At 49.6% G+C, this 141,432-nt stretch overlaps 4 protein-coding genes and 1 long non-coding RNA gene across 14 annotated transcripts; 2 read left to right on the top strand and 3 right to left on the bottom strand.

Annotated features, from left to right (window-relative positions):
* The first annotated feature begins 31,465 nt into the window (after positions 1 to 31,465).
* Positions 31,466 to 57,971, top strand: Fmnl1 (formin like 1). Of its 9 annotated transcripts, none has more exons than XM_013113430.3 (28): positions 31,466 to 31,749; positions 40,224 to 40,307; positions 41,747 to 41,830; positions 42,596 to 42,669; positions 42,970 to 43,053; positions 43,547 to 43,672; positions 43,941 to 43,958; positions 46,536 to 46,644; positions 47,844 to 47,920; positions 48,068 to 48,161; positions 49,306 to 49,380; positions 49,647 to 49,757; positions 51,013 to 51,162; positions 51,690 to 51,791; positions 51,963 to 52,215; positions 52,434 to 52,781; positions 53,006 to 53,130; positions 53,673 to 53,875; positions 54,407 to 54,641; positions 54,742 to 54,810; positions 55,534 to 55,614; positions 55,688 to 55,817; positions 55,927 to 56,090; positions 56,285 to 56,386; positions 56,516 to 56,596; positions 56,847 to 56,967; positions 57,260 to 57,358; positions 57,586 to 57,971. In XM_013113430.3, exons 1-27 carry the CDS (start codon positions 31,621 to 31,623, stop codon positions 57,349 to 57,351), a joined length of 3,321 nt encoding a protein of 1,106 aa, XP_012968884.1. In that variant the 5' UTR covers positions 31,466 to 31,620; the 3' UTR covers positions 57,352 to 57,358; positions 57,586 to 57,971. The 9 variants fall into 9 exon arrangements, with proteins under 9 accessions (XP_012968884.1, XP_040605715.1, XP_012968879.1 ...); XM_040749781.1 differs by having other exon boundaries at positions 41,747 to 41,860; positions 56,859 to 56,967; XM_013113425.3 differs by having other exon boundaries at positions 41,747 to 41,860.
* A 48-nt stretch (positions 57,972 to 58,019) lies between these two features.
* On the bottom strand, positions 58,020 to 78,783 carry LOC101840090 (spermatogenesis-associated protein 21). The gene is made up of 10 exons (XM_040749784.1): positions 78,670 to 78,783; positions 61,687 to 61,732; positions 61,231 to 61,455; positions 61,067 to 61,116; positions 59,834 to 59,977; positions 59,318 to 59,417; positions 59,139 to 59,231; positions 58,709 to 58,887; positions 58,396 to 58,554; positions 58,020 to 58,195 (listed from the first exon to the last, which is right to left on the bottom strand). The coding sequence occupies exons 1-10, from the start codon at positions 78,680 to 78,682 to the stop codon at positions 58,038 to 58,040; spliced, it is 1,167 nt and encodes a 388-aa protein (XP_040605718.1). The 5' UTR covers positions 78,683 to 78,783; the 3' UTR covers positions 58,020 to 58,037.
* Positions 67,357 to 78,750, bottom strand: Spata32 (spermatogenesis associated 32). Its single transcript, XM_040749783.1, has 5 exons — positions 78,670 to 78,750; positions 70,260 to 70,314; positions 69,070 to 69,124; positions 67,986 to 68,836; positions 67,357 to 67,472 (listed from the first exon to the last, which is right to left on the bottom strand). The coding sequence occupies exons 1-5, from the start codon at positions 78,680 to 78,682 to the stop codon at positions 67,388 to 67,390; spliced, it is 1,059 nt and encodes a 352-aa protein (XP_040605717.1). The 5' UTR covers positions 78,683 to 78,750; the 3' UTR covers positions 67,357 to 67,387.
* Positions 78,784 to 78,839: 56 nt separating the features above from the next.
* LOC121141519 lies at positions 78,840 to 104,520 on the top strand. Of its 2 annotated transcripts, XR_005878450.1 has the most exons (3): positions 78,887 to 78,971; positions 91,539 to 91,624; positions 102,087 to 104,520. It is a non-coding gene; the product is annotated as an uncharacterized LOC121141519 (long non-coding RNA). The 2 variants fall into 2 exon arrangements; XR_005878449.1 differs by lacking the exon at positions 91,539 to 91,624 and having other exon boundaries at positions 78,840 to 78,971.
* On the bottom strand, positions 79,955 to 103,057 carry Map3k14 (mitogen-activated protein kinase kinase kinase 14). Its single transcript, XM_005070128.4, has 15 exons — positions 102,802 to 103,057; positions 101,640 to 101,709; positions 99,919 to 100,129; positions 99,221 to 99,838; positions 98,090 to 98,227; positions 91,021 to 91,150; positions 90,691 to 90,822; positions 90,066 to 90,170; positions 87,033 to 87,196; positions 86,639 to 86,789; positions 84,793 to 85,125; positions 84,208 to 84,314; positions 83,773 to 83,917; positions 81,721 to 81,821; positions 79,955 to 81,409 (listed from the first exon to the last, which is right to left on the bottom strand). Exons 1-15 carry the CDS (start codon positions 103,055 to 103,057, stop codon positions 81,245 to 81,247), a joined length of 2,826 nt encoding a protein of 941 aa, XP_005070185.1. The 3' UTR covers positions 79,955 to 81,244.
* Positions 104,521 to 141,432: the final 36,912 nt, after the last annotated feature.

The raw sequence follows: 141,432 nt of genomic DNA, 5'->3' as shown, positions 1-141,432 counted from the left end.
ACACCTGGGACTCTGCTCTTGCCAATTAGCCTGGTCCAGAGGGTTGTAGCCCAGCTTCCTCTACCTGCAGCCTCCAGCATCCTCCCCTGCCATGGAGAAATCTACCCCTAAGTGTCCCCACAACCTCCAGCTTGTTTCTATAGCATCCTCAGACCTCAGTTCCTCCTTTCTCCAGTCTTTGAGCTTTAGGTACCATTATCTTTTGTTAATACAAGGGGAAAGCAGGGATGTAGCTCGGTGGTAGAAGCCCTGGGTTAGATCTTCAGTACATGAGCCTGGTATAGTGGCTGATTCTTGTGAGGTTGAGAGGTCAGGGTTATCCATCTCAGTGTAAAACCTTGTCCCCAGAAACTGAAGATGGGGGTGCAGAGAGATGGCTCAGTGCTTAAGAGGGCTTGCTGCTCTTCCAGAGAACCGAATTCATGTTGAATGGGTGACAGCTAGACAGACATATTTCAGCTCCGGGAGAGTGATCCAACACCCTCTTCTGGCCCCTGTGGGTACCTGCACACATGTGCTCTCTCTCTCTCTCTCTCTCTCTCTCTCTCTCTCTCTCTCTCTCTCTCTCTCTCTCTCTGCCACACACACACACACACACACACACACACACACACACACACAGAATAAAAATGAATAAAAATACTTGGTAAATTTATATAACGTGAAATGTCCTATTCAAATGAGCAACTCAGTGGCATTTCCATTCTTAATGTATGCATCCCAGCACCCCACTACTATCTGATTCCATAAAGCTAAAACAAAGCCCTAAAGCTATTAAGCAATTATTCTCCACCCCAATCCCCCTTTTCCTAGTCAGCCCTGAAAGCCACACACCTGATTTCTGTGCCTGTGAATTTCCTCAGCCTAGATAGATTCTCACATGTCTATAGCCATGCCACTCGGAACATTTCAGTCACTTCCCCAGTACATCTAGGCAAGAGACCGGATGCCCATACCCCAAGTGTGGTCTGTTGAGGGAGGAGCACTGGGCCAGGAGTCCTCAGATCCTTGATGGATTCCAGTTGTAGCCACAGGGACAACTTTTCTTATCTGTGAGGTACAGCAATGTTTCAGCCTAGGCTGAGATCCTGGGCTCTCTTGGCAAGGACTCTGCTGCCTAACTTAGGAAATATATCCCCATATTTTATTCTCCTGGGCCTTACTGCAAGTCCAGGCAGTGAATATGGCCTCAGGGACAGTGTGATTCACTCAGTAAGGTTTGGGGTCAGTCACTTGAGATGAGGAAGCCTTAGCACAGAGAGGTTGAGAAAACTGTTGGAAGCCACACCCCTACATGGAGGGGAGGGAGTAGCTGGGATTGTATGCAGTTTCTTTTGGTTATAGCTTGAGCTCTTGACCACTGGTTCCCCTTCTTTAAAGAGAAAGCAAGTCAAGGGCTTAGCCAAGTGCCAGCTGTGTGGGCCGTGTTTTAATGGAAGAGCCCATACGCTTTACTACTCTCTGGGTATTACGTAATCATTAAATAGCTCCATTCCAAAGTGGTTCTTGGGAGTTCTTCTCACTCCCTCAGCCCCTTATCTCTTCTAGATGGTTTCCCCTTTGCCCGAAATACTGGCCTCTGAGGAGGTGCAGCCTGAATTAAAAGGCCAGGCCTTCCTGCAGGTCAGGGTGGGGATCACAGGGGATATTTCTGTCCTCCTTCCAATTTCTCCATAGCCCAAAGTCTACCCCCTTAGCCCAAACAGAGAGTTCCTTGTCAACCTTGTGGATCTGCACAGGCTTGCCTGGTAGGGGACAAGCTGAGCAGCTGGTCCCCAGTTGGCTACTGAATCCCAGCTGCCTGTGCTCTTGGACATTCCAGAGACCACTTGCCTCTGGGACCATCTCTGGAACTCACCACAATGGGACACCGCAGGTCAGCCCTCAAGGCACCTGCCTTGGGCAAGGAAGGTGGGTTCATCTACTGCTCCCTTCTAGCCCCAGGGGCTCCAGGAGGACATTTCGAAAGAGATTGCACAGACCTAACAGGCCTCCAGCCTGCCTCTGCCACAGCCCCAGCTTTTATAGAAGGAGGAAAGAAGTCTCTGTGTAACTTCAAATGGTTCCTGCTCTTTCCAGGCTCCCTCCCCAGTGTCCTGAGGCTCTGTGACTCCTTTGCCTCATTGGGAGGATCCAGACAGGTTGCCTCAGATTTTACAGGAGCCAAGCCCTGTAGTTGTGTGGTTGGGCTGGCCAGCTCCACACTGAGGATCACCAAGGCCCCAGACTCCACTGCCCTTTAGAGCTACACGCCTGAGGGCAGGTGATAAGAGAGCAGAGTCCTCCCAAGTAAGAGATTTTGTTGTTCCTTGGCTCTGCATGGGTCTAGTCCTTCATTTCTCCTCCCCTGAGAAAGGGTTTCTGTTTCTCTGGGTGTCTGAACCAACTACCCTCAGCTGACACTCACATAGACTGTGTGTATAGCCCCAGGTTCCCGCCCCCTTTTCCTCACATAGGCTCTCCCTAAATAACTAAGCTACTTTGTCCTCCCGGTCAGTGTTTCCAGTTCAGAGTTTCAGATTTAGAATGACATTTGCACATATACTTTTTTTTTTTGATTTTTCAAGACAAGGTGTCTCTGTAGCTTTAGCTTTGGAGGCTGTCCTGGAACTGACTCTGCAGACCAGGCTGGCCTCAAACTCACAGAGATCCACCTGCCTCTGCCTCCCGAATGCTGGGATTAAAGGCATGCGCCACCAACACCTGGCTGCACAAATACTTTTATTTTTCCAACTGCTTATACAGTTGGGGGCCCTAACACTGTTTGAAAGTCATTTCACTGTTATTTGAAATTCACTGTTTCTCATAAACTTTTTTGTTTTGGTTTTGTTTTGGTTTTTCGAGACAAGGTTTCTCTGTATTGTTTTGGAGGCTGTCCTGGAACTTGCTCTGTAGACCAGGCTGGCCTTGAACTCACAGAGATCCTCCTGCCTCTGCCACCAATACCCGGCTTTTGTTTTGTTTTTTAAGACAGGGTTTCTCTGTGTAGCCTTGGCTGTCCTGAAACTCATCCTGTAGACTAGGCTGACTTTGAACATCAGACATCAGAAGTCCACCTACTTCTGCCTCCTAAATTCTAGGATTAAAGGCATGTGCCATGGCCACAACCAGCTGATGATGACTTCTGCTTCTTGTGGTCAGGGGCTTCTGGACTGGGCATTTCCCCAGGCCTTCTATGAATGGCATCCAGGAAGCAAGCACTGTGCATGAGCCCACTGGAATTGCAGCATCAATGCCATCCTCGCTTTCTTCGTTAGTGCCTGCCGCATTCTCCACCTCCCCTGGAGGCCAGGGTATGTACGGATGTCTCTTCAGAGCCCAGTAGAGTTCTTCAGGGTCTTAAAGTGTGAGGCTCAGGGCACAAATGGGCATTGCACGGAACAGCAGCAAATCCTCCTTCTCTGCCCTGGTAAGCACAGAACAAAGGGGCACATCTCATGTTCCTGACTGGCCACAAAGCCTGCCAGTGAGAAGATGCCACATAGCAGCAAGACAGCTGCAACTGAGGACCAGCCTCTGGCTTAGACCGGGAGAGAATTAACCAATTTAACCAATTGCTTCCCTAACCCTGACTCCCTGTGAAACCTGTACAAGAAGGGCCCTTTTTTTTTTCTTCTTCGAGACAGAGTTTAGAAGGGCCCTTCTTAGCCTCCTTTTTAGCTTCTGTCAGTGCGTTGGCAACTTTTGATCTTTCTTATCTTGTAAATGTGCTGCTCCAGCCCCCCCCCACCTCAGGAGTGAAACCTAGGGCTTCATGCAGGCTAGGCAAGAACTCTACCACTGACCTACATCCCCAGGCTTCCTGCTAGTTGTCTTCACAGGGCCTCTTCCCTCTGCGTGCATCTGTCCCTATGTCCAAACCCTCTCTTTTTAGGGGGACACTGGTCCTGTTGCATTAGAGCTCTCCCTAATAGCCTTGTTTTAACTTGATTACCCCTGCAAAGACCCGATTTCCAAATGAGGCTACACTCTGAGGCACTGGTGGGAGGGTAATAACTTAATCCATAACACGGTGGCAGTGTAGTGAGCTCTGTGGGCACAAGGCACATCCTCATGGGGTTTATAGCTCTAGATTTTAGTTTGATTTCCTTTGCTTTGTTTTGTTTTTATTTTACGTGCATTGGTCTTTTCCCTGTGTGTATGTCTATGTGAGGGTGTCAGACCTCTGAGACTGGGGTTACAAACAGTTGTGAGCTGCCCTGTAGGTTCTGGGCATTGAACCTGTGTCCTCTGGAGGAGCAGCCAGTGCTTTCAACTGTTGAGCCATCTCTGCAGCCCCTAGGTTTGATATTTGTTTGTTTTTGACGTGGTCTCATGTAACCCAGGCTGGCTTTGAATGCTCTGTGTAGCTGAGGGTGACCTTGAACTAATGTGTTTCTTCTCCCCTGCCAAAGTCTAGGCATAGACTATCACACATAGACTATCACACATGGACTATCACACATGGACTATCCACACATAGACTATCACACATGGACTATCCACACATAGACTATCCACCCATGGACTATCCACACATGGACTATCACACATGGACTATCACACATGGACTATCACACATGGACTATCACACATAGACTATCACACATGGACTATCCACATATGGACTATCCACACATAGACTCCACCCATGGACTATCCACACATGGACTATTCACACATGGACTATCACACACATACTACCACACATAGACTATCCACACATGGACTATCACACATAGACTATCACACATGGACTATCACACATAGACTATCCACCCATGGACTATCCACACATGGACTATCACACATGGACTATCCACACATGGACTATCACACATGGACTATCACACATAGACTCCACACATAGACTATCACACATGGACTCCACACATGGACTATCACACATGGACTATCACACATAGACTATCACACATGGACTATCCACACATAGACTCCACCCATGGACTATCCACACATGGACTATTCACACATGGACTATCACACACATACTATCACACATAGACTATCCACACATGGACTATCACACATGGACTATCACACATGGACTATCACACATGGACTATCACACATAGACTATCACACATGGACTATCACACATGGACTATCACACATGGACTATCACACATAGACTATCACACATAGACTATCACACATGGACTATCACACATGGACTATCACACATGGACTATCACACATGGACTATCACACATAGACTATCACACATGGACTATCACACATAGACTATCACACATGGACTATCACACATGGACTATTCACACATGGACTATCACAATAGACTATCCACACATACTATCACACATGGACTATCCACACATGTACTATCCACACATGGACTATCACACATAGACTATCACACATAGACTATTCACACATAGACTCCACACATAGACTATTCACACATGGACTATCACACATGGACTATCACACATGGACTATCACACATAGACTATCCACACATGGACTATCACACATAGACTATCACACATGGACTATCACACATAGACTATCCACCCATGGACTATCCACACATGGACTATCACACATGGACTATCCACACATGGACTATCACACATGGACTATCACACATAGACTATCACACATGGACTATCACACATGGACTATTCACACATGGACTATCACAATAGACTATCCACACATACTATCACACATGGACTATCCACACATGTACTATCCACACATGGACTATCACACATAGACTATCACACATGGACTATCCACACATAGACTCCACCCATGGACTATCCACACATGGACTATTCACACATGGACTATCACACACATACTATCACACATAGACTATCCACACATGGACTATCACACATGTACTATCCACACATGGACTATCACACATGGACTATCCACACATAGACTATCACACATAGACTATCACACATGGACTATCACACATGGACTATCACACATGGACTATCACACATAGACTATCACACATGGACTATCACACATAGACTATCACACATGGACTATCACACATGGACTATTCACACATGGACTATCACAATAGACTATCCACACATACTATCACACATGGACTATCCACACATGTACTATCCACACATGGACTATCACACATAGACTATCACACATAGACTATTCACACATAGACTCCACACATAGACTATTCACACATGGACTATCACACATGGACTATCACACATGGACTATCACACATGGACTATCCACACATAGACTATCACACATGGACTATCCACACATAGACTATCCACCCATGGACTATCCACACATGGACTATCACACATGGACTATCACACATGGACTATCACACATGGACTATCCACACATAGACTATCACACATAGACTATCACACATGGACTATCACACATAGACTATCACACATAGACTATCACACATGGACTATTCACACATAGACTATCACACATGGACTATCCACACATGGACTATCACACATGGACTATCACACATGGACTATCACACATGGACTATCCACACATGGACTATCACACATGGACTATCACACATGGACTATCACACATGGACTATCCACACATAGACTATCACACATAGACTATCACACATGGACTATCACACATAGACTATCACACATAGACTATCACACATGGACTATTCACACATAGACTATCACACATGGACTATCCACACATGTACTATCCACACATGGACTATCACACATGGACTATCACACATGGACTATCCACACATGGACTATCACACATGGACTATCACACATGGACTATCCACACATGGACTATCACACATGGACTATCCACACATAGACTATCACACATAGACTATCACACATGGACTATCACACATAGACTATCACACATAGACTATCACACATGGACTATTCACACATAGACTATCACACATGGACTATCCACACATGGACTATCACACATGGACTATCACACATGGACTATCCACACATGGACTATCACACATAGACTATCCACACATGGACTATCCACACATGGACTATCACACATGGACTATCACACATGGACTATCACACATAGACTATCCACACATGTACTATCCACACATGGACTATCACACATGGACTATCACACATGGACTATCCACACATGGACTATCACACATGGACTATCACACATGGACTATCCACACATGGACTATCACACATGGACTATCCACACATAGACTGTCCACACATGGACTATCACACATAGACTATCACACATGGACTATCACACATGGACTATTCACACATGGACTATCACACATAGACTATCCACACATGTACTATCCACACATGGACTATCACACATGGACTATCACACATGGACTATCCACACATGGACTATCACACATGGACTATCACACATGGACTATCCACACATGGACTATCACACATGGACTATCCACACATAGACTGTCCACACATGGACTTGTGTCCCTCGTTCCTCCCTTCCTGGTTTAGCCTCTGTTGCTGTGAAGAAACACCATGACAAAAGCCACTTGGGAGGAAGTGATTTAATTCGCTTACTTCTCCATTATCTCAGGTCATCATCAAAGGGAGTCAGGACAGGAACTCAAAAGGGCCAGGAAGGAGCTGATGCAGAGGTCATGGAGGAGTTCATGCTTACGGGCTTGCTCAGCCTGCTTTCTTATAGAGCCCAGGACCACAAGCCAGGGCTGGCACCACCCACCATGGGCTGAACCTCCCCCATCAATCACTGATTAAGAAAATACCCTATAGGCCTGCCTACTGCCTGATCTTATACAGGGATTTTTTCAGTTGAAGTTCCCTCTGCTTAGATGACTTTAGCTTGTGTCAAGTTGATATAAAACTAGCTAGCACTCCTCTCTCTCTCTCTCTCTCTCTCTCTCTCTCTCTCTCTGTGTGTGTGTGTGTGTGTGTGTGTGTGTCTGTGGCGTGTGTATTGTGGTGATACATGTACACATACATGCATGTGGAAGCCAGAGGTCAATGTGGGTGTCTTCAGTTCCAGCCCTACTTAGGTTTTTGTCTATTTGACACAGACTAGAGTCATCCGGGAAGATAGAATCTCAACTGGGGAATTGCCAGCATCAGATTAGCCTTTGGACATTTGGACGTGTGTATGTGTGTGTGTGTGTATGTGTGTGTGTGTCTGTGTGTCTGTGTGTCTGTGTGTCTGTGGCGTGTGTATTGTGGTGATACATGTACACATACATGCATGTGGAGGCCAGAGGTCAATGTGGGTGTCTTCAGTTCCAGCCCTACTTAGGTTTTTGTCTATTTGACACAGACTAGAGTCATCCGGGAAGATAGAATCTCAACTGGGGAATTGCCAGCATCAGATTAGCCTTTGGACATTTGGACGTGTGTATGTGTGTGTGTGTGTGTGTGTGTCTGTGTGTCTGTGTGTCTGTGTGTCTGTGGCGTGTGTATTGTGGTGATACATGTACACATACATGCATGTGGAGGCCAGAGGTCAATGTGGGTGTCTTCAGTTCCCACCCTACTTAGGTTTTTGTCTATTTGACACAGACTAGAGTCATCTGGGAGAGGACCCAGCTCACCTTCAACCTCTGGGCAGCTCCTCCTGAGTTGTATGGAGAGCCAAGCTGAACAAGCGGTGGGGAGGAAGCCAGCAAACAGCGCCCCCCTGTGGTTCCTGCCTCTGCTCCTGCTTGAGTTCCAGCCCCTGATCTCCCTCAAGGACTAAATAACCACTAGGTTGGCTGGCCAGAGAGTTCCAGAGATCTTCATGTCTCTATGCCAGCCAATTCTGGGATTATAGGTTCCAGTCGTGCTTAGGCTGTTTACATGAGTGCCAGGGACCTGAACTCGGGTCGTCAAGCTTTTACAGCAAGCACTCAACTAAGTTATGTCCCCAGACACTTTATTTGTTTATTTGTTTTTTGTTTTGGTTTTTACGAGACAGGGTTTCTCTGTATTGTTTTGGAGGCTGTCGGTCCAGCCCAGCCTCTGGCCTCGAACTCACAGAGATCCGCCTTCCTCTGCCTCCCGAGTGCTGGGATAAAAGGCGTGCACCACCACTGCCCGGCCCCCCAGACACTTTAACAGTCTTTTTTCCTTGTACACTTCCTTTTGTATTATTTAAATTTGGGGGAGTTCAAGACAGGGTTTTCTGTTTACTAGTAGACCAGGCTAGCCTTGAACTCACAGCTGTCCCCCTGCCTCTGCATCCTAAGTGCTGGGATTAAAGTCAGGTGCCACCATGCCAGGCCTAAATTTTTATTTTTATTTTATGTTTATGGTTATTTTACATGTGTATGTGTCTGTGCACCATGTTTATGCCTGTGGAGGTCAAAGAGGGTGCCTGATCCCCTGAACTCGAGTTACAGAGATTGTGAGCTGCCATGTGGGTGCTGGGGATCAAACCCAAGTCCTCTGGAAGAGCAGCCGGTGCTCCTAACCACTGAGCCATCTCTCCAGCCCCATTTGTAGTCTTCTTTTAAATGCCACCCTTCGTTTATGAAGCATTCCTGAGAGTTCATGATGTTTTTATTCATCTGTGCTTCTTTGGGCCTCATTGCCAGGTCCCCACTTCACAGATGGAGAGACTGGCTTTCAGAGAACTGGATGGGCTTGCACAGGAACCCATGAGGAATAATTTGTAACACAGGCAACAAGCAGCAATATTCGGCCCTTGCTAGATGCCAACCAGTATAAGCTGTGTTCTCTTCTTGCCATTTGATCCCCACAGACAGACAGGACGAGGTTGAAGCCAGCATGGTGGCTCTGCCTGTAATCTCCACACTTTGGAGGTAGAGACAGGAGGATAAAGAAATCAGGGGCAGGCTGTGGGGTGGTGTCGCACGCCTTTAAACCCAGCACTCAGGAGACAGAGGCAGGTGGATCTCTGTGAGTTTGAGGCCAGCCTGGTCTACAGAGCGAGTTCCTAGGCAGGCTGTTACACAGAAAAACCCTGTCTCAAAAACCAAAAACAAGACAAACAAAAACAGAAATCAAGGCCACCCACAGTCACTGGCTATGAGTAGTCCAAGGCCAAGTGGCTAATAAGAGATGGCAGCAGCCTCTGAACCCAGGCAGTCTGGCTCAGCACGAGTCTCTTCACTATAGGCTCACATAGTGCCGAACCCCTGATGTGCCTCTTGCATCCTTCTGCTGTGCGACAGCAAGTCAAGCCGTGCGTGACTGCTGCACAGGGTCGTGTCTGCTCCTGGTTTGGTGCAGGGATTGTCCTCCAGGGCCTTGTGTGGTGCTAAGTCCTCAGGTCCTGAACAACAGTCACTTGTCCTCCCACCCACTGAGCCATCTCTGTAGCCCTGGCCTGGAACTCTTGATCCTTCTGCTTCATCCTTCAGAGCACTGAGATCATCACAGACTCCAGCCAGGCCCCACTATGTACTAGACACTAGCAGTGTTGGGAGCTGAGGCCCAGTGAATGAGGGTTGCATCACAGGTGCTCAGAATGACGGGCTCTCTTAACCCATCAGTCTCAGTGGGGTTGTTGATGGGGTGGGGCTCATATAAAACAAGTCTCCATTTTCCTGCCTCAGTTTCCAAGTGCTGGGTTTACAGGTGTGTGCCACCATGCCTGGCTACATCTGCTTGTGTTTTGTGAGTTACTCTGTCTGTGGTGTTTTGCCATGGGACCAAATGGACTTCAATATGGAAGTAGATGAGCACCAGCCCACCCTCCTCGGGGGCCTGGTTAGTATTTCCCTTCATGTTGCCTGGATGACACGCAGTCTTCATGATTTGTCCTCCCGACCGAGACCCTGAGTATGAAATCACTTCCTGAGTGGTTTTTTGTTGTCTCAGTGTCTTACACGGGGGGGCTGATACAAAAAGAGTTCTTTTTATTTACTTGCAAAAAAAAATTCTCAAGATGGTTCAGTGGTTAAGAACACTTGCTGCGCCGGGCATTGGTGGCGCACGCCTTTAATCCCAGCACTTGGGAGGCAGAGGCAGGCGGATCTCTGTGAGTTTGAGGCCAGCCTGGTCTACAAAGTGAGTTCTAGGACAGCCTCCAAAGCCACAGAGAAACCCTGTCTCGAAAAAACCAAAAAAAAAAAAAAAAAAAAGAACACTTGTTGCTCTTCTCGAGGACACAGTTTTGGTTCCAGCACCCACCCTGGGTGACTCAGCCCTATCTGTAACTTCAGCCCCAGGGGATCCGTCACACTCCTCTGGCTTCTATTGGCAGTGGCTCTGCTCACAACCCTCCAACTACTGGTTCTGAGGTTCAGCAAACCATCAGTTGCTACAGAAGTAAGACCTGTTTCTCCACAGAAGTAAGACCCTCAGAGCCCATGAAGCCTTCAGCTTCCTAGCAGGCAGCTCCCTCTCTGACTGTACCTCAGGCAGCTCCATTTGCATCCCTCCAAATCCCTCTCAGAGCTGGGCATGCTTCGCTGGGCTTCGAGTGCTGGGAAGTGCTTTTCTCTGAGCTTGCATCCCACTTGGGGCCCAATAGCAGACAGAACGTGCTTATAATTAGTGGCTTCTCTGCTCACGAAGACAGTGTGCTGAGGTTTGCTCACTGTATCTCTTGCAGCATGCTAATCTATGCTACACCCCATTTTCATGAGCCTGGGTCTCAGAGAACCTCCATTTCTGTCCCACGAACGGACAAAAAGAAGCCAGTTACAACCTGGCTTGGTGACATATACAAATAAGCCTAGCCCTCAGGAGACTGAAAATGATCAGGAGTTCAAGCCCATCCTCAGCTACATAGAGAGTTCCAGGCGGAGACACAGGGTCTCAAATAAACAAACAAATTAGCAAATTAATTAATAAAACAGGGGAACTGGGAAGACAGTTTGGTCAACCTTTGTGTGTGCATGCGCACATACATACAGAACATATACTACTAATAATAAATGTATAAATCAAAGCCAGGCATGGTGATTTGTGCTTGAAATCCAAATACTGGGGAAGCAGAGACAGGGGAAATCCCTGGGACTCTTTGGTTAGCCAGCTTAACCTTCTAGGGAGTTCCAGGCCAGTGAAAGACCCTGTTCTAAAAAATAAGGGAGACAACACCATGGGAATGACATCTGAGGTTGACCTCTGGCCTCAACATGCATGTGTGCACACTGCTGCACACCCCTCCACCATAAATACACAGCACTCACAAAGAAGCAAGCTACATGTGTCATACAGATAAGTTTTGTGAGGTGGAGGGCAGTTTTGATGAGTTTGTTTGTTTGTTTTGTTTGTTACTATAATCTTGTTTTTTGAAACAGGGTCTCCAGCTGGCCTGGAACTCCCTATGTAGATCAGGCTGGCCTCGAGCTCACAGGAACTGTGTCTCTGCCTCTCCAGTGCTAGGACTAAAGGTGTGTGTCATCACACCTAGCAAATTCTGGTGTTTTGAGGCTGGTGTTATGTGGCCCCTAGGCTGTCCTTGAACTCATGACCCCCTGTGTGGGTGCTGGTATTATAGACACTGGTATTATAGACCCCCTGTGTGGGTGCTGGTATTATAGACACTCTCTAGCTTTGCCAGCTCTATTCTTTGGTGCTGGATGGTTCTCACCATTGAGTTCATTTTGCTTTTCTGAATACTTGATATTTGTCTGATTAATATATTTTGTAATCAAAGGAATTTAACTAAGCATGGTGTAATAGACCTATAATCTCAGCTACTTAAGCTCAAGGCTTCCCCCCCCCCCCAGAAAGAAGCTCAAGGCTTCTAACAAGAGGGTGTGTGTGTTGCTGAATGTTTTCTTGTCTGCCAGGTTCCACAACCATCTCAGCCCCAAGTAAACACACAGATGCTATACTAATTATAAAACTGTTGGCGAGCCGGGCAGTGGTGGCGCACGCCTTTAATCCCAGCTCTTGGGAGGCAGAGGCAGGCGGATCTCCGTGAGTTCGAGGCCAGCCTGGTCTCCAGAGTGAGTTCCAGGACAGCCCCCAAAGCTCTGAGGAAACCCTGTCTTGTAAAATTAAAAAATAATAAAGAAAAGAAAAAAATGTTGGCGAATGACTAGGGCTTCTTATTAGCTAGCTCTATCTTAATTATTAACTCATTTCTGTTTTTGTTTTTTTTTTGTTTTTTTGTTTTTTTTGTTTTTTTGAGACAGGGTTTCTCTATATTGTCTTGGAGGCTGTCCTGGAACTCGCTCGGTAGACCAGGCTGGCCTCGAACTCACAGAGATCCACCTGCCTCTGCCTCCCAAGTGCTGGGATTAAAGGCATGCGCCACCAACGCCCGGCTAACTCATTTCTGTTAATCTAAGTATTTCCACAGTATCTTACCAGAGAAAGGTCCGGACCTGTTACTCCTTTGGCAACTTTTCTGGTGGGCCCTCTCTGACTACCTTTCTCAGAATTCTCCTTCTCTCCTAGTTCTGCCTATCTTCCTGCCTCATTGAGCAAACAACATTTCCCCTATAAGACTGCAGCTCATGATCCCCAGAACCCACATAAAAAAGCTTGGTGGCTATGGTGGTCTACCTGTAATCCCAGCATATAGAAGGCAGCTGGCTAGCCAGACTAGCTGGAATCGCAAGCTCCAAGTTCAAGGAGAGGCCCTACCTCAATATATAATTGAAAAGACATCTTATGCCAAGTTCAGGCCTCTATAAACATGAATATACATATGATATGCCATGAGCACACAAAATTCCAAATGCAGAATGGGTTTTATTATTTATTTATTTATTTTGCTTTTTCAAGACAGGGTTTCTCTGTGTAGCTTTGGAACCTCTCTTGGCCTTCACTCTGTAGACCAGGCTGGCCTCAAATTCACAGATATCCACCTGCCTCTGTCTCCAGAGTGCTGGGTTTAAAGGCGTGCACTACCACTTCCCAGCTCAGAATGGACTTTATTTGAAACGGAAAGAAGGTGCTAAGATATGCACAAGAAATTGTCAAATGGTTTTCTTGCTTTATTTTTATATGTGTGTGCATATAACATGCATCTAGAGAGTAGAACTCAACCTCAGGTGTCACTCAAGACTATTCTCTTTCGTCTTTTGGTTCTAAGATTTTATTTATTTATATTTTTTCAAGTGAATATGTGTGTAGTTGCCTGCAAAAGCAAGTGACATTAGTTTGCCTGGAGGTATTTACAGGCAGTTAATGAGCTGCCCACTGTGGATGCTAGAAACCAAACCCTGGTCCTCTGTAAAAAAATGGTGCCCTCGCCGGGCATTGGTGGCGCACGCCTTTAATCCCAGCACTCGTTCGAGGCTGGGCTGGACCGACAGCCTCCAAAACAATACAGAGAAACCCTGTCTCGTAAAAACCAAAAAAAAAAAAAAAAAAAAGAAAAAAGAAAAAGAAAAAAAGAAATGTGCACCATCACACTCTGCTGGCGTAAGTGCTGGGATCAAACTCAGGTCCCGATGCTCGAGTGATCAGGCCTTGACTGACCAAGCCACCTTCCCAGCCTGTGTTTAAGACAGGGTCTCATGTAGCCTAGGCTAGTCTGGAATTTGAAGCAACCCTGACTCAGCCTCTTCAATGCTGGGATTATAAGTGTGTCCACCACATCTTCTTCAAACGCATTAGGGGGGGGAAATGAGGAGATGGGTCAGTGGGCGAAGTGCTTGTCATACAAACATAAAGACCCGAGTTTGCATCCCCAGCACCTTTGTGAAAAAAAAAAAACGGACTTGGCAGCATATGCTTGCAATTATCAATCTGGAGAAGCAAACACAGAGGGATCCTAGGGGCATGTTAGACAGCCAGTCTAGCCAAAGTGGTGAGCTTCAGGCTCAGTGAGAGACCATATCTCAAAAACTAAGATGGAGAGCAATTGACACCTGATGTCAATCTCTGGCTTCACATTCACTCACATGTACACACACACACAGTACTTCTGAAGATAGTCCTCCTTAAGGAGACAGGATTTAATTTTTTTTTTAAAGCAAGGATCCCATTTTATAGCCTAAACTGGTCTCAAAATTTCAGTGTCTTCCTCCTTCAGCCTTCTTAGATCAGAATTACTGTCCCGAGCTACCATGTTCACCTGTCTGACCCTTCCCACAATTCTCTCTCTCTTTAACCTCCCCTTCTCTCTCGGTTTTGGTGTTTTATGTGTGTTTGTTTGGTTTCTCTGTGTAGCCTTGGCTGTCCTGGAACTCACTCTATAGACCAGGCTGCCCTTGAACTCACAGAGATCTGCCTTCCTCTGCTTCCTATGTGTTGGTATAAAACACTACTTCTGGTTTTTTGAAATAGGGTCTCAAGTAATCTATACTACTCTCCAGCTTTCTGTGGCTGAGGTAGCCTTGATGTCCTGATGCTTGTCCCCATTTCCCTAGTGATGGTATTAGAGGGAAGTGCCACCACACCTGGCTCTGTTTGTTGTGTGAACAACTCTGCCTCCTCCTCTTTCACACTGGGGAATATAAACTCTAGACTATAAACTCCGGGTGTGAAGATGTGGGGTTTGGCTAGGGGTGTACATGGAGGTCAGAGGATAATATTAGTTGTCTTCCACAGTTGCTCTCTACCTTATTGTTTTTTAATTTTTGTTTTAAAATTATTGAAACTTTATATGTGTGAGTAATTTGCCTGTGTGTATGTCTGTGCCCCATGTGTGTACCTGGCGCTGGGGAAAACTAAAGGAGGGTATCAGATCCCCAGTACCTGGAGTTGCAGACAGCTGTGAACTACCATGTTTCTATCTTGCTTTCTGATTCCTATCCAACTTCAGGGAAGCAGCCTCCTCCACCAGCACAACCACCTCAGTGCTATGCTACCCCTAGGCCCAGAGGCCACAGAGCCGGGAGAGTCCTGGGCTGAGACCTCTGAAAGCCCCAACCAAAATAAATAATTCTGCCCTTTAAGTTGCTTTCCTTGTATATTTGTCAGTGCCAGAATACTAACACAGGAAGAGAAACAATGACAACCACAGGGCTGGAGAGATGGCTCAGAGGTTAAGAGCACTGACTGTTCTTCCAGAGGCCCTGAGTTCAATTCCCAGCAACCACATAGTGGCTGACAACCATCTACAATTCAATCTGGTGTATATGTAATAAATGAATAATAAAAAAAAAAACAATGACAACCACAAAGTAAACCAAAGTGTCCAGAGTTGGAGATGTAAATCAGTGGTAGAGTGCTTGCCTAGCATGTATAAAGAAAGCCCAGGGTTTAGCCGGGCGTTGGTGGCGCACGCCTTTAATCCCAGCGCTCGGGAGGCAGAGGCAGATGGATCTCTGTGAGTTCGAGGCCAGCCTGGTCTACAAGATCGAGTTCCAGGACAGCCTCCAAAAACAATACAGAGAAACCCTGTCTCGAAAAGCAAACAAAAAAATGAAAAAGAAAGAAAGAAAGAAAGCCCCAGGTTCCATCCCCACCATTGCATAAACTGTGCATGGTAGCACACAGTACAATGTTATGTACATGCCTGTAATTCTAGCATGTGGGAGATAGAAGATCAAAAACTTAAAGTCTTCCTTAGGTACACAGAAGTTCCAGGCCATCCTGAGATACAAGAGATTCTGTCTCATTAATTAAATGTTGGCTAGGAATGGTAGTCCATGCCTTTAGTCACAGCACTCAAGAGGCAGAGGCAAGGGGATCTCTTTTTTTTGGTTTTTCGAGACAGGGTTTCTCTGTATTGTTTTGGAGGCTGTCCTGGAACTCGCTCTGTAGACCAGGCTGGCCTCCAACTCACATTGATCCACCTGCCTCTGCCTCCTGAGTGCTGGGATTAAAGGCGTGCGCCACCAATGCCTGGCTAAGGGGATCTCTTTAAGAGCTCGGTGATGATGCATACCTTCAATCACAGAGGCAGGGAAAGGCAGAGATGCAGAGGCAGAGGTAGGTGGATCTCCAGATCTCCGTGAATACGAGATCAGCCTGGTCTACAGATCGAGTTTCTGGACAGCCAAGGCTACACAGCAAACTCTGTCTCAACAAAACAATAACAGAATTTTAAAAGATTTTTATTTATTTATTCATTATGTATACAGTGTTCTGGCTGTATGTCTGCCTCCACATCAGAAGAGAGCACCAGATCTCACTACAGATGGTTGTGAGCCACCATGTAGTTGCTTGGAATTGAACTCTGGACCTCTGGAAGAACAACCAATGCTCTTAACCTCTGAGACATTTCTCCAGCCCCCAGAATTTCTTTAAGGACACACTATTGCAGGGCCCTGGTCTTCCTGTCCCCCACTGTGGTAGAAGTGGGGTCCCAGAAAGACAAGCACCGGAACTGGTGAGACGATTCAGTAAAGGAATTTTCTCCCAGGTGTACTGCTGATCCTAAAGAGGAACGAAGAGGCCCCGCTATGAAAAGCAGAGTGGAATTGGACCTTTGGACAAGTCACCCTACGATAATGGAACTTTTGATGGGCACAGTCAAGATTTGTGGGGCTTGCTTGCATCGGGGAAATCTCCAGAGGGAAGCTCAGAAGGGTGTGGGAGGTGCTGAATGGCCAGTCCTTCCTGGAGGCAGGGGGCTGGGTGGACCCAGTTCCCTCCATCTGAATGTGGGTAGGCCAGCAGAGAGCTGAAATGAACAGTCCCCGCTATGGAGACTGCGGGAAGGCTGAGGCATTGCCAGCCCCTCCTCCATCCCAGCACCTAGACAAGCCTGTCAACCCTTTCCCATGTCTACCCTGCCCCCTGGATGCCGCAGGAGGAACTGGAATCCAGGACTTAAAACTCTGACTAGGCCAGGCGTGGGATGGTCTGAAAACATGTTTGTTTTGAAGGACTAGATAGAGCTGCCCAGGAGGAGGAGAGGGAGGAGGGAGGAGGAAGGGGGAGGACGGAGGGGAGGATAGGGTGGAGGCAAAGGGAAGATTAATTTGCTACTTAGACTTTAGGGCCAGAAATTGAGTGAAGCCTGCCACGACACCTCCAAGTCTCCTCTTGGCATCTTGTGAGGGGCACCCACAGTAGGGAGCGGAGGCACAGGAACGCTGAGGGCTGGAAGCCAGGTACGGGGGAGGATGAGTGAGGCTACTCACAGCTCCTGGGCCCCGGCTTCTGGAAGAAAAATCCAAGGGTTGACCAACTCCAGGTCCTGGTGGAGCTCAGACAGGTTCTGCCAGTGGTGACTCAACAGCGCCACCTGCTGACTGGGCCCTCACTGCCGGGCAGGCCTCCCCCACAGCTCTGGGACCCAGCGGGTGAGTCATTCCTGGCCTGGGTCCCTGACCACTCCAGCTGTCAGATCAGAAAATGTCGGCAGCCTAGGAAGGAATGTTCTGAAGCAGCGGGACTCTGCCTTCTTCCGGCCACCTGTGCCCCTCATTCTACCCCGTACCCCTGGGACACTGCTGGTTCTAGCAAGCCCAGGCTGGGAAAAACCAGACTAAACTTTCTAACTTTGGGAGATTTCTGGTTTGGATAGCTGTTTTGCCTTTATGTCTGCGGAACTTGATGCTGGAGTAAATTGAACTCAATACTTTGTGAATGTTAGCAAGTGCTCTACCACTGAGTACATCCACAGTCTCTTTAGCTTGGCTGTCCTGGAGCTCACATTGTAGACCAGACTGGCCATAAACTCACAAGAGATCCACCTGCCTCTGCCTCCCGAGTGCTGAGACCAAAGGCCCTTGCCACCAAACCTGCCAAATTGAGTTTGAAATCCCAGGTACTGAGTGTTGGAGGGAGAGTACAGACTTCTGCTAGTTATCCTCTGAACTCTCTACCAGTACTGTGTGTGCGTGTGCCTGTGCATGCTTCTGTGTGTGTGTATTGTGTGTGCATGTCTCTGTGTGTGTATGTATGTGCATGCCTCTGTGTGTGTGTATGCCTGCTTGTGTGTCTGTGTGTATACATTCCTATGTATGTGTGCATGCCTGTATATGTGTGTGCATGCCTGTGTGAGTGTGTGTGCATGCCTCTGTGTGTGTGCATGTCTGTGTGTGTACATGCTTGTATATGTGTGTGCATGCCTGTGTGAGTGTGTGTGCATGCCTCTGTGTGTGTGCATGTCTGTGTGTGTACATGCTTGTATATGTGTGTGTGCATGTCTGTGTGTGTGTGCATGCCTCTGTGTGTGTGCCAGTGTGTGTGTGTGCATGCCTCTGTGTGTGTGCATGCCTCTGTGTGTGTGCCAGTGTGTGTGTGTGCATGCCTGTGTGTGTGCATGCTTATGTGTGTGTATGCCTCTGTGTGTGTGCATTGTGTGTACATGTCTGTGTGTGTGCATGCCTGTGTGAATGTGTGTGTGCATGCCTGTGAGTGTGTGTGCTTGCCTCTGTGTGAGTGTGTGTGCATGCCTGTGAGTGTGTGTGCATGCCTCTGTGTGGGTGTGCCAGTGTGTGTGTGTGCATGCCTGTGTGAGTGTGTGTGCATGCCTGTGTGAGTGTGTGTGCATGCCTGTGTGAGTGTGTGTGCATGCCTCTGTGAGTGTGTGTGCATGCCTGTGTGAGTGTGTGTGCATGCCTCTGTGTGTGTACATGCCTGTGTGAGTGTGTGTGCATGCCTCTGTGTGTGTGCATGCCTGTGTGAGTGTGTGTGCATGCCTCTGTGTAGGTGTGCCAGTGTGTGTGTGTGCATGCCTGTGTGAGTGTGTGTGCATGCCTGTGTGAGTGTGTGTGCATGCCTCTGTGTGTGTGCATTCCTGTGTGTGTGTGTGTGCATGCCTGTGTGAGTGTGTGTGCATGCCTCTGTGTGTGTACATGCCTGTGTGAGTGTGTGTGCATGCCTCTGTGTGTGTGCATGCCTGTGTGAGTGTGTGTGCATGCCTCTGTGTGGGTGTGCCAGTGTGTGTGTGTGCATGCCTGTGTGAGTGTGTGTGTGTGCATGCCTGTGTGAGTGTGTGTGCAAGCCTCTGTGTGTGTGCATTCCTGTGTGTGTGTATGACTCTCTCTGTGTGTGCATGCCTGTGTGAGTGTGTGAGGGGAGGTGCGTGCAGCAGACACATGCGGAGGTCAGAAGACAACTGTAGGAGTGAGTTCTCTCCTCCAACCACGTAGGTCATGGGGGCTGTACTCAGGCCCTCACACTTGATGGCAGTGCGGCCTCACCCCCTGAGCCGCCTTGCCAAGCCTCTTCCTTCCAGTTCTTTTCTGTGTGTTTGTTTTTGGTTTTTCGAGACAGGGTTTTTCTACGTAGCCCTGGCTGTCCTGGAACTCACTTTGTAGGCAAGGCTGACCTTGAATTCACAGCAATCCTCCTGCCTTTACCTCCAAAGTGCTGGATTAAAGGTGTGACCACCACACCCAGCTTCCTTCCGGTTCTTGCTCCTAACATGACCACTGACATGACTGGTCTTGTCCTTGCTGCCACTCCTGACCCCATCAGTCGCCAGGGTTACTTTGTGTCCTTCGTATGCTGCCTTAGGCCTTCAGCTTCCTTGCAGACTCAGACTCCCACTCTCCCTGTGTAGTCCCACACCCCTCACTCTGGTCCTCTGGCATGCGGTGTTTCTCCCAGCAGGCCGTGGCCACCGCTTTTCTTGTGCCCCTGGGATCGCCATCCTCCTTCCTTTCCGCCATTACTCCAGCAAATGCCATTCTTACTGTGAAGCCATCCCCGCTTCCTGGGAGTACTCTCTTCTTACAGCAAGGCAGGAAAGGTACCACTCTTGGGTCTCCCAACTCTATCCATCCCCATAAGCAAGCAGTCCCCTGGGCAGCCTGCTTCTGCTAGACCACCAGTGCCCAACAGAATTTATTCATTTGTTTTTTGGGGGGTGGGGAAGAGGATCGGATCCCATGTTATTATAGTCCAGGCTGGCCTTAAATTCACTATGTAGCTGAAGAGGAACTTGAAATCCTTACTCTCCTGTCTCTACCCTCCAAGGTCCAGGATTCCAGGACTGTGCTAGCCATCCCCTGGGGCTCCAGCAGAAGTTCCTTGGATGATGGGATGGTTTCAGTCTGCCCTCTCCAGTACGGTACCGTTAACCACACTGCCTGTTAAGCATTTGAAATGTGACATAGTGTGGCCAAAGAACTGAATTTTAAGTTTTATTTCATTTGAATCATTCATATTTCAACAGCCAGGGGCTAGAGAGACGGCTCAATGGTTAAGAGCACTGTTGTAGAGGCCCCAGGTTCAGCTGCCTGCATCCAAATGGTGCCTCACAACTGTAAGGATTCAGGCATGATGCTGGCCTGCCCCTGTTACCTGGCAGAACGCACTCAGGTGGTACCCTGGTCAGCCCAGGGTTCCATGACTAAACAGTCTGCACACAGGTGCAAAGGCCCCTTTAAAAGTCAGACCCCGCCCACTTACATCCTCTCTTGCTGTTCCTCTGGGGCAGACAGGACTTTTCCTGTGTCCCTCTTCTGTCCTCTCTCTGTCTCTGGGTCTCTTTAGCTCTTTTCTCTTTCCTTCCCCCTCCCTCCTCTTTCTAATAAAACGTCTCACTTCTCAGCCCCCCTCTTCTGCCTTGGAATCTGCCAAGGCCCCCCAAGTGCTTTATCATAACAACAACCATCTGTAACTCCAGTTCCAGAGGACCCAAACCCCTCTACTGGTGTCCCTGAGCTCTGACACACATGACATGCATACATAATTCAGGCAAAACTCATATTCAAAAAATAAATAATCTTTAAAAATTTCAATAATCACAGCCAGGCAGTGGTGGCACACGCCTTTAATCCCAGCACTCGGGAGGCAGAGGCAGGCGGATCTCTGTGAGTTCGAGGCCAGTCTGGTCTACAAGAGCTAGTTCCAGGACAGCCTGCAAAGAAACCCTGTCTCAAAAAAAAAATCAATAATCACGTGTGACTAATTGTGGGGAATGGAGAAATCCCCAAGTGTGTTAAGTCCTGAGTGAATGTGTGCTATTGACCCAAGCGTGTTAAGTCCTGAGTGAATGTGTGCTATTGACCCAAGTGTGTTAAGTCCTGAGTGAATGTGTGCTATTGACCCAAGTGTGTTAAGTCCTGAGTGAATGTGTGCTATTGGCCCAAGTGTGTTAAGTCCTGAGTGAATGTGTGCTATTGACGTGGGTGCAGCCGTGTCATGGACCCTCTCCCCAGACCCTTCTGGTCCATGTGTGGGCATTGATAGGGTGTGCAGAAATGTCCACCATTATCCCCCCTGAAAAATTTCAGGCTGCTCCCTTCACGGATGCTCCCCTCATGGGCTGTTCCTACTGGGAGTAGTTAAACCTGTGTCCTTGATCCAACTGTTGACCAGGAACTCCACCTCCTTGCTTATCTGCATTCAGGGTTCTGAGAGGATTAGCTCCATTTTCCTATTCTGCCTGGGTTGGCAGAGCTGGCTAAGACAGATGGGTGGTGCACACCTGTAATCTCTGCACTCAGGAGGCTGAGGCAGGAGGATGGCAAGTGTGAGACGTGTCACCTGCCTCTTCAGGTGGCTGTTTCAGAGACTGAGACATGTAATATACCATTAGGATTTGGTGTGGTGACAGCATCCACTGACAATTCCATTTGAAAGGCTGAGGTTGGAAGATGGAAAATTGGAGGGCAATCTGCTTAAAAAAGGAAGGGAGGGGAGGGGAGAAGGAAGGAGGGAGGGAGGGAGGGAATAAATGGGTGATGGCTCAGAGGTTAAGACTGATGACTGCTCTTGCAAGAGGCTCGGGGTTCAATCCCCAGCACCCACACGCTGGTTCAGACCACCCTAACTCCGTTTCCAGATCTGCCATCTTCTGGTCTCCGCAGACACCAGACAGGGATGTGGTACACACACACATGCAGGCAGAACATTCACACACAGAGAGTGAAAATTCAAACACACACACACACAGAAGGTCTGTCACTGGGGAAGCTTGGCTTTATTTTCTTTGCTTGATCTACCAGTTCAGAGGGAGGCGATTTGCATCTCTTCTGTTCTGTGTTGTTGGGCTCAAGCTCTTTCCATGCTCAGCAAGTGCTGTAGTGCTGTGTTATTGTGCTCCATTGGTGCCTGGAGTCTTTTTCTCTTTACTTTTCTTTCTTTCTTTCTTTCTTTCTTTCTTTCTTTCTTTCTTTCTTCCTTCCTTCCTTCCTTCCTTCCTTTCTTTCTTTTTTTGAGTGTTGGGATTAAAGGCATGTACCATGCTACTTGACCCTATCCCCCATTCTTTGCTTTTCTTTCTTTCTTTCTTTCTTTCTTTTTTTTTAGACAAGGTTTCTCTGTATTGCTCTGGAGGCTGTCCTGGAACTTGCTCTGTAGACCAGGCTGGCCTCGAACTCACAGAGATCCGCCTGCCTCTGCCTCCCGTGTGCTGGGATTAAAGGCATGCACCACCATCGCCTGGCAACTTTTTTAAAAAATATTTTATTTATTTATTATATATACAATCTTCTGTCTACAAGCCAGCAGAGGGCATCAGAGCTCATTGAAGGTGGTTATGAGCCACCATGTGGTTGCTGGGAATTGAACTCAGGACCTTTGAAGTACAGTCAGTGCTCTTAACCACTGAGCCATCTCTCCAGCCACCTATCCCCCATTCTTGATTCAGCCTGAGGCAGGTCAGCTGGGCATTTCTGTCCCAACATCATGACCATTATTATTATTACTACTGTTATTATTATTAATTAGTCCCTCAAGTCCAATTAGTGCTGACCTAAGCACATGGGTATAGAGCCATTCACTAGGGGTCTGGAGCAACCAACAAGAGGTCATATGAATCCCAAAAAGTGACTCTCCCTCTCTCAGTAGCCATCAACTGTCAATAGCTTCTGGGGAGGGGGGGAGAGGGAAGCACCCCTCAAGGCCCTGAACTTTTCCATCCTCCCGACTAGCTGGGGTCATAGGCCAGGCCACAGTCTGGCTTGTGTTTCTTTCTTTCCTTCCTTCTTTCTTTCTTCCTTCCTTCCTTCCTTCCTTTTCTTTTTCTTTTTCTTCTTTTGTCTTCTTTGAGACAGACTTTTGCTTTGTAGCCCTGGCTGACCTCAAGTTCACCATGTGACCCAGACTGACTTTAACCTCACAATCCTTCCATGTCAGCCTCCCAAGTACTGAGATTACAGGCATGTGCTAGAATGCTTGTGCCTGTGTGTGTATGCCTGTGTGTGTATGCCTGTGTATATATGCCTGTGTGTGTATGCCTGTGTGTGTATGCCTGTGTGTGGGTGCCTGTGTATATATGCCTGTGTGTGGGTGCATGTGTATATATGCCTGTGTGTGGGTGCATGTGTATGTATGCCTGTGTGTGGGTGCATGTATATATATGCCTGTGTATATATGCCTGTGTGTGGGTGCATGTGTATATATACCTGTGTGTGTATGCATGTGTATATATGCCTGTGTGTGTATGCCTGTGTATATATGCCTGTGTATGTATGCCTGTGTGTGGGTGCCTGTGTATATATGCCTGTGTATATATGCCTGTGTGTGTATGCCTGTGTATATATGCCTGTGTGTGGGTGCATGTATATATATGCCTGTGTGTGTATGCCTGTGTATATATGCCTGTGTGTGTGTGCCTGTGTATATATGCCTGTGTGTGGGTGCATGTGTATATATGCCTGTGTGTGGGTGCATGTGTATATATGCCTGTGTGTGTGTGCCTGTGTATATATGCCTGTGTGTGGGTGCATGTGTATATATGCCTGTGTGTGTATGGCTGTGTATATATGCCTGTGTGTGGGTACATGTGTATATATACCTGTGTGTGTGTATGCCTGTGTATATATGCCTGTGTGTGTATGCCTGTGTGTGGGTACCTGTGTATATATGCCTGTGTGTGGGTGCATGTGTATATATGCCTGTGTGTGGGTGCATGTGTATATATGCCTGTGTGTGGGTGCATGTGTATATATGCCTGTGTGTGGGTGCATGTGTATATATGCCTGTGTGTGGGTACCTGTGTATATATGCCTGTGTGTGGGTGCATGTGTATATATGCCTGTGTGTGGGTGCATGTGTATATATGCCTGTGTGTGGGTGCATGTGTATATATGCCTGTGTGTGGGTGCATGTGTATATATGCCTGTGTGTGGGTGCATGTGTATATATGCCTGTGTGTGGGTGCATGTGTATATATGCCTGTGTATATATGCCTGTGTGTGTATGCATGTGTATATATGCCTGTGTATATATGCCTGTGTATATATGCCTGTGTGTGGGTGCATGTGTATATATGCCTGTGTGTGTATGCCTGTGTATATATGCCTGTGTGTGGGTGCATGTGTATATATGCCTGTGTGTGGGTGCATGTGTATATATGCCTGTGTGTGGGTGCATGTGTATATATGCCTGTGTATATATGCCTGTGTGTGGGTGCATGTGTATATATGCCTGTGTATATATGCCTGTGTGTGGGTGCATGTGTATATATGCCTGTGTGTGTATGCCTGTGTATATATGCCTGTGTGTGGGTGCTTCTCTCTGTGGCCACATGTATAGGCCAGAGGAGGTCAGCTGTCTGGGTCTATCATTTTCTGCCTTGGTCCCTTGAGACGAGGTCTCTCTGAACCTGGAGCCTTTTTGCTAGACTGGCTGGCTAGCAAGTCGGTAGTCTCCCGTCTCTCCCAGCACTGAACTTCGGTTTGTGTACTCATACCCAGCATTTTTCTTTTATGGTACTAAGTTGCAAACTCAAGTGTTCATATTATGCAGGAAGTACTCTCAGCCACTGAGCCAACTCCCTAGACTACATCTTGCTTTTATTTTATTTTATTTTTAGTTTTTAGTTTTTACGAGACAGGGTTTCTCTGTATTGTTTTGGAGGCTGTCGGTCCAGCCCAGCCTCAAACTCACAGAGATCCGCCTGCCTCTGCCTCCCGAGTGCTGGGATTAAAGGCGTGCGCCACCAACGCCCGGCTAGTTTATTTTATTTTTTTTTAAGATTTATGTTTTACAGGGGCTGGAGAGGGGAATCAGCAGTTAAGAGCACTGGCTACTCTTCCAGAGAACCTGAGTTCAATTCCAGCACTCCCATGGCAGCTCACAACTGTCTGTAACTCCAGTTCCAGGAGACCTGACACCCATGGCAAAACACCAATGTACATAAAATATATAAATAAAATAAAAAGAGTTATGCTTTACATTTTAGGTGTGTGGGTGTTTTGCCTGCATATATGTATGTGTACCATGTACATGTATGTATGTGTACCATGTGCCAGAGGCCAGAAAATGGTGCTGGCTGGATGCCCTGGCCTTGGAGTTACCCATTGTTGTGACCACCGTGTGGGTGCTGGAACTGAACCTGAGGCCTCTGCAGGAGCAGCCAGTGCTCGTGGCCACTGAACTGTCTCTCCAGCCCCATAATTTTCTTTTAATGTAGCTTTTGATTAGGCAATGGACACACAGGACTCAACAACCACAATTACATAGTAAGGCATTCTGGGGTTGGAGAGATGACTCAGCAGTTAAAAGCACTGACTGCTCTTCCAGAGGTTTGGGGTTCAATTTCCAGCACCTACATGGCAGCTCACAGCTGTCTGTAACTCCAGTTCCAGGGGCCCTAAAACCCATGGCAAAACACTGATGCACATAAAATAAAATTTCAAAAGAGAAATTCATTGGGAAGTTTTTCTCTCACCCCGACTTGCCTCTCTGGTTTCCTCAGCACCCACAGGGTACCGTTGTTACTATTTCCTCTACGCAAATTCAAATAAATGTCAATATTTATCATCACTCATATCTCACTTCTTAGATAAAAGATAACATAGTGCAGGTAATTTTCTTTCTTTTCTCCTTCTCTCTTTCCTCTTTCCTCTTCCTCTTCTATTCTTCTCTGAGGCTGGGCCCTCCTACATAAGCCATTGATCAAGAAAATACTCCACCGACTTGTGTGCAGTCCAATCTGATGGAGGCATTTTCTTAGCTGAAGTCTCACTTCTCAAGTGACTCTAATTTGTGTCAAATAGGCAAAAAAAAACTAACACGCAGGAACAGAAAAGATATAGTCCCTGCCTTGGAGAAATCTACAGTTCAAAGAAAGTAGTAGATCCCATGGTTTCCAGAAAGGCTTCACCTAAAGCCAGAACGCTTGCCATTAGACTGTCTTTGTGAAGGTAAGGGCATTCTCATTGTATTAGTTGCCTTTCTATTGCTGTGAAAAAAATGCCATGGCCTAGGCAAAGTGTAGGAGGGGCAGGCAGGAGCAGCTGCTGGGCCCCCATCCAGATCCATAGACAGGAAGCAGGGAGCACTCTGGGGATAGCCAGAGGCTTCTGAAGTCTCAAAGCCCACACAAAATGACACCACTCCTCTAACAGGGCCACACCCCCTAATCCTTCCCAAACAGTTCCAGCCACTGAGGACCAAAGATTCAAATAGGAGCCTGTGGGAACATTCTCACTCAAGCTAGCACACTCATCCATTGTGGCTACTGCAAGTTCATCAAACTTTTGGGGGGGGCGAGTCAGTAAATATTCATTAAAAACTTTAAAGCCCAGGTGGGACATGGTGGCGTTTGTCTGTAATTCCAGCACTTGGGAAGCCTAGGCAGGCTGGTGGAGAAAGAGAGTCCAAGGACAGTCTTGGAGGGAGGGAAGGAGGAAGGAAAGAGAGAGCAGGGAGGAGAGGGAGGGACAGAGAGCTCAATATTTATAACAACAAATGGAGGGGAGTATTGGAATGAGTTACACAACCAGGCATAGAAAGTAGGAGTAAGGCGTTGGATACCGTAGATTGTCAAACACACATGCAACACACACTTTTCATAATCACTTAATCATCTCTGCAAGGATATATTCATCAATACTGTTCCCTTTCCTTCTTTCTTTCTTTCTTCATTTTAAGTTAGGGTATCATGTAGCCCAAGCTGGCATCCAACTCACCAAGCAGCTGACATTGGCTCTGAACACCAGATCTTCAGTGCCTTCCACTCCCTAGTTCTGGAATGATAGGCTTGTTCCATTACAGTAACCCAGGTGTATGCAAGTGTGTATACTCGTGTGTACATGTGGAGGCCAGAGGTCAATGTCCAGTGTCTTCCTCTACCTCTCTCCACCTTATTTTAATTTAATTTTGTTAATTATTATTATTTTGTTTTTTGTTTTTCAAGACAGGGTTTCTCTGTGTAGCCCTGGCTGTCCTAGAACTCACTCTGTAGACCAGCCTGAGTCTCCTTCCCGAGCACTGGGATTAATGGCATACACCATCATGCCCAGCTATTAACCATTATTGTGTGTGTGTGTGTGTGTGTGTACGCACGCGCGCGTGCGTCACAGAGTATATGGTGGTCAGAGAACAATTTTATGGAATAGGTTCTCTTATACTTTTATGTAAGTTTCAGAGATCAAACTTGGGTCAGATTTATGTATCAAGTACCTTTACCTGCTGAGCCATCTTTCTGGACCTCCACCTTATTACATTAAAAAAAACCTATTTTATGTGTGTGGATGTTTTGCCTGCATGAATGTTTGTGCACCATGTGCATGTTATGCCAGTGGAGGCCAGAAGAGGACGTCAGTATTTCTGGAACTTGAGTTACAAATGTTTGTTAGACATCATGTGGGTGTTGGCAATTGAACCTTGGTCCTTTGGAAGAGCAGCCAGTGCTCCTTTTTAAGGGGGTGAGTAGTGGTGATGGTAATGTCGAGACATATCTCACCATGTAGCCTTAGTTAGCCTGGAGGTCACTATGTGGACCAGGCTGACCTTGAACTCATAGAGATCCACCTGCCTTTGCCTCCCAAGTGCTGAGATTCAAGGTGTGCACCACTATGCCCAGCTCCCTTTTTCATTTATGAATCAGGGGTTTGCAAGATACCCAGTTTTTCTTTCTTTTTAAAGATTTTTATTTATATTATGTATACAGTGTTCTGCCTGCATGTATGCTTATCAGAAGAGGGCACTAGATCTCATTACAGATGGTTGTGAGCCACCATGTGGTTGCTGGGAATTGAACTCTGGACCTCTGGAGGAGCAGCCAGTGGTCTTCTGAGCCATCCCTCCAGCCCCCCTCCCCGTTTTTCCTGATTGAACTCACTACCCTCCTGCCTCAGCATCCAGAAAGCTGGGGTTACAGACAGAAAGCTGGGTTACAGACAGAAAGCTGGGTTACAGACAGGCTTCACCATGCTTGTTCACCACGCCCTCCTTTCCTTTCTTCCTTCTCTTTCAGTAGTGAGGCTTGAACCCAGGGCTCTGCAAGCTTCCTCTTTGAACTCCACCGCAGAGTCACTTCCTTAGCTAACCCTTCTCTTTAAAGAGACACCTACTGACTGACTGTGGCTATCTGCTCAGTCACCTGAGTTCTGTGTGTCCCCAGTGGCTGCGTACTCCTTCCATTAGAGATGGCAAAGTAGCAACAGTCTGGAAATGTCACCCTGGCTGTGACCATCCATCTCAAGTCACTCTGTGTTGGCTGTCATACCACCGGCTCACAGAAGGGGGCAACACAGACTTTTCGAAACATTGTTCCCAAACTTGACAACCGAGCCTTCCTGGTAGAATTTTCTCCATTGTGGTCCACGATTTGGAGAGATGCTTCCGGCCAAGCCACTACATGTAATAGGTAGTGAGTGACTGATCTCTTTGGTAACTACGTTTCTGGTCAGCAGGAGAGACAGTGTAGGCTTGCGGACATGGTAATTTTCCACACAATAGGCCCTTTTTAGTTTAGCTTTATTTCCACCAGGTTTTGGGTAGGAGGTAGTTGGCAGTGAGGACACAGGCTGGCAATCACCGCACCAGAGGCCCAATTTTCAGTGTCCCTCCAAGTAGTAGTGTTGGGCAAGAGGAAGCACGGGCGCTGGTCCCACAGGCACTTCAACACCGACACTCAATCTGTTCCTTACAGGCTGAGAGCAGTTCAAGGTTAGGGACTCCTTAACCATCCCAGAAGCCCCAGCACTAAGCAGACAGCTGGGCACACAGCTGGGGCAAAGGAAACATTTGTTGATGAATTGAAAGAGAAAGCGATGGAAGAACCAGGAAGCAAAGCCTTTAATAAATAAACAAAAAAGTCTCCCAGCCACTTATTATAGGCAAGGCCCAAGGGCAAGCAAGGCTACGGAAGGTGCAGCAGGCTGGGGACAGAACCCTTCCCTGCAGGCTCAAGGACAGAACCCTTCCCCACAGGCTCAAGGAGCCCCGTTTTCACCTACCCTGGATGTCCCTGCTCGGGACTTGAAATGGGGGCTGCGTCTCTCATATACCAGGGATGCTGGTGACCTTGGCAGGAGAGACTTAAATCAGGTCGGTCTGGGGGAAGGGGCTGGTTCGTGTCAATTCTTCCTCCTGATTAGATAATTCATTTCCCGGTTCCTGCCGAAACCCTTGTCAATGACTGAGTATGAGGATGAGAACTGGGAATGGTCCAGAGTGACCTCTTAGGGCTCACTCAGTGTGGGGCGCCCCATCCCATGGCCTGGCGGTACAGAGAGGGGCCAACTTGATAGCCCCAAAAATTAAGTGCGGGAGCTAGAGGAGCTAATTCAGGCTGGAGTTTGAGCCCCAGCCCTGAAGGTCTACCCCGTGTCCACCCTCCCACCCTAGATAAGAGGAGTGATGGACCAAGGCAGTGGAGACTTTGGACATGGAGCAGAAGAGGCTTGTTTCTGCACTTAGTAGCTGTGTGGCCTTGGACAAGTCCCTTAACTTCTTTGTTCCTCATTTCCCCATCACTGAAATGAGGACATCCATACCTACCCTTGCTGGTCACTGTCACAGAAATCTTTCTGTAACTATCGGATATCCAGGGTTTTTACTCTTCAGGTAGAGAGGCCAGTGTAGGTAGGTCCCCGATGGTGACAGACCCAAGCTTTTCCTCCCCTCTGCAGCGCATGTTCCTCTCCCAGCCCAGCAGCTGGTTTTAACCCTTCTTAGTGCCCTGCTTCTCCTTGGCACCACCACAGTGGTCCCCAGGTTCTCCAACCTTCTTTTCCCATGGGTGCCCCTCTGTCTAAAGCCACGGAGGATACCGGCAAAGTCACAGCTGGTCAGTTCTCATTGACCTAAGACCGACCGTGTCCTCCAACCTGTTTGCAGATGATTCCCTCAGCTCATCTCTGGGCTCAACGGAAGAGAGACACAGAGGTGGGGGGCCTGGAAGGGGGTTCCCACCTCCTTAGTCGGGGACCCCAGAGGGGGACCCACCCCCCACAGTCTTTACGCCCCACCACCGCAGCGCCACCTTAGGTCTCCAAGGTGCGCGTGCATTGGTTGGACAATCTTCCACTCGGGGGAAGGGGGCGTCTGCTTCCTCCAGGCCCAGGCCGGGAGACCCTCACGGCCCGGCTCTGGGCTGGAGGAGAGCTGCGGTTCTAGGACCCGGAGGCGCCTGGCGAGCACGCCGCCGTGTTCTCGGCCTCGCCAGGGTCGGCTCGGCTTCGGGCAGGTGCATCGGCGGCTGCCCCCTCCGCTGCAGGTGCAGCGCTCGGCAGCCCCCGGCCGGCGTGCCATGGCTGCGGAGGACCCTCGGCCAGCGCCCGCGCCCGCCCCCTCCCTGCAGCCCGCCCCCCTGGGGCCGGGTGCGCGGCGGAGAACTGCGGTTTGCGCGCACCGGGAGCGGCAGCAGAAGTTCGAAAATCGCCGAGGGGGGAGCCCGCGCCGCAGCTTCCTGCCCCCGGCCCAGCCCTCTGGCCCCGGCCGCCTGCAGCCCGACTTCCTCCCCGAGCCTCGCTCGCCGCCCGCTCCCTCGGACGGGGCCGCCGCGATGGGACGCCGCACCCCGGTCCCTGCGCGCCGCTGAGCCCAGAGACGCCGAGCCCAGCCTCGTCACCCGCCACTGCCCTTCGCCCCCGGCTCCGGGAGCCTAGTCCGCGACCCCTTGGGAAAACTGGATCTCCGAGGCTGGAGGCGCCTGGCCGACTGGGTGGGGACCACCATGGGCAACGCGGCCGGCAGCGCCGAGCAACCCGCGGGCCCCACCGCGTCGCCCCCGAAGCAGCCAGCCGCCCCCAAGCAACCGATGCCGGCGGCTGGGGAGCTAGAAGAGAGGTTCACGCGGGTCTTGGTGAGTGTGACTCGTACCAGGAGCCTGGGATGACAGGGGCTCCGTACTCGTCCCCGCCTCTTGGGACTCAGGTGCCGCTTGGAGATCCCTGGCCCACCTGCTGCCCCTCCAGGGGGTGGGAGTGACAGTGTCATCTTTCAGAGTGACTTAACACTCTCCCCCCAGAAACTTTCTTCAGTCACCTCCAGTAAGCCTTCTTAGGGGGGAACCCCGCCCCATGCTCCTAGGTCTAAAGGTGTCAAAAATGTCCTGAGAGGTTGGGTTCTGAACGAACACGCTCAGGGTGGGAGGAGCCCGGCGCCCCCTCCTCCTGCACGCAGGCCCAGCTGTTGGGTGCGGGTCTGGAGTGCCCGACCTTCTGCGTCTCAGGGTCAAAGATGGAAGGGGTTATAATTTAACCTCCTGGAAGCCGTAGCCCTAGTGGAGTGTTTGGTCCTGGTTTGTTCTGGTGTGCCTGGCCTAGGAGTTGGACTCTCAAGTCCCCAGCTCCTGTTTCTTACCACCCCACCCCCCATGCCCTGAATGGGTCCTTGACATCCATCAAGTCGCCCCCTCCTATCCGCTGAAAGGGGTAACATTAGGAAGGGCGGGGTCAGGGTGGGTTGGTCACTCCGGTTTGGGGTAGAACAAAAGTCTGGAAGGCTCCCCTCCTCCTTGGCTGTCACCTGCTAGGGAAACTGGAGCAGGGGAGGGTGGGACAGGAGGGAGGAGGAGTTGAAGTCTAGGCCCCTGGGGGAGGGAGCCATCAACTCGGGCTGAGCCTGGGGCAGTTCAAGTCTTTCTGGTAGGGTGGGCACTCCCGTGCAGTGGGAGATCCCTAAGCAGGGTGGAGGCAGAAGTGTAGGGAAGGGGAGGGAGAGGCCACTCGTTTTCACTTCCCCGTCTTTACCCAGCACTCTTTCCTGCCCCCTTTTGTAGGTAGTTGCCCAGTCCCTGTCTCCTGTTAGCCATCCCATGCTGGATACCGGGTGACAGGGAGTAAGACTGGGCTGTTTCCTGGAGGCACTTCTCAGTCTCATAGGCTGGTGTTGCAGGTCTGAGGGTGGGGAGTCCAGGACAGGTTCAGTCTGGAAGCCAAGAAGTACTGGCCCACTGTCCCTACACCACCTAGACAGCATTTCCCTTCTCTGGCTAGCCAGTCATTAGGCCCGACTTGCCAGATCCTTTGCATGGTCCCAAAGGGGCACCTCCCAACAGTTCTTGAGAATCCTGGCTCCTGTCCCCTCCAAAAGAAGGACAGGAGAAGATTGGGGATCTCTGAGATGGGGTGGGACCTGTCCTTGTGAAGGCAGGGACTCTGAGGGACATTTCAGACCAGACCAGCCTTGGACTTCCTTATCTCTCCACCTGCCCCTAACTCCCTCTTCCCCAAATCCAGACTTTGACCAAGTTCAGCTGAGCTGAGCAAGTGGGGGAGGGGACCATCTAAGGAGCCCCAGTTAGTGATGAGTTCTGCCTGACAGGGGGCCATGGGCCATCCTTCCCTTTATGTGTGCCTGTGGCTAGGGGTAGGTCTGGGCCTTGTCTGTTAAGTCACGTACACTAATGGGGAGGAGCCTTCTGAATAATTCAGACCGGTGGAAATTCCAAAAGTCAAGTGGAGAAGTTCTCAAGCAAGGGTGGGACTCGATTGCTCTGGCTTGTGGCCGTAGTAAAGATGTGGGCATGGAAAGCAGCTGGGTGCCTCTGAGTGCTGGGCCATGGAGAGACGACCAGACATGGGTCTTCCTGAGTGTCTTGGTGGCTTATGGAAGTCTAGGATGCTAGCACCCACCGGGGTACCCATGCCTTTCAGGTCCCCTGGAAACCCAATGTGTCCCTTCTCCTTCCTGGGTGGGTAAACCCATCCTCAGGTTACATGGTTTAGAACTGGATTTTCTAGTTCCCTCACCATCAAGGTCATGAGCCCCACCTGGATTAACAGCCTTGACCTCTGCCTGAGGCTACCCAGGGCTAAAGATTTGGAGAACCCTGGAGTCTTACAGTGGGTGTGGCTCCATCTGACCCCTACCCTTGGGACCAGTGCTCGGTCTTTAGGTGATGTCTAATTTGGAAAGAACCTGATGTTATTGTGAGGGCCAACCCTAAGGATCCCCCAGTGTTGGTAGGGGAACAGAGTTCCCAGTCACATGGCCCCAGGAAACCTGCCATTTCAGCTTAACCCCTCCATCTCAATAGGAAGTAGGCTTCCCAACTCCCCAAACTCTTCCTCTTCCCTTAGCCATGGCTCTCTTTTTATGGGTTTGGGGGTGCTTCCACCAGCCAGGCAAGGGGAGCAAAGAGATGTTTTCCCACTAAGGATGATGGGGTACTTACTACCTTCTCAAGAGGACCATGGGGGGGTGCCTTGCTTAAAATGTGGTTGGGGAGAAAGAGCAGGTCAAACCAGGGCTTTTGGCTGCTGTCTTAGCAACCGCGGAGGAGTGATGGCTGCCCCACTACACAGGCCTGCTGGGGTGGTGGGAACACCAGGCAGCCAGGCTTTGAGCTCTCGCCTCTCCTACGCCATGCCCAAGGCTGGGTGTCTTCCAGCACTTCCCGGTCTTCTCTGAGAGCCATGCAGAGTGAGGCATTGGCATGGCAAATCACCCTGTCCAGGACTGCTGTGAGCGCTGTGGATGTGGCTGGCCACAGGGCTCCTGTGATCCTCAGGGGGACCTGGGGTGAAGGAATAAGGAAAAGTGCCTGAGGATGTCTGTGTGAGCTGAGTGATACTGGGCCCAGGTAGGGCCTGTACTACATACATGGAGGGGAGTTTGCTAGGCAGGGGTCTAGCTTCCCAAGGGGCTCTTGTATCCAGGACGTGGACACTTTATCAGGCTGTAGGGACAGTCAGGACAGCTCCAAGTAGAATATAGGTTCTTGGTGTTCTGCCTCCTGTTCTGGGGCTGGTGGTGAAGAGCAGGTTAGGCAGCTCCACTTCTCTGGTCAGTGACAGAGGTGTAACTTTGGTGCTTGAGGAGGCACTCCGTCCCTGTGCCTACTTCTAGACTGTCTCTACAGTGGATCTCACTGGGGTGTGGCCTTGTGGCTAGATGTTGGGTTGAGTAGAGGCCATAGCTGACATTTCCAGCAGGCAGGGATGTAGTGGACATGATTCACAATGGCATCTGGGGTCAGCTGGCAAAGGGCTGGATGAGATGAGCAGGAGCAGGTGGGTTTGCCCTTGGGGCCACCTCTGCATTGTTCTTGGGAATACAAAATTCTAGAAGGTGGCTTGGTTCTCCCTGCTTTTGAAGGAGCTGGCTTGGGGATCATGCAGTTTGGAGGATGAGCTTCATCTTTGTTGCTTATTTCATGAGTGACCCTGGGCAAGTTCACCTCTCTGAGCTCTAGTTTTTCTCACATGTGAAAGAGGATAATAGGTATATGGCGACCTCCTAGGATTGCTGAGGTAAACGATTAAGCAGTGGGCTCAGTACAGATCCTACCAGGGAGCAAACATCACTAAATACGCCCTACAGCGGACAAGGGGAGCTGCTCTGGGCTTCTCCATCCCCAGGCCCTTTGCCCTGCCCCCACCAGGAACATCCCAGGTCGCCATGCATTATTGAGTCACCCCCATGTCTTCAGCTATGACAGGCCAGGATGCCTCCTTGTCATTGCACAGGTTAGAAGCAATGAGGCCTAGACTGAAAACTGCCTGGTGGCCGGAAACCACGAGAGGGAGGGCCCGTCTCCCCTGCAGGGTGGAGCAGCAGGGTGCTAACGGTGGTGGTGGTAACTAGCGGTGTGCACACGCCAAGGGGGTGGGAGGCCTCTACTTCCCTACACGGATAGGGTGCTGAGGGGGGGTTCCCCAGTGAGTAAGAACTCAGTGTGGGCAACAACAGGAAGTGTAGGGTGCTGGGTGGCAGGAAGCTACTGCGGCTGTTCCTGGTTTCTCAGATGGGGGATTGGGGCTAGGGTTGTCTGCAGCCAGGATCCCAGTGCCCCCTACTTTAGGGGGAACCAAACAAACCTTGAAGTCTTTTTTTTTTTTTTTTGAGACAGGTTTTCTCTGTGTAGCTTTGGGGCCTGTCCTGGAACTTACTCTGTAGACCAGGCTAGCCTCGAATTCACAGAGATCTGCCTGCCTCTGCTGGGATTAAATGCGTGCACCATCACCACCCGGCCAAACCTTGAATTTTTTAAACCACATTGTCAGCTAGGTCTCCTTGGGCAAGTGACTTAATATCTGTGTGCTTCAGTTCCCCATCTGGGAAATGGGGTTATTGTTGTAACTGACTGGTTTGCTTTTAAATGAGTGGATCTATAATAGTTGGAAGGGAACTGAGGCCCGAGAAGTGTTTAGGGTATTTATTATTATTGTTGTTGCTGTTATTCTCTTGTTAGCCTGGGCTATATGGGTGGCAAGGTCTGGTGTCCTGGACGTCACTCACCTTTGCCCCTGGAGAAACTGGTAACTTTTGGGGTTCTCAGCTCCTGATGCAGGATGGGTTACAGCATAATTTCCTTTAAACCGGGGACTGCTTGCAAGAGCTCCTGTAAGTCTGTATCCGGGATTTTAAGTGATGGATGCAGCTGATTGTTTCTGCATATGTGCTGACAGCTTGAATGCCAAGGTTGAGGCCTGGTGGGGGGGCAGTGGTGCAAACAGGCCTGGAGGTAGCCTTGGCATTTGGACCTGTCATGCTGAGCTCTGGGCTTACCTGATACTGGAATTGGGGTCCACTTTCAAGTGGACCTCAAGGGGCTGGGCTGTGAGGAAGGGGTGGGGGAATGGGATGGAGCCTAGATTCTGTGCAAATTGAAAGTGAAATCGGAGGGTGTGGTAGTGTCCAGATGTGTCCAGAGTCCTCAGTCTCCTGGGACAGTGTTTTAAAAGTCAACAAGGCAGGCAGTGCCAGGAGTGCAGCTTGTATGAGCCTGCAGGGGCTGGGCGGGGATGGACTGAAGCTGGGATCTGTCTCTGGAGTTTCAGGCAGGGAGAGGAGGCGGTCCCCACACAGTCTAATAGGAATAGGAATAAAACCAGTTCCATTTATTTATTGTTATTATTATTATTTTTGTTTTGTTTCGTTTTCCCAGGCAGGGTTTCTTTGTGTAGGTCTGACTGTCCTGGAACTCACTCTGTAGACCAAGGTGGCCTAGAACTCTGAGATGTACCTACCTGCCTCTGCCTCCCAAAGTGCTGGGATTAAAGGTGTGTGCCACCACACCTTATTATATATATTTATTTTTATATATTCTCTATCTAGTCCAGTCTGGCCTCAAACTTGGAGCCAGCTTCCTGTCTCTGTCTCCAGAGTGTTGGGATTATAATAGGCCTATGCCAAATGGTAAGTATCAGCTCCTTTGCTTGGCCACACCCCATCCAATTAACCCCATCTGCTTCCTCACCTGGCCTGAAGCAATAGGACAGTAGGGAAAGGGCCAGTACAGGTTTGGCCAAACTTTGGAGCCAGCTTTGGGCAATCCAGATGTCTTTATGTCTCTGCTCACTTACCATCCCCCCTCCCACCTTGAAGTCTTCTGTGGACCCCTCCTACCTCCTGTGCCTCACATTTATGAGATGCCTCTTCCTGATTGTGGGGCACCAGAGAATAGTATTATATCAAAACGTAGCTTCTGAATATTGCCAGGCACTCTGGGAGCATGAGGTGGGCCAGCCTGGGCCCGTTCTGTGGAGGATGAAGCTGAGACTGACCAGCCCATAAGCAGTCAGACTAGGTGGGCCCAGAGGCCACATAGATGGTCTTTTGGACTTAGCCTGCATCACAGCTGCCCTCTTCCATCTCCCAGGAGGCAGATGTACCCCTCACACGTGGCATTTACCTGTCCCTTCCTGTCCTGTTTGAACAATGTCAGCCAGCCTATTGTTTATCCCTCAGCGCCTGCTCACTGTGCTATGTCCTTGCTGAATTCAGGCCCTGGTGTGGGGCTTGGTCCCTGGTTTGAGGGTGGCCCTACTTCACCCTGAGTGAGTGGCATTTGCTGGCCCCTCTCCTGCTCCCTGGATACCCGGTTCCTTGGTGGGCACAGCCACAGCCGGGGAGCAGCTGCTAATGAGTGCTCAGCGCTGTCAGAGCTATTTCTGATTTCGGAGCCTAAATTTAGATTGTCTGGCAGGCTGGCACGTGGGCCTGGGCCTGAAGAGTCCCAGGTAGGGAAGGGGGCAAAGGGGTACCCTACCTTCTGCCATTGTTGAGACAGGTACATCAGGTGCCACACAGAGTGTCTGTCACTAGCACTAACCCTGGAGTGGCTCTGAGGGTATGAACCAGGGCTGTGGTTCAAAGCCAGTCAGCCCCCATCCCCCCCGCTGGTTTTATAAGGTAGCCTTCGGCAGATCGCTGAGTTAATTTGTGCCTGCATCTGTGAGATGGGCATTTTTTTTTTTTTTTTTTTTTTGGTTTTACGAGACAGGGTTTCTCTGTTTTGTTTTGGAGGCTGTCGGTCCAGCCCGGCCTCGAACTCACAGAGATCCGCCTGCCTCTGCCTCCCGAGTGCTGGGATTAAAGGCGTGCGCCACCAACGCCTGGCTGAGATGGGCATATTAACGGTATCAATGATGGTTGTCAGGATAAGAGGAGGTCAGTGTCTGGCATGAAATGCATTTAGGTGAGGCTGGTTTTTTAACTCGACTGTTAGGGTTGTTATTGAAATTAGAATTACTGCTGGGTGGTAGTGGTGCATGCTTTTAATCCCAGCACCTGGGAAGCAGAGGCAGGCCGGTCTCTGTGAGTTCGAAGCCAGCCTTATCTACAGAGTTCCAGGACATTGTGAAACCCTTTCTGGAAAAACAAAAACAAAAACCAAATTAAAAACTAAATACTGCCAAATCATTCTAGAGCCAAACAGGTCTGTCTCCAAGGTAAGTGGGACCTCAGACATCCCTTGCCAGAGCGGTTGTCTGTTCCTCTAAGGCTCAGAAGCCCGGGCTTACCATCCTCCTGTCTCCCCCTCTGCACTGGCCCCAGTGTTCTGGCAGGCCTGGCTCCCACTTCCTCTTTCTCCTGCCTTGCTGCACCTCAGCACCACCCCAGCTCTGTCTCTGTTGGGTGGGGATAAACCAGGCACATGAGAGGGAAAGTGGCTTCCCAGGCCCCCTGAGGTAGTGTTCCCCGCCCCACAGCCTTCAGACCCCCGTGGAAAGACTGCCATGTGGTAGGAGCTGGCCTGGTACAGTTTCCCCAGTCCAGGCTCACTTTCGCAATGGAGACAGGGATGACGTACCTCAGTCCCTGGCTGGCCTTGGAGTATGGTGGGTGGGCAGTTTCACCTCACAAACAGGGCCCCAGCCGGAAAGCTTAGCCAATGGGAGCTGATAATACCCAGCTTCCTGTTCTCTGAGGATGAGTCAAGGCAGTGATTTTGGGGTAAGGTCTGGCCAGAGCCCCAGACCTAACCCTGTCACCCCAGAGAGGAAGCTAGCTGAGGAGTCTCGAGTGGGTGTGGCTCCATCTCTGCTCCAGCTCTGGCCTCTTCTCAGAGCCAAGGGTCAGAGAGTATATCCTGAACTATCAGAGTGAGTGGCAGACAACTCCCAGACTTTGGACTGGGATCCTTAGGGGCTCCCATATCCTCAGTAGAGATCCAGGCTAAACTGGGGACTCCATGAGGGTAAGAACTGCCATTGGGGGACTGATATATAGTTAGGCTCTCATTAAACTTGAGATTGGAGTAAACAGGCCTTGTTTTCTAGGTCTGTTGGGCAGATTTGCTTGTCTTAGGGGACACGGGGACCCCTGCTTTTAAGGCAACATCTACTTAAACCCACAGTCCAGGCTGAAGTGTACATCTGATCTGATCTGTGGTGACAAGAATGTGCAGCTAGAGGGAGGGGACCCAGAGGTTTATCTCAGGTCCTGGAGGTATGTGGGAGAGGCCCAGCCTGGGCCACCAGAACCACAGGCCTAGTGTTCTGCCTATTCTGTGGTGGAAGGATTTCCATCCTTCAAGTCCCCCGCCTCTGCTGCTGTGACACATCTTTCTGGAACTCTCTGGTGGCTGACACACTGCCCTAAGCCCCTTTAGCCCTGGTGACCGGGACCTAGAGTGTGCGCACAAGGTGTCTGGTGACATGTGGGAATAAGACCTGCTGCCAGGTCCCAGCTGGGCCTGTCTGGAGATGACCCCCCATTGGCTCCTCACTTCGATGGGGGTAGAGATCGTGTCTACTTAGCTCCAGTGAGTAAGATGGAGCCTACAGGAGTTGGAGGACCCAGAGAAATGCACACACTTCCTCATGCTAGGTGGGCCAGGAAGGTGATGTGGGTGGTGGCAGAGCCTAGCCAGACTTGAATTCAGAACCCTCCCCTTGCCCGTCCCTTTCCAGCTCGGCCCTGGGGCCTCGGGGAAGGTGGCCACCTCTCGGGGCCTTGATTTTCTCACTGGACAACACTGCTTACCTGTTAGGACGAGGTGCCCATCTTTGAGGGAGCCTTGTGGATTCCCTGGAGAAGAATTTCTCTCCTTCTGGGTTATGGGGAGGCCTAGTCTCAGGGGCCTTTGTCTGTCACTTCCCCCAGAACTGTATGAACCTACCTCCAGACAAGGTCCAGCTGCTGAGCCAGTATGACAATGAGAAGAAGTGGGAACTCATCTGTGACCAGGTGGGTACCGGGAAGGCTCACCTGCCCTTGCCTCTGTTCTTAGGGTACCCTGCTCTGAGATGCAGGATCAGGCTGGGGAGGGGCCTGTCATGCTACCCAGGGGATAATACCTACGTAGGTTGCTGGGGGCCATTGTAGGACTCTGTCCTCCCTTGCAAGACCTGATGAGACATTAGGGAACATCAGCAGGGTGTGTCCTGGAGGACTGGCAGTAGCTGCTCTCACTGCTCTGCACCTCTGGGGACCGAGCCCAGGGCCTCATGCATGCTAAGCCAGCAATCACCCCTGAGCTCTGTCCTTAACACTTGGGTTTCTGTTTTTGAGACCCAGTCTTGCTAAACAACTCAGGCTGGCTTCAAAATCGTGTTCCTTCTGCCTTAGTTTCCAGAGTACTGGAATTATGTTCAGGAGTGGGTCTCCATGTCAAGTGGTTTGACTCTCCTGCCCTGGGCTAAGAAAAGGAGGCAATACCCCTTGGTTTAGCCAACTGGAGTGGGAGGAAGGAGCAGAGACAACTGTCCTTTTCTTCCGAGGCCAGAGGAGACACAGTCAAATAGCCATCTCCAAGAGCAGTTAGTTCAGACTGCTGGCTGGGCCCTGGATTCCCTGTGCTGCCTCGTCCCTCTGGCTGCGGGGAGCCCAGAGTACTTTTTCCTCGAGCAGGGGTGGAATAGGGTGGGCTGGTCGCAGCAGGGTCATCCAGAAGAAGAGGTAAGAGCTACTTTTAAGCAGAGGCCTGGAGGCTGGAGCGGGGTAGGGAGTTGGAGGGAGGAGCTCCCCACCCTCTGGGACCCAGTGAAGCCTTCCACTAATGGACTGGGTTGGGACATACCAGCTGGGTATCCATCTTGGTGAGGCTGGGCCATCGCAGAACAGGGAGTGTCCTAGAGCCTCTAGAGCTGCAGTAGATGTTCCCGATGAAGGGCTCTGCCTGGATTCTCAGAGGTTAGGCTCAAAGTCTTCAGAATAGAAGGCAGAAGAGGGTGTTTGAGCACACCTGAGGGTTTGGAGCTGGGAAGGATAGGAACCTTGGGGTGGGGGTGTGCCTCTGCCATGGTCCCCGCCTCTGTGTGAGGGACTTGGGCAGTGGAATACAGGAAAAGAGCACACACAGGGACCTATGTATGCAGAGGGACAGGACATCTCTCCTGGAGATGGGTTGTCTACCTGCCAGGGAGCTGGCTTCTGCCTGAACTTTCCACTCTAGTCCAGGAAGGGCAAGACAGGCCTGAATGAATAACCCAAGGCAGAGCCCATGACAGGACTGGCCTCTAGTCCACTGGCTCCAGGAGAGGCACAAACCAGGCCTGAGGCTGGTATTGCAGACGTGGTTTAAGACAGCCTGAAACCCGAAGTCTGAGCTGAGAAGGGGGCATGAGGAGGAAAACTACCCAGTGGTCTTCTGACCAGCTCTCTGTACACTCCGTCCATCTCCCCAGGAGCGGTTTCAAGTCAAGAATCCCCCTGCAGCCTACATTCAGAAGCTGAAGAGCTACCTGGATACCGGTGGGGTTAGCCGAAAGGTAGCAGCTGATTGGATGTCCAATCTGGGGGTACATATCTCCCGTTCCATCCTGTACCCTCTAAATAGAGCGGTCATGTGTATCTTTTTTTGTGGCTTTGTGTGAGTTCATGTATAAGTATGCATGTGTAATTTAATTATAGGGGACTGAGTACCCCAGGCAGAATCTCTCATAGACTCATGTATATATCTTACAGGTGCTTACACAGGCATTCCTATGTGTATTTGTATTGTATGTGTATATATGTGTACCCTGTATATTCACACATATATATATATATATGTGTGTGTGATAGATGTGTGTACGTTGAGGTTTGTAGGTATATTTGTTCTCACGTGTATTCCTGAGCCCATGTGTAGGAGGAGAAAAAGAGAGAAAATGAATGAATATGTGTATACCCATACATAAACAAATGGATAGACACCTTATGTGTGCATATCCAGGGTCTCCTGGGTGGGTGTGCATGCTTGTGTTTGATGTGTCTATGTCTAGTGTGTTTGTGCAGAGATGGGCATGCGCATGTGGATGCTATATCACTGTATGGATGTCTGTGTACAGAATCTTCAGTTGTGTGTGGGCCTACCTTCCGTGTTGGAGGGGAAGCACACAGTCCGTGTGCTCATCCTGCTGGGCAGGTGTGTGGAGGTGGTGGGGGAAGCTACACGTGAAAGGCCTTGAACGCATGGTGGGGGTGGAACTTCTGGCTGCTGTCTCGGGACTGTGGGAGTGTGGGCTCCACCCACAGACCTTGTTTTTGGCCCCCAGTTTAAGAGGCGAGTTCAGGAGTCCACACAGGTGCTGCGGGAGCTGGAGACTTCCCTGAGGACAAACCACATTGGGTGAGTTTAGGAAGACTCTGCCTCCTGGAAGCCTCTGGGACTTTCCAGCCCCTCCATCACAGACTAGGCCTGTGGGACCGTTTCCTTCATTCCCTGCTGCCTGTGCCAGACTTCTGCACACAGCGGGCTGTGGGTTCTGCCCGGGCCCTCAGCATCCCCTGGGATCCCTGAGTCTCTTGAGGGTGGGGATGGTGTTATGTTCTGGGGTGAGGGCACCCAAGGGCTTTTGCTTTGTGTGTTTGTTGCTCACTTGGGCAGAACCCTTTCTGGCTGTAACTCCTTGAACCTCGTCCTCTGCAGGTGGGTGCAGGAGTTCCTCAATGAAGAGAACCGTGGTCTGGATGTCCTGCTTGAGTACCTGGCCTTCGCCCAATGCTCTGTGGCGTAAGTTCTTGTCCCTAACCCTCAGGCTGCCCCTCAGAGTCCTGATCACACATTTCCAGGCCTCAGCTACCCCTCTGAACATGAACTGATCTCTTGCCCTGTCCCGGGAACGTTGGACTTGGCCCTGGGCAATGGTTCTTCAGAAGGCCTGTCCTTGCCCAGGAGGGACATCCTTTCTCCTTTCCTGTGCTCAGCATAGAGCTACGGATGAGCCAGGCTGTGGTGGCTCAGATCTCTAATCCCAGCCTTTGGGAGGCAGAGACAGTCAGGTCACTGTGAGTTCTGGCCAGCCTGGTCTACAGAGTGAGAAGCTGTCTCAAAGAGTAAAACCAAAACCAAACAAAACATGAGGGCCATGCATGAACATAGGCCTCTCCTCCTGCCTCAGTCTCCCTTGCAAACCCAAACCCTCCTTGCCTCACATGTCCCTCCGTCCCCTATTTAAGCGCTCCTTGTGGTAGAAACATCCAAGCTCTTTCCGTCGCACCTCCAGGTATGACATGGAAAGTACAGACAATATGGCCGCTAGTGCAGACAAGGGCAAGCCTCTGGAGCAGTCTGTGGAAGACCTCACCAAGGCACCACCCTCATCTGTGCCCAAAAGTCGCCTGACCATCAAGTATGTGGGGCCCAGATGGGAAGATGGGAGAGTGGAGAAGAGAGCTGCACCCTGCCACACCTAGTCAGGACCCTGAGGGTTGTCGGGAGATGTAGTTCAGCATGCGGGATCAGAGTCCTGGCTTTTAGACACAAATGTATTAAGTCTTCAGGTGGAGGCATCTAGAGACTAGAATCTGAGGGGGACTGGACTAAGGAGGGGGTTCTGGGTTGGGTAGGATCCCTTTTGTATCCATCTAACTCCTTGTTTCTTCCTGTGCGGCCTCCAGGTGCCCCCCTTCTCCCCGGTACGTAGTCACCTGGGGGCAGGTGCATGCTGGGCCGATTCCGTGGGGTGGTGGGTTGGAAGACACAGTCGGCTGACCCCGAGTTCAGCTGCTGTGGATTGGTTTCCTCATCCTGACACAGACATTCTGCCATTTTGTTGGGATGCAGGGACGGGCAAGGAGATGACTCTGGAGCACCAGCTTCCTGTATTGGGTCTGAGGGGCCACATATATGTTCGTGTGTGTGTATGTGGGTTAGTATAAGGGCATGTGTGTGTGTGCCAGTGCTAAGCATGACTTTTATATGGGTGCTGGGGATTTGAATCAGGTCATCTTGCTTCACAGCAAGTGATCTTACCAACTAGCCATCTCCACAGCCCATTATATACACACATGTGTATACACACACACACACACACACACACACACACACACACACACAGAGGCTTTGGGACTTGTATCCAGGGCTTCAGGCATGTGATCTGAGGCAAGTACTCTTACACCAAGCTACACCACCAGCCTGGATCAACTGTGTGGTAAGCCCCAAGGTCTCACAAAATGTTCCTTTCCTTCTTCATTCACTCACGTAACAGTTTTTAAGACACTTATGAAATACACTTCCTAAATAGCACATATTAGTGGTAAGTGCCCACAAGACAGTTCATTCTGCTCTCAGGGGCCACTGTCTAGTGGAAGCCGATTGGGTGTGGTATATAATCACAGGGGTGTGGTGTGGTGCATAGTCATGGAGATATGATCGGGACCTCTGCGGAGGGAGGTGCCCATTGCTTACGGGTACAGGGAAGATTTTCAGAAGAGTGACGCTGGAACACCGGCTAACAGATGGGCCTTGTAGCGAGTGATGGGGATGGGAGGTGGGCATGTGAACAAAGGCTGGGGCACGTTTGGGCAACGATAGGAATGGTCGGTGTGGCCAGCACGGCAGGGGGACTCAGATGGACACGGTGTGGCTGTAGAAGTTACAGAACTGTCAAAAGGATCAGCGTGTGGAAGACATGGTCGGTGGTTCCACAAAAATGAAAAGCTCCCTCTTCTTTTTTGGTCAAGAATACTAGAGAGTGCACTCAGTGTACTCATTACTAGGTGCCAGTCTGAAGCTTATTTCATAACACCAATAAGCCTGTGAGGAAGGTGTTAGTGAGGCCAAGGGGACAAGGAGGCCTTGTAAGCATGGAGGCCTGACTCCCCTAGAAAAAGTTGAGTACAGTGATATGTGCTTGTAGTGCCAGCACTGGAGAGGCAGAGACAAGAGGATCCCTGGGCCCAATGACCAGACAGTCTAGCTAATTGGCAAGCACCATGTCCCAGGGAGAGGCCTTGTCTCAAAAGAAGGACTTGGTGGGTAAAGTGCTTCCTCACAGTCGCGTGGGCCAGAGTTTGGATCTCCAGCATCCGTGTAAAAACACGTACCTGTGTTCTCAGTGCTGGGGAGACAGACAGGAGACCACTGGAGCTTCCTGGCCTGCCCGTCTAGTAGATACAGAGCATCTAGGTTTAATAAGAGACCTGTCTCAAAAACAAGTAAAGACTGATAAAGGAAAATATATGAAGTCAGCCTCTGGCCTTCACATGTACACTGAAGTACACACACATATATGCAAGTGTGCGTGCACATACCACACACAGAAGCAACAACAGACAAGGTGAAAAGCTTCTGAAGAATGATGCTCAAGCTTGATGGGTCTGCACACACACACACACACACACACACACATACACACACACATACACACACACAAACACACACAAGTGCATACACACACAAGCACACACACACACATGAAATGCACACACATGTACACACAAGGTATCTACTATTGCTGGGTATGGTGGTATCACCCTGTGTAGGAGGCCAACCTGGTCTGCATGAGACCTTGTCCAGTTTGGTACTAATGCTGCCATTCCTTTTACAAATGAGGAAAGAGATGAAATACTTCTCCACTAAGTAGTAAACTGGAATGTTCTTGAATCTAGGCACTTTGCATTTAGTCTGCCTCTCAAGATGGAAGACTAAGTGGTTGTAAGCGCCACCTTGTGGAGACATTTCTGGTGTTGAGCTATTTATTTCCAAGCTTTGTCTTTGGTGGACTTTCCATTCACAACAGAGCTCTGCTCCCTCCCTCTCCCTGCCTACATTCTCTCTCCCTCCCTACATTCTCCCTCTCTCCCTCCCTCCCTCCCTCCTTCCCTCCCTCCATTTTTTTGTTTTTTTGAGACGGGCTCTCATGTAACCTAGACTAGCCTCAAACTCTCTACTATGTAGCCAAGGCTGGTCTTGAACTCCAATCCTCTTGCCCCTACTTCCCCAAAACTGGAGTTACAGGCACATGCCACCATGCGTGGCTTACAGTAGCCCTTTTAAAAACCAAGTCTCTGTAAAGGCCTCTGCTTCCTTTCCAGCCCTCACCACCTCTCCGCAGCACACAGCTCCCGGGGAAGAATGCCTACCTTCAGCTGGCGCATTGGGCTGGGTAGATAGGGGACAGTGGCTTAGAGCTTCAGGACATTTTACTGGTGTGGGGAGCAGGGAGCTGGGGATTGAGGCTCTGACCCTGCTGCCTCTGCCACCTTCTCCAGGCTGACACCTGCCCACAGCAGGAAGGCCCTGAGGAATTCCCGCATCGTCAGCCAGAAGGATGATGTCCACGTGTGCATCATGTGTCTGCGAGCCATCATGAACTACCAGGTTAGCTGGTGGCATGGGCTTGGGGTCTCAGGGAGCTGGCTTGTCCCCATGGGGCCTGCCAAGCTGCTGATGTTCTAAGACCAAGTGTCACTCTCCCCTGGGACCCCCCCTGGGAAGCCTGGGGGTCTGGGTTGTGGTGTGGGGCCCCAAGGGTGATGCTTTGTCGGGAAGCCCTTGGCTTTATTACGTCATGTCAGGTCTGCTGAAGTGGCCTTGGGTGTGACTGGGGGGAGTAGGGGCCTCAGATGGAGATGGAGGCTGCGTGGGTAGTGGAGTCTATGGGGGGGAGGTTGCTGGGGGGGTCCCTGTGGTCCACAGCTTTGCCTCGTCAGCCTGCAAGTGTGTCCAGCCTGTGGGTCACATGCAGCCGAGGAGAGCTCAGTCCAACACAAAGCTGTAAATGTTCTTAAAACATTATGAGATTTTTATGTGTTTTGTTTGTTTGTTTGTTTGTTTTTAAAGATAGTGTCTCACTGTACACAGCCTTTGCTGTCCTGAAATTTGCTCTGTAGACCAGGCTGGCCTTGAACTCACAGAGATCCGCCTGCCTCTGCCTCCTGAATGCTGGGATTAAAGGCTGTATGTGTGATTTTAAAAAAAAAAAACAAACAAACCAATAACATTATTTCATGTTTGTCCAGCATGTATATGTCTGTATGTCAAAAGGACATTCCTGTAAGGCCTCATTATATCCAGGGTGTCTGACACTGACTTTTGAAAACATAAATGACAGTGGTAACACACGTCTTTAATCCCAGCATTTGGGAGGCAGAGGCAGGTGGATCTCTGTGAGTTTGAGGCCAGCCTGGTCTACAGAGCGAGTGCCAGGACAGCTAGGGCTACACAGAGAAACCCTGTCTCAAAGACCAAAACAAACAGACGAATAAATAAATGGGCCTGACTTTTTTGTTTTTTGAGACATGGTTTCTTTGTGTAGCTTTGGAGCCTGTCTTGGAACTCGCTCTGTAGACCAGGCTGGCCTCAAACTCACAGAGATCTGCCTGTCTCTGCCTCCTTAGTGCTGGGGTTAAAGGCGTGCGCCACCACCTACTTGGGTCTGACTTCCTAAAGAAGAGTTTATGGCTGGGTATGAAGAACTTGGGGCATTAGAGGCCAGAAGAGCATGGCCCAGAATATGCTGTGGGTGTTGGTAATCTTGGGGACCTGCCTGGAGGTGTTAATGTCTCCTCTCTCCCCAGTCCGGCTTCAGCCTTGTTATGAACCACCCAGCCTGTGTCAATGAGATTGCTCTAAGCCTTAACAACAAGAACCCCAGGTGAGGTCTACACTTGTTTCTTGTTTCTGCCCTTGCACACTCTGTCCCTTATCCTCAGGACTGCCGCCCAGGCCCACTCCACCTCAGCTCCCCTGTCCTCTAGCCAGACCCATGCTGTGGGGACCAGCCTCCCTCTTCTCTTTCCAGAACCAAGGCTCTGGTGCTGGAGCTGCTGGCAGCTGTGTGCCTGGTGCGGGGAGGACACGACATCATTCTTGCAGCTTTTGACAACTTCAAGGAGGTACCGGATCCAGCATCCTAAACCTACTTGCCCTTCTGGTACTCCTTGGAGTCTGGTTGCCAGAAATTGTGGCTTCTGACAGCACACCTGAGTGCTAGGATAAAAGGTGTATGCCACCATGCTCAGCTGTATATGAGTTAAACATGCTGGTTCAGGGCTGTATCCCAGAGCCAGAAGGATTAGAACTTCAAGATTATCATTGGCTACTACATAGTAAGTTCAAGACCAGCCTCTAGGCTCCAAAACCAAAACCCCCAAACTTATGCCAAAACAAAAACCAGCCCGACATAGACCCTGTCTCAAAAAAAAAAAAAAAAGAACGAAAGAAAGACAAGGCCCGACTGGGTGTGTTCATACATTAGTTCATGAGTGTTTACTGAGGGCTGACTATGTAGCAGGCACAGAATCAGGCCCTTAGGATACATTGGTGAGCAAAAGAACTGAAAAGGCATGAGAGGGCTGGGGTAATAATACTCATTCAATAAAGTACCTACTATGCAAACATGAGGACCTGAATCCCGGAGTTCACACACAAAAAAGTCAGGTTTGTCAGGCATGGTCGCACATCTTTAATCCCAGCGCTCCAGAGGCAGAGGCAGGTGTATCCTTATGAGCACCAGGCCATCCGAGGCTACATAGTAAGACCATGTTGCAAAAACATAAAATCCCAGGGCCTGGAGAGATGGCTCAGTGATTAAGGGCAACCCACAACTCCAGTTCCAGGGGATCTGATATCCTTTTTTGACCTCTCTGGGTGCCAGGCATGTTTGCATATACATGCAAGCAAACACTCAATAAAATAAAATAAAACTTAAAAGAAACAGAGTTTAGTGGCATGTGGTTGTAACTCCAGTACTGAGGAGGCAGTGATCGGCAGTTCTCGGAGCTCAGTGGTAGCCAGTCTAGCCCACTTTGTGAGCACTGGGCCACTGAGACACCCAGTCTCTAAAAGCACGGCATGAGACTGGAGAGGTGGCTCAGCGGACCTGGGTTTGGAGTCTAGCATGTACATCAGGAGATTTACAAACGCCACATTTTTAGATGCAATTGGAGAGGCACCTGTAGGGGCACAAGGGTGGCGGCCAAAAGATGGCACAGAAGGTGTGTGACCCATTATTTGGCGACTGCCATTCTCCATCTGCAGGTGTGTGGGGAGCAGCACCGCTTTGAAAAGCTGATGGAATATTTCCGAAACGAAGACAGCAACATTGACTTCATGGTGAGCTCAGAGCTCTGGGGCTGGGCCCTGTTGCACGCTGGGAGCAGCTAAGGACCTGGGTGGCTGGGCTCAGGGTTTTGCTCCAGCAAAGTGTAAGGACTGAGTTGTCAGTGGGACATGATGGATGTCAGGGGAGTAAAGACTGGACCAAGGGGACCTGAAGGTTACAAGACCGGGTTAGTGGGATGCGGAACTGTGGAGAGGGAGGGAGGCTTGGGGACAAATAGGAAGTGGAAGAGGGCAGCACTGGTCTTCCTGGCCCCCAGGTGGCTTGCATGCAGTTCATCAACATTGTGGTACACTCAGTGGAGAACATGAACTTCCGTGTCTTCTTGCAATATGAATTCACTCACCTGGGTCTGGATCTGTACTTGGAGGTGAGCCCTGCACCCCACCCCGGGCCCCCTGGCTGAACTACCCCCACCCACTTTGGAGTATGTAGTTATGTATGTAGTATGTAATTATCAGGTTTTGAGCTCAAATCCTGGCTCTGAGAGCTGGGTTTGGTGATACACGCCAGCAATCATATCACTTGGGAAGCCAAGGTAGGAGGGTCTCAAGTTCAAGTTCAGTCTGGGCTTCCCTCCTTCCCTCCCCCCAAAATGATAAAAATCCACAAATAAAACGGAATCCTATCTCTGCCGCTTGCTAGCTGTGTGGCCTTGCACACACCTGTTTATCCTTCTGGGCCTGTTTCCTATCAATCACAGAGGTGATAAAGACTCTAAATGAGCTTCTGGCACATGATGGACACCTAGTATAGCATCTGTCACCAAGGTCCTGGAACAGGCTCAGGTGGCTCTGGGTGTGGCCCACGGGCATCAGCTCAGTCAGGTGCCCTAACTCCAGTACATGATGGGGAGCCCAGAGATCCTGGGCAGAGAGCGAGGACTGCCTCAGGTTGAGTCTGGGTCTTGGGAAGAGGGAACAGAGGAACGGTGAGCGGAGAAGCCGCAGCTTTTGGTCTGATTCCTTTGGGATGCTTTCTAGAGGGGTGGGGTCTTTGGGATTGGATTTCCTAAAGCTAGGACTGGAAACAGCCAGAGGAGGCAAGGCTGGTCTAACCACACGGTGGCACAAGGGGTGCAGTGACTTCCACAAGCTCTCACAGGGACATACATATATAAAATCTGAATATTATATATGAGTTTTTTTTTTTGGTTTTTCGAGACAGGGTTTCTCTGTGGCTTTGGAGGCTGTCCTGGAACTAGCTCTTATAGACCAGGCTGGTCTCGAACTCACAAAGATCCACCTGCCTCTGCCTCCCGAGTGCTGGGATTAAAGGTGTGCGCCACCAACGCCCAGCTATATATGACTTTTAAAAATAAGAAATATCCAGAGTGGCTAAATCCACAGAGGCAGAAAGTAGATTCATGGCTGCCAGGGGCTGGGGAGGAGATGATGGGAAAGAAACCCTAACTGGCATAGAGTTTCCATCTGGGGTACTGACCTTTTAGGAAACAGGTAACACATCTTAAAATAGTGAATTGTGTGGTACGTGAATTATATCAATAAAAATAAAAAGCAAACTAGAGCCCAAGTACCTTCATCTGGGTCCTAGTGGTAGTGGCTGGATAGACACCCTCCCGCCGCCACCTCAGGCCTCACCATGCTCCTGCTGTCTGGCGACAGAGGCTCCGGCTGACAGAGAGTGACAAGCTGCAGGTGCAGATCCAGGCGTACCTGGACAACGTTTTTGATGTGGGAAGCCTGTTGGAGGACACAGAGACTAAGAATGCCGTGTTGGAGCACATGGAGGAGCTGCAGGAACAAGTGACACTGGTGAGAGCCGGTCCCAACCTACTGTTACATAGTAGGCCCACAGGAAGGCTGCCCGGGGCTCCTCTGTGCAGCAAGTACTGAACGGAAGACATAGTTCTGGGTGTAGATTGGAGGCGGCAGTCTGCCTGGGCTGAGTTTGCCCTCGATTCAAATCCGGAGTCCTTTTGGTGTTTTTCTCAATGAGTCTTCAGGGAGTGAGCGCCCACGCTGTGTGGGATGTGTGTGCGCAAGCCAGGCACCTCCTCCCTCCCGGCGCAGATTCCAAACCCAGACTCCAGTGAACTAGATCCTGGGGCCCCACAGCACAGTCTTCTCCCCTACCATCTTTCTTCGCACTGGTGCCTTGGTTTCCCCCTCTTCATTCATTTGGGTTCAGGTGCCAGGCACGGCCCACCCTTGGCACGCGGGGCCAAGCGGATGTGGGAGCCACCCCCAGTTCTCCAGGCAGGCTTGCCTGATGCCGCCCCCTCACCGGTGGTGCCAGTGCCTGGCCGCGGGTGGTAGCTCACCATGTGCTGGTGCCACAGCTGACAGAGCGGCTTCGGGACGCAGAGAACGACTCCATGGCCAAGATCGCTGAACTGGAGAAGCAGCTAAGCCAGGCTCGCAAGGAATTGGAGACCCTGAGGGTGAGCTGTGGGTGTGGGCTGGGCCAGGCTGGGGTGTGGGTCGGGCCAGGCTTCCCAAGGAGTATTCTCTGCTTGACATCCCGAAGTCTATCCCAGAAGAGGTTTGGGGCGGGGTTGCTTTATGCCTGAGAGCTTGCTGGTGGGTACTAATCCCTCTCCTGGGGCTTGCAGGAGCGTTTCAGCGACTCGACTCCCATGGGCACGGCCAGACGAATCCCTGAGCCTGAGAAAGTGCCTGCCCCTACCATGGTGCGACCCTCAGCTCTAGAGCTAAAAGTGGAGGAGCTTGAGGAAAAGGGGTTAATCCGAATTCTGCGGGGGCCCGGGGATGTTGTCTCCATCGAGATCCTTCCAGGAGCGGTGGCGACACCAAGTGGCGACAAAGCAGCAACTCCGGGGGTGCCCACAGACGCTCCTAGCTCAGGTGCGCAGTTGCTTCATGCTGGGGGAGAGACCAGGGCAGTGAAGGATATCGGGAAGGGTATGGGGGCGGGGGGTTAATACCTGGCTGTGAAAGATAAGGTTTGAATTGTAGGCGTGACACAGGTACACGCAGGTGGGTTGAAATGGGTTCTGGATGCATGCTTTGGGCGGGACCCCCTCCCCAAGCCAAGAAGTTGATGGTTCCTCCCATGCCTGCAGCAGAGTCGGCTCCCGGGGCAGCATCGGGTTCACATCTCCCGCCTGCAGCAGAGTCAGCTGCCGGGGCGGCATCGCCACCAGCGCCGCCACCACCGCCACCACCGCCGCCGCTGCCTCCACTACCTAACCTCCAGCCCCAGCAGGAAGCCCTTTCGTCTGCACCCCCGCTGGCCCCGCCTCTCCCTGGCTGCGCGGAGCCTCCACCTGCACCTCCGTTGCCTGGAGACCTGCCGCCCCCACCCCCACCACCTCCACTTGGTACTGATGGACCAGTGCCACCGCCACCGCCACCACCTCCGGGAGGGCCCCCTGATATCCTTGGAGAACACTGCCCAGAGATAGGCCCTGGTAAGTGGAGTGAATGATTTCCAATCTTCTAGGGCTGGCAGGAAACGGACCTGGGCTCCCCTCCATCCAGGACCAGGGCTCCCCTCCATCCAGGACCTGGGCTCCCCTCCATCCAGGACCCTCTCTACCAGTCTGCTCCTCCAGCCTCTTGCCTCGCTTGTTAGACCTGGCTGGGTTAGTTCCCTCCAGTGTCTGCACTGTTCACAGCTTCCTCCTCCTCCCAGGGGTGAAGGCCAAGAAACCCATCCAGACCAAATTCCGGATGCCATTGCTGAACTGGGTGGCACTGAAACCCAGTCAGATCACAGGCACGGTCTTCACTGAGCTCAACGATGAGAAGGTGTTACAGGTGAGTGGGCAGCAGAGGGCTGAAGGGCCTTGCTGGGCATCGGGGTGGTCATCTCCTTCAGGATGGGGAACAGGGCATGGCCTTTAGGACCCTGAATTAGTGCATCCAGAAGGCAGTATCCTGACCATTGCAGTATTCTCTCCCCAGAGTATGGCCTCTCCTTTCTGCCCATTTCCCACAGATAGCTAAGGCCTGAGTCCTTCTGATTCGTTTCTCTTTGGAATGGGCTCCCTGGCCCCTGGGCCATAGCTCTCACTGTTTCTCTGCCTGGAATAATCTTTTACTGCCAGCTGCTCAGCCCTCCCGTCACATTGATGGTGGGGAATCTTGGTCCTCTGTGCTGTGTTCTTCTCTGTCACGCCTTTCTTGTGTCTCCCCTGTGTCTCCTGTCAAGGCTTTGTCAAGCTAGCTCCTGGGTATTCTGCCCAATGGTGTTCTGTCAGGCGATACTTGCTGCCTTTGCTCTGGGCACAGTATTGAGCCAGGAGTGTGGGCAGATCTCAGCTCCACTCAGCCTAGCAGTCTCTTCCTTGCATCCTCAGGAGCTAGATATGAATGACTTTGAGGAGCAGTTCAAGACCAAGTCTCAAGGCCCCAGCCTGGACCTCAACACTCTGAAGGGGAAGGCAGCCCACAAAGCTCCCACCAAGGCAACACTCATTGAGGCCAACCGGGCCAAGAATTTGGCCATCACCCTGCGCAAGGGCAACCTAGGGGCAGACAGAATCTGCCAGGCCATTGAGACGTGAGTACATGTGCTGGGTCGTGGTCTAGCCCCCTCGCTAGGCTAGGGTCATCAGGCAGAGCCTAGCAAAATACCCCAACAGTAGCGGAGGCAGGTAGATCTCTGTGAGTTCCAGGCCAGCCAGGTTTACAAAGTGAGTTCCAGGACAGCCTGGATCGTTACACAGAGAAACCTTGTGTTGACCCCCCCCAAAAAGAACCCCAGCAGTGGGACAGAACCCACGAAACTTTACACCAGTCCTGGTGCGGGAACATTGTCCTCATTTTCTTGCCAAGAAAACTGAGACTGTACATGCCCAGATTGAGACCTCCCCACTTGCTTCCTGCTTCTGCCCAGCATGGGCACCCAGGCCAAAGGATTTATGTATAGCATCTGCCAGTGTTGTATGATAGGACCCAGGCTTCCCAGCTTCCCTTGACTCCGATCTCATTCTCCAAAGCTGGCTGACTGCAGATACTAAATGTTGAAGATTGTTTACTCAGCCCTTTTCTCTGGGGTGACGCCCAATCTCCCCTCTGTTTTCTCATGCAGCTATGACCTGCAGACTCTGAGCCTGGATTTCTTGGAGCTCTTGACCCGCTTCCTGCCCACAGAGTATGAGCGCAGCCTCATAGCCCGCTTCGAGAAGGAACAGCGGCCGCTGGAGGAGCTGTCAGAGGAGGACCGCTTCATGCTGCGCTTCAGTCGCATCCAGAGACTGCCAGAGCGCATGAACACGCTCACCTTCCTGGGCAACTTTCCAGACACGGCTCAGCTGCTCATGCCGGTGTGGGCAGGACGGGCAGGGTGGTGTGGTGGAGCCTGGGCTGGGGATAGGGAGGAAGTTTCTCTGAGCTCAGCTTACCTCATCTTCACCCCACGCTTAGCAACTGAACGCCATCATTGCAGCCTCAATGTCCATCAAGTCCTCTGACAAGCTCCGCCAGATCCTGGAGGTGAGAGCCTAGGGCAAGGGACCAGGGAAGCAGGGCTTACCCTTGCCTAGTCTGAGCAGCATCCAAAGGGAGACTCAGGCATTATCCACCTGGGATATAGCAAAGATGAGGTTTCCATTTCTCACATACACGCTTTGATAAGACAATCTAAGACAGGAGGTGTGTGCGAGCAATAGCAACATCAGTCATGCTTGCACAGTGTCCCTGAGCTCCTGCTGCAGGGCGCAGTCCCTCTGGGGATTGCTTTGTGAGAGGTGTGGCCACTGCACCTACTCAGTGGCATGTCTGCAGACCACAATACATGGCCGCCAAGAGTTTGAGGAGGGAGATGCTGGCAAGCCAGTTTTAGGGTGGAATAATAGATAAAGTTAGTGTGCTCATGGTGTACACATGAGATGTGTATAAAGGTTGCATGTGTCATGGAACTGCAGGGTCTATTCAGGAAGGCCTGAGTGTGTGGGCTGGTTTCTTGCCACCTTTCTTCCCTTCTGGGAAATACATATTCTTTCTTTTCTGAGACAGGGTTTCTCTGTATTGTTTCGGAGGCTGTCCTGGAACTCGCTCTGTAGACCAGGCTGGCCTCGAACTCACAGAGATCTGCCCGCCTCTGCCTCCCGAGTGCTTGGGATTAAAGGCGTGCGCCACCAATGCCTGGCAAAATACATATTCTTCAAGGGATTTTTCCAGCCTGGATCTTACTGAATCTTTCTCTGCCTTTCCCAGATTGTCCTGGCTTTTGGCAACTACATGAACAGCAGTAAACGCGGAGCAGCCTATGGCTTCCGACTTCAGAGTCTGGATGCGGTGAGAAGGGGCTCCTGGCCTGGGGGCTGGGGTCTGGCTGGTGGCCCATGGCTTATAACAGATCCTTGTCCAGTTGTTGGAGATGAAGTCAACTGACCGAAAACAGACATTACTGCACTACTTGGTGAAGGTCATTGCTGAGAAGTATCCACAGCTCACGGGCTTTCACAGTGACCTGCACTTCTTGGACAAGGCAGGCTCAGGTACAGGGTGTTGGGGTCTTGGGCCACTGATATGAGTTAGGAAGGGATACTACAGGGTATAACTGTGTACATGCTGCCTGACCCCCTGATGCAATGCTGTCCGTTCCAGTGTCCCTGGATAGTGTCTTGGGGGATGTGCGCTCCCTGCAGCGAGGCCTGGAGCTGACACAGCGAGAGTTTGTGCGGCAGGATGACTGTGTGGTACTCAAGGAGTTCCTGAGGGCCAACTCTCCTACCATGGACAAGCTGCTGGCAGACAGCAAGACAGCTCAGGTGGGTGGGGGACGCAGGAGCACTGAAGCCTTGGGGTGGAGGTGTGGAGCCAGGGCCTGGGGAGGTGTGGCCACAGACAGAACTCTGGGGGGACCACCCTGTGTGGAAGAAGAGATGTGGTTCCCTGAGGGGCCTGGAGCTTGGTCAGGCTCCAAGGGGCCCACGCTAGCCGGGCTGATGGGCTGTCCTTGCAGGAGGCCTACGAGTCGGTAGTGGAGTACTTTGGAGAAAATCCCAAGACCACGTCCCCCTCCATGTTCTTTTCCCTCTTCAGCCGCTTCACCAAGGCCTACAAGGTACAAGTGTCTGATGGGCAGGGTGGGTCTGATGTGTAGGTTGTGGGGCTCTCCCTGACAGCCGAGGGAGGAGTGGGGACAGGGAAGGAGGGAGGGCTGCCCTCACCAAGGCCTGCCTTGTGCCCTCAGAAAGCAGAGCAGGAGGTGGAGCAGTGGAAGAAGGAAGCCGTGGCAGACACTTCCGGCAGGGAAGAGCCTCCAGCACCCAAGGTGGGCGGCTGTCCCCGACCTGGTGCTGGGTACAGGATGTGGAGCGTCCCTTTCCCTCTCTTGTCTCACTCCTACACCTTCAGTGTTGAGACAGATCCTGCCCAAGGGGAAAGGCAGTGCCCCAGAAGCTCAGGAGACACTGGGCTTAGGTCTGCTTTAGCTGCCTATCCTTGCTGTGGGGAATTGCACAGACGTTCTAGAGTAGGTGGGGTGAGAAGTATCCTAAAGTTAGAGTTGTTCATCTCCTCAGTCTCCACCCAAGGCCCGGCGACAACAGATGGACCTCATCTCTGAGCTGAAACGGAAGCAGCAGAAGGAACCACTCATCTATGAGAGTGACAGAGATGGGGCCATCGAAGACATCATCACAGGTGAGCGCAGACATAGCCAGGTATCTGTCCCGTCTTCAGCCTCTACTGTGTCACTCTCTTTCTGTTTCTCCCCTCCACACGGAGGGGTCTGCTGCCTCCATGTAACCCCTTTTGCCTGGAACTTGCTCTGTAGACCAGGCTGGCTTCAAATTCACAGAGATCCTCCTGCCTCTGCCTCTGCAGTGCTAGGATTGAAGGCCTGCGCCACCATGCCTGTCCTCCATGCCTTTTGCTACCTTCTCTGTATTTCTTTTGTTTTCTCTCTTTCTACCTTCTATCTCCAAAATCTCAGTGCTCAAGACAGTGCCCTTCACCGCCCGCACCGGCAAGCGGACATCCCGGCTCCTCTGTGAGGCCAGCCTGGGAGAGGAGATGCCCCTCTAGTTCCCAGGTACCTAGACAGCCTGGCCTGTGATTCCAGTGCTGGCACAACTTTGGGAATTTGGGGGGCCAGACATGCCTCCCCATTCTGGGCCACTGCATGGCTGGGATGTTTTAGGGGGTGGTGTTTCTGGCTGAGGTAAATCAGTGTCCTCTTCCACATGCACAAAATCAAATCCTTAGGAAGGTGAGCCTGTGTCCTGGAGCTTGGGCCAATGTGTCCCTTTTGGCTTCTAGATCTTCGAAATCAGCCCTATATCCGTGCAGACACAGGACGCCGAAGTGCTCGCCGGCGACCCCCGGGACCCCCACTGCAGGTCACTGCTGACCTCTCGCTGTAGCCACGGTTTCCGCTGGTGGATTTTGTAGAGCTGTAGGCAGGCTGGAGTTCAAGGAAGGTAGTCCTTAGCTCGGCTGGGTCGAGCATCTGCTCCTCTGACCGACTACAAGCCTTGAAACCCCTCACCCCACCAGCTCGCAGCACCCTCTCCCTCCAATAGCCATACTTAGCCTGAGTGCGAGCCTGGCCTGTAACTTATAAAGTGTACCTCGCTGCCGCCCTAGTCCGGAGGATTCTCCTTGGACCTTATTTTTATACAAGATTAATAAACATGTTTGCAAAAGATGCGTGTCGGCTCGGTGCCTTGCCTGACCCCACCAGGCGCAGCCAGTTTCACTCAGCATACGCTTTACTTGTACAAGCTCTTCATAGCACATCTCTGCAGACAGGCTGGCGAAGGGGAGGAAGGGTGCTTCTGCACTAGAGTTGGCGGGGAGGGAGCCAGCTTTGCGGGGCGCATTTGCTCCAGTGGCTGGCTTGCTAGCCCGGCGGGAGGGCGGAGGGGACCTGAGGAAGATCAAGGGTGCGCGGGTGCGTGGGTGCATCTCCTACTGCCCCTGCAGTCCCCATTTCTTTTGGTTGAGTTCCCACTCTACGTCAGCCTCTGCCGCCTGCCAATCACTCCCATCTGCTGTCCCGCCTCCGCCCATCTGCCCTGTCCTTAGAGTCTCCTAGGCCGATCTGGTCCTGCTCTTGAAGATTCTCACCTTTGCTGAGTGGTCCCAGGCTGGGAGGGAGCTTGGGACGGCCTGGCTGATGGGGCTTGGGAAGGCGAATGTCGGGGCCTGGGACTCGGTTCGAGATCCTGCGTTCTGGTCGCAGGCGCCCGGTCAGATTGGGAATCTGAGAGTAGGGGTTGCGCCCACCTGGGGAGGGATCCAGAGGTGGAAAAGGTGGAGATGGTACTGGGAGTAGCCCCACGGGAGTAGGGTGCGGATGACCTGGAGCATCCTTTCCAACCCTCTCGGGGTCCCACCCTGCCCCACAGAACCCCCCACTCGCGGCCGGCTGGGGGCGCACCTGCTCTGTACAGTATGTGCAGGGAGCGTGACAGCTGGGAGCTGGAGAGGCCGCCAAGACGCGCTGCCTGGCAGAAGAAGGTGAGACCCGTGTGTGTACGCGCAGGCCGACCCTGGCCGCGCGCCCGGCCCTTAGAGCACAAGCTCAGCCGCAGAGCCCGCTGCTTCTTGGAATAGTAGCTTGGAGGAGAAAAGTGGGACAGCAGGCTCGGACAGCGCCTCTTGGTCTCCTCCATCTTACGTGTGGAGAAGCCCAAGCAGGACCAAAAGCTACTTGTCTTTGACTAACCTGGGGCCCAGGAAATGGACACATAACTCAGGGCATTCTATGGGGGGGTGGGGTGGGGGCGGGAGCATCAGGGTACTTCCTGCAAGGGCTGGGTTCAGTTCTCAGAATCTTGAGTCTGGGAGCTGGGGATGGCTGTGCCCACCTTGTCACCTCCTGCCCTGATCTGGAGGGCACAAAGCCCTGCCTCAGCAACTTGAACAGCATCTCAAGGAACAGGGTCTGCAGGCCCGGGGGGCTCATAGACCCGATTGCTCTTCATTTGACCTGAGTACAGGAAACACAAGCAAGAGTGGGGAGGGGTGTCCTCATCAAGACCCCCACACCCCTGCCCGTAAGCTTAACCCCTCACTCATGCACTGAGCCAAGCGTTGGTTGTCAGTGAGGACACCCAGGAAGTCCTTGAAGCTTACGATTCCATCACCTGGGAAGACAAGAGGGTGCAGTAGGTACCTCCCTTTTGGAAAGTTTGTCCTGTAGATACCTTAGGGGTTTAAATATACACTGAGAATTATTTGGGATTTTCTCCAACATTGTAACCCTCCCCTAAACCATTCATCTCTTTCAAATAGATTTCATTATCGACATACTTCTGTAGAAGGCAAAGGGTTCTAGCGTGAGTGTGGAGAGAAACAGCTCTTGCCCTGGGGGATGAGGAGCAAGTCTAGCAATGCACAAAGGCTGGGAGATAAGGGTGCCTCCTGGAAGAGGGAACTTTGAAAAAAGAAGGACCGGGCCAAGGTTTCCCCACACGGAAGATGGAGGAGACCAAGACATGGCCACATTCTTCAGGAGATTGTCTAGGGCGGGAGGACACCAAGGCAGAGGTGGGGCACCCACCATCCAAGTCGGCCAGCCGGAGAGCCTCACACATCTCCTGTGGGCCCAGATGGATTCCCACGTTGCGCAGCGCGACTTTCATGCTCTGCATGTCCACGGTGCCCGTTGGGCTGCAGCTGAAGAGTTTGAAGACATCCTGGAAGGCTGAGGGTGATGAGAGGGGACTGTCAGCAGCTGGGAACTACACATGGGGGGCTTGTGACCTTGCCTCGACACTCCGGCGGGGTGGGACTGGGGTCTGGACGTTATTATAACGTTTGCCACAATGGACAGCTGTGACACAGTGACCGCTGTGTGTTGGCTCTTAAGTTATTCCATCCTTACAAGATGTGGACATTTTCTGACAAAAAGCATTTACAATTCACGTCTAAAGGTCAGAGAGATGGCTTGGTGAGGAAGGGTGCTTGCTGCCGCACCTGATGACCTGAGTTTGAGCCACAGGACCCATATGATAAAGAGAACTGACTCCCTAAGGTGTCCTCTGTCCTGCACATGAGAGCCACGGGCACACACACACACACACACACACACACACACACACACACACACACACACACACGAGTATAAAAGTGTTTTAAAAACTGACCCGTGGGACTAGAGATTAGGTTTAGTGGTTAAGAGCACATGCTGCTCTTGCAGAGAACCCTCTGTGAGCAATGCACACACCTCCACACACAACTAAAATTAAAAACCATTAAAAAAATCCACATCTAAGGTCACATGCGGAGTCTGGCTCTGTGGCTGCTTGGAAGCCCCACTGGGGTGTGGCATAGAGCAAGCACTCAGATTACTGATGTGGAAAATGACTTTTTTGTTGGGTCCTTGTCATCGAGGACCACCTTCTATCCCACTCTCCTACTTCCCACCTCTCATGTCAGACCCTGGGAATTTCTTTTCTGTCCATTCCTCTCTCTCTCTTTTTTTTTTAAATCTATCCCATCCATTTAGGTACGTTTATCCAACCATCCACCAAAACATTTAGTTTTATTTTCCTTATTCTTCATAGACACAGGCACAAAGATAAACAGAGCCACAGGCACACAGATGCACAGTACACACACACTTCTGGGAGCCCATCAGTGAACCCTTGGGCTACAGAGAAGAAAAAATTAGACTGGCATGAAGGGAGGGTGGCCAGGGTCATAAACATGCTAACCTCAGGACAGGCCACTCCTTGCAATTCTCCTGAGCATCCCCCAGTTTCCTCTCTACTTCTGAACGTAGGGTCCTTACCTGCCAGCTGCCGGGGTGTCAGAGGTACCACGCCACCATCATCGGTCAGACTGCTCCAGCAAGAGAGGTGCACATGTAGTACCTGCTGCAGAGAAACTCCAGGGCCAGGCAGGCCTTGCCCCCAAACCAGCACCCCAAACCTGGCTTCCAGTTCCTACCCTCACCTCTGAGAACTGGTATCCAGGCCTGACCAAGACGAGTGGGTAGCCTCAGGGTCCTTAAATTCCCTTGCTGTCAGTGTGGTCTGCTGCTCCTTCGCGGCCATGGTTGCTGCCAGCTCTGACTGGGGCAGCTGGCCTGTCTGCAGCCGCAGCCGCCCCTTATGCACCCTGCCTGCCTGCTCCTCTCGTGTATCTCGTGTGAGGAGACTCCGAGGCTTCTGTGGAGGCCTTGGGGACAGGGAGAAGGTAGGACAGCCCAGTTAACCGGAGGGCGTAGACTCCAGGGGACACAGGGGACTAGGACTGGGTGAGCAGCTCCACCTCCTCCTCCCAGGACCCTTGGGCCATTGGAATCTACAACTCTATAGGAAGGGGCTTCTGTAGCAGGCACAGGGAATGAACCTCTAACTCAGATGAGGAAAAAAAAGAGGAAGCCCCCCCCCCCCCAGTCACCAGTACCTTCTCAATGTCGATGGAGATCTCTTGGTCTTCTGGCCTCTGCTGCCTGAAAGGCAGAGTCACAGGCTCTGAGGCTGCCCCCAGGCTGCCTCTGTGGTGACTTTTGTTTTTTGTCAGGAGAGCTGCCAACCCTCCCTCACAGGCTGACTTCCTGCTGGAACCGAGCTTCAGTCTTCCCAAGTCTCCACTTCCCTTCAGGCACCTGGATTTGTGATTACACTCTGGATGCTGAACCAGGATGGCAGAGGCCCTCAAGGAAAAGCAGGCCACACAACCCCAAAGCCAGGTGTGGGGGGCATGGGGTCCTGTCCAATAGAAACTCACTAACTACATTTTAAAACATTCCATGAAACCTTACTATTTACAAATAATACCCATCAGACCATGTCTACTCTCAGTTCACTAGTGAATGAAACTAGAAACCATAGCAGAGAGCTGCAAGATCTTTAAACACCTGGAGATTATTCACATCTAGTTTGGGTGGTGGTGGCGCACACCTTTAATCCCAGCACTCGGGAGGCAGAGGCAGGTGGATCTCTGTGAGGCCAAACTGGTCTACAGAGTGAGTTCCAGGGCTACACAGAGTAACTGTCTCAAAAAACTAAATAAATAAAAATAAAAAATCACTTCTAAACAACATGTGGGGCCAGGTATGGTGGTGCACACCCATAATTCCAGAACTCTGGAGTCTGGGACAAGAGGGTTTTGAGTTCAAGGTTAGCTTGAGCTGTATAATAAGACCTTGTCAAGAGGAGAGAAAGTACATTATAAAAACAAGACAGTGCTAGGCATGGTGGTGTATGTCAATAATCCCAGGACTTGTGAAGCAGAAGCAGAAGGGTCAGGGGTCCAGGGTCATCCTCAGCTCTGTAGTGAGTTTGAGATCAGATTGGGCTATATGAGAACCTGTCTCAAAACAAAGCATGTACCAAAGAAGAAACCTCAAACTAAACAAAAGTAGAAAACAACTTACTCAGAAGAGTAGGATGTAACAAAAGCTGCTTACAGAGACATTTGTGGTATTAGGTGCATGTTTCAGAAAAGGAAAAGTCTAACACCAATAGTTAGTTTCTACTCCAAGAATAGAAAAAGAAGTGCAAATTTCATCTCAAGTAGTACAAGAGCAAAAATTAAGATCCAAAGCAGAAAATCAATAGTGAAACTAATAAATGCCCAAATCTTGTTCTTTGAAAGAGTAATAAGGTAGATGGGGCTGGTGAGATGGCTCAGTGAGTGAAGCTGCTTGTTGACAAGTTTGGGGACCCGAGTACAAAGGTCCCCAGGACTCACGTGGAAGAAGAGAACCAACTCCTTCAAACTGTCCTGACACCCATGCACTTTCCCCGGCGTGGACATGCACACACACATGCACACACACGCACACACATGCACACACATGCACACACATGTACGCACACACATGCACACACACAGATGCACACACATGCACACGCATGTCACTACATAAATAAAAACAGGTGGGAGGGGAAGAGTAATAGTATTGTGAAAGGGACATCACTATAGATCTCATGGATATTCAAAGCATAATAAAGGAATATTATAAATGACTATGCCTATAAGTAGATGAAAAACAGAAGTTGCCAAAATTTACATGTGAAGAAATAATATGAATAGACCTGTGTCTACTAAGGAAATCAAACCAATAATTAGCAGCCTTCCACAGCAGAGGGAGACCCATATAAATTTACTGATTTTTAAAAAAAATTAAACATTTAATGGAGGACCATTAACTTCTCTATGATATCTAAACTCACCCTGCAAGGCCATTACCCTGTACCCCAAACAGAAAGACTTTTCTAGAAAACTATAATATTCATCAAGAACATAATAGAAAAATCTTGTTTTTAACCATTATTTTAGCCACCAGGTGTAGTGGCACACAACTTTATTCCCAGCTCTCGGGAGACAGAGGCAGGTGGATCTCTTTGAGTACCAGACTTCAGAGTGAGTTTCAGGACAGCCAGGGCAACACAGAAAAACACTGTCTCAAAACAAAAGAACCCGCAAAACAAAACAAACAACAACAACAGTAAAAATTATTTTGGCCAGGTGTGATGACACATGATGATTTTTGTTTTTTGTTTTTTGAGACAGGGTTTCGCTGTGTAGCTTTAGAGCCTGTCCTGGAATTCAATGTGTAGACCAAGGCTGGCCTTGAACTCATAGAGATCCACCTGCCTCTGCCTCCTGAGTGCTGGGATTAAAAAGGCGTGAGACTCCAGGCCCTGCACAATTTAAGTATTTTATTATATTTATCTTGTGTTTGGTAAGTACAATTCTTTTTATATATTGTTGACTTCACCTTAGTAATATTTTGTCAAAGATTTTTGCCTCTGTGCAGGAGAGATGGCTCAGTGGTTAGCAATTCCTGCTCTCCCATAGGACCTGAGTTCAATTCCCAGCACTCATACTGGGCAGTTCCCAACTGCCTGTATCTCCAGCTCCAGGGGATCAGATGCTCTCTTCTGGTCTCCAAAAACACTTGCACTCATTTGATTTACATAGCAAGTTCCAGGGCAGCCAGTTCTACATAGAGAGACCTGTCTAAAACAAACAAACAAACAAATACCCCCAAACCTTTGATTCTGCCAACAGAGTGAAGAAAATTAGAAGACAATTTTATAGACACAAAATTACAAACCACCTCTAAAACTCAACAACGAGAAAATGAGTCACCCAATTCAAATGGGCAAAAGATGTGAGCAGACTCCTTAACAAATCAAGGATACACACATGCTAGTATATAAGATCTCCAGCATCTTGAGTCGCTAGAGAATTGAACAGTAAAATGACACACCACTCTGGATCTATGAGAACACCCGGGTTTGAAACACCGACACCACCAAACAATGAAGACAAGGAACGTTGTGCCGGGGCTGCAAAGTGGTGAGTTACTCTGGAAGCCACTTCAGCTATTTCTTACAAATCTGAGCCAATCTTGAGGTTTTGGTTGTGAGCCCAGCCTTTGATAGCTGAACCACCTCCCCAGCCTATGAGCACACCTTTACAATGTACATTAAGTAGCAACCATGGTCCTTGGCACTTATCCAAGGACTTTAAAACGCAAAATTCACGCACTGATACTTATTGCAACTTCCTAACTGCCTAAATGTGGGATCCACCAAGATTTGTTTTGGTAGGTGGGTGAAAGAACGAACAGGCCTATCTAGATGGCAGAATAGTACTGAGTGCAGAAAGGAAATGAACTGCCCAGGCGAGAAAAGACGTGAAGGGAAGTTAACTGCTTACTAAGGGAAAGACACCTGTTTGAAAGGCTTCCCGGGGTTCAATTCCAATTCATTCTGGAAAAAGCAGAAGGAAACAGTAACCAGTCAGTGAACGCAGAGGGTATTTGGGGTGGGCTAACTATTTTGTATGATATTACAATGGGACACATGCCAGACATTTGTCACAGGAAGTACATCAAGAGGGAGTGAACCCGAATGTCTCCATGGGCTTCGGGTGATGGTGGTGAGCCAGTGTGGGTAACCAGGTGACTGTTTCAGGGTGTCCCTGTGTCCCAGGCTGTAGGGGCTGGGGCAGAGAAGGACCACACAGGAACTGTCTGTGCTTGTCACTTGTTTAGTGCACCTGAAGCCATTTTCAACAATTTCTTTTCCCTTTTGGACAAGATTTTATGTACCACAGGCCAGGCTGTCCTTGAGCTTACTATTCAGCTGAGAATGACTTTTTGTTGTTATTTTTTTTTTGAGGCAGGATTTCTTTGTGTAGCCTTGACTGTCCTGAAACTCACTCTGTAGACCAGGCTGGCCTCAAACTCACAGAGATCCACCTGCCTCTGCCTCCCGAGTGCTGGGATTAAAGGTGTAGCCACCAACCACATCTAGTGCAAGAATGACTTTTAATTTCGGATTCTTCTGCCTCCATCTCCTAAGTGTTGGGATGAGAGGAGTGTCCCACCACATCTGGTTAAAAAATAGAATTTATCTTTTAAGATCCCACCAGAACAATAAACTCTAAAAAGACAAATTCTTAGAGCCCAATGATGCTCCAGCCAGACACTCACATCTAGATTTCCATCCTTCCCTTTCCCAATTCCTAATGCCGCTTGCCTGTCCCTAGGTTTTCTCCCTGCTCAGCCTCCTCCTAGGGTCCTGATGGGCTTTTCCCTAGGCAGGGAGCCTGACCAGGGCTGGGTGTGATGGCATGCTCCTGTATAACCCTAGTAACTCTGAAGACTAAGGTGGGCAGTTTTTTGAGTTCAAAGCCAGTCTGAGTTACACAGCTGTACCCTGTCTTAAAAAGGAAGCCATGTGGTGGCATCTGCCTTGAATCCTAGCACCCAGGAGACAGAGGCAAGAAGCAGTCAGGGCTGCATAATGAGACCCAGTCTCAGTGACAATGACCAACGACAACAGAAGCTTATGTGGCCGGGTAAGCCTATACCTGTGATCCCCACACTCAGGAGGCAGAGGCAAGAGGGCCATTCTGGATCTGAGGCAGTTCAGCTATGGCAACATAAAGAACTCTGACTTACAGAAACAAAAACCAGGTGTGCTGTCGTGATTGTAAACCCAGCACTAAAGAGACCAAGGCAGAGAGATTGTCACAACTTTGAAGCTAACTTGGGCTATACACAGTGAGATGCTATGTGTGTCTTGTCCCCCCCCCCCATCTCATACTCACAGCTGCCTATGGATCAGGCTGGCCCCTTCTCTTTCTCTAGGTCCAAATTCCCTTCCCCAAGTCACAGCTTCCTGACCTTGGGCAAAAGCAGAAGCCCTCATATTGCCTTTCTTTCTCCTGGGCCTCTGAGCCTGACCCCAGACACAGTGAATGTGTGCTGTGCCTCTGTGCACATTTTACCCCTGTGGCTGGTACCGGGCACTCGTGTGCCCTGCCTTTGTGGATTGTGCCTCCTGTGTGCGGGCAAGCTGCCTTATGCAAGTGTCGGGCTGGTGACGCGGGGGAACTCCTCCAGGTTGCCATCTTGGGTATGTCATCACACATGGGGTCTTCCTATGTTTGGAATTACTTCTGGCTCCGGGCTGTGGCCTTCTGAAAGATCTGTCAACCTCAGCTCCTCCCTCCTTCAAGTCTTCACCCAATGTCCTCCCTAGGCCTCCCCCTGGCCACAGCAAGATGTCCCTTAGGGTTTACTTTCTCATCTGGTCAGCCCCACCTCCAGGAGGCCCTATCTCCCACATCCTCATGCCCCATGTCCCTAGATTTAGGTCTAAAAAACTGAAGCCTGAGTTGGAGCTTTGAGGTGGCCTAGTGGTCTGGTAGGGGGCAGTGAAATGGAACCACTCTGGGGCTTAGTCAAACCCTAGACAGCTGGCCAGAACTCGCCACAGGTGGGCTCCAGGGAAACTGAAAAAGGGAGGTATCATCCCTAAAAAACGGCTTCCAGAATATAGCAGCCAGGTGTGCTCAGTGGTTAGGAGGCATTGGTGTCCCAAAATATGAGCCAGAGCCCAAGCAGGGTGGTGCATACTTGTAATGTCCATCACTCAAGAGGCTGAGGTAGGCAGGTCAAAGGTTTGACGCCAGTCTGGGCTACAGAATGAGACACTATCTAAAAAATCCAAGGGCTGAGTATATAGCCTAGTAGTAAAACACTGGCCTAAATATGTTCAGGTCCCTGGGTTCGATCCCAGCACCTTAAAGAAAAGTCTTCACCAGGACCAGCACTGGAGGTTTTACTGTTTTTGTCTAGTCATTTCTCTGGGGGTGAGGGGGATGACAACTTAAAATGGATTTTCAGCAATAATGGATTCCCTTTCTTGGTTCCCGGCACCGAGCTGCAACACAAAAGAGATAGTGTCACTAGGGCATTAGGGCCCGGGGGCGGGTCTCCTACTGCATCTGCGGGGCAGCTGGCATTCTGTCTGTGTCTACATATCATGAGAGGCCAAGGGCTCTGAAGCCCACTTCCCTTATGCTCACTCATGCAAGTGTCCTGTGGCCTAGGAATGTAACTATCATGCTCTCAACAGGCAGACAGCATGCTCCCTTGATGCTACATGGCCCAGCCCATTTTAAACCAAGGTTTCTGTCCTAGCCCTGGAGAGCTCACCCTCCATGGTCCCCAGGCCTCCTCCGGCCCTGGCTTTGCTACTGCACCTCAGGTCACCGGAATCTTGTTTCTAGCAGCCTTTGTGAGGTCATTGAGGTTGGGCCCTCAACTAAGCTTGCCCCGAGTTCCCTGCTTCAGCCCCTCCCCCTCCATTCCACTGTTCACACCCCGCCTGGCTATGTGAGAACTGAGCCCATCCCCACACGCTAGCCAGAGGCTGCAGGGCAACACCACTCACTCTTCTTTGGCTCCCTGAAGCTGAGGGGACGGGACTGGTGCCTGGACAAACTGCACTTCTCCTTGGATGGTGGCGTTCTTGAGCCCTGTCTTGCTAAAATCTAGGTAAGAGCAAGCTATGTTCTCGGTTTCTTGAGTCCAAGATTTGTGACTTGTCATGTCTTTGGGTGATTTCTCTTGCTTCTCAAAGGATGTCTGGGTAATCTGGGTAGCCTGGGCAAACTTGATGGACTGGCCTGGCTGGCAAAGCTCTATAGACGTCTCCTGGGACTTCTCAGATGTACCTTTGATCATATTCCCTAAGTTAGGCAAGTTCATGTTGCTGGAGGAGGCTACAGCCAGGGAAGATGCGAAGTTGATCAGATCTGCCAGGTCGATGGCTGTGGGCAGGCTGGTGCAAGACATGTGGGGGCTGGGTGGCCCTGGGGCACAGTCTGTGAGAACCTGGGAAATGGAGACACACTTCTTTTCCTGGGGGCTCTTGCAGCGCTTCTCTAAGGCCTGCTGGAGGCTGTGCTCTGATGCCTGGATGAGCTTGTTGGACCAGAAGAGGTGTTTGGAGGTCTGCACCGGGATGGAGCGGAAATGGGTGACGGTGCACACCCGTTCCTCTTTCTTGTTGTTTGAGTTTGCTTTGAAGCTCCATGACCTGCACAGCAGCTCTTCCTCACGGGGCTTGAGGGGTTTCATCCTGTAGCCCTGCTGCTCCGGACTGTCAGTGAGGCAGTCCCCTTCAGCCTCCGGTGTGGATTGAGAGGGCACCGTTGGTGCCATCTCCTCCAGCTGTGGCACTGGGCCTGGGTCCGGCTGCACTTTGGGTAGGGGCTCCAGCTGGGGCAAGTCTGCTTCAGGCTGAAAGGTTTTAAATGAAATCTGAGGCAACAGGAGCTGGACACGTCCCCCCAGGACTCCCCTGACACACCAAGCCTCTGTCCTGCGTCTGTGTGGCACACCACCCACCCCTTATCTCAGAGACCTTCCTGGGGCAGAGAAGGAAGTGCAGGCAGGTGGTGAAGGTGGGTGTGGCCTGGTACTACAGTCCCAGGGTTGCCAAGCATAAAGGTCCTACCCTCTCGCCTGCTCACCTCCTCTTCATCCTCCTTGTCTTTATGGGCTTGGGGCTGCTGGTGGTAGTCATTCCTGAGGCATAAGGAATCAAAACGGGTGACAAAGATGCATGGGCAGGGTCATCAGAGGTATCGATCTCTAGGGCCCTCAGAGTTCTGACCTTGTACAGGGGTGGGCAAAAAGACCCGAGCTCTACTCCCCACTGGCCCTGCTCCATTAGGAGCCCTAGTGTGTGTGTGTGTGTGTGTGTGTGTGTGTGTGTGTGTGTGTGTGAGCGTGCACGCGTGTGCATGTGTGCGTGCACAGGAATACAAATGTGGAAACTAGAGGCTGGTCTTACGTGTCTACCTTATTCTCCACCTCACTTTTTGGAGACAGGGTCTCTCTCTGGACATGGAGCTCACTGAGTCTCTCTCTGGACATGGAGCTCACTGAGTCTCTCTCTGGACATGGAGCTCACTGATTTACTAGAGTGACTGGCTGGTGAGCTCCTGGGATCCTCCTGCTTCTCTGTCCAAGCTGTGGGAGTGCAGTGTTAGCATATTCAGCTTTTTACCTGGTTGTGGGATGTCTGAACCCAGGCCCTCATACTTGCGCACTGAACACTTTACCCTCTAAGCTGGTTATGGTATTCGTAAGACTCTCTAAGCTTCAGAAACTCTGGAGAGCTTGCCAGTCAACTCTCCCACTCCATTTAGTTGGAGGAGGGGCCTGAGAAACTTCATTCTATTTTTTGGTAGGGGTGGTCTTGAGACAGGATTTCTCTGTGTAGCATTGGCTGTGCTGGGATTCACTATATAGACCAGGCTGGGAATCTTCATTTTTAAGTGCCACAGGTGAGCCATGATGCTCAGAAAATGGCCTCCTTCACAGGGAGAGCCTAGAGTAGGCCCATCACCCACCTGCCACAGTCCCGGGGCGTAGATCTGAGAAGCCCTGGATACTAGGGGAAGTGCAGGACCCCTTCACGTCTCAGCTCCTACTCCTAGCTGCTCTACAACCTTGAACTGTTCCCTCCTGCACGCTCCTGTCTTTCCCTACCTTGGACAGCTCTCTGGCCTGGGCACTACTCCTGAGATCTGGAAAGGAGCTAAAGGAGGGGAGATCCTAGTTGGATGGCAGTGTACCGTGTTGGGGGAAGGGCTGAGAGCCTGGGGTTTGTGGGGGGAAGGGACTGTGCTGGTTGGGGGGTGGGAGTGGTCCTCACGTTCTTTCCACGATATCCACAGAATTCTTGCCACAGCAGGGGAAGGCACTGGTACCTGGCCCCGAGAAAAAGGGAAGGACAGGGAACATCAGGGTGAGGGGCAGGCCCCGAACTGGTGCTGACTTCTTCTGTCCCCACCTCCAGCCCTCCTGACATTCTCTCTCCCATCTTACCCTCGCCCTCATTATGCCCCTGCCAGGGTCAATAGTCCTGTCTTCCGTGTCTGCTACCTTCCACTGGCCGTCTTGGCCTTGTCCCAACTCTTGAACCTATCTCTTGCCTGCACAAGCATGAACGCCCACAGTACTCCATCTCGTCGTCTCAGCAGAAAGCATCGGAGGATGCTCATTGCCCAGGCTTCCCATAGCTGGTGGTTGCTGAGTCAAGGACTTGAATTCAGGCTGCAGAATTAGCTCCATTTTCTGCTCTGCTGTTCCCCACAGGAGCCCATTACACCCCTGAAGAGCTTCTCCTCCCCACTCTTCATCACTGCTGCTTCCCAAGCTCTTTTGGGTCACCCATCACTGACCCAGACCAAGGCCTATATCCGGAGTGCTTGACCTGAGGTCGTGTGGTGAACTCGAAGCAATCCTTAGAAGTCCTAGGGGCATCTCGGAGCCAGGAGATAGCCAGTCGGCTTTTGTCCTTTAATACCGAAGCTGCCCATCACTTTCTGCAAGTGGGGCACCAGGCAGCCTCAGCCTCTTGCTTCCCTGGTATCGACCAGCATTGATGGGGAGGGATCATGGCTTCCATGCATTATGCAAAGCGGGTTCCCAGGAGCCTGGGGCGGAGCAGGAAATGTTAACCTTACTTTCTGGCTAAGGATTGCTCCCAGGATTGTATCAGAAGCGAGAGAGTGTGTGGTGGCTTCTTCCCAGGGATGGAAGGATTGTCCTTGGCTGGTCCTAGGCATTGGGATTTAGACACATCTGTGCTTCAGCCTGACCTGGGGATCATGGGTCAGCTGTGTGGTGAGGCTCTGAGAGGAGCACCATGCCCAGGAACTTGCAGGCCAGCCCTGCCTCCTTGATGCACAAGCTCCTCTGCTTTCTTCCTCCCCCACCTTCTTCAGCTTCAGCTCTGTTCGACCTTGAGCAGGACTGTTTCCTGCCCAACCACAGAGCCTTCCTTGGTCCCTTTGCAACTTTTCTGGACATCTGATCATTACACAACTTCAATCCTTCTATAAACTGCAACTGGGTATGGACAGAAGGGAAATTACAATTTTTTTTTTTTTGGTTTTACGAGACAGGGTTTCTCTGTTTTGGAGGCTGTCAGTCCAGCCTGGCCTCGAACTCACAGAGATCCGCCTGCCTCTGCCTCCCGAGTGCTGGGATTAAAGGCGTGCACCACCAACGCCCAGCAGAAATTACAATTTTTTAAGCCTCATAGCAGCACTGAAGTCTGGGAGACAAAGTCCGATGTTGACTCAATTTGGGATTTCTGTGCCTGCCTTAGGTGTGCTCTGTTAGAAAGTCAAGAGGCAGTCTGTGACAGATGAGGTATTTCCAACATCCAGTTACTTCTAATATTCTAGAAATATCATCTCAAGTCCTAAAGGTGCACCAAAGGCCCACCAGTTCTGATAGCTTTTAAAGAGAGCCCATGGGATTTGTACATCAAAGAGAATGCGTGTAAATCAAGACAACTTTGTTTCTTCCTTCCATGTGTTGTGTCTCCTTTTCCTTTCTTCCCTTTTTGCACTGGGAATGATCACTACATAGCGAGGGCACACAGCTTTGCTTCATTTCCATGTTCTCGTGGGGAACATTTGGTATTCCATCTTTATCGTGCTTATGGTGGTTTCTTCATATATGCCTTTTTATCAGACTGAAGTTTCCTTTCAAAATTTGCTCAATTGATTTTAAGAAATAATAATAATTATTATTATTACTATTACTGTTATTATCACTTTAGGACAGGGTCTCACAATGTAGACCAGGGCTGGCCTTGAACTTACAACAATTTCCTTTCCTCTGTCTCCCGAATGCTGGGATTACAGGTGTTCACCACCACCTGGCCTCCTATTATTAGCAGCAGCATCTTCATCACTTTGAGACAGGTTCTCTGTAGACCAGGCTGTCCTCAAACTCAGAGAAATCAGCCTGCCTCAGCCTCACGAATATTGCAATTATATGTATGCACCACTATGCCTGTTCAATTTTTTGAAATAAGTTATTTTAACCTTTATTTTATGTGTGTTGGTGTGAAGATGTCAGATCCCTGGGAACTGGAGTTACAGATAGTTGTGAGCTGCCATGTGGGTGGTGGGAATTGAACCCAGTCTTCTGAGAGAGCAGCCAGCACTCTTAACTGCTGAGCCACCTGTCCAATTGTGTTTTAAAAGACTTAAAATATCTTATTATTTTAGTAATTATGTGTGTGTGTGCGCCACATGAGTGCAGATGCACTGAGAGGCCAGAGGTGTGTGAGCCCTGGGAGCTGGATTTATATATAAGAGGTTGTGAGCCAACAGATGGGGGTGCTGGGAATTGAACCAGGGTCCTCTGCAAGAGCAGTATGTGCTCTTAACCACTGAGCCATCTCCAGCCCCAGGCAACGGATCCACCTGGAAGTGAAGTTACATAAAGTTGTGAGTGGCCCAAAGTGAGTGTTGGGAATTGAACTCAGGTCTTCAGTAAGAGACCAGTATGTGCTCTTAACTGCAGAGCCATCTTGTAGGCCTCCAGTTGTTACTTGAGAACAGGGTCTCTTTATGTAGCCTTGGCTGGCATGGAACTTTCTATGTAGATCAAGCTGGCCTTGAACTCAGATCCACCTGCTTCTGCTCTCCGAGTGCGGGAATTAAAGGCGTGTGCCACCATGCTTGGCTTATCGAGACTTTTTGTCCAGAACATGATCTTTTTTGTAGATCTGTTTTCTTTCTGAGACAGGGTTTCTCTGTGTATCCCTAACTGTTTTGGAACTAGCTCTGTAGACCAGGCTGGTTTTGAGCTAAGAGATCTTCCTGCCTCTGCCTCCTGAGTGGTGGCATTAAAGGCATGTGCCACCACACCCAGTGTGAAGATCATTTTCAAAGAAGAATGTGTTTTCTGCTGTGGAGTGGAGCGTCTGCAAATGTCAGTTATCAAGTGGAGCCATTCAAGTCCTTAAATTCTATTGACTTCGTGTCTACTCGTCCTTTCTGTTCCTGAGAGCAGTGCTGAAGTCGTCAGTTATGATGGCAGGTCCCACTTCTTCTCCTTGGAAGTTACATCAGTTTTCCTCTTAAGTAAGTTTTAACGATTTCATACATGTATCTAATGTATTTTGATATTTACCCCCATTACACAATCTTATCCTTCTCTACCTAACTCAAGCACCTTTACTTTCACATTTCCTTTCTCTCTCTTTGCATATTTATTTATGATTTGTTTTTGGAGACAGGGTTTCTCTGTGTAGCAAGCCCTTGCTGTCCTGGAACTTGCTCTGTAGACCAGGCTGGCCTTGAACTCACAGAGATCCATCTGCCTCTGCCTCCCAAGTGCTGGGATTAAAGAGGTGCACAACATCATCTGGCTAAATATTTATTTTAAAAATTATTTTTTAACTTTGTGTATGCATGTGTGGCTATATACAGGTATGTGCATGTGAGTGCAGATGCCAGTGGAGGCCAGAAGAGGGCACACTGGATTCTTTTAGAGCTGGAGTTGTAGGTGGTTGTGAGCTTCCTGACCTAGATGCTAGGATGTGAACTTGGATCTTCTACAAGAGTAGCAAGTGCTCTTAACTGCAGAACTGCCTCTCTAGCCCCTCCCCTCCTTCTCTTTCCTGACTCTGACAGCATCTAATATAGCCCAGGCTGGGTTCAAACTCCCTATGTGACCAAAGCTGTCTTTGAACTCCTGATCTTCTTGTCTCTGCCCCTGAGGGCTGGGACTGTAGGCCACACTTGGACATTATACTAGTTTCCCCCCCCCCCCATACTTTGAAGCTCTGATGTTAGGGACACAATCCTTTAGGATAGTTATTCGCTCTTTTGTTTTGTAGTCCTGGGGATAGAATTCAGAACCTTGCATATGCTAGGCAAAAATTTTATTTTCTAGCCCTAGGTATTCCTTTTAAAACGACAATAGCATTGCTGTTATTTTGGTTTTCTTTATGTATATAATTTATTTATTCTTTGTTTATTTATTTACTTATTGAGAGAAAGTTTAATGCTTCTTAGCTAACTTTGAACATGCTGTGTACTTAGGGCGACCTGAAATTTCTGATCTCTGCTTCTATCTAACAGAGAATTGCTGGGATACAGGCAGGTGCTACCACACCTGACTGAAGTGGTGATGGGACTCAACCTACTGGGCTACACTCCAACCCCTGTTAGCACAGTTTCTTGAGACAAGGTCCTACTATGCAGCTTAGGCTAGCCCGGAAGTTACTGTGTCACCCAGGCTGTCCTCAAACTTTCAATCCTCCTATCTCTGCCTTGTGAGTACAGGGATTACAGGTATATATTACCATGCCTGGCTTTACTCTTCCTAACTTTTAAAAAAGCATTTCCTTTTATAATTAAAACATTAACATTTATTTGTTAATTATTATGCTCTGTGTGTGGGCGCACATGTGTGTGCATGCGTGTGCATGCATATGGAGGTCATAAGACAATTTGTAGGAGTCAATTTTCCCAAGGGATGGAACTCAGGTCATCAGGCTTGCTGGCCAGCACCTCTACTTACTACTTTCCCTAACCCTCGATGAAGTAACCTTTTGATCACTGTGAAATGATCTTTTATCTCTGTCATTTGATATTGATAAAGGTTTTTTAGCTTTTTGTAGTCTCACTTTTGTGGTACTGGGGATTAGTGTTAGCACGAGCTATCACTTTTAATCTTTGTATTTTTATATTTAAAGTGAATTTTAATGGGCAGCATATAGTTGAGTCCTGTTTTATCTGCTCTTTTTTCCTGGTAGTGTGGATTGAATTCAGAGCCTGTGCATCCCAGCAAGCACTCTGTCAAAGCAGCTATATCCCCAGATCAAGCATCACTTTTTCTGTCTACTTAGGTAATCTCTACTGTTTAAAGTGACTTTGTGTGTGTGTGTGTGTGTGTGTGTGTGTGTGTGAGAGAGAGAGAGAGTGTGTGTGTGTATGTGTGAGAGTGTGTGTGTCTGTGTGTGTGTGTGAGAGAGTGTGTGTGTGTGTGAGAGTGTGTGTATGTCTCTGTGTGTGTGTGTGTGTGTGTGTGTGTGTGTGTGTGTGTGTGTGTGGCGGTGGGGGAGGCAGTGCTGGAGACTGAACGCAGGACAATGCTCTTGTCCATGCTAAACACTTGCTTTAGAAGGGAGCTATGTGACAGCTGCCCTTTGTGTTTAAATGGATTCTTCTGTTATTTGCTTTCCATGTATCACTCTGCTTTTTTTTAATGCCCTCCCTTTAGATTATGTATCTGTATGATTATATTGGATTTTCAAAGCTATGGCTCTGTCTTGTTATTTTAGTTGCTTTAAGACTAGACTATGCAACTTTAACTTATCACAAGTCTACTTTCAAATGGTAATAGGATAATATATCAATTAGAGAGAACCCTAAACAGTGTGATATCATTCCCTCCTCATGACTAGGTGTTCAAAATGGAACGTAGAAATGAGAAAGAGCTGGGATAGTGCTCAGAGGTACAGCATCTTGGGAGCACTTGGGAGACTCTATATTTAATCCAGAGAGACAGACAGACAGACAGATGCACACACACAGATTATGAATATGACTTTGTGATGATAACTGAGCCAGTAAACAGCACACCAGAGAGCTCTTTATGCTTCTGACTGTGGCAGGCAGAAGACTAGGGATGCTGTCTGATGGAGTGGAAGCAGAAACTGAGAAGGAAGATCAAAGATTACACAAGTGGGGAGGGGAGCTCAGAGATTCCAGGAATGAAGGGGGGAGTCTGGGCTGAAGATGCTCTTTCCCCACTGGGTAAAGCGTCAGATGATGCTGATGTCCCCACAGGTGTGTCTGGTTCCCGTCTTACCACCCTTAAGTGACACTGACTAGGAAAGAAGACCTACAGTTGAAGGGGTCCCAATGAGCTTTTAAAATAGCACCTCTTTTTTTCCGAGACAGGATTTCTTTGTATAACAGTCCTGATTGTCCTGGAACTCGCTTTGTAGACCAGGCTGGCCTCAAACTCAGAGATCCACCTGCTTCTGCCTACCTAGTCCTGGGATTAAAAGCGTGTGCCACCATTGCTTTCATTCTTGAATAGGGGAAACCTAGGGCCACCACATATTTACCAAAACTGTCAATAAGCAGATGAAAAGGGGATCCAAGGACACCAAAGGTAATTTGAGAAACAGAAGAGTACTTAAGAGAAACTGATCATTTTCAGAGACTCAAGGATGACACTAAAATTAACAGGATGCTATGAAAAAGAATTAAAGAAGGAGAAAGCTTTCTGGCAAATAACATTGGAAAATAAGAAAGAGTATTTCCAGGGAGAAACATTCCCCAAATATCAAGCTATAGTGAGAGAAGAGAAGCAATAGGGAGTCTCTCCCCCCATATGTGTGCATGTGTGTTTATGCATGTGCACACATGTGCATGCGGAGGCCAGAGGACAGCCTTGTGTGTCCTCCTCAGGAGCCTTCTATGTCATTGTCTGAAGCAGGCTCTCTCACTGGCCACTCAGGCCAGCCAGGGGTCTCAGGGATCCTCCTTATGCCTTCTTAGCATTGAGATTATAGACACTACCACTATGTCTGTTTTACATGGGTTCTGGGGATTGAACTCAGGTCCTCATGTTTGCAAGACATTGACAGCTATCTTCTCCACCCACATCTGTTTATGAAATCTACAAGGGAGACCTAGAGAGAAGAAAGAAGTTGTAGAAGAAAAAAAGTAAAAATTCCCCTTAGCTGAAGGGTCTCATTGGCTTGGAACAGTTCTCTGAATACTGGGCAGACAGCTGTGGAGCAACCCTCACTGATGCCATAGTTTACATCAGGTACAACTGATTCACAAATTTGTTTTTCATTTGTGTGTGTGTGTGTGTTTGTGTGTGTGTGTGTAAGCTAGAGGTTGACTTTCGGAATTAGGAATTGTGCTCTTCTGCCTCATTCTTCTTCGAGGCAGGGTCTCTGCATGAAACCCAGAAACTCAGAAACCCAGAGCTCACAGACACGACAGTGGGTCAGCTCTGGACATCTCCTGTCTCCACCTACAGAAGCTGGGACTACAGGCTGGATATCTCATCCACTTGGGATTTACGTGGGTTCCAGGGATCTGAACCCTGGTCCTCATGCTTGCACAGCGAGGATTTTAACCACCATGCTACCAATCTGTCTCACAAACACTTTATTTTTATTTGTTTATTTGGTATCTATCTATCTATCTATCTATCTATCTATCTATCTATCTATCTATCTATCTTTTTTCAGACAGGGTTTCTCTGTGCAGCCTTGGCCATCCTGGAACTCACTCTGTAGACCAGGCTGGCCTTGAACTCACAGACATGATCTTTCCTGAACCACCACTGCCCAGCTCACAAACTTTTAACAGGGAAACCCCAGTAACTTACAAGAATAAACTCATACTGGCAGCAGAATCACTAATAATGGTTGGTTTTAAAATTCTGATTAGCTTTTAACCTAGAATTTATTTTATAAATATTATTATTGTTATTGTTATTATTGAGAAAAGTTAGTCTTGCAGCTGCTCTGAGACTTGCCTGGGGACCACTGTTTTATTTTGCTTTTAATCAGCGAATAAACTCTTCAGTGCTCTTGAGTCAGGGGTGTTTATTTCTTCGATAGAGCTGAAAAGGAAATGCTCACCCTCAGCTATTGGCCACTATTAGGGGCTGGGGATAGAGTTGGACAAAGGATTGTCCCTGCACCATGTCGCTTTCAAGCTTGAGACTACATATTTTTTCCTGGAAGGGACCTTAAGTTTCACGAACATCACGAACCGGCACTTGTCAGTGCTCTTGGCTACTACTGTGATAACGCAAGGCCTCAACAATTCTTGAGAGGCCTTCTAGATCTCACTGCTCTTCCGGTAGCCCCAGGCCACCGTTCGAGCACGTGGTCTCCTGCTGACTCCCCCAGACCCTCTGGGGTTGCGGCTTTACTCGCTTTGGGTCTCTGGTCCTCGTCAGTGTCTCATACAAGGTGGATTTGCAAAGACATTAAATCCCCAGCCCTTAGCTCTGCCAAATGTGTGCACTTCTTCTCGTGAATGTGATCCCATTGGGCTAAATTCATTAAGACCCGGACAGATCCAGCCCCTCCCCCCTTTTTTTCACAGCACGGGGCTGCAGCAGTAATCAAAGGCACCCAGAGGCGCTTGGCTGGGGTCAACTTTCCCTTCCACTCCCCAGGCCAATTCTGGGGCATCGCTCAGTTTCCCTTTCTCCCGCCGCCACCGCCCCGCCATTTCTGGCGCCGCCCACCACTCGCCGCCTGCTCCCACCTGTCACCCCCATGCTGACGGAGGCTCTGTTCGGGAGGCGGGGAGCGGGCTGGTGGCTGCTGCCCCTCCGCCTCCAGTGCGCTCTTTGGTTAGCCAGGTGGAGGGCCGCTGGGGATGATGGGGGCGCTGGCGCCTGTGATGCTGCGACTTCTGTGACGTTTGGGAACTGACTGGCAGAAAACTTGAAGGTCCATGCCAAGGATGTGGGTGGGAGCAGCTGAGGATCTTACAAGGCTTGGAGGTCAAGCAGCCAGGTACCGAGACAAAGACCTAGAGCAGCTGGCCACTCCGAAGCAGACCAGGTATGTAAACAGCAGTCCTGGGTAAGGACAGGGCTCCGAACCTCTTCTGACCACAAAGCCGCTGCGTTTTTGAGGTTCTAGGATTCCTCCAAGGACGACTGAATCTCAAGCTAAGCAGTACGTGTGTGCAGTTTTCTGGGTGATCTTACAGTTTTTTACAATTACATGTATTTGTGTGTGAACATTTGCACACTGTGGCCAGTGTGTGGAGGCCAGAAGACAACTTTTGGGAATTCTTTGTCACCTTCCACCATGCAATTCCTGAGGATCAAAATCAGATTGTCAGGTTTGGTGTTAAGCCTCTTTCTCCAGAGTCATTTTAGCTGGCTTTAATTGCTGGGCATGGTAGCATAAAATTTTAATTCCAGCACAGGGGCTGTGGAGGCAGGGGGATCTCTGTGAGTTTGAGGCCAGCCTGCTCCATATAATGAGTTCCAGGACAGACAGTGAGACCCTGTCTCAAATCTATTTAAAAAACTGTTTTTCAGTTTGAGACAAAGTCCCAAGTAACCCAAGGCTGAATTCCAGGTGTGCACCAGCACAGTCAGCTCTTTCTAGAGACTGGAGCTGGATTGTACAATGTACCTCCGTCCATGATCCACCCTCCGCTCCATGACTGAGGATCCTGTGCTGGGAAAGTCATCACCATCCACGCCTATGTTCAAACTGATACCAGGCAAGTCCTGTGGCTGCCAGACCACAGGGACAGGAGAGGGTGAGTAGGTAGTCCTGCCACATGGAAGCCCCTCCCCCTCTGGTGCTCCTGGCCTCTTCACTCTCTCCCCTCAGCTCAGGAGTTTGGCTAGTTAATAGACATGGGCAGATAGAGAGTGGTAGGACAAGCAGCTTACCTCAAGAGCTGATGCCAGTTCTTGTCCCCAACAAAATGGGAGACTTGAAGGAATTTACCCCAGCAGCTGTCAGGGTTGTGGAGTACAGCAAGCAGGCAGGCAAAAGAGACACCACAGCCTACAAACACCCAATCATCACCCAAAATTTTATTGCTTACAGAGCTCACACACACCCCAAATGCAACACCGTGGCTGCAGCTTGTGTGCTGGGGCCGGGGGCAGCCGAGCTCATTGGAAATAGCTGGACAGAAGCTATCCTGGCTGGCTGGGCGTGGGGTGACGAGCTTCTCCAGAGGAGGGGGTCTCTGTGCCCCTTACCACAATGATTCACAGTTAACTTAATGCTACATTAGTCATAAGCAGCTACTCCAAGCCCTGCCAGGAAAAGCCTGACTAGGGCAATGTGGATGTATGCTCATCTAAAATCTGAAGGCGGCTTGAGGCGGTCAAGCCTGTGTGGATGATGGGCCAAGTCAGTCCCTTCCCATCCCCTGGCCTGCCATGCCCATGCAGAGCCAATGCTCTGCTGGAAGGCAGCCAGAAAAGTGCTTTGAGGTCGTCAGAGTGCAAAGTGCTGCTGGCAGTGTCTTGCCACCATGACGCTGATATGCTGGATACTGACTCTGTCTTGGTGGGCAGCTAGCCCTGCATCTGTGGCTTTCTTTAGACTCTGTCATTTGCAGTCCATTCCTATGAGGTGGGTCCCATGTCATCCTTCAGTTTCACAGATGAGGGACTAGAGTGCCAGCTAGCCAGAGGGTAGGCCTCAGTGAGGCTTGATGCTCCGAGGAGTGATATCAGCAGCCACAAACTCGAGGCCTGAAAATCACTTCTCTTCTATGGTCCTCGGTTGAACAATGAGCTCAACTCAGGACCTGGGCTGCAGTAACCTGAAGGTGTGCTGCATTCTACCAAGGTGCTAGCATCCTTCCTGCCCGTTTTACTCACACTAGTCAACGGCCAGGGAGGCCAGACACGGGGTCAAAGGCCCCACAAGCCCCTGGGCGGGCACACCTGCAGCCTCGCCCTGTGAGTTGGGTGGGGACCCAGTTCTCCCACCTGCCTAGGTGCCTGCTCTTCTTGACCCAGGCTAGAGGCTGCGCCCAGCTGCTGGCAAGTGGCGGTGGACCCGCATGGGTCTGGCCACTGTGTTTGGAGCATCATGGAGATCACTGGCTCTCTTCCTGGGGGATGAGACCTGTCTTCCTCCTTGTCTCTTCACGAGTGCCAGCAGCACTCAGGGGACAAATCCTGGGAGGAGCCTTCTCTGCTCCCATTGCTGCTGCAAGCCGTGGTCTTCCTGCTGAACCAGGGCCCGGCAGAACTCCCTGAGCAGACTCAGCCAGCATCTCAGGGCAGCACGGAGAACTGAGAAACAAAGGAAGCCTGCTGTGGGCGGTGGGCTGCTGGTGAAAGACAGGGCTAGGGCCGGTTCTCCAGCTGGCCATGCTTGACCCTCCAGCTCCACGCAAAGCTGCTGTCGGGGGCCAGGGTGCACTGCAGGTCGATGCCCGAGTCTGGCACCTCCATGTCATAGCGAACAGGCTGTCCGTCTTTGGTCACCAAGCTGAAGGCTGTGGCTGGGATCTGTGGGGAGAGCAAACCAGTGGAGTGAGAGTCCAGTTAGGGTGTAAAGCTGATGGTCCCCAAACACGCTCAAACATCTGCAGACACCCAGGCAACCTGGAGAACACTGCCTGTCCTTCACTCTGGAGAACTTGGGGCGTCCTAGCCCAAGTGTAGGTCCAGAGATTCTTAACAGACCCTGCCTGTCTTGCCCTGGGATCTGGAGGACAGTTAAGCCAGGGCCACTATCTTCCAGGGTACCATTTCTACTTATTTGAAAGCCTTCGTACTGGAGAATTCTGTTCCTAAGTGTGACCCGCGTCCATCCGTACCTGTCTGCTGATGCCAGTTGCAATGTCTCCCACCTTGACCCGGTGGAATTCCCGGATGTGCAGGTGTTCGCCATTGAGAGACTGTATTTGAACCTTGACACCTAGAAGGCAAAGGCGGGCAGTGAGGACAGAGCAGTGGCTGGTTACCCAGAGAGCAGGGACCCAGCGTGGGCAGGGGCGGCCTCTGTGAAGTCACTCTGCCTACACAGAGTGGAGCAGTCTCGCTGGGGTGAAGGTGCAGAGAGGACATTAGGTTATGGGGCCCTAATGTTACACAGCTCTCCCTGACGAGCAACGCCTGGAATTTGGCCTGCACCTTGCTAAGAGCTGAGGTCAGCTCTGGGGGGGGGGAGTAATAGTCTACTCTGGATATACACAGCAAAAGGCACTGAAGACAGAGCCCCTCCCCCACACCAAGTCACTGGTTTATCGCCTGTCTGTCTTTTTACTCTTCCCAAATCCTTCATCTAAGTCCCCCCACCCTGCACCTGTCTTTTGCTTGTTTAGTTTTTCAAGACAGGGTTTCTCTGTGTAGCCCTGGCTGACCTGGAACTCACTCTGTAGACCAGGCTGGCCTCAAGCTCATAGAGATCCACCTGGTTCTACCTCCCAAGTGCTGGGATTAAAGGCGTTCGCCACCACCCAGATATCTTCTTTTTTTTTTCTTAGTTCAGTTAACTGAGGCAAATGTGATAACATGTAGCCATCTTCTACAAATGAAAATAGCATAGACTAATTTCCTCTTTTAGAACAAGACACCCAGGATTAGGGGTGTGCTCATTGGTGGAGTACTTGCCCAGCATGCACAAAGGCTGGCCCTGGGTTCAATCCTCAGCAACACAACAAAAAGATGGTGTTAGCTGGGTGGTGGTGGCCCATGCCTTAAATCCCAGCACTGGGGAGGCAGAGGCAGGTGGATCTCTGTGACCAGCACGGTCTACAGAGCGAGTTCCAGGTCAGCTTCCAAAGCCACAGAGAAACCCTGTCTCGAAAAACAAACAAACAAAAAGATGGTGCTAATATTCATCTTCCTAAAAATGACATTAACTGAACTCCTCTGTAAAGCCCTCTATTTTATTTTACTTTTTCGAGACAGGGTTTCTCTGTAGCTTTGGAGCCTGTCCTGGAACTTGCTCTGTAGACCAGGTTGGTCTCGAACTCACAGATCCACCTGCCTCTGCCTCCAGAATGCTGGGATTAAAGGCATGTGCCACCATGCCTGGCAAATATTTTTTTTAAAATAATAAGTTAATTGCAGAAAATTCAAGATCCAACAGAGACTTTTCCTTTACTATAGGAGAGAAATCTAAAGATGTAGCAGATGAGCTAGGCTACCCATCTTGACTTGGTAAACATTTTACTTAAATAATGCCACCCTCATCTTACACTATGTCACTGCTGATGAATTTTGAGCATTAGTTCCTTTGAGTCATGCCGTCCCAATTTTAGTCCAGACAGGAAGCAAGCTCATCATGCTTCCATTCTCAATGTTCTTAAATTAGACTGTAGGCAACGAGAGAGCGTCTCTGAGCTGAAGCGCCTTGGCTACGGGGCCTGACAGTGAGTCACCCTGGCTCTGGGGAGGGCTAATACCTATAAACTAATAAAGCCCACCTCTAACATAACTGTGCAAGCAAACTTGAAAATGGACATTTATATGTCTTCTCATCTTCTACCTTTAGATTCTGGGAGATGCCAACGAAACTCATTGCTGACTTCTTGACCAAATGCTCATGGGTTTGTTCCTTCTTCCCCCATCGGCAGGCACTTAGCTACTCAACTTCTGGCCCCCGCCCAGGGGTGCCATTTCCCTCCCCACACTGTTGGCCTTCTACAAGCCTATTGGCAGCCAGTGCAGGACAGTGGTTCTCCACTCCTTATCTGGAAAACCTTGTGGGTCTAAACCCAACTTTCCAGGTAAAGATGTGAGGTTGGGTGGCAGATACCTTCCTCCCCAAACCTTCTGTGGTGGGGAAGCCAATGAGCTCTCCCTCCACCCCTCCCTGGCCATTGTCAGGAGTGGGCTGGTTAGAAGGGGTAAGCAGACCATACCATTGAAGTAGCTTGGAGTGTCTGTGGGCCGTCCCCGGGCCAGCACCATGTTGCAGCTGGAACTTCTTGCCTCTGCTTGGCTACTCCATGAGTGCACGCCGGAACTCAGGGTGTCACGTGAGCTCTGAGAGGCCTTTGATGGGTTCTGAACACAAGAGTAGGCACGGACTCAGCCCTACATTCAGGAAACTGTTTCTGGCCTTGGGCCTCTCCTAGGGTCAGGACCTTCCTGTCCTAGGCTAGATGGGGAAGGTGCATTTCTGTGTGGAATCAAAGCTACTCCCCACTTTCCCTACTAGTAAAGCTTTTCCTGACTCCCAGATGTGTTGACGGCATATGATCTCAGTGTGGGGAACAAGGACCCCTCCAAGGAGGAGGGGTGAGCTCATCACCTCTACCTCCCACATCACACGCCCCAGCTGTTCAGATGCTCACCTTTTCACTGTCCTCTGACACTGAGAGGCTGTCGATGCTGAGGCATGAGAGAATCTGTTCCTGTTCCTCCAGAGAAAACGGCTGTGACAGACTGTTGAGAAACAGTTCTGAGGGGGGAAAGAGGAAGACGGTTATGAAGGGCTGGAGAAGTTGCTAGGTTCCCAGGGTTCCTCCTGCACAACCTGCATGGGCTGGCCTGCCAGGAATGGGGTGGAAGGCAGGCGAGGTTGGGAGCAGCAACAATAAGAAATCCTGTGTATGTGTGTGAGTGTGTGTGTATGAATGTGTATGTGTGTGTATGTATGAATGTGTATGTGTGTGAGTGTGTGTGTAGGAATGTGTGTGTGAGTGTGTATGAATGTGAGTGTATGTAGGAATGTGTGTGTGAGTGTGTATGAATGTGTGTGTGAGTATGTGTGTATGAATGTGTGAGTGTGTGTGTATGAATGTGTGTGAGTGTGTGTAGGAATGTGTGTGAGTGTGTGTAGGAATGTGTGTGAGTGTGTGTAGGAATGTGTGTATGTGTGTGTGTGCACACACGTGCGCACATGCCCGTGCATGCATGGTCACAGTAAAGTGCCATACCTATCTCTAGCTGCTGTAGCTCCAGCTCTGGGAAGGTTGCCCTCCGGTCTGGGAAGCAGGGGCCCTTGGCAGGGGCTGGCTCCAGGGAGGACAGAGGCAAGGGCTCCCACGTGCCAGACTCCTCCTTGCTCAGGTGCAGGGCTGGAGCTCTGCTCTGTTCTGGTGGTTCTGGCGGTTGAGGAGGCCGAGGCTCAGAGGCCCTGTCTGTGCTGGCCTTGGCTGGTGGCTTCTCCCTCGGTGGGGTATGAAGGGTCTGGTGGCAGGTGGCTTGGTCCAGAGGTGGAGGTCTTGGTTCTTTATATTCTCCTTTCCAAGGGCTTTTCAGACCTCCCACTGTAAGAGAGAAGGCACCCGAGGTGAGGGGGAAATGTACGGCATGCGGACACCAGCCCATCAATTAAAAAATAATGTGTGTAGTATGTGTGGATTATGTGAGTGCAGTGCCCACAAAGGTCAGAAGAGGGCATCGGAGCTGCAGTCTCAGGTGGTTGTGAGGCCCTGGACATGGATGCTGGAAACTGAACTCAGGTCTTCTGGAGAGCAGCGTGTACACTCAACTGCTGAGCCATCTCTCCAGTCCCGCCTTTTAATCCTTTAACTACTGCTGCTCTCCTTCCCATCTGATGAACTACATTCTATTATGCTCCATGTCTGAGTCTTTCATTTGAGACAGGGCCTTGCTATGTAGCCCAGGCTGGCCTGTATCTTAAACTCTTCTTGTCTTTGTCTCTTAAGTGCTATGATCACAGACATGCTGCATCCACATGCCTCAATCCATGTGTCAACTTAACTGCATTCTCCTAATATGTATGTATGTATGTACACACACATATATACATGTATATATACATACACGTGTATATGTGTATGTGTGTATACACACACACACACACACACATAATTAAAATCGAGACAAGGTCTCACTATGTAGCTCTGGCTGGCCTATAACTAGTTATGTAGACCATGCTGGCCTTGAACTTAAATGGAGAAATCCATTTGCCTTTGCCTTTCAAGTGCTGGGAATAAAGGTGTGTGCTATCCATTTAGAAGTCCCTTTTTATTTTTTTATTTTTTTAAGACGTCTCACTCTATAGCTGAGGCCTCAAAGTCCAACAACCCTCTTTGCCTCCACCTCCTAAGGCGCTGGGATTCCAGGCATGAGTCATCACGCCCAGATTAAACTGTGTTGCTTTCAGTATTGATTTTTTAACTTGCCACAGAGCTCTTACGCTCCAGGCCTCCTCTCTGGGGTTCTACTGTTCATTTAGCACTCACTGCCTACAGCTCTCAGATCAGTTCTTGATACTCTGTGAATACTGAGTGCTGCAAGTGCTGGGCGACGTCCCATTCCCCAGTCACCGCCTCTTTTCTCTCCCTTGCGGGACTCTTAATCATGCTCAACTCCCTCTAACAACAGGGCTGAAGTGCAGCAGGAATGGAGGGGTTGGGTCCTGGGTGTGCGAAGGTCTGCCCGAGTGCTAACAGGTACCCTCCAGCACGGCTGCAGCCTTGCCTACGCCCTCCCAGTGCCCAGGAGTCCTGCTACCTCACGGTCCCTCCAGCACTTGGTGCTACCAACTTCTGGATCTTTATAGCTGAGTGGCTATGGGTGTGTGTGGTTTTACTTTGCACTGAGTCACATCTCCATGTCAGCCTTTCTTCCTCCATCTCTCAAGCTTGGCAGCTGCCCCAGCACAAAGACTTACTGCTTCAGTCTTGCCAGGACTGGAGGGAAGATGGGAAACTGAGACTCTGAGGTACCGTTTCTCTCATTTTTGGCCATCTCCGGTTCTAATCTCCCCTCTGCCCACCGCTTGCTGTCGGCTCAGGCCGATGGGACTCTTACCTTGCTGTAATGCCTGGACCACCTTCCCCCGAAGCTCCATGGCAGAAGCTCGGTGGCCTGGTTCTTTCCTCAGCCCCTCTTGGATGGCCTGGGCTGTGAGGGGTGCACAGGAAGGTGGAATCTCCCTCACAGGTGGAGGCTCACTGGCAATCTAGAGGCCAAAATGCAACATGCAAGACCGTTAGCAGTCTTATTCTTTACTCTCTAGCTGTCCTATGCTAGCTTGGGGATCTACCCCAAGAAAGGAGAGGGAGGGCTGGGCCTCAGTCAGGGGGAGAAGCTCTCTAGGAAAGGGAAACATGGATCCAAATAGGGCAGCCAGAGCCTGGTAGAGGTAGCCCAGGGGACAGGCAGAAGACAGCTCCCACTGTTCACATCTGGGGCCACCGCTGACCTTGAGACAGAGCGGGCCTCGGAAGTACTGAGTCCAGGGGTGGCAGCCGTTGAGCATGTGGAGCATCATACAGCAACTGCTCCAGACGTCCACCTTGGCGTCACAGGGCTTCCCCATCACCACTTCTGGGGCCATGTGGGTCTCTGTACCAGGGATGTAGTCCCCTGAGGAAGCCCCACCAGAGACAGTCACCACATATGAATTCAGTGCCCACAATACTTACTTCCTGGGTTACCCCAGGTGAAGGGCTTTAAATGAAAAGCAATTACATTATTATTCTGTGGATGTATGCTATGATTTACCTGTGGAGGTCAAAGAACAACTTTGTGGAGTTGGTTCTCTCCTTCCACCTTTACATAGGTTCTGGGGATCAAACTCAGGTCACCAGACTCACGGCAAGTGTCTTTACCCCCTGAGCCATCTCACTGGACCATTTTGTGTGTGTGTGTGTGTATGTGTGTGTGTTTCTTTGTTGTTTGTTTTATTTTGAGACAGGGTGTCTGTACATAGTCCTGGAACTCACTCTGTAGACCAGGCTGGCCTTGAACTCACAGAGATCCGCCTGCCTCCGCCTTCCAAGTGCTGGGATTAAAGATGTGGCCCACTATGCCTAGCTTTTTTTTTTTTTTTTGAAACAGAGTCTCATTCTATAGCCCAGGATGGTCTTGAACTCACAGCAGTCCTCAACTTTAGCCTCCCAAGTATTAGGACGTCAGGCATGAGCCACCATGTTTACCTTGGCTGCATTTATTTCATACAATTAATGGTTTAGGAATGTCACAGCAACTACACACATACAAACACAAAATAAAAACCACATGCTAAATAAACAAACAAAACTCTAACCTACTCTACAACAAAACTCAGGAAATTGATATGCACAAAAGTATGTAATTATTAAACAGGCAAATAAAAGCCAATATATAAAATTAAGTGGATGTCAACTTTTTTCCTTCCAGTTTTTGAGATTGAATCCAGGGCCTTATGCATGTTTGGCAGGCACTTTACAACTGAGTGATAGCCTAGCCCTTTCTTCACTATTTTAAGACAGGGTCTCACTAAGTTCTCAAAGCTGGCCTTGAACTTGAAATTCTCCTGCCTTAGCCTCCCAGGTAGCTGGGATTACAGGATTGGCTAACAGTGTTTTATTATTGTTGTTATTTTAGACAGGATCTTACTATGTAGACATGGCTGTTCTGAAACTCACTTTGCAGACCAGGCTGACTTTGAACTCAGAGAGATCTGCCTGCCTCTGCCTCCCGAGTGCTGGGACTAAAAGTGTGTGCCACCATTGCCTGACCTAACAGTATTTGTATACTGGACTTAGAACTTGACATTTTTGCTCAGTATTCTTAAAAAACAGTAGAGAGGGTATTATTTTTGTAATGAATTATCAAAAGGATCACTAATACCATTTTAAGGTAAATGTTTAATTTGGACCACAAGATTCACCCACACAGTCCTTTAACATCACACTGCCCATGCTGGACACAGGCTGAGTGTCCTTATGCAAAACAAGAGGGCAGAAGCATTCTGGTTTTTTTTTTAATCTAGGAATATTTCCAATATACAAGGGGAATGCAGTTTTGGAGATGGGACCCAAGCCTGTGTATGACAATGCTGTGGGCTATAGGCCATCTCCACATGATTCTGTCACTGTGCCGGAGTCTGCCTACCACCCCAACTTCAGTGGAGTTTCGAATAGGGATGCTCAGACGTCTAATAGACTATTTCCCTCTGACCAAAACTGACCCATCTGGGGGCTGGGAGACAGCTCAGCAGAGCAGAGTTGCTCTTTCAGAGGATCAAGTTCTGCTCCCAGAACCCACTCAGTGTCTTACAACTGCCCAGAACCTCAGCTCCAGGGGAGTCAGTGCCCTCTTCTGGCCTTCAAGGACACCTGAATACATATTTGCATAAACACATTAAAAACCAAAAAAATACAGAACCTTTTTTTAAAATGAACCACTCTATATTCAATACTCTTAAGTGGAAAAAGCAGGTTTCAGAATTGAATTATAATGGTTTTAAGGAGGCATGGAAAAAATGTAAGGAATTATGTAAATTATTCATGATTTTCTCTTTGGGGAAGAGGAATAGGTAAAAATGCTTCCTTTTCCTTCTTTTATAGCAGGTATTTCAATGGGCATAGATTATTTTTACAGCTAGATGGCAGGGTGTGAGGCATTGAACTATTCACAATGGCCAAGACATGGAACCACCATACCTGTCAATAGATGCATGAACAAGGAACACGTGGTGCATACACACAGTGGAGTTTTACAGAGCCAGAAAGAAGAAATTATATCATTGGCAGGAAAATGTATGGAACTGGAGAGTGTCATGTTAAGCAAAGTAAGTCAGACCCAGGAAGACGAGAATCACATGCTTACATCACAAACACACACACACACACACACACACACACACACACACACACACACGAAAATGTCATAATGATAATCGTATGTTAACACACAAGATAAAGACAGAAGCAGAGCACAGGCCTGAAACCCTAACATTCAGTAGGCCATGGCAGAAGAACTCTGCCCTTGCAGCCAGCCTGGACCACACAGCGAGACCATGTCTCAAAACAAAACAAAAAACAAAAGTCAATAATAAACCACACACACTGAAAGGAAGTAAAAAACATGGATCTTAGCTGGGCGTGGTGGCGCACGCCTTTAGTGCCAGCACTCAGAAGGCAGAGGCAGGCGGATCTCTGTGAATTTGAGGCCAGCTTGGTCTACATTATTGAGTTCTAGACCATTCAGGACTATCAAGCCTGGTCCTACGACAGGGTTTTTGGCCTTTAAGGCCTTGCTGTGTAAGGTCACATGGTCAAAGAGCATCTGACATCTATTACTGTATTGATGCACAACCAGGATCCCGAGTGACCCAGGGTGGTTGTGGGGCTGAATTCTACTTGGGGACCTAAGGTGACCACAGTGTTGATCCCCACAGTGGTACAAGGCTAATGTTGAGCGATGGCTACTGACTTTTGTGATCATGAGGTAGAGAACGGGGCCTTACCTGTGAGCAAGGATTTTCCTAGGCCATCAGGCTGTAGGCACAAGGCATGGCCAAAGTCGCAGAGGGCAGCTCGGCTGCCATCACTGGACAGGAGCACATTGTCAGCTGCCGGCAGCACCCAGCAAAAGGGAAGAGAGGAACAGCAAGTCACCTCAGGTTCCAGGCCCCAGCCTACCCTGGCCTGGCTTGACCTGGCCTCTCATCAGGCAACTTTCTGGCCAGTCCTCCATGGCAGCTGCTGCTTCTCATTAGTCTAGTTAGTCATGGAAAGCGGGGGTGGGGGTGGGGAGGTGGGGGGTTGTCAGCTGAGCTAGAGGCAGGCAGCAGGCAGGATCTGGAGTGGGGTCTACTCCCAGAGGTGGTCTCTCAGGCACCCTGCCCGCCCCCCAGGTCATCAGTGGGCAGGAGTGATTAGTCTTCGGTTTTCTTTGAACAACCCTGGAGACCACAGTGCTAGACTGAGGGCCTGGAGAACATCATCCCTTCCCGACTCAGCACAGCCCTGTGAGCTGATTCTGGCATCTACTCTGAAGGCGAGCAGGCAGGCTCACAACCAGGGAGAAATCAGGTAGAAAGGCATGACGAAGAGTCTGCCGGGACCAGGACCATGGTGGCCAGGCCTTACCTTTGACATCACCATGCAGAATCCTTCGGATATGGAGGTATTCCAGTCCCTCCAGAGCCTGGCCCAAGTAGTACAGGGCTCGGTCTTCCGGCAGACAGCCCTTCTGCTTTATGAGCTGGCCTAGTGAGCCACCTAGGAAACCAACAGCGAGTCTTTATGTGGGGCTTTCCCAGGCTCCACGAAAGCCCAGGGCAAGAGTGAAGGGCAGGTGGTGTTCGAGAGCAGGGTGTCAGGGCTAGGGGCACAACGTGGACCAGAGAACAAGGCCAAAGTTGGGGCTAACCGTTGGTCTTGCATTTTGAGAGAGAAAAGTATGACCCATCTCCTTACCTTCTAGTAGCTCCATGAAGATGTTGACCCAAGGGCCTTCTCGAACGGCTCCATAGAGAGGGACAATTCTGGGCGAGGTCAGTCCAGCACAGGCCATTAGTTCCTCTGCCCGAAACACCTCCAGCCGTACCTGAAAGATAGAGGCCTGGGAGTCAGGGAGAGGGTGCAGGCTGGGGTCTGCATCCTGCTGGTACCCTTGTTATTCTATGCACAGAGGCTAGTGATGCTCCTGGTATTGATGTCCAGGCCAAGTGGGACCAGGCAGGACTTCCAGGCCCTCAGGACTAAACTGTCTACCTATGTATAAACCCCTAGTGTCAAACACCGGTTCCATAGTGCTGATTATAAAGAACAGTCATACAAAAGCAAATTCTCCCAGGCTCCTGAAAGCTGGCCACCCTCAGTCTGTCAAACATTCTTTTCCCTCAGCTCAACTGTCTGGAGAATCTCTAGGCCATGAGGCCTTGATAATTCTCACATCCCACCCTCTGGTCCTGACAGACCATTATGTATCCTAGGTTGGATTTGAACTTGCAATTCTGTGAAGAGCTGCTGGATCAGTGGTTCTCAACCTATGGGTCACCTAAGACCACATGCATATCAGGTATTTATATTACAATTCATAACAGTAGCAAATTACAGTTAGGAAGTAGCAACAAAAATAATTTTATGGTTGGGGGTCACCACAACATAAGGAACTGTATTAAAGGATCACAGCCCTAGGAAGGTTGAGAACCACCACACTGTATCCTCATCATCCCTTGTAGCAATTTTGTTTTTTAACATTTTTAATTTCACGTGTGTGTGCCTGTGAGCCCACGTGCATGTATCTGTTCTACATGCATGTAGGAGCCTGGGGGAGCAGAAGAAGGTGCCAGATCCCCTGGAACTGGAGTCACAGGAGGTTGTGAGCTGCATGTGGGTTCTGGGAACCAAACTCAGGCCCTGGAAGAGCAGTCAGTGCTCTTCACTGCTGAGTCATCTCTCCAGCCCCCTTGCAGCAATTGTATGACAACTACCTGCTTTTATTTTTTTTTAATGTGTGTGTGGTCTGTGTATATTTGTAAAGGTCTGACACTGAGTGTCTACCTCCATGGTTTTCTACTTTATTGAGGCAAGGTTTCTGTTGAACCTGGAGCTCATTAACTCTGGCTAGTGTAGCTGTCCAGCTTGCCTGGGGAACTCCTGTCTCTGTCTCTGAGTTCTGGGATTATAGGCAGCCACCATGCCTGCCTGGCATTTATGAGGGTTCTGAACCCCAGTTCTCACGATGCATTTCATCCACTGAACTATCTCCCTAGCACCAGTTATTATTCAAAGGACTAAACTAGCCATGAACACAGGCCTGTGTTTATATTACTGATTGCTCTGTAGCTGTTTCCTAGTATCTGAGTGTACAGAGGCTTCTAGGGAGGGGCTGGCCAACGCCCCTTCTACTGTGATGTGGAAGTCTAGGGTCACCTACTCCTACCCATGGGGACCAGCAGCCTGGCATGGCCGGAAGCAGTCGGCAATGGACACAGCATCTGTGCTTAGATTCTGGTTGGGTCATTCACAAAAAGGTCACTTGCTTCCGTCAACTGAGTCTCAATATGGATGGTGGGGACAGGGCTGCCTGCTTCAGGGATGTATGAGGATTCAGAGAGATAGGGATTGTCCACTCTGATTGTCTATGCTTGGTGACGAGGGCACTTGGGCAGAGTTGGCTCCCCACTTCCTCTTGTCAACCCAAAGAGAAAAACTTACTAAACTCTTCCTATACTGATCTTGCTGGCTGCTGCTGGTCCTCTGCAGTGGCACCACCAGGGGGCGACAGCGGTAGCAGCCTAGTCTGCCCGGCTTTTGTTTCCAGACTTGCTGACTGGGCAAACAGGCACTTTGCCCATGTTGGGTTTTTGGGCTTCTGCCTATCAATGGGAAATGCCTCTCTTCTGGCTACTTAAAGAATACCCAGCTTGTTTAATCACCTCACATGAACTTTGGCTTTTGATCCGTGTTTCCTCTAAAAGGCTGGTGAACTTGACTGAAACTACTTCACCTACGATTTCCAATTACAACGTCCCTCCCCTGATCACTTCCACAATGTGCGGGGAAGCATCCTAGGGCTCCCCAGAGAACCTAGAAGGGTACCACCGGCTTCTGCACTGAAGGAAACAGGACGCTCAATGCCTGTGGGGCTCCTTGTAGGGATGGTTCAGGCCACACCGACCACACCCCTTTTGCTGTTAAGCCCACAAAATGAGGCATTTGGCGCTTGTGACATAACTTCAGGGGAGGGTGGGATGCAGAAAGGAGGTGAAGGTGGGATCGCCCACTTTGGTGTTTGGGAAACTGTAGAGTGCTCAAGAAGGCCTGCCCACTGTACCAACAGTAGCTCAGAGGGAGGCTGGGTGTGGCTGTGGGGCTCCCAAGTTTGAGGCCAGTCTCAACTATGTAAAAGTTTAGGACAACTTGGGCTGCTCGGTCTCAACAAACAGCCCCCTCAAAAAAAACAAAACACATTTTTATTTTTTCCAACTCATGTGACTTGTTTTCAATGGATGATTAGTTTTAGGACATACCTAACCATCTAATGGATGCAAACACAGCCAATAAAAAACAGTAAGTGGCACACGTCAAACAGCATGCCCTCCAAGAAGAGGACCGGAAGAGGAGGTCTGGCGACCACGAAGACCTGACCAGGAGGGAAGCTAAGGGCGGTGAGGCAGGCTGCTGAGGGGCCTGGACTCATTTCTAGAGCCGTGGTTCTCAGTCTTCCTAATGCTGTGCTGCCCCCTAAAAATATCCAATACTCAGATGGTCTTAGGTGGCCCCTGTGCAAGGGGCCTTCAACCCCCAAAGGGGCGACCCACAGGTTAAGAACCACTGCTCTAGAGAGGTCCAGCAGCGTTGAATCATTTCTAACACAGACCACAGCTGGTGAGATGGGAAAGCTCAGAAAACTGGTGTTTTATGGTTTGGGTGAGCCTGAAGAAGGTAAAAGGGTCACCCATGAAGTCAGGTGGGGAAACCTGCCCCCTCCCCCACGGCCAGACAACACCCAAACCACCTCTCCACTCTTAACTTCAGTGTTCTCATGCTCAAACAGAGTGCTGGGCTGTGAGGGGATGTCAGTGGGAACCAACATTTAAGATCCACTAACATACAGCAGGCACTGTTCAGCACTGAGTGTTTCTTACATGACAGTCTGTAAAGGGGTAGGCCATCAGTCCCATTTCACTGATGGGAAAGGTGAGGTTAGCACAAAGAACTCATCCAAAGTCACTGAGAACAGGGTCCACGGCCAAGATTTTGGTTGGGGAGGCCTGACCCTAGAACTGCCAGCTGCTGTATGGCTGGAAGAATTTTCCAGGCTCAGTCCTGACTTCTGAACATATTTACATGTACTCAGAAGCAGCATCTCCAGGGAGACATGCACACAGCATTGATGAATGCCAAGCGCGAAAGCCACTTCCGGCACCTCAGTGCCAGGGCGTCTGAGCCTGGCGACTCTTCCCTCCCTGAAACTCCTTATTTTCTTCAGCACACTAAATCTCTTTTTCTGCCAGTAAAAAGGGAGTACAAGGAACTCCACAAGTTCTGAAGATACCAGCGATATAAATTATGGGGCAGTGACTAACAGGACGGGGCACAAAGCTGCCTAAGAAACCAGCGGTCCCTATTTCCTCACCCTCCTCCAGACAGGCCCCCTTGACCCCTGCTCTTAAACAGGGTCATGTCTGATGCTGCTGCTTCATCAGTACACCATGTAAAGGCCTGGGTTTGTTAAAAACTAGTTTTGGGCCGGAAAGATGGCTCAGCAGGTGAAAATGCCAGCAGAGCAAGCCTGGTGATCTTGTCTCTGAAAGTCACATGACAGCCAATGTGGCACTGCACATCTGTGACACCAGCACTTCTTCAGTGATGGGGGAGAGCTGGCTGGAAGCTGGAGAGGCTGGGAATACAGCTAGTTCACCGGAACACACTTGGCTAGCAAGTGCAAGGCCCTGGTTCAATCCTGACAACACACACACACACACACACACACTGCATTCTGCCTTAAAGCGAAAGAGCGAAAGGACACACACACTGCATTCCGCCTTAAAGCGAAAGAGCGAAAGGAGAGAGCTGGCTCCCAGAAGCTGTGCACACGTGCTGTGGTACACTCACACACAGGTAAACCTTCAAAGCACCAGGCCCTTTGGGTCCCACAGCTGTCCCTGTCTCTGCAGTGTCTGGCACAGAGCAGGTGCTCCATGACAGCTGCTGTGACTTGGCCAGTGCCACACTATTCCATCAGTGACAGAGCCAAAGGGAGGCTCCCAGAATTCTATGGTTGGGCCAGATGTCTTAAAACAAACAGTTCTTCAGCCTTGTTGAGGGCAGATGGCAATTGAGAATCTGCTGAGTGGCATGGTCCCTTTGCCATCAAACTGTGACCATGCCCTCACACACAGTTTGGATCAAGTTCCAAGAATTTAAGTATCTTATAAGTCCACCCTCTGGCAGGGAGAACTTAAGAAGCCTGAGTGTTCTATGTGAACCAAGGAGAAATCCTGCCTAGGATGTACTCCATGGGGAGGGGGCTCACTACCACAGCCTGTCTTAAGTCAGTGTAGAATAATCTCTAGGATTGGATCTCATTTTCATAAACAGTCAAATTTATACATAAAGTGTCTAAAAAGATGACAGATGGCATTTTTTGAGGACAGGAGTGGGAAACAGGGAGACCTTTGATGTTATTTGGCTTCATTAACGGCATGGCGAGGCTGCATTTGTTCTCAAAAGATGAAAGGGTCTGGTGAGATGGCTCAGCAGGTGAAGGTGTTTGCCTCCTGCCAGCCCCAAGTTCCATCTACAGGGTGGAAGGAGAGAACTGACTATCCCAAGTTATTCTCTGAGTTCCACACCTGCCCCATGACATGTTGCCCCCACATATATACAAAAACATATCCTAAAAATGATGAATTAAAAACCCATAAAAGATTAACTTAAAACACACACCTCACATTACAGGCTGGATCTGTGGTCAATAAGCATGTGAACCAAGCCCACGGATGTTCTAGAAGGAAGACCAAGGGTTGCAGGTATTATGTGACCTCTCATGTTCAGGATTCTTCCCAGGAGCACTAAAAGGACACGGGTGGCCTGACCTTTGATTCCCAGACCATGTCTCCTGTCTCTACTCACCATGCCTTTGCCAGGGAACTCAGGGAACTTTTTGTATATGCAGTATCAGAATTTGAACCCAGGGCCTCTTATTTGCTAGGCAAATGCCCTAAAATGATCTATATTTCCCAGTTTCCCAGTTCAGGGGGCTTAGCCCCCACGTGATCTTAGAGCTGAAAACCGAGCAGAGCGAACTGCAAGCCCTAAGCCTTTCCACTGAGAGGAAAGACGGGCTGTTTGCCCAGCGCTAGCTGGAGGAAGGGGCAGGAGCTCCGAATGTGGACAACAGAGCCCTGGAAGTGCAGGCCTTCTGCCTGGAGCTTTCTCAACTGTCCTGGACACAGGACAGGAGAAATGTATTAAGGTTGTTTACTTTGTTGCCTGGGACTGAGAGGACCTCAGCAGAGGGACAGCTGAGAAGCCGGTGACTAAGCTCCCAGCGCTGGACATCCATCTATCTCTAGGACACTTCACACTCTCTCACCCACCTCCAACTGCCTCTCAGAAGGGACAGCTGAGCCTTCTCTGGAAGACTGGGGAGGGAAACTGCAGCTAAGGAGCTTAGGCATGGCCCTGGCATCCGAATGGAAGATGACCCACGCTGGCAAGACCTCAGTGTGCGCTCACTTCACACAGTCTTTATGAAATCTGAGGTTAAAAACGTACAAATTCTTCTCTTATTCCACCTCTCTGAGGTTCAAATTGGACATCTACCACAGCCTGGCTTAAGTATGAACCCAGGAAACCAGGCTTCCTCACATCCCAGCTGGAGTCATTCCCAAACACGAGGGTAGCCATGATGGAAGCGGCAGGGTCCATTCTGCATGCTGCCCAGAATATGTTGGGTTTGATTTCTTGATCTCTTTCCTTTTGGGGGCCAGGGTGTCTGATTTAAGCCAGTTATTTCACACTGATGGGCAGCTCCCCACAAAACAACAAAACCCTTCAACCAAAATCTCCCAAAATGATCCGGATAAATTCAGGTCCTTAGTCTTTTTTGGTTATTCCAATCAAGAGGAGACTTCTAGAGCAGGGCTTGAGGGAGGAGGGCTGACACTACTGAGATCTGCGACTGCCCATTCCCACCTGGGCTGGGACAATGCAATAAGGCAGGGGATAGTCTCAAGCCCTAGGGCCACCTGGATGGCCACGGGCGAGCCACAGGGGGGCTTTCAGCTGCTCATCAAGACCTTAGGACAAGGACTCTCTTCCTTCCTCTCTTCAAAGCTACAGTCTATGACAAGTCTGGATTTGGACCCTGATTTTGTCACCAGCCAGCTCCTTAGTGTCTGGCTGGGTCATGTTTCCAATGCTGTCCTGCTGTTCTCACAGGACTTGGCCTTGGGAGGCAGGGTTAACTTCCAGTGTCTAGCCTCCTGTCAGGTGGTAGTCACCGTTCTAACCACCTGCGACAGGCCCCACTGTGTGGCACAAGGGTTTGTTCAGTGTGTACTTCCTGTGGATTGGAGCATCTTCCAGGTCTGGACTTGCCCCTACAGGCCCTGGCGTCTTCAGCGGCCAGGGCTGTATCCAGACCCAAGCTGCGTGCTCCTGTACGGCCTCTCACAGATATGCATACCAAGGGCAGCAATCAGGCCAGGCCATGTGACAGACTGCTCCCTTCCAACTCCAGCTGACCCAAGGACAGCTAGGGTGCCAACCATCAAGGCAGAGCGCTGTTGACAGATTGTTGAGACTGAACGCAGCAGCCCCCACCCCCCCAGGCATGTGGCTTCCCTTTCAGCTCTCTGCAGCCCTACCTACTATGTACGTTTTTTTTTTTTGTTGTTGTTTGCTTGTTTTTTAGTTTCTTTAAACAGGGTCTCATCGTCCAGGCTGGCCTAGAATCCATGACCACCCTCTCTTGTCTCAGCCTCCCAAGTGCTGCAAATTCGGGTGTGAGCTCATCACCTTGGCATACCTTTTTGACGGCACACTGGAAGCCTGTCTGCTTGTCCTTCATTCTGTGGACCTCACCAAAGGAGCCCCTGCCCAAACGGGGCTGGTGTGTCACCCAGTGGACCTCTTCTCGGTACTCGTAGTCCACCGGTTTGAGTTTCTAGGGTTGAAAAGGGATGGGGCGGTTTCACTGGTTAGGACAGCAGAGGGACGAAGGGTTACAGTGAGGAAGACTCCAGCTAGCAGCTCTTACTAGAGCTATGGGAGGACAAACGGCCACATCCAAAGGTACTGCCAGCCCTACGGTGGGGTTACAAGGAAGACAGGTCAAAGGGTGACAGGAATAAGAAGGGAAGGTGACTGTCATAGGCTGTGGGGGAGGGGCAGATGATCCCTGCCATGAAAAGCAGAATTGCCAACAACCCTGATAATGGAAACTATAACTCAGTATCTAGAAGGTAGAGGAGAAAGGGGGGCCAAGGACAACGTCAAAAGTGAATAGAGCAAACCCAGCAAGTTGAACAAAATGCTTCAAGTTCCAAAGTTACTCAGGCAGAGAACTAAAGGACAAGCGGGGTGGGGGCTGGCATCCCTCTGTGTGCCAGAGTGTTTTCATTCAACACACAACCCAGCAACAGTGAAACTACGAAGGACTGAAAAGCTAGAAAGGCTGAGGGAAGAGGCTGCAGGGCTGCAGGACTGCACGCAGCGGGTAAAGCCTGGGGCTGTTGTTTGGGTGGGGCCTTTAAGAGATGTGGCCTAATGGGTGGAAGGTAGGCCTTTGAGGGTTTGCCCTTCAAATGTCTCTCTCTGCTTCCAGGTTGTGTTGAAGTTAGTAAGCCTCCTCCACCAGGTGCTCAGCCATGAAGTACTGGGCCAAAACCTCTGAAACTGTCAGCCCAGGCAAACCTTTCAAGTTGATTGTTTTAGGCTTTTTGTCATGGTAACAGAATCTTGATTCAATCCCAAAGAGCAAATCCATTTATTACCACAGGCACGAGTGACTCTCCTATGAGGAGAACCCTCCCTCAGGGCCTACTGGCTTAAAGTGATACTTTGCTTCCACAGCAAGCCCAACCCAGGCCCGTCTGTGGCACCTCATCTGGAAGGTGGCTATTGGAGGTCTGTGTCCAGGACTTTAGGGGTTAGTTACCTCAGTAAGCAGGACGCCCTCGTTGTCCTCAGTTTCAGGGCTGAGCCTCTGAGGCTTGGAGCTCCCTGATGACCATGTCTTAGCCAGGCTGGCCAGGCTGTTGGCCTGGCCTGAGCTCACGCTGCCTTGTAGTGCGTGCACCAGGTACTCCTCCACAGGAAGTTTTTCTTGGAGACCTCGAGATGGGTAGCTGGACTCCAGGTGTGGACCGGACAAGGGTTTCTGACTGTCTCCATAGGCCAGTTTGCTTAGGTGTGGGCCAGGTAGGGGCTGCTGGCCACTTACACTGGTTAGTTTGTCCAGGAAGAGGGATTCCAGAGGATAGGGTCTCCAGGGCTCCAGAGGGTGAAACGGGAAAGGATGAGGCAGTCTGCTGTAGGGGAAAGGGCGAGTGGAGTGGGGTGGGGGACCTATGGCCTGGGGATGGTGGAGTTTCCACACGTGATTTAGACACTGCAAGGGGCTGATCAGTTTGTGGAGCTCTGGTCTCGGCAGCGCTGGTCGCAGGCCTTCACCTTGTTTCTTACAGCACAGGTGGCCAAGGTCTGGTTCCTTCAGAGGCTTGGTGAACTGGGAGACATTTCTGGCATTGAGGATGCCTAGTAGAGACTCATCTTCCTGCAGAAAAAGTACAGGTGTCACAAGTCCCAGCCCAAATACCCATGAGCAGGAACCCGGACAATGGCGGAGGGTCTCACCTGCACAGGGACGGTGCAGCTCTCTTGCTCAGGGGTTCGGGGCAGGGGCTTGGATAGCACCACCCCTGCCTGGGCCTGTGACTTCGACCTCCTCTTCTTACGTTTTTTCCGGGCTTTGCTGTGACGCTTCCCCTTCCGGCACACACGGGCCATTTTGCCTTCAGTTGCGTGGGCCACATTGTTGGGGATTTGATCAAGACTCTCAGACTGGCTGTCAAAAAAGGGGCAGATCCACATTTTGAGTGCATGAAAGCGAGAAGAGGGAATGGTCCAGGGAACTGTCTGTGGAGTCAGAGAGACTCTGAGTGCAAACCCCAGCTCTGTCATTCCAGTCATGCATGCTTAATGACAGCGGACGCATGTGAGAAACGCGGTGTTAGGTGAGTGTGTGTGAGCATCACAGACCCTAGCACAAACGTGGCCAGATGTTTATTACTAGGTGCTATGGGCCTATGGGACCACTATCATGTACGTGACCTATGGGACCACTATCATGTACGTGACCTATGGGACCACTATCATGTACGTGACCTATGGGACCACTATCATGTACGTGACCCACTGTTGACCAAAATGCCATCACGTGGTACCTCTGCACTTACATAGTGTGGCAAGTTCCTAAGACGCAAGGAATACCAAGTTTTCTCACTTAGGAAATAAGTGTGGTATTTCCTGCCCCATGGGCTGGAGATGGGATTTAAAGGAGAACAGTGCCTAAGCCTTAGCCCCTGGCCCCTCAGCAGGTTTCTCCATAAGCTGGCTGCTGTGGGCTGGAGCACACCCACCGGCAGCCCCCCTCCAGGTGCCCGCTCTCTTGATGCTCCTTGGGTGAACTGACCCAGGGAGGGCCATTCTTGGGGCAGGCATCTTAGCTCTGACAGGTCAGAGTGGCTTTGTTTCTGTCATCTCCACCCTCAGCCCTCGGAGATACCTAGTTGCCATGGGAACTCGAGAAGCTGCCAAATGGATCCCACCCTGTCAGGTATCAAAGGAACTGGTTTCAGGAAAAAACAAGGTTTGAAAGGGTCCTGGCCACAGCCTCAGCCTCAGCCACAGCCCTTTGGCATCACAATGGGCTCCTGGAGTGATGGGAGCCTGCAAGTCTCTCTCAGGTGGCCAAAAGCAGAGAGGTCGTCAGAGACCCCACTCTCTGGGGCAAAAGAAGGAATTGCCTAAACCCTAAGGAGGGCAGCTATCACTAGCAGTTTCCAAATGAATTCAATCATCAAAGTCCCGGTGGGAAGAGGGGCCTGTGTCTGGAACAGACTCTGCTTGAATCTCATCTTTGGAGAATGGGGAGCCTGGAGACAGACAAGCCTGGCCTAGCTCCCACCCAGGGCCAGGGCTAGAATAAGACCCCTGGGGTGCCTCTACTATGGGATGATGAAAGTGGCCCCTCTGGACAGTGTTCATGGCTCACGGCTATTCACCACTGGAAGGTACTGTTCCTGGCACCCGTCCTGCTGATGGGAAAGCAGGGGTGTATCAAGGACTCGGAGGAGAATAAAAATAAAATGTCAAGTTGACAGGAGCCAGGAGCAGCTTCTGCAAGCTGACTTGGCTGAGAGTAGCTGGGCCAGGAAAGCTGGGCAGCAGCCAGGAGCAGAGCCCAGGTGCTGAAGCAGGGAGCCAGAGGCCTGGTGAGGGTGGCCTGGGCGGGCAGCTGGCAGTGGCATGGCGTCAGATCCCTCCTTTCCAGCTCCAGCAGCTTGATTTCTTACCTGTACTGCTGTGACCCTGCGATGAAAATGCGCTCTGAGAAGGTGGGGCTGAACTCTTGGCTATTTTCACCTTTAATTCAAGGAAAGGAGTCAGATTAGCAGGGAGAAGAAAACAGAGGCAGGTTTAACATTTAGGAGCTAGTCTTTGACAGACAGGCCCTAGTGGCCACTCCTCCTTTCCCTGTCATACTCCTCTGTCTGGTGGCTCACCTCCTGGCCACCATCTTACCTCTCACTGGGGTTACCCTGTCCCCAGCTTACCAGTCAACAAGAGAATGTCTGTAAAATGGGGATCATAGGGAGCTTGCCCACCTCACTTACAGTGAAGCTTCCTAGAGCATTCCACACACCACAGGGCACAGTTGTCCCCTTGATAAACAAGCTGGTATGTATTCATGTGTGCAGTCATTTTATTTTCATTTTTATTTTCTTATTTCTTCTCAAAAGCCCAAAGTGGAAGGCTTGGGGAGATGAAGCATCCGGATACATGGAGACAAATGCTACCATGAAGTGGGCTATCAGGCTCTCCAGGTACCAGGAGGTGGTGCTGAGGACAGCAGAGGACTCCGGTGACTCCCAGACTTCCTGGGAGTTCTTGTTTCCCAAGCAGCCATCACTATCATCTCGAGGCAACAGGAGTAGAAATGGAAAGGACCAGACTTGGCCTCACCTGCTGAAGTTGGCTGCCCAGAGACTGACCCAGCAGGTTCAAGAGTGGGGTGCTTATTTTGGGGGCATGGGGTGGGGGTGGGTGGAGCCATCTGTGGTTGAAGGCAGTAAGGTATGTAGGCCAGAGGTTTCCTAGGAGACTTGCTTGGCCTTTCCTGTCTGGGCCCCTCCAGATGCTACTGTTCAATGCCACAGCATAAGGTTAAGGTTAGCCTGGTGCTCTTACAGAGTTCTGCCTCTCGGCTGGTCCCCTCTTCAGGACAATGGCACAGCCTCTATTTGCTAGGTCCCCCACGATCCACCCAAGCTCTCTTATAGCTTCCACTTACATGTTCTGGGCTAGTCCTCCAAATGTGTCTGGTGAGAATCTTATAGTGTGACCAGTATGACCTCACTCTTCCATGGGGACTTCAAGGCTGACCTCCCATGCCCAGTCACCCATCTGCAAGCCCATTCATTTGCCACTGTGCTCAGCGCAGCCCCAGATCCTTACATTCAGCCTGGGCGATGATGGAGATGGCGGATGGCCCGCCCTCGGAACCTTCCTTGGCTGTGCCTTTAGTAATAACGTCATTCAGGATCTCCCACTTCCCACAGAACACGGGGCTCTTCTCCACAGCCTCAAGCTTGTAGATGCAGCTCTGTTTCTTCCCTAGTGACTGTGTCTTCTCCTTGGCTTTAGCGAGCTCCTTCTGCTGCCCAACTGCTGAGCCAGGAGAGCCTGGGCAGGCCACTTCCATCACTGCCATCTCCTAGGCTCGTGCTCACCTTGAGGGGGTCAAACACAGACCAGGTCACTCCAAATCCCAGACCCCATGTAGACGTTAGGCACAGGTTGGAGGGGAAATACATGTGTGTGTGGGGGGCACACTGGAAGGTTCCTGATTCTTTATGTCAAGTGTATCATTCTCCAAACACCCTGAGTAGTGATGAAGCCAACCTCACAACATTTACAAGCATTTCATTTGTGGGACCCCTGGTCTACTGCACTGCAGTGTAAATGGATTGCTCTGCTGGGCCTGCAGAGAGACGGGAGTCATTTTCCTCAGTGGTGTAGCCACTGGTACATTGTCCATGCTCCAATTAATAAACCCACACCCATGCTCATGCAAACGATCCTAGTTAATCTCATGCAGCATGTGCGTGCATGTACACACACACCAGAGAGAGGGAGAGGGAGAGAGAGAGAGAGAAGCAAGAGGGAGGGGGAGAGGAAACGAGAGAGATAAGAAGATAACGGGTGAGCTGAACAGATGGCACAGTTAGAGCACTTGCTACTCTTGCAGAGGACAAGGATTTGGTTCTGAGCACCCAAAGGCAGCTCACGACTATTTGGAACTACAGTTCCAGGGATCCAGTGCCCTCTTCTGGCCTCCATGGGCACTGCACACATATATACATAAAGGCTAAACATTCAATACACAAAAATAATTTTAATTTTTAAATTACTATATTATTTTTTTTGAGACAAGGTTTCTCAGTGTCGTCCTGTCTGTCTTGGATCTTACTCTGTAAGGCTGTCCTTGAACTCACGGACATCTACCTGCCTCTGCCTCCTGAGTGCTTAAAGGTGTGTGCCACCATCACCACTGGCCTAAATATATTTCTTTTAAAAGAGGGCAATGGTGTGAATATTATCAAAATACATTATATGCATATATGAAATCATCAAAGAGCAAAATAAAAATAGGTTTTAAAGAAGAGTCCACCTTCCCCTGCGGACAGCTGTGACATGGAATTGGAACTGGACTTTTGCCTCTACAATGACTAAGCCTCCTCCTATTGTTTGGAAAACTTTGTTTCCTCAGGACAGGGCAGTGAATCTTATCTTCTATTGCCATCACCTCACAGACCCCAGGGATACCTTGCCTTCACAGAAGGCACTAGAGTGGCTCTTTTTCCAAAGGAGAAATCAAGGTTTGGATTTGTTTAAATCAGGGACAGATACATGTAGTCACGTGCCATTTAATGATGGGGATACATTTTGAGAAATGTGTCTCCAGGAAATTTTAGCATTGTGTGAGTGTCACAGAGTGCATTATGACATCATCAGGGGAGACAAAGCGGTATGGACCCAGCGGTACATGCAGTCTCATTGTGGTCAAAACACTGTCATGAAATGCATGGCTTTATATGAATATGTGTGCATAAATGTTACAATGCTATTATTCAGCCTAAAAATGGGGCTCAACACTTGGCTCCTTTCCAATGATGCAACTGTTTGTGGTTCTTTAGAAGGTTCTGAAAAATAGCTTCCTCTTCAAATGTCCAAACTCATTTGTTGAAAACTTCTAGGTAACTTTTTTTTTTTTGAGTAACATTTATACTGGGGACCTTAACACTAACCAATGTCTGGACACACAGCATGAAACACCACCTCTCTCTGGCTTCCACATGGACCACTCTGCACTTCCCAAGAGTGCAATCACATGCTGCTGTCATCCCGTGCCCACAGCACAGATATTAGAATCACCATGAGAGAAAACAGTGGCAGCCTAAGCTACCAAGACCAGTTTCTCTGCATATTCCTGGCTGTCCTGTAACTCACCCTGCAGACCAGGCTGTCGTCAAACTCAGAGATCTGCCTGCCTCTGCCTCTGGAGTGCTGGAATTAAAAGCGTGTGCCACCATGTCCCACTAGTATTGAAATCCTTTTTCAAGTTAGGAATATTTTTGTGTGATGTTGGGGATTGAGCCCAGGACGTCCAGCACGTCATAAGTGTGTTCCACCACTGAGCTACACCTCAGCCAAGACAGGACTTAAAAAAAAATTACACGTATGGGTGTTTCGCCTGCATGTATATCTGTGTAACACATGTGTGCCTGGTGCCCTCAGAGGCCAGAAAAGGGCATCTGATCCCCTGGAATTGGATTTACAGACAGTTGTGAAGTCACCATGTGGATGCTGAGACTCAAACCTGGTTCCTCTGGAAAAGCAGCAGTGCCCTTAACTACACTAAGCCATCTCTCTGGTCCAAAGACAGGGATTATTAAAGGGCAGGGTGTAACTTGCTTCAGACAAAGCCTGAGAAGGTACCACATGCAGGCAGGTCTTGAATAATTGTTCTGGCAGGTCACTCTTAATGCTGTTACTCACTGATGCAGTCTTCCCCACCGTAACACCATTAAATTCAACTCATACTTGCTATCGGGGCAGACATGCACACCAAATGAAGCCAGTCCTCTAAGACCCCTGGCCATCTGCCCAGTCATGCCCAGAAGCTAGTGTTATAGCGGAGAGCTGAGGAATACCAGGCCTCTTCTAGGATAGCCGCACTCACCTCCTTCCATCCCAGTGGCTATGGAAGCCTTATCAGCCCAACTGGGACATGGGCTGGGCTCTGTTTTTGCATTTGTTTTTGCATCTCTACCTCTTGAGGGCAGGCTAGCCCTGAACTCAGAACAGCTCCAGTCTCCAGCAGGGGTGCCTGGTTCTGGAGGCTAGAATGGACAATCTGTCACTTGGTCACTTTAAGATGCCTATGGGGAGTTCTGACTTCCAGCTGAGCAAAAACAGCCTCCAGGCAGGCTGTTATCATAACTTTTGTCATTTCCCTACATACCTCCCCAAATCCCTTGACCTTTCAAAAACTGACTTAAAGTCTACAATAAACCCCAACTTTCTTAGCCTTTTTACTAGGGAAAATTCAATTTAAAAATCAACTAGAAGACTCCCCAAATCTAACAGAAGTAGATGTGTGCTTAAAGGGAACTCAGGGTTACTTCAGTCTCCTTATTTCCTGTGAAAACCCTGAAGTCTCCCCAAGTGGATCCCTGTTCAGTCAGCCAGGCCCTGTGTGGCAGAGGTGCCAGGCTGCGGACCCCAGGCTTTTCAGGCTGGATGGGCACACTCCTCGAGTTTCCCAAGTCACAGGCAAACATGAAAAGAAACGCATGGTCCTCTGTGGTCAGAGGGCTCCTCAGAGTAGAGGGAGACCCTGTGCATGGCTGCATCTTTGTACAGAGAACAGCAAACCAGGATGACTCACGTTGGCTGAACGAGGACACCAAAGAACATGCACATCTGTAGACCTTCAGACAGGGTAACTCTGAATGTGAGCCATGAATGGGGAAGACAGTGGCCCCAAGTTGTGCTCTGCTCAGAGAGACTGCCTCTACCTGGTATTGAAAGTTCACCTTGAGCTAGAGCTCTTTTAGAGGCTTTGGGGCACTCAGCCTAGCCAGGACCTTTCTTTCACCTAGGTGGCTAGCTGGGCAGAGGCCAGCAGCCCTGTCGCCCCCACCCCTGTGTACACACAGCAAACGCCGGGCTGCCCTCCCTGGGGAGAAGTTGAGGTTGTGGCCTCTCGTGTACTCCCCAGTGACTCATCCCCGGTCCAGCAGCAGAATGACAAGGAGGCCATTGAGAAGCTGACCCAGCAGATGGCAGCTGGACCTGAGAATGGCACAGGGGACCCCCGCCCTCCCAAAGGCAGACAGTTAAAGCCAGCAGTGGAGCTTCTCCTACAGCTGGCTTTCCTGTGCTCATGGCCATGACTCAGCCCCTCACTGACAGCCTCCAGGTTCCCTGGCCTGATGGCTGCTCTCCCACAAATATGGACGAGCCTGCTTCCTCTCTCCTCCCCCACTTCTATGTGGGACAGTCCATAAAACTCAGTTCAGTATCAACGTTAGGCCTCTAGCTAGGTGTCCGTCCCAGTCCCAGGCTTTGGGTGCTGGCTCACCCCTCACTCCCAGGCCTGAAACTTGTCCTTTCTCTCTCCCCTAGAGTGCGTGGGGAGTGGGGGCTAAATGAGGTCAAGGCTCTACTTCATCAGTCAACCCAACCCCCTCCTCAGCTCCACCTCAGCCTCCAATGCATGCAGCCGCCTGCTGTCTTCACTGTATGGAAGCCAAGGATGACGGCAAAGGCAAGAGCCACACCCAGGGCCCACACAGAGAAAAGGCAGGGGTTCAGGCCTCGTTCATATACCCAACCCAACCTGATCTCTTCTTGTGGTGCCTCGATGGCACTGCATGAATCTAGGGGCGGAAGTGACTGGGGTGCTACCAGATCAACCCTAGGCTATGCCTATAAGAGCAGTTCTTGGTTTGGGCATAAGGATGTCTGGGAGCCACAGGAGCAGGATGTAGTTTGTACTTTTCCAGGGAAGGGGTCATGGCGCTTGCCGTGTTGCCCGTGTATACCATGGCCCAGAAAGTTGCTCCAGGGTCTCAGGTCAGGGCCAGGTTCCATGTCTGACTCTGCCTTTGATCTCCTCCCCCAAAGAGCTCTCAGTGCAGGAGGTTTCGACCTGAAAGTCTGGAACCGTGAAAGTTACAGTGCCAGATGACTTCTTAAAGCGCACTCGTCCTAGACACACTCAAGAGTCACTGGGCTCAGGCCCAGAATATGCTTTTCTTTTAGTGCTGGAGTCCAAAATCAGGGCCTCACCCACGCCAAACAAGTGTTCTACCACTGAGGTACATTACACTCCCAGAACCTTTTAAGAGAACATATTCTGGGGTCTGCCAAGGCTGAGAACTTGAGTTTGATCCCTGGAGCCCACAAAGTAGCAAAAAGAGAACCAACTTGCACAGGTTTTCCCTCTGGCCTCAGTTTGTGCACATGGCATTTGCACACACACACACACACACACCAAATACTGAAAAGTAAAAAAAGAGATCACTTTAACACAGTTAAGGGTCTTGAACCTGGCAGCCCTCCTGTCTTAGCCTCCTAAGCAGTCATCAGGCACCATCCATGTCTAGTTAGAGTCTGAACCCTTAAAGAAAGAGGAATTGTTTTTATCTTCACACATGTGGGGAAGCTGTGGAGGTCTGAAGAGTCAGTCAGATCTGGTTCTGGGGTCATGTATTTGTCTACATTTAATTACAATGACATAAGAGGTAAATACAGTTCCTAGGGTATACTAGTTACCACCTGGAAAGCTCAGATGGAAAACACTTCTGTTTCCAGTATTCTGGGACAGAAACAAGATTTAGGCTAAATGAGTCTCTGATTCATTAAAAGGTACAACAGTAATATTTTAAATGTTGGCCTTTAGAACAAACAGCTTTTCTAAAATGTATCATATTTCACTTCCCTCTTTTAGTAAGTACATTGACCCTGAGAACAACAGGCTGGAAACAGAAGCTAAGGCTTCTAGCTTTATTTTAAAAAAAAAAAAGCAGTAGGGCCATTTTTGTCAAATGAAATCATACCTCATCACCATCTGAAAGCTAGAAGCATGTAACCTCATGTAACTCATATCAGAAACAGCAACAGCCACCCTGGCTAATGGAGGTGGACAATAGGCCCACCCACTCAACTTTCTTCCCCTCAACTGAACCTCTATAGAACCCTAGGTGGCTAGGAAAAGCCTTAGACCAATGGTCTCAGGTTCCTCCTAGCTCCCAGACAGACCAGGTCAGGATTAGTGGAGGACGGGATGACTCCAATTCAGAACAGTAGTGGCTAATAGTTACTAAGCACCTAGCATTATTTAACCTTCCTTTTACTTGGGGAAGTGAGCAGTTCCCAGCATGACTGAAAGGTTACACAACTAGAGGTGTACTAGACTTGGTCCCTGCCTCTAGAACCTGTGCACTGGCCTTGGCCAGTTTCTCTGAGTCCTCTCAGGAAGTCAGAGCCCTGCCTTTCAGGGATCTTCTAAGCAGACAGTAGAACCACAGCTCGTCTGGCCAACAGAAGATGCCAAGTACACGTGTCCCTTTGCCCTTACTAGGCTGTGACCACTGAGTCACTGACACTTCACATAAACAAGGTGTCCACAGCCTCACCTAAGGAATCCCATGTTCATTTCACCCTCCACAAAAGGGAAATCAAAGCAGGTGAGGCCGTCTTGAAAATGTTCCCTGAAGGACCCGAACAAATCTCTCTCGATTCCATTTGGAAATAAGAGTGTGTCCTCTGAATGCCCAGAGGGATAAACAGCAGAAGTAGAATGACTCAACTTCCTTAATAAGATATGGGTTGAAACCAATGTCACCCTAATGCTTCCTCTTTTTCGCCCGAAGCTGGCCTAGCCATCAGACCACACCAGTCAGGCTCCAAGCTAACAAAAAGGAGGGACTGTGAAGCAAGGGGGAGCCTAGTGTGAGTGGCAGAGAGGGATGTGCCCTGGCACACAGCTGTTTGGCCAATTGTGCCCCCAGGTCCCCACACCTGCTCCACCCTGGCTCCCCTTTCTGCCTGGTTTGCCCCACCCACCCCTGCCCTGCCCTGGCACCCAGCCAGCCAGAACTGGTCTCTTTGCTCAAAGGGGTTGGGTGGCCACTGGCAGGCCTGCTCCTCTCTCTGTGGGACTCGCCCTCTTTGTGGAGAATATACCCACACCTTCCCTATCTTTTTCTCCTCAGGGGAAGCCATTTATGGTGGCCTCCTGCATTCATTCAGTAAGTGTCTACCCAGCTAAAGGAAAAGAATAGATGATACCAATAGCACAGGTCTGAGTGTGGGCACCATGCTGGGTGTTTTTTGTTTGTTTGTTTTTTCTGCATTGTCGATGCACCTAACAGTTACAAGGTTGCTGTTCTTATTCCCATCTGACAGATGAAGAAACTAAGGCTGAGAGGTTAAGTCATCTGCTGGAGTAGATGAGGCTCAATTTAGACAAGCAGAGACCCTGATATGGGCCTAGGACTCAAACAACAGTGCTCTGGGCTGGTTCCCCGGCACTCAGGAGCATCAGCTCTTGTTGAATCCAGGAACTGAGAGGTATTAACTGGATACAAGGCTAGTACTATTTCTGTTCTGTATTTCTCTGCCCTTGTAGACAAGAAGCACAAGAATTAAGAATTGGGGAGGCAGGTATCCTGTATGTCAGTAAGTGCTGAATCAGCAAGTCAGACTTCCAAACCAGTGGCTGTTAAAAAATGTAAGCCAGAAAAAAAGACACGGAATGTAAGAAATAATGGCCGGCAAAGGAATCTATGCAATACATTGGTCAACTTAACAATTGTGTGTAAAATATCAGCTCAAGGGGCTAGAGAGATGCTCAGGGGTCAGAGCACCACTCACTCTTCCAGAGAACCTGGGCTTAGCTCCCAGCACCCACAAAAGAAGCTCACAGCCATCTGTAACTGCAGTTCCAGGGGATCCGATGCCCTCTTCTCATCCCTGTGGGCACTAGGCACATATGTAGTGCACAGACAAAACATTCATACAAGTAAAGCAAAATAGCTAAATCCTAAAGTGGAAGAATAACAAAATCCTACCTTTTGGGGAAAATTTACTTGTGAAAATGTGTAAATTTCATTAAAAATTACAGTTACATATGTACAGTAAAGTTTAAGAATAACTTCCCTAAGAACAGAGATACCTGCCCGGTCATGGTGGTGCACACCTTTAATCTCAGCTCTTGGGAGACAGAGGCAGGCGGATCTCTGTGAGTTCAAGCCCAGCCTGGTCTACAAAGTGAGTTCCAGGACAGCCAGGGATACATAGAGGGACTTGGGTTCCACAATAAATAAATAAACAAATAAACAAACACCACCCCCAAACAAAATAAAATAACCCCAAAACCATGTGGTGCTCATATCAGATACAGATCTCAGAGCACACAGGCACAACAGTCTCCCACAGACCCCCACTAAAGAGTCTTAGTGACTGGCAGAGGAGGCTTTTGATGAATGAGGTCTCTGCTGAGTCCTGTCCTCCTGTAGAGCTGTGAAGGCCCTGGGCACACACAGTGGGTCTGCTGGGTACCCTGCCCTGGGTGCTGGGATGGCACTGAGGAAGATGACACAGTCCTTGGAGAAGCTCATAGTATGCTGGGCTAACAGACAGGCAGTCAGAAAAGTACATATAATATAGGAGTTCAAGGACACAATCACAGAGGACATGCAGTGGGGGCAGTTAGGAGAGGCTTCCTATGAGTAAACAAGAATTGCTCAAGGGAAAGGAGACACCGGTGAGGGGTTAGAAGATGCCAGTTCATAAAACACTTGCTGCCTGTGGCCTGCCAGAGGACTTGAGTGTGAGTCTCAGGTCCCAACAAGAGACTCAAAAACTAAGTTGGGGCTGCAGAGATGGCTCAGTAGGTGAAGGTGCGTGCCACTAAGCCAGATGGTAGAAGGAGGGAAATGACTCCAGTTGCCCTCTGACCTCCACACCCAGTCTGAGGACTGAGTAAATAAAAATATAATAAAAGTAATAAGTGTGGGTGACTCTTGAGGAACAATACCAGAGCTCAGGCCTCCACTTAGACACGCACACACATTGTAAACACACACACACACACACACACACACACACACACACACACACACACACAGAGGGCCCAGGAAGACGTATGTAATCCAGAGGTGAGTCTCCCTGTAGGAGTCACAAACTCTTTAGCTGGTGGGTAAGCTAAGTCACGGCTGCCGCAGGTGAGACAGGAGATCGTGAAAATGAAGTTGGTTCTCCTATGCCCCAGGGTCTAATTCCCAGGAGAGTGAGGGTATAACTCTCTACTCCCTCACATTCTTGGGTGCAAGTTCTAGGTGGAGGATTCTCGTGTGTGCGGGGGACAGACAGTCGCTGCTGGACAAACATCACTGGTAAAAGCTACAGGGCTCTGGAGAACTTGCTGAATTCTTTTCCAAGTTAGGAGGGGGCAGGTGACCACTAGCAAGGAGGAGGGGGCATGCCTGAAGCCGTACTTGGGCACTCTGAATGAGACTGAACTGGAAGGATCTTGAACCCCCCATCCTCAGCCAGTTTGAAACTTACTCTCTGGAGGGAGATTTCTTTTGTGCATTTCCCATTAATGAAGATATGAAATGTGAAGGTTCATTAATCATTAAAAATTTTACAGATCAATAATATAAAAAAAAACCTCACATGCCCACAACTATTCAGCCTTACTGCCAATTCCACAAAGACAATGGCAGCGTTAAGAAAATCTGTGGGATACAGCTTATTATAGTCCTCCAGTCCCACCACATGTTTGGCAGCCCTGGCTGGCCCAGGGCCTGAGGAAACACCAATGCCCTCAAGGGCCCTCAGGATGCTAAGGGCAACCACCCCGTATCTATTCTATTAGTGTAGGTCTTGGCCACTTCCATCCTCTGCCTGACCTCGGCCCATCCCCACTGGGCTGAGCTCATCATAAAACATCATGTCCTTTAGACAACCCCAGGCTGAATGACATCTGCTGTCTCTGCAGTGCTTATGGTCCAGTCCCAAGTCTGTGGTCTATAATCTATCTGACCACTGTTTCCCTAAACACAGGGCGTGGCTCTGGCTGCTCCCACTGCTCCCCAACCTTGTAGCTACTGAGCTCTACAAGTCTCCCGGTAGCCTTCCTGTGTGGGCACCTGGCACTTCCTGCTTGTCCTGTGCAGACTAAGCTCAGGTCTTCCACTTCCAGGAAGCCATTGACAACCCACAGCACCTCAGTCTCTTTCCTCTCCTTCACTCTGACCTTTAAATACAGCCTCATTCACTTTTACTCATCCAGTGCAATAACAGTCGAAAGTACTGGGAACAGCAATGCATTATACAAGACAACGGTCACTTTTTATGCAGATATCACCTAGAATTACAATCTTGATATGAAACAAACAGGAATACAGAAAGAGATGCACAAGTGAGGATGTTCATAGTGTTTCTATGGTAATGCAAACCCAGAACAAAATAATTATTGGGAAATCAGTTATTAAATCACAGTACATCCATTAAAATGTTTGTGAACACTGGAGACAATATTTAAAAAAAGCATATAGAATTATATGTAAACTCTGGCCCTGAATAGTACTCATCTTGTGTGTGTGTGTGTGTGTTTTAAACTTTATATGGCTCTTTTGTCTGCGTGTGTGGCTGTTCACCTTGTGAATGCCTGGACTTGCAAATGAAAAGGGTGTTGGATCCCCTGGAATTGGCAGTACAGACAGTTGCAAGTCACTATGTGGGTACCAGGTCCTCTGTAGGAGTAGCCGTGCTCTTAACTGCTGAACCATTTCTCCAGTCCTTTCTATAGTACATCAACATTTACAAAAACATAGACACAGAGACTCTGTCTTAAAACAAAAACAAACAAACAGAAATGCAGACACTAACAAAAGTTCTCTTCTTGTCAGACTTATGAATGTCTTAGTATTTTTTAATATTTTTATAATTTTCTCCAGTGAGGAATTAGTCTTCTTTTCTTCCCTTTCTTCCTTCCTTCCCTTTTTCCTTCCTTCCTTCTTTGTTGTTGTTGTTTTTTTTTTTTTTTGAGACAGGGTTTCTCTGCATAACAGCCCTGGCTATCCTGAAACTCACCTTGTAGACCAGGCTGGCCTTGAACTCACAGAGATCCGCTGGCCTCTGCTTCCCAAGAGTGCTGGGATTAAAGGTGTGTATCACCAACGTCCAGTGAGTTAGTCTGTTTTTATAGACAACAATTTCAAGTGGTCACACACACACACAGAGAGAGAGAGAGAGAGAGAGAGAGAGAGAGAGAGAGAGAGAGAGAGAGAGAGAGAAAGAGAGAGAGAATATATAATAAGAAACTTAAGTCTTTCCCCTATTCTTCTGAGTGGACAACCATCACCCATTCATCTCATCTCCCTCACTGACGTTCTCTGTGGTATATTACTTCCATAATGAAAAGATACTATAACCAAAAAAGGATCTCTTGGTAGAGGACAGGAATTGCAGAAACATGAATTCATGTTTGGGAGTGGGACTTGGTAAATTTAGAATGACCCCAAGCATGCAGACACAAAGGTACACACTAAACCGATGGTCGCTCACAGGGCCAGAGGATGGAAATGAGAGCCCCTCTCCCCGGGTTTTGGTTTTCATTTCACTCTCTTTTATATTCTCCCTGGGGACTGAGAGTTTTATTAGTTGTGACTCAGGAAGTAAGAAGATAGCCATCACATACCCCCCCCCCCACACCTACTCTTACTTACCTACAATCACCTGAAAAGGAATTCCTGCCTTGTTACAGACTATCCACCTGCTCTTCTGTGGATGAACTCTATTTCCAAATTGTTACTTAGAAGTAGCAACACAAAAAGCCCATCCTTGCTCGAATTCTTTGTACAGCTGGGAAATAATTCTGAGTGCCACATTGCTGGGACTGGAATTTCCAGATGACCCTCTGTCAGTGGGCTCTCTTTTTCTCCTGGTTCAGGGTGTCAGGGAAACAGGTGGCTCTCACACATTCTAGTTATTTGCTAAAGGTATTACTCTTGTCCTCAAGGTGTTTCTCATCCAGCTGGGGAGAAAAATAGATAGATGCAACATATGCCATTTATTCTATATTTATTTAAATGATAAATGAGTCCTAAGTTGATCTTAGATTCAGAAAGGCTTTTGGCGCCAGGTGGTGGTGGTGGCTCATACCTTTAATCCCTGTACTTGGGAGGCAGAGACAATCGGATCTCTGTTTTTATTATTTTCATATTTATTTGAGACAGGTCTGGCTATGCATCCTAATTGACCTGGAACTTGCAATTCTTCTGCCTCTGCTTCTTGAGTGCTAGGGTTACAGGTATGAGTCCCCATGCCTGGCTGTACAATGCCCTTTATATAGAATAGAGGAAACTGAGTGTCTGCAGGCCATCTGCCCAATGTCACACTGCGGGGAAGGGACAGCAATAGGACATATAGGAAGGTCTTTTATGCCGAAGCCCACTCTTAGTCATGGCACTGAATCTCTTATCCAATGACCTTAGCTTTAAAAAGTAGGGCTGAAATACAGAAGCTGTTTACATCCAAAGACCTGTTAGTGAGAATCCCAGGGACTGACCCAGGAGGAAGCATCTCGATGGCCAAGTATAAACAGACAGCCTATGTTTTAGGAAAGGGAGTGGAGAGCAGAGACTCCATGGTAGGATTGTGCAGGCCTTTGTTCCTTGGCTGTGGGACGAGAATCTCATCCTGGAATGGGTCTGTAACCAAGTCCAAACTGGCTATTCCTTTGATAAAATCTGGTTCTAGGCTTCTTGAGTCTAGGTCACTGTTTGGTTTGTTCGTTTAATTGCAAATCATTGAGCACCAGCTGCCATGTCATACTCACAGTCAATACTTTGTCTCCAGACCCCCGACACAGGGTATTTAATAAGCCTTTAAAAAGTAGTACAGTGCCATTTTGCATGGAGCTTGCAAAAAAAACTTTGCATTAAGAAAGCCAACACCAGGGCTGGAGCGATGGCTCAGAGGTTAAGAGCATTGGCTGTTCTTCCAGAGGACCTGAGTTCAATTCCCAGCAACCACATGATGGCTCACAACCATCTATTTGAGATCTGATGCCCTCTTCAGGCACACATGCATGCAGACAGAACACTGTATTCATAGTAATAAATAAATAAATCTTTTTTTTTTAAAAGCCAACACCAACCAGATGGTGATGGCACATGCCTTAATCCCAGTACTGGGGAGGCAGAGGCAGGCAGATCACTGTGAGTTCAAGGCCAGCCTGGTCTACAGAGTGAGTTCTGGGACAGCCAAGGTTACACAGAGAAACCCTGTCTTGAAAAACCACATACACACACCAAACAAGCAGCCAATACCAAATAGGAAGGATGCCAGAGAGGGTACCTCTGAGCCATAGAGACCATTGTGGAATGCAAAGACAGGTGGAGGGTAGAATAGTATTAAGGAAAAACCAACCACGTGTATACTTTACTTCATACAATAAACAGCAAGAATATTTTATGTATGTTATGCAAAAGCATTCAAGTGTCCCTTAAATATGCCTATGAGGACATTTCCTTTAACTAGGAATGCTCATGAAATGGGGTTGATGTGCACACCATTCAACCGTTTCCAAAGGCTACCCCACTGCCTCACACTAAGCCACACCACAGCCTCTCCAGCCCTTTCTTGTTCTGTTTTGCTTTGCTTTGCTTGAAACAAGGTCTTGCTATGTAACCCAAACTGGCCTGGAACTCATAATTGTCTCATCTCAGTGCTGGAATTACAAGTGCAAGTCACCTGTGTCAAACCAGATGGTTTTTGTTTGTTTGTTTGTTTTTGACAAATCAAAATGCACTTCAGGATCTTGGCACTTGATGTCATCATTATAAGTAATAATGCTGTTGTGAACTGTGAAACCTCTCTCTGTCTCTCTGTGTCTCTGTCTCTCTGTGTCTCTGTCTCTCTCTCTGTCTCTCTCTGTGTGTCTGTCTCTGTCTCTGTCTGTCTCTGTCTCTCTTTCTCTCTCCCTTTTGAAGTGATTCATATCAATGAGCTGTTCCCAAGGCATGGCCAATCCTGCTGAAATACAACCATTACCCTCCTTTTTGGGTTTATATATGTGATTTTCACAGGTGGGACTAGTCTCAGGCCTTAGTGGGTAAGAGAAAGCCAGGTTCAGTGTCCCTGTAAGGGGGGAGGATTCAAGGTCATTGTAGTCACTGGTGGCTGGTTCTGAAATTGAGGAACTGATTTGAGGAACTTCAGAACAAACAAGAAACCCAAACAACTAGGCTTTCTGCAGAAGAGTTCCAATGTAGGGGGATGGGGGTGTGTTGAAGGAGACACATGGTCCATTCTGTGGAGCCTGACCATGGCCTAGTTTCAGATGCTGTCCTACATACTCTGACAAGCTATCCCAAGTGATCAACTGAAGACATGAGTGGCAGGCATGCATATGACAGGTCCACTACACTAAGGGGTCATACTTTTGCTCTCTCCCGAGGTGGGGGGTGTTGGAGATAAGAGGTACGTTCTCCTTTCTTTCTTTTTTTGTTTTTAGAAACAGGGTTTCTCTGTGTAGCTCTGGCTGTCCTGGAACTCGCTTTGTAGACCAGGCTGTCCTTGAACTCACAGAGATCCACCTGCCTCTGCCTCCTGAATGTTGGAATTAAAGGTGTGCACCACCACCAGCTGACAAGTTGTATGCTTCAAGAGAGCCTCAGACTGATTTCTTGGTGAAGGGAGGGAAACTGAGGAAAGCCTATGGCTCTCTTACTCCTACTCACACCAACAGGGCCTAACAGGAGTGTAGATCTGTACTTCCATCTGATGACAAATACCTACTCTACCCAGTGGGTACCACTTTCCAATGCTGGACGAGCTAGTGGAAATACGATGGTGACCAAGTCAAACACTAGCTTTCCTTGTTCATGACCCTAAAAGACCATCCTAGAATACTGGCCCTAGCTGTCTAAAGGCTTCTCATAGGCTTGTCATCTGCATGTGATTTGGGCCCACAGGGCACCACGCTTCTGAGCTTAAGTATGTTGGAGCACATTTGTACCATCACGTTTGAACATGTGTGCTGAAGACTCCAGAGTGTTAGCAAGCTCCTAGTGCAAGCTGAGAATCGGAAAAGGTTCTAGGAGGAGAGAGATGCTGAGGCGTCCCTGATGAGACACCGGCAGGCTGAGAGGGGGGCTACTCCTGTGGGGAGCTCTCTGTGGACAGTCAGCACTAGCTCAAGCTGTAGCTGACTCCTGTGTACACGCTTGCCCTCCATGGTGAGTTCTACTTGTTTTTAACAACAGATGCTCAATGGTATATGATCCAATAAAGCCATTGTAAGATGAAAACACTGTAAAGTAAAATGTCATACTTACCAAACATCACAGATGACCAACACAGAGCTTTGTACTATTGGCTATGTTCCCTAATGATAGTGAGGCTGACAGGGAGCCATGACCCATAGTCAGTGCCCAGATCACCGTGGGCTTGTGTCACTTATCACTAATTCAAGGAGAGACCAAGTTAAAAATCTGGAGGATTTTCTAGTGAATGCCTATTGCTTCTACAACACGCAGTCAGGGAACTGTAAGTTGGACCATCATCAGTGGGATGTGTATGTGTTCTACCTACCAGAGCTTGGCAGTTAACACTCTTTATAAACATTCCTTGAGTGAAAGAATAGTCAGGTGTAGTAGTACAAGCCCGTAATCCCAGCAGAGGCAGGAGGATCACTGCAAGTCAAGGCCAACCTGGTCTAAGCAGCCAAGTACAGGTTAGCCAGGGCTACATAGTGAGAGCTTGTCTAAAAAAACCCAAAAAACCAAGAATGAAAGCAAAACAGGGCCAGCATGATGGTTCAGCAGGTAAAAACACTTGCCATACAAATCTGGTAGCCTGAATTTGATCCTAGAATCCAGGAAACAGGGGAAAGACAGAGGTAACTTCACAAGGTTGCCCTCTGACCTCCACATGTACACTGTGACACACATACACCATCCCTTATACATACATATAGAGATACACATAAGTAAAATTTAAAAATGACTAAATAGATGAGGGCCATAGACTCTGAGAGCCTGCCTGGGTTGGTATATGTGCGATCACACTGATCACTAGTAGGCTCGAGGGGAGGGCACCTGGTGGCTGCCAAGGGGGATAACGTCAGCGACTGCATTCCCACTGCATCCCAGTGGGAAAGTCTGCAAGTGAGATGCTGAAACCATCATCAACCTCTTCCCTAAATACTGACCTGGTGACCCATTTATTTCTGGCTGACTGAGAAGATGAGTCTTCTGGCCCCTCCGATCCACAAAATATCCACCTGGACCAACCTGCACATGGGGATGCATGGTACATCTCTCTTATATTTCTGTCTATAAAGCTATTCCTGACTCTCAAATCACAGCACGCGACAGGTAAAACTTATGGGGATCAGCTGGGTGGTGGTGGTGCACGCCTTTAATCCCAGCACTCGAGAGGTAGAGGCAGGCGGATTTCTGTGAGTTCGAGGCCGGGCTGGACCGACAGCCTCCAAAACAATACAGAGAAACCCTGTCTCGTATAACAAAACAAAACAAAAACTTATGGGGAGCTGCTCCCCACATTAACTCCCCCAGGCAAAGCACTTCAGGTATTATGTAAACTGTTAATCACACCCTCATTTGGGTTTGGCTAAACTCCTCTTTCCTTCTAAGCCTCCCAGCTATTCCTAATACCAACCAGAAGAGTAATTCTACTCAGTAAAGGGAAAGGCCAAGGTCACTGGAAGGATCAGCTAGAACAGCTTTTTGCACGTACAGTGGGCCGTTACCCAGACATGACATCATGCTTTGCCCTGAGAGGCCTCTTATGGAGAGGAGCCAGACAGGTCCAGCTGGCGTGACACCGGCTACTCAGGCTCTTCTGGCCACCTATAAGCTGTGGACAACACGCCATGTCTTTGGAGAAGAAAGATACAAATGCTTCTTGGTGCCCAGTGGCTTTGGAACCTCACAATCAGTCATCAATAGCCACTAAAGGTCCACGTTAGGTAAGACACTGCTTGGGGACATAAGAAAGTGCCCTAGAGGTGGAGACAACCTTTGAGACTTCCGGGTAACCCTCCCTAGACTGTATTTTCTTATCAACCCTGGCCTCCTTTAGACCATATCAATCTAATGGTAGAGGAGAGACTCAAATAAACAGCTTTCTGTTTACTTTTGCTTAGAAGAAGAGAAGCCACACAGATTCCACCCTTCCCAGGCCTGAAGAGTGTGCTGGGAGTCTGAGTGTGATGGGCTTCCCATGGGGAAACAGACAGAGGGCTGTTTAATGAAATTAAAATCCTGTGCTGGGCGTAGCTCCTGTGTCCAGTGGCAACAAGACACAGTGCAAAGAGCTAAAGGTGTGCCACCAAGTACCTGGATGGCCTCAGTCAACGTTTTGCAGAGGAGGGTACAAATGCTAATGAGTATCTGCCCTACTCCCATGTGCACCCATGTGTGCCTTTATGTGTGGACACTAGAGGGTGACCTCAATGATCCCCCCCCTTTTCCCTCCTCTCTCACTGAAACTGGAGCTCACTGATTGGCTAGACTGGATGGCCAGCGAGCTCCCAGGAGCCCCCAGGATCCACCTGTCTTTACTCCCCAGCCTCAGCACTAGGATCACAGGGACACTGCTGCACCTGGCTTTTTCTGTAGATGCTAAGTCCTGAGCTCAGGGGGACTATGTGACAGAAAACCAGGACACTTGCAAGAGATTATCAGTTCTACTGAGGCCCTGAATAGTCAGGTCAGTCTTGTGGATGGTCCTGGACACATGGACTGACCTTGAGTGCACTAGTTAAGGACGCATTGTGATCTATGACTCTGTCTGTGGACACTGATCATTGATGGCTCTCTGGAATGAGAGTCAGCAGAAGCTGCGACCACCAGAAAATGGGAGGGAGGATGGCTCAGGCCTTCCCCAGTGCTTCTTTCTGGGCCCAAATGCTGACCTGGTAAGTGGAGACCACTAAGGTGATGAGTTTGCAGTCCTCCGAGTTCCCTGAAGCCCGGGGAGCAGCAGGCCTTCCTTCCCAACCCCTGGAGTTCCTGTACACCTCCAATTCAGGTGGCTAGAAGGAAGGCAGAGGTGAAAAGGGTTCTCCCCAAATCTCTAGTACAGTTTGTATCTCTCTAACTCTCTGCCAAGGGATTTCCCAGCTCCCCAGGGCCAAAGCTCCTCTCCTGCTGCTGCACTGAATTGTCACTGGAAGTGAGCCATTTTCCACCCTCAAGGTGGCTGGACTCAGGACTGGTGACACTGCTGACCTGGGCTCTGTGTTCTGCCCACATGACCCAACAGGGGATGGGACTGTCAGTCAGCAAGCTTTAGGAGCCTCCCATGGACTTCCTGCTGCCTAATCCTAGCCCTTGGGCTGGAATGAGGGTGATCTTTGGCAGAGGGCTTTTCAATAAGGTCTGCTCGGGACTTCCTCTGCAACCGGGCCGGGGAACAAATGGCCTATTACCTACACCCCTGCATAAGTGACTCACCTCCCAGAGAAAGTACTCCCCTCACCTAAACAAAGCTTCTTGAAAAATGACTAAGGCACCTATCAAATGCAGGCTGTGGGGCTGGCCAGTGACTGAGCAGGGTCCAGACGCTCTGCCTTCACCTCCAGCCCTGAAGGCAAGTGCCACCCGGGCTGGCTGCTTTCATTTTCATCTATCTGAGTGAGCTCCTCACGAGGCTCGACATCCGGTGATTTATTTTTTCTAAAAACTAGGTTCGCTTTAGAAATGACTCTTCGCCTATCAAGACAGCTTCCCCAAGAGAAAACAAATGCTATTTAGAAAGAATGTCAGTGTGGTGGGAGCCAGTATTTTTGTTTTGTATTAAGAGGGAGAAAGGAATTTAATCTTCCCCCCCTCCCCACCCTGTGATAGCTGAAACAGGCCTGGTTATAGAGATAAGACATTTTAAGGGAGAAGAGGTGGGTTGCCATGTGCTGATGGAATTTTTACCCCCCCCCCCAAAACAACTGTTGCCTCCTTGTCCCCCAAACAAAGAACAAGTCCTCAGTGGCTTCATTCTATGAGTACTCTCTTTCTCACCCCAGGTTAATGCTGAGACCCATTTAATCACTTGGAGGATATGAGGGAACTCCCAGAGAGGCCCAGTTCTGTTTGGATCAGAGTCCTGAGACAAATGCAGGTAACCCCTGTTTAGAACTCTGAACTCTAACCAGACAGATCCTAGGGCTTTTTAGGCTTATCTGGAGTACAGTGAGGGCAGGATGTACAGTAAGCCTGGGGGACCAGGAGCTAGTGAGACGGCTCAGTGAGTAAAATGCTTGCAGCTCAGCCTGAAGACCTGAGTGTGATCTTTGGAGCCCACAAGGGAGAGTGACTCCTGCCAATTGTCCTCTGATCTCCACACATGTGCTGTGATACACATGTGTGTACTCAAAATGAACAATTCAGTAATGTGGGTTTTTTTTTGTTTTTAAGACTGGGAAAACTTGACAGCTAACTAACCCATCCAGGCTAGTGAAACAATCCTTGGAGGGCCTGCTGAAAAATAAATAAACAAGCAAGCAAACAAGCAAATAAATAAATGACTGACCTGTCAGACACTACAGTTTTCCTTCATACCATCTTTCAGATGACAGATCTAATCACAATGTAGTAACTGGCTGCTGCTACTACTGCCATAACTACCACGACAATGGCCAACAGCCTTGACAGTCACTGTGCTCAGTCCAGCATATAAATCCTCTCGTTTCTTCTACTAAAAACAGCCCACGAAACGTTTCTGCTGTCATTTGCAGGCGACGCACTCCATGCTCACAGAAGTGAAGCACTTTGCTCAAGGGCACACACGCAGACACACAGACAGACAGACAGACAGGCACGCAGACCAGGCCCTGACCCAGCGGATGTGGTGGCACTATGGACAGGCTCTATCACTGGACCGGTCACTTGTGCCTTCTGCTTTAGTTTCTACATCTGGAATACGAGCATAGGCATGCTTGTTCAGACGGTAGGCTTTTAATAACCACCAGTATGAACAATCACTAAACACCAATAACAACGAAGGATCATGATGATATAAAGCCCCTTTCCTGGTTTAATTACACTCAAAGTTGACTTTTGGGGGCCTATCACTCTTGAGCAAGTGAGTATTCTAAAACAGTGAAGGGTATGTCAAGAAAAGTCAGTTTAGATTCTACCCATGACACCAAATTCCTCAGGTTGTCTGTTTCACTCAGTCCTCCTTTTAAGATCTTTACCTCTAGACTGTAATAAAAGAGACAGGCTGTCTACAAAACTATCCCCTGGGCACATAATTCCAAAGGATTTCTACCAGGAAGCTCAAGATGAAAGACCCTAAGACAGCAAGAGGGGAAAGGGGCCTCAATTTAAGCATGAATAAGAGAGCACACAGGCCTCAGAAGAAAGCTTCCTTAGTCCTGTCACTCAGGCAGTCGAGAGGAATCAGAACTCAGGACCCTACCTCAGTACCACGTACAGGACTGCTGGGTACCCTCCTATGCCGCCTGCCTGCCATCCGGCCTGCCCGCTCTGCCCCACAGCTACCAGCCCGGCAGTCAGCATCACTGAGTGAATCGCTCACCCTACCCGTGAAGAGACTCAACCCCATTCCTTTCCCTTATTCGGGATCCTGGTGTGCAGAAGGCTGACTTCTCCTTAGAGCTCCCCAAATCCACTCTTCACACCGCCCCTCTCCACGCCCACTTCTCACCGGTGGCATCAAAAGTGCCCAGGGTGCTAAGATACCTCCCGTTTAACTGAAATACTAAAATGGGGCAAACAGGAAGCATCAGACACAACTGCGGTAGTGACTTATTAATCACGAAAGCAGAATTTTAGTTGCATTTTAACCTTTTGCCAGGAAGAAAAAAAGCATCGAGGTGATGGAGGCCAGCGGTGGAGATGTCTGCTGCCTGCATGTGCGGCAAGCTGACCTTTCACTTAGACTGAATTTGGTTTTCAGATTCCTTCCTTCTCCCCAGAAAGAACATCTGTCAAGCCACCCAGGATGAACCTGTGAGCTCTTCCCAGGGCAGAAGCAGCTGTTGGGAGAAGTCCATGTGCTGTCCACCCAGACAGGAAAAACAAATAGGAACCTAAAAGTGACTTCAGAGGCCAAGGTAATAACATAAAACTCTTAAGAGGGAGCAAAATAGCCTAAACAAGCAAGCCTGGATTTAAGCTTTTAGTTTTTGTACACCCCTCCAATCTCCTACCAGCCCCTAGCTGGTGATGAACCCTTTCACTCACCAAAAAACTCCTAACAGTTGCCAAGGGCTAGACAACCAATCAGGGTGAGTCCTAGCCTCTCACACACAAACACTCAGAGCAAATCACAAAGGAATCAGTGTTCATCAGGAGAACCAAAATGAGGAACTAAACTTGTATCTGTCGAGGCCGAATGGCAAAACCAGACATTTTTGTTTAATAGACGAAGGTTCATTTGGCAGGGTCTCTACGGTGCCACTCCCACAAACACTAACAGACATCAGAGGCAAAAAACTCCCCTCAAAACTGTTCCTTCTACCCAGGAACAATCAGAAAATGACCTAAAACCTACTACCTGTTTAAGTTCATAAACTGCTGGGATATATTTCTGGGTATGTACAGCTAGGTAGTTATTTCTAAAATTAAGTCAGACATATTAACTATTATTATGAGATCTTCTGAGAAATTCATCACACTCTTCCAAATAAATCAGGATGTCTTCTTCTGTTTTTCTTTCCGGTGTTCTGGGACAGGATCTTGCTATGAAGCCCTCAATGCCTTCAAAGTCACAGTAATCCTCCTGCCTTAGCCTCCCAAGTGGTAGAATTACAAAGGTGTGCCACCATGCCTAGCTTTCAAGATGCCTTAAAGGCGTTTGAAAAACTCAGAAAGCTGGCATTGACCCAAAGGAATTGCCTTTGACATCACTTCAGATGCAAGAGATACATCATAAGCAAGTCAAGAACCCTTCAAGCATCCTCTCATGGTAAGAATAAAAAATGCTACCACAGACCTTCTCAGACATATGCTCACCCTCACCCCCCACACCTGTTTCAGGCACTTCACTTATCAACTGGATAATGCTCTATCCGTCTTAGCACACCTATCACTAAAGGTGAAAGCTACTAAGCAAAACCCTGCCTCACTAACGTTAGGACCCTCTAATCTTTCGGAAAGACTATGTTTCTAGCCACAGTGCCAGTGTTTCCCAGTTCACGGCTCATGCTGCCACTCTCATCACTTCGTTTCATTCACCTTTAGAGTCCTTAATCAATTCATCAGGTTCATTGTCCCCAGTTAACAACAACAACAAAATTGTCATCAATACACAGGTTTTTGAAACTTTTCTTCACTCGTCCTCTCCTTTACAACCCATCCTTTTGTGCCGAGAGCCATCTTTTAATCTCAATTTAGAAAAGAAAAGAAAAAACTTTTCCTGAAGTTAATGAACACAGAGGGGGAGAAAACTTTTTCTGAAGTTAATAAACACGGAAGAGGCTTCTAAGCAGGTGGGAATCTCTGCCTCCGACAAATGTTTCTTTTTACTTGGTGACAGGTGGCTGTAAGTTGCCAGAGCCACGGTGAGCTTCCAAGATGGGACTAGCACATATAAACACACACCAAAAGTCCCGAGTAGAACACAGAATCACACAGAAAGGTCAGGATCGCCGAAGAGGGAGGGTACTGTGGGCCACTAGCACTGCCCTGCTGAGTGCCCAGGGCAGCCTCTGCCCCTTCTCCCCCAGCACAAGCGACCCCAAACACTTCACAGTGAAAGACAGCGCGTTTCACGGCTAGGGCGGTGGAGCGATCTCCTTCTCTTGGGGGGCACCTAAGAGCCGGGTCTGGTAGTGGGGCGGCTGAACTCGACGGCACGGATGTTGGGGAAGGGGAAGAAGGCAGTCCCCGCGAGCGTTTCGGGCGAGCGTGTGACCCGTGGGTACGCGGCCTGGAAGCTGCGAGAAAGCACGGCATTGCGAGCGCGGCGCGGCGCGGCGCGTGCGAGCTGATTAGACCGCAGACACCCGGCCACCCATCCCAGCCAGTCCTCGCGGGGAGCAAGGCGCAACACGGCCCCGACCTGAGGGGCTTCCCGTCCCCGCCCGCTCCAGCCCTCAGCGTCCCGCCTTAAGTCTCAGGGCTCTGCCTAGTCACCTACCGGCTGAGCGCCGTTCTCCTCAACCCAGCGAGTGTGGCGCTTCGCTGGCCAGCGATCGCTCGGGGGCCCTAGCCGCCCCTCCCCGACCACGCCCCCATGTCTAGCCCCGCCCCTGGCCACGCCTCTCCCTGTGGCTGCGACTTTGCGAGCTTCCCGCCTCCTTTCTTTGGCCGCATCGCGACCCTTGATCCCGCCCACTCCCACAAGTAAGCCAATAAGGCGTCTCCTCCAAGTCGTCCTGCCGTCCACTCCCCAGCGGCGATTGGCTATTGCAGCCTCTCCCAAAATGGAAACTGTTTCCGGCCAGGATTTCTAGAGGCGATGGCTGTGTGGACGGGCGGGCAGTAGGCGGAGGAGGCCAGGGTGTTGGTGGAACCACACATGCGCTCTCGGCTTCTGGCAAATCTTTTTTACGGGTTGCATTCTTTTTGAGGTTACGGGAAGGAAGGGCGACTGTACGCATGCGTGGGCATTCCCAGCTTCGGCTTTGGTTACCTTGGAGATGGTGAGGCGCTTTCCCTCCAAGGTCTTGGATTCCTCTTTCTGCTTGAGGGAGTGGCTGCTTCGTGGGGTCCTGGTGGAGCTAGAAACACATTTATGGAGCACTTAGTGTGTGCCTGGTGCTGTACAATGTCTGAAGATGAGGTTACCGTGCCTGCCTTCGAGAAGCGTGGGGAGCCAAAGGCCCACGCTGGACAGGCCTAGTGTTGAAACACAGGAGCGTGTAGATGGCGTAGTACAATCTCTTTACACTCCAGGAGAAGCTGCGAGGTGTGAATGCTGGGCACACGAGCCATCCTAGACTACAGAGCCAGAAAGACCCGGTCTCTGAAAACATGGTGTCTACAGTGCCCTTCTGATGGGGGCGAGAGGGAGTGTAGGGAATGAATGGATTTTTTTTTCATTTTCTAACTTTGCTAATGGGCTTTCTACTGAACTACAAGCCTCTGTTTAGTGGTAATAAGAAATCACATTCTTTTCTTTTTAGAGTATCCAGAATGAAAGATGTGTTGCGACTGTAAGGACTCTGCTAGGAATCTTAACTGCAGATGCAGGAACTGGGTATCTGGTGAGAGTGGGCAGCCCCATCCGAGTCTGACTGGGAAATAAGGAGACTCCTGTCTGGAGCGGTTTGTAAGGAGACTCCTGTCTGGAGCGGTTGGAGCCAGGGCCAGACCACTGTCTCCTTGTCATCTAGCATCCTTCTGGAGATGTGTCCAAGCAGAGACAGATGTTGCTGGACACCAGCAAAGGCCCTTCATTTACACAGTGTGGGAATCCCACCATCTGGCCAGCGTTCAGGAGGCTGAGACAGGAGGATGACAGGTTTGAGGTCAATCTGGGCTGTGTAGCTAGACTTCTGTATGAAAACAAAACAAACAGCCTACAACCCTAGAGGCTCACCCACCCACCCCTGGGCTAGAAGTCTGACAGTTGCTCCTAGCCCATGTTCTTATTCTCCACCATGTTGTCCCTAGAAGCATTTCTGGCTGTGACCTCCACAGAACGTATACTTGAGAGTCAAGATCGTCTCTGGTACGGATCTTGGCTTTGCCAGTGACCAGCTGAGAGGTGGTGAGACCAGGAAAACACTGGCCCAGGGGCTTCCGAAACGCTCCTGCCATCCCCAGGGTTTGGCATTTCAGTGACTCAGAAGAGGCAGAGCTGGGCCAGATGCGCAGGGTGGTATCAGGTCTTTCTTGGGTGTCTGTCTTTGTCCTCCCACCACCTGTTTGCCTGTGGGCAAAGCACTTCTCAGGAAAGATGTGGGCAGCGGGCCCAGGTTCTGCAGTCGCTCCCTGCAGGGCTGGCTCACTTTTGCCGTCTCCCTCCCGCCCTTCCTTCTGTAGGACAGCCGGTGTTTCTGTGCTTGATTCGTTTCTCTGTGGTCCTGGCTCCCTTCCATGCCTTGCCTATTCCAGCAAGATGATTGGTCTTTAAACCGACACTCCAGTGCTAGGGTGCATTAGTACACTCTTGACTCAAAGCCCCGCAGAAGGTCACCTTGCAGGGGAGAGCAAACCACTGCACTCACTAGCAAGGAAGGCACTGGGGGAAAGCAGGGCTTCTCGGTGTCAGCTTCTTTTCTCTGGTCTCTCCGCACAGTGTGTGAGGTGAGACACAAATGCCCCTCGCCCCTCTCCTCGTGGTCACTGGGGTGTCTCTGAATCTTGAAACACCCCCCCCCCTCAGAGAGATCGGGGCAAAAGTGACTTTCTCGTCCTGGGCTAATAAGTCGTGATGGTCTGGGCAGGCTTCTAGCCCTGAGTCACTTGTGCAGCTTCAGCTGGGCTTTAAATAAAATAATTGACATTTACAGGGTGACTCACACCTGGGGCAGTGTTGGGTTCGGTACTCGGGGTTTCACATCCCATCTATTTCAGGCTTGGAAACACACGGGTGAGACTGTGCCAGGCTGAGAGCACAGCGGGGTCTGTTTTGTTTTCAGATTGGATGGTTCAAATCCAGGGCCTTGCATACCGTAGGCAAGACTCGACCATGGAGCTCCATCCCTGGTCTTCCTCCCTCCCTCCCTCCCTCCCTCCCTCCCTCCCTCCCTCCCTCCCTCTCTCTCTTCCTTCCTTTCTCTCTCCCTCCCTCCCTCCCACTCTCCCTCCCTCCCTCCCTCCCTTCCTACCTCCCTCTCTCCCTTCCTCCCTTCCTCCCTCCCTCCTTCCCTTTCTCTCTCCCTCCCTCCCTCCCTCCCTCTCTCCCTCCCTCCCTCCCTTCTTTCCTAGGTAAGGTCTCTGTGGCCTATAACTCGGCTAGCCTCAAACTTCTTCATGCTCTCACCTCTCCAGTATTGGGATTTCAGGCATGTGCTTCTATTCATAGCTACTCTGTTTTATGTTTGTTTACACTTCTCTCTTCTTTAAAAAAATTCTTAAAGTTAGCATGCGAAGGAATGGGTTACATTATTGCATTTTCACATATATGTGTCATTATACTTGGCTGTCATTTGTTCAGCTTCTGGCTTTTAAGAGATTAAGAGCATAAACCAGCTAGGTATAGTGGCGTATGGCTGTAATCCCAGCACTTGAGATCGGAAGCAGGAGGATTAAGAGTTCAATGCCATCTCCACCTACAGTGTGTTTGAGGCCAGCCTGGGCTACATAAGACCCTGTCTTCAATCAACCCACAAGCAAAAGAATGTGAACTAGACACTAAGTGTGTTGTGTGCATAACCTCACTAGATAGATTGCCTCGGTCTTGACGTTTTGTATTGGATAATTCATTGTCACCGCCTGGGCAGCCCCGTCACCTTGTCACTGCAGGATATCTAAGAGCATTCCTGACAGTCTGCTTGGCTAGGAAAACATGCTCCCAGACCTCTCATGTGACAACCAAAATGTCTCTGGGTATTGCTAACCATTCCCAGGAGAAGCAGTTGTCCCTACTCGAGAGTCCTGTCATGTTATTACTGTTCATCCTGTGGGAGAGCAGACTGAAGCCTGGTAAGAAGTGACTTGCCCAGGGTCACGTCTCTGTACCTGAAGACCCAGGATCCAAACAACACAGTACATCACACCCCTGCAGGCAGGACTCCATAGAATCTTTAGGGTTCAAGGAGCAAGTACCCCCATCAGATGTGTGGAATTGGATGCAGTGGTGAGACAGAGCTCTCTTCGGGTCATTTGTCCTTTTCTGTTTGTCCTGGAGAAGGGAGACTGTCTTCTGATCTTAGCACATTTAGGGTATAATGCATGTCTAGTGAGAAGGCCTTGGGCAAATCACCTGATGCCTGTGGGTCTTGGGGCCACATTCCTGTAAAATCTTGAGTTCAGGTGAGGGGCTGGTGTCAGGATGACTTGAAAGAGGGCCTAGGCCTAGGGGCAGACATTCCTGGAGGAGAAGGTTTGCTCCTTCCCACTAGGGACCTGCTTGTACTACAGCCATGATGTTACTTGTGGTCCCCAGTTTGGACCTGCCCCATCCCTGCCTCCAACCCACACATCTAGGTGGGGAGGGGGAAGCAGTGGAGGAAAAGATACATAGATACAGTCCCTGCTCTTGGGACTGTGACCTCATGAGGTAGTTTACAGTGGGACTATTTACACAATAGAAACTGGCAGATAACATAAGCCTGAGCATACCACCCCCCCATCCAAACTAGTTGTTAAACATTTCCCGGCACATTGTTGCCTGCTGCTGCTGCTGCTGCTGGCCTCTGCCTGCTGGTCCATCTTACCAGTACTGGGGTGATGGAAGGGAGACCAGAAACTACAGAGCTGGTAGGGGAGAGAAGATGTGTTAAGACGAAAGGGAGACAAAGGATGAAGCTGTATAAATGGGGGTCTCCGATGGGCACTGGACAAAGACGACCTTCCCGAGAGTGTGCCTGAACATCCCTCCCTGAGGCCCGCTCCCTGACTTTGGTGCCGTCAAAGGGATCCCTGGGTTGACTGGTATTCTTCTCAGTTCTCGGCTGGTTTTCCCCTTCTCACTCACCTCCCTACCTCCAGTCTCCATAGCATCTGAAGATGTGACTCAGTTGGCAGAGCGCATGCCTAGCAGACATGAAGCCCTAGGCTCAGCCCTCAGCACTAGCACCATATAAACCAGCATGATGGTACAGCCTGCAATCCTAACACTCAAAAAGTAAGAGGCAAGAAGATCAGAAGCTCAAGGTCATCCTTGGCTATATAGGGAGCTCACGGCCAGCCTGGGCTACAGGAGATGTTGTCTCAAAAAAAAAAAATCCATACCATCCCTGACCCTTCTGGTCTGAGGCCACTTAGTCATATTATCCCACAGCCAATGCCCCAGCATCTCCTGTCATAAAACCCTCGCTCTTTTAGCCTCCTGTTTTCAACCCATGAATGCAACCAAGCTCCCAGCCTAAAAATAACCAACCAACTCAACAACGCTATCCCCATCCAGGCTTTCCTGTACGCTGCTTCCCAGCGTCTTCCATTTGCCTTACTCCTTGCAGTATGATTTCTGCTCGCCTCCCCTTCTCTCTGTGACCACACACTAACTCAGGTCCCGTTAAATGCCTTCATTGCAGTTCCTGTTTCCCTGCGCTGCACAATGTGATGTGCTGAGTCCTATGGGTCAGGCTGGGAAATGAGTACCGAGCGTCTAGACTGGTCCCTGCCCTCAGGGAGCTTTTGCTGTAGTGACTGGCAGAATCTAAGTCATTTCAGATGAGGACTTGAGTCATCCTGGGTATGGGGTGCATGATGATGGAGGGGTGGAGTATACTGTATCAGGCAGGACCCAGCCAGACGAGCAGAACCATTCCAAGTTCAAACAGTATTTCGTAGAGGAATAAGTTACACAGGAGAAGGAAGAATGGCAAAGGCCAGGGATCCGCTTCTGCCCCCTGGTGGGAAGACCAGACAGGGCAGGGCAGTCCGAGGCTGGGTCACTGGGGAAGAACCACATGGCAGATACAACCATGTCCACAGCTCTCACTCAAGATGCAAAGGGGTGGAGGGAAAGCCTGGATTCTCCTTGTCTTCTATCTTCTAGTTTCCTGCCAGAGCCCCTGGCTGGCCTGTGAGTTTGCAGGGCACAGTTAGCTGCAGAGAAAGTGAATGAAGGCTGGACAGCAAGGCACACAGCCTAGGTATGGGGGATGATAGGGACTAACTTCTCAGAGGGGGCTCATGGAGACCCCTAGAGGACTAAGTGTGACCTAAAAGAGGGAGTTAAAAAGCTGGGCGGTGGTGGCGCATTTCTTTAATCCCAACACTCAGGAGGCAGACAAAGGTGGATCTTTGTGAGTTCGAGACCAGCCTGGTCTATAAGTGCTAGTTCCAAGACAGCCTCCAAAGCCACAGAGAAACCCTGTCTTGAAAAAGGGGGGGGGGGGAGTTAAAGGGGACGTACTCCTGACAATCAGTGACATTTGGAGCCAGTCATTTCATGTTTTCTGTCCATCTCCTTCTCCCTCCTCCTCCTTTTGAGACAGGATGTCACTATATAGACCTGGCTGGCCTGGAATTCACAGAGATCCACATGCCTCTGCCTACCAGGTGCGGGGATTAACACTGTGTGCCACCATGACCAGCTCATTCCTATTCTTTTTGAAGACAGCATCTCTGTAGCTAAGGTTGAAGATACTCTTAAACTTCTGATCCTCTGCTGTGTTTTGGGCTCAGGGCTTCATGTATGATAAGCAAGCATTCTACCAACTGAACACTCCCCAAGTTTTAGTTCCGAACCCCTAGCTTTTCTACAATCTTCCCCTTGTTCTCATCAGTTCCTGGATTCACTAAATCATCCAGCAAGCATTAACTGAACACATAGCATACAGCTGGCCCTTGACTAAGTCCTTGGTGACATGAATGAGGCAAGAGTCCTTCTATTGATAGGGGGACCAGCAATGCAATGTAAAGGGCAGAGGAGCTACGGGGTGAAGGAAGGTCTTATAGTACAGATCAAAGAAGGCTTCCTGGAAGAGGTACCTCTTAGACTGATTGCTGCCAGGGCAGGTGTATTGAGAGAAGGCCAGGCAAATAAGTAACATGGGATCAGGAGTGACATGTTAAGGCATGGAGATAGAGATGAAAGTCAGTCAACTCAGATGTAAGGGACAGGGAGAGAAATGTAGCTGACACTGAAGTCTATGACCTGGACTAGGGAAAGCAATGCAGAGCATAAGTAGCAGGTAGCACCGGGGAAAAAGACAGATTAAATTGCTAGAATGGAATCTTGGTTCTATTTCTCTTTCCAAAATAGGTAGTGGGGTGACAGTTACAGAGCAGGAGGCCAGCTGCAGAGCTTGGCTGCAAGTCAGGTTGGATGTGATGGAACTGAACTAGGGCAGTGGCAAAAGATGGAGATCTGGGAAAGATTAGCCAGATAGAGAGATTCAGTACCAAGAAACTATGGAGAGAGGAATATGCACAGGGATGGAGGGCACATCTAGATGCTGGGACCATGTGAACAGGGATGGATGGAGGGCACGTCCATGATGCTGTAACCATGTGAGCAGGGATGGAGGGCACATCTATGATGCTGGGGACCAGGCAGATAGGGATGGAGGGCACATCTAGATGCTGTAACCATGTGAACAGGGATGGAGTGCACGTCTATGATGCTGTAACCATGTGAATGCACATATGGGATGCTGGAACCATGAGCAGTAGGGGAGAGGATTCTGTTGGCTTTGGATGCAGCATTTCAGATTTGCTGCCCCTTTCATTGTCTTCTAGCTGCTGACTTCTGTATTGACATCTGTCTAGCTGCTGACTTCTGTATTGACATCTGTAGGTATGACCTTCACCCTGAGCTCCGAACTAGAATTGCCCCTGACCCAGAGACTGTTTCTACCCTCCAGCCCTCTAGCCATCTGGCAGCTCCAACTCTACTTTGCTCTCTCTGTGCTAATAGCATCACTCCAGCCCCCACCCCCAAATCGTCATTGCCTCTTTTTGTGCCAAGTCACACTGACTTGTTTGTAAAGCAGCTCCCTTTGTATTTGGGACCTTCCTTTTTCTCTCTTCTCCTTGTTTCCTACCTCCTTTTCTGTGTCAGTCCTTTCTTTTCTTTCTTGTTTGTTTCTGTTTGTTTGAGGCAGGACCTCACTATGTAGCTCTGGCTGTCTGGAACTCTCTGTGTAGAACTAGGCTGGCCTTGAACTCACAGTAAAGGGGCTCACCACTGTGCCAGGCCTCCCACTGCCTACTGATTAAGTTCCAACTTAACATAGTGTTAGCTTAAATTGCCATTTGCTTGTGAGGAGTATACTCTCTCCTTTGTGTGTGATCAGAACTCTTGTTTAACTGTAGAGGTGACCTATTTGGTTTGAATGCTTCCTTGGCTCCCTTGCAGCCGGAAAGACTTTGTTACTCAATCCTGGCCAGAGAGATAGGTGGACCTAGAAGTTTTTGGATTAGTTATAGGAACCAGTGTAGCTAGCACATATCCTTTTGTCTCTGTCCTTTGCCCTACCCTCTTCCTTCTTTCTGGGGTGCAGCCTCAGAGTCTTGCAGTGTGGAAGCATAGGCATAAAGTCAGCTTAAGGGTAAAAATCCTCCACCTGAGGGTTGGAGGAGGCCTAGGTTCAAGAATGGATTAGATGTAGGGATATGTGGCAGTACTCTCCAGACTTTGCAGGAAAAGGCAAGATAAGCAGAAGTTTAAGGTCATCCTTGGTTACATAGCAAGTTCAAGGTCAGCCACATTAAGACTCTGTTTAAGAAACAGCAACACTGAGAATACAGAAACGATGTGGTTAAGAGCATTTCTACTCTTCTAGAGGATTCTTCCCAGCACCCATATCAGGTGGCTCACAGGTACAAGGGATCAAACGCCCTCTTGGAACCTCTATGGATGCCTACATGCATGTGTGTATATCTTCACATAGACACACATATAGACATAATTAAGATAAAATATAAGTGAAAACCAAACAACAGGACTGGGCAGATGACTCGGTTGGTGAATTTCTTGCTACACAAACATGAGGACCTGACCAAGTTTCCATCATCCACAAAAAGTCAGGCATGGTGGGATTATCTGCAGTCCTAATTCTGGGAAGGCAGAGACAGGTGGATCCCAAGGGCTTGCTGGCTAGGTAGTCTAGCTAAATCAGAGGGCCCCAGGTTCAAGGAGAGATCGTGTCTCAAAATGTAAGGTGGGGAGCAATAGAGAAAGACACCTGTCATTGAGTTCTGGCCTCTAAACACAGACACAGACACACAGACACACAGACACACACACACACACACACACACACACACACAGAGCGAGCGAGAGAAGCACATATGAACACACACATGCTCCCACCACATATAACAACAACAATAGACAAAACTATCTGTAGTTGGTTACAGAGCAAAAAGCCACACAGTCCTGGAGCTCCGGGAACCTCATAGAGCTGTTAATGCAATCAGGGATGTTCACCTCCTAGGGATTTCTTGTCTTCAGCTCCTGACCACATGATTAATCCCCTGGAGCTGAGATTCTGTGATACTCATTATTAGCCCACAGCGTGAGATTTGTAGGATTTAGCCAACTTGAGAATCCCCATCCCAGTCGTTCTGGGATGAAATGACACTGAGGCAAAACCCTTAATATATCCTTAAGTGTGTGCTTCTTAGGATTAAAGGACCACATTCAGACGGAAGGCAGCCAGGGTGCACTAACCCTGGGAAAGCTGCAGAAAGGGATGGATGACTTATAATGGGCTGAAGCACATACCGGGGATGTCAGTCAAAGACTGCGTGACTCTGCTAAGGGCCGATTAGGAACAAGATATGTTTTACTCATGTAAGACAAAGGATGTTCAAATTAGGAGGTGGGGAAACCCAGGTGTTTGGATTCAGAGATTACTGCAGACTCTAGTCTGTGGGGACAAGAGTGTTTCCAATAACCAGTGACATGCTGACAGGTCTTTCCCATAAGAGGGTACCAGGTTCCCCTGTGGTACACTGATGGTGAGTGGCAACCCACAGATCTAAGTCATATTGGACTCATGCAAAGCTGTTTTTCTTTCAAATTCTTGTCTCTCTCTCTCTCTCTCTCTCTCTCTCTCAGAATCATTCTTGGCTTTTCTTGTCTATTGAACACTCAGTTTAAGTGACTGCACAAGAATGAATCTGGCCGGGCGGTGGTGGCACATGCCTTTAATCCCAGCACTCGGGAGGCAGAGGCAGGCGGATCTCTGTGAGTTCGAGGCCAGGCTGGACCGACAGCCTCCAAAAAGAGAGAAACCCTGTCTCGTAAAACCAAAAAAAAAAAAAAAAAAAAGAATGAATCTGTTTATCCTATCCCTGGTCCCTGGTGTACCTCTGTTGATGAAACCATTTTTAGCTGCTTCTCTGCATTTCCCCAATGTATTTTATGCATCTACAAACATACAACGTGCTTTCAAAGCCCCCTTTGTATTTGCTTATTGTGTGTGCATGTGGCCTGCCACAGCATATGTGGGAAGGTCAGAAGACAACTTTTGACAGTTTGTCCTGTCTTGGGGATAGAACTCCGGTTGTCAGGCTTGTAGGCAAGCACCCTTACCCACTCAGCTATCTTGTCAGACCTTTGTATTATCATTTTTTAAAATTTTAATGTAAGTGGGATTGGAGAAATGGATTGGTAGCTAAAAGCACCTGTCACCAAGCCTGACTACCTGAATCCAACCCCTGGGATCCACATGGTGGAAGGAGAGAATTGACTCCCAAAAGTTGTCCTCTGACTGTCACATTCATGTCTGAGAAATGCACAAACACAAAACTAAAATGCAAAAATGTAAATTAATGGAAGTGCACTATCCACAGCTGTTCCATACATTGCTCATTTCACTAACGTATCAGTGAGTTCTGCATACACATAGGCTTATCTGGTTCTGCATACTCTTCCATTGCACAACTGGAATAGGATTTTTTTTTGGTTTTTCAAGACAGGGTTTCTCTGTGTAGTTTTGGAGGCTGTCCTGGCATTTGTTCTGTAGACAAGGTTGGCCTCGAACTCAGAGATCTACCTGCCTCTACCTCCCAAGTGCTGGAACTAAAGGTGTGCACAGCCTACCGCCAGGCCTGGAATAGGGTTTATTTGGCTCCCTCTTAATAGATTAATAGACTTACCCATGTCCAAGCACTTCCTAGTGCAAACTATTTCAGTGAACTGGCACCTCTTTTTTTTTGGCATATTCATTAATCCATGCAGTCAACTGCATCAGAAGGAGTCTGGGTACAGGAGGGTAGAGCCAGGAAACACAGTGCTTGGTCATGGAGCGATATTGGCGGGGGAAGCACTCAATGAGTTCCTAGCAGGGGTCCACAACTTCAACCCCAAGTAGGGAGAAAGGCTTCCTTTGGTACCACTCCATCTTCCATGCCTCTGACTCCGGCTAGCCTCCTTTTCCTTTTGGTGGTGGCACTGAAGGTTGAACCTGGGCCTTTGCACATGCTAGACAAGCACTCTACTATTGCAGTGTGCCCCAGCCTTTGCTGATGTCGTGTTTGTATTTAGGATAAAGCCTCAGGTAGCCCTCGGACTCTCCTGAGTGTTGGGACTAGAGGCGTGTGCCACTATGCCCTACTTCCCACCCTCCTTTTTCCTTCCTTCCTTTCTTCCTTTCTTTCTTTTTCTCTTCCTTTCTTTGAGACAGGGTTTCTATGTGTAACCCTGGCTGTCTGGCTGTCCTGGAACTTGCTCTATAGATCAGGTTGACCTCAAACTCACAGACATCCACCTGCCTCCACCTCCCAGGTGCTGGGATTAAAGGCGTGTGCTACCACACCTGGTTTCTTTTTGCTTTTGAAAGATTTGTTTTTATTTTAACATTTTATGTTTATGAGTATTTGCCTTCTGCCTCCATCTTTCAAGTGCAGGCATTATTGGCATGCATCACCACCCCCAGCAAAGTTAAATCTTTGAGCATATGAATCTGGTGACAAACAACTCACAGTGACCAAGGCCTGCCAGGAATCTGGCACTGATGGAAACATTTTATAAAGGCTAATTCAGTGGCTCTCAAACTTGCTAATTTGCAATGAAATTGTTGAAGACCCCAAAGAACTTTTGTTTATGTAGATCTTTATCTAGTGTTAGGAAAGTAAATATTTAGTAATTGGTTCTCCAGGAAAAGTCTTTGTTTTGTGACAGGTGTCATGTAGCCTGGGCTGGTCTTGAATTTGTTGTGAAGCTGAGTGTGCCTTGATTTTTCTGACCCTCCTGCCTCTACCTCTCAAGTGCTAGGATTACATGTAGGCGTGTGCTACCGTACACCATTTATAAGTAATAATATTTTTTTGAAAAAAATTATTTATTTTTAATTTACGTGAATGAGTTTTGTTTCCATGGATGTCTGTACACCATGCATATATAGTGCCTGAGGAGGTCAGAAAAGGAAATCAGATCCCCTGGAACTGGAGTTACAATTGGTTGTGAGCTACTGTATGAGTACTGTGAATTGAACCTGGGTCCTCTGGAAGAGCAGTTTTATACCGAGGTATCTCTTTGACCCATTTAATTTTATTTTATAAAATAAAAAAATAGTGAAAAGAATGGCAAATTTTAGCTGGTCGGTGGTAGTGCACGCCTTTAATCCCAGCACTCGGAAGGCAGAGGTAGGCAGATCTCTGTGAGTTTGAGGCCAGCCTGGTCTACAAGAGCTACCAGGACAGCCTCTAAAGCAAACACCTCTCCCCCCACAAAATGACACATTTTATGTTTTCCTAAGTGTCTTTAGTGAACATACTCAAAGGCAGCTAGACTGATACTTGCATTTGATTTGTAGGACGCCATAAAATGCCGTCTCAGCATCTTGCACAGTTTTGATTTCATGGAGCCCTTGAAAGATTTGCAGAGGGTCCCAAGGCCATGCAGAAAGAACTGTTACGCTAATCCATTTGGTTTTCCATACAGTCCAGGCAGGGTTCATATATTCTGTTTTTACAGATGAGGGAACAGGGACACAGAACAATTCAGTAATGTACCCAGGGGAATTTAATCAGAAAGCAGAAAAGGCAGGATTCAAACCCAGTTCATTTATACAGATGGGGAGTTGACTGGGCAGCCACCGCTTGCCAGATGTGTGATCCCGGGAGAAGTAACCTCTCCGAGGCTGAGGTGCTGCCTTCCAAGTCACCTAGCTTAGACTGACTTTGACTCCTCCCTGAGTTGAGGTCTGTCATCTGCTCCTCGTGTTAGTCCTGCCTGCTGCTCATGCGGCACTTTATTCCCACTCTGCTGTGACATTCTTTAATTATACCCATTGGGTCACACACTTCACGGGGACAGTTGCCATATCTCCCTTGAGGATGGTTGTTCGTTCCGTTGTGGGCTGACACAGGTGCTAAAAAAATCTTTGCTAAAGAAAGAAATGGATAAAATGATAAACACTTTGCAAGGGGGCAGACATAGTCCATCTGCCTAGGTAGAGGTCCAGGGAGGGAGAGAAGAGTGAGGATCCCGTCCTCACAGTGTGCTTACGTGTATGTTTGCACCATAATGTCACAAGACAGATCACAGCTAAGAAAAAAAACCCTCCCGAATCTCTTCATGAGATCGCCCTTCTCCATCTCCATCACTTTGCTCTCAGACTCTAAGTTGACAGTATTTTCAGCTATTTCTAGAAAATTCTGCAGCCCCTAGATTGATGGAGGGGGTATGAGATCTCAACACTGCTTTTCACTCTCCTACTCTGGGCTTTGTGACTTGTCAGAAATACCCCCAAACCCTCTTTTGTAGGACAGCTAGACCTTCTCATTTCATCACCGGTCACGTCTCGGGAGGGAAGAGTGTCCTATAGCACTTGACACCTAAATAATGGAGGACCTTCTGGAACCTGGGTACTGGCAGGTGGTTAGCAGTCAGATGGGCCACAGTTTCTCAGTTTCCTCTTTTGTTGTCAACACGGTCCTTTCCACCAGTGACCTTCTAGGATTCTCAGAAGGCCCAAAAAGGGAGAAGTATACTTATGGGGGGGTGGGAACCATGCAGAAAGTGTGGCCAGGATCCTGCCTGGAAGGTCATGGGGCTGAGCTCTGGCTCAGGGACCTTTAAGAAGCAAAAAGGAATTGAGAATGAATGCTGTCAGAAGCCTGCTCAGCCTGAACTTCCTGGAATCTGGCTCCGCAGTGAGCAGTAGCTTTACTGAGTGTGTCTTACTAAGAGGAGACAAGAGTGGGAAATGAAGCTGGCGGGCAGAGAGGAGACAGCCTGCCAGCTCTCCCAGGCACTGCCAGCTCAGCAGATTGGCTGCGGTTTTCAGCCAGAACTCCTGGGAGCCTCAGTGGCGTAGGGAGGTAACTACCGGGCTGCTGTGTCTGGCTGGGTTAAGTCTACAAGGTAGGTGCTTTCCCATCTGCACCTGGCCTTCTACTCATCCGGTATGGAGTAGCCAAGCAAACCAAGACTGTTGCCTATTAAAGGTCATCTTTAAAATGTGGTCCTGGGGCTGGAGAGATGGTTCAACGGTTAAGAGCACTGACTGTTTTTCCAGAGAACCTGGGTTCAATGCCCAGCACCCACATGGCAGCTCACAACCATCTGTAACTCCAGTTCCAGGGACTCCGACACCCTTACATACATGCAAGCAAAACATCAATGCACATAAAATAAAAATTATTCAAACAAATGTGGTGCACACCTTTAATCCCAGAACTCGGGAGGCAGAGGCAGGTGAGTTCGAGACCAACCTGGTCTACAGAGAGAGTTCCAGGACAGCCTCCAAAGCCACAGAGAAACCCTGTCTGAAAAAAATGTGGTCATGGCCAGAGATGTATTATAACTCAGTGTATTGTATAGCATGAATAAAGACCTGGGTTCCATCCCCAGCATTATAAAACAAGACAAAACAGAGAATTCTCTTTACCAAGGAAAGACCATGTAACCGCATAGTAATTCATGTGACTAGGCGAGTCTCAGCTTGGCAGGCACTGTGAATACGGCCTGGGTCTCAGGATAATGGCAACAGTGGAGACTGGGAAAAAGGGTAAGGAAAAGCAGGAGGGTCAGGAAAGCCCGGGGAGGAGTTGGGGTTTTAAGAAACAGATGCAATGAAAACCAGAGTCCTTCCTGGGACTGCAGACAAATCCGCCCAGACATCGTCACAGGTGATGCCTTGCTAAAGTAAAAAGCAAAGGCTGAAGCCTGGGCTGGACCCACTAGTGTGGAGTGGAGAGGGGTGGATGACTGTTGTGGAGAGCTACAGGTAGGGGTGGAATGGCATTGGGAGGGGGCGAGATATTGAGGGCATTTAAGCAAAGGCAGGTGACCGTGTGGGAGTGCAGACGTACTTGTGGTGCTGTGGCTATGCTTCGTATTTTAGCTGCTCAGAGCAGTTCCTTGCCGTTCTCCCCCGGAGGTGTCAGGATCTCCAAATCCTCAGATAAGGTAGTTTATTCATTCATTCAACAAATATTTATTGAGCACCTGCCGTGACAGGCCTGGGTTCTGCAGAACTGGCGATGAGACTTAATGCCTTCCCTGCCTCTTGAGGCTCTCGATTTGGTATTGTTAAATAAGTCATTAGAGTGAGCAGTGACCAGTGCTGTGTGACCTGGGAGGATTCTGAGAGCTGGTGGGACATCCTACCTGGGACCCTCCTGGGAACAAAGGTGATGACGGAGGCTGAGTTCCCTCAGCCAGCAGAACCTGAGCTGGAGATGAGTGTGTAAGTAATCGGTTAGGAGGCACTGGGGACTGGTGCCCGTCACGAGGAGAAGGCAGAAGCAAGGCTGGGCAGAGGAGAAGTTAGACAGACTGTGGTCTCAGTGAAAGCCCAGCTAACCCTACAGGGAGCTCAGGGCTGTGGTGGCTTTTCAGTACCATCTCAGTCCCATCATCCCTGGCTGCTGGCTGAACCTTCGATGAGGTTGTTTTCTGCAGTTGAAGGCGATCTCTAAAGAAAGTTGACAGCTGAGATGTCTCCATAGCATTTTCTAGAGCCTGGGACTTGGGAGGTGACTCCAAAGACCAGCTCCGGGGGAGCTGTGAGTGATCATGCCCAGGCCACTATAGTAGATGTTAGTCGTATGCCCCGGCTGGTTCACATGCTTCATCTGGGACACCTGTCTGGCTGTCCTAGTTGCTTCCTGTGCGGATGTGGGGTGGACAAGAAGCTCCCGGACGTAGGAAGAAACCACTATTCTTCATTGTTTCCCTTGCTTTTTCGGGTATCCTATGACTGTCTCTCAGGCACAGCATCTACTTTATCTGCTTTACGATATCCTCTTGCCCTGCAAGTATTTGAGATGAGGTGGTGTCATTATTTGAGGCCAGACTGAGCTACATAGCAAATTCCGATCTCTCAAAACCAAAATAATAAATAAATAAAAATGAAGGGGCTGAGTTTTCCTGCACATGGCTGCTCAGGCTGGAAGGTCTGGGCTTGGGTATCCTGGGCCTGGTTCTGTCAATGCTTCAGTCCCTTGTTTCCTACTTCTCATGGGTCCCTGAATTTCTGGTCAGGCA

This window comes from Mesocricetus auratus, unplaced genomic scaffold (genome assembly GCF_017639785.1).
Source record: "Mesocricetus auratus isolate SY011 unplaced genomic scaffold, BCM_Maur_2.0 Super-Scaffold_100007, whole genome shotgun sequence".
Lineage (NCBI taxonomy): Eukaryota > Metazoa > Chordata > Mammalia > Rodentia > Cricetidae > Mesocricetus > Mesocricetus auratus.
Note: the sequence above shows the minus strand (reverse complement) of the source record. Positions and strands in the feature narration are given on the sequence as shown.

Bases quoted from the DNA above. Each gene is read 5' to 3' on its own strand.
- Spata32 (XM_040749783.1), bottom strand. The intron at 69,125-70,259 runs GTGAGGACCACT...CTTATGCCTCAG, and splicing joins GTGGATATCGTGGAAAGAAC to GAATGACTACCACCAGCAGC. The intron at 68,837-69,069 runs GTGAGCAGGCGA...AAAACCTTTCAG, and splicing joins ACAAGGAGGATGAAGAGGAG to CCTGAAGCAGACTTGCCCCA.
- LOC101840090 (XM_040749784.1), bottom strand. The intron at 58,888-59,138 runs GTGGGCACAGCC...TTCTCCTCCAAG, and splicing joins TCAGGGCAGGAGGTGACAAG to CTACTATTCCAAGAAGCAGC. The intron at 58,555-58,708 runs GTGCGCCCCCAG...ATCCCTCCCCAG, and splicing joins GCACATACTGTACAGAGCAG to GTGGGCGCAACCCCTACTCT.
- Map3k14 (XM_005070128.4), bottom strand. From the start codon at position 103,057: ATGGCAGTGATGGAAGTGGCCTGCCCAGGCTCTCCTGGCTCAGCAGTT. The intron at 99,839-99,918 runs GTGAGACCCTCC...CTTTTTCTGCAG, and splicing joins GCTGCACCGTCCCTGTGCAG to GAAGATGAGTCTCTACTAGG. The intron at 81,410-81,720 runs GTACGGATGGAC...CTCTCCCCACAG, and splicing joins CAACTGGCATCAGCAGACAG to ATCCCAGCCACAGCCTTCAG.
- Fmnl1 (XM_013113423.3), top strand. From the start codon at position 31,621: ATGGGCAACGCGGCCGGCAGCGCCGAGCAACCCGCGGGCCCCACCGCG. The intron at 31,750-40,223 runs GTGAGTGTGACT...CACTTCCCCCAG, and splicing joins AGAGGTTCACGCGGGTCTTG to AACTGTATGAACCTACCTCC. The intron at 56,968-57,585 runs GTGAGCGCAGAC...TTTGGCTTCTAG, and splicing joins CATCGAAGACATCATCACAG to ATCTTCGAAATCAGCCCTAT.